This window comes from Scyliorhinus torazame, chromosome 24 (assembly GCF_047496885.1).
Source record: "Scyliorhinus torazame isolate Kashiwa2021f chromosome 24, sScyTor2.1, whole genome shotgun sequence".
Lineage (NCBI taxonomy): Eukaryota > Metazoa > Chordata > Chondrichthyes > Carcharhiniformes > Scyliorhinidae > Scyliorhinus > Scyliorhinus torazame.
In genome coordinates this window covers 6,072,915-6,217,093 of record NC_092730.1, presented here as the reverse complement: position 1 = coordinate 6,217,093, position 144,179 = coordinate 6,072,915, and the positions used below count along the sequence as shown (strand labels likewise).

At 57.1% G+C, this 144,179-nt stretch overlaps 1 protein-coding gene across 1 annotated transcript; it reads right to left on the bottom strand.

Annotated features, from left to right (window-relative positions):
• Positions 1-25,333: 25,333 nt before the first annotated feature.
• LOC140399838 (metastasis-associated protein MTA2-like) lies at positions 25,334-135,305 on the bottom strand. The gene is given in 15 exon segments (XM_072489292.1): positions 25,334-26,126; positions 36,601-36,749; positions 65,580-65,611; positions 66,785-66,913; positions 68,967-69,065; positions 71,439-71,655; positions 72,645-72,787; positions 74,055-74,100; positions 74,103-74,166; positions 106,216-106,274; positions 107,555-107,629; positions 132,054-132,242; positions 132,786-132,885; positions 134,774-134,876; positions 135,192-135,305. Coding segments are annotated over 14 exon segments (1,509 nt in total). The 5' UTR covers positions 134,848-134,876; positions 135,192-135,305; the 3' UTR covers positions 25,334-25,993.
• Between the last annotated feature and the right edge of the window lie 8,874 nt (positions 135,306-144,179).

The following is a 144,179-nucleotide window of genomic DNA, read 5'->3' as shown; positions in this document are numbered from 1 at the left end:
CCCGGTCCCTGGCTCTGTGAGACAGCAGTGTTAACCCGGGTCTCTGGCACTGTGAGACAGCAGTGTTAACCCGGGTCCCTGGCTCTGTGAGACAGCAGTGTGACCCCGGGTCCCTGGCACTGTGAGACAGCAGTGTTAACCCGGGTCCCTGGCACTGTGAGACAGCAGTGCTAACCCGGGTCCCTGGCACGGTGAGACAGCAGTGTTAACCCGGGTCCCTGGCGCTGTGAGACAGCAGTGTTAACCCGGGTCCCTGGCACTGTGAGACAGCAGTGCTAACCCGGGTCCCTAGCACTGTGAGACAGCAGTGTTAACCCAGGTCCCTGGCTCTGTGAGACAGCAGTGTTAACCCGGGTCCCTGGCACTGTGAGACAGCATTGTTAACCCGGGTCCCTGGCACTGTGAGACAGCAGTGTTAACCCGGGTCCCTGACACTGTGAGACAGCAGTGTTAACCCGGGTCCCTGGCACTGTGAGACAGCAGTGTTAACCCGGTCCCTGGCTCTGTGAGACAGCAGTGTTAACCCGGGTCTCTGGCACTGTGAGACAGCAGTGTTAACCCGGGTCCCTGGCTCTGTGAGACAGCAGTGTGAACCCGGGTCCCTGGCACTGTGAGACAGCAGTGTTAACCCGGGTCCCTGGCACTGTGAGACAGCAGTGCTAACCCGGGTCCCTGGCACTGTGAGACAGCAGTGTTAACCCGGGTCCCTGGCGCTGTGAGACAGCAGTGTTAACCCGGGTCCCTGGCACTGTGAGACAGCAGTGCTAACCCGGGTCCCTAGCACTGTGAGACAGCAGTGTTAACCGAGGTCCCTGGCTCTGTGAGACAGCAGTGTTAACCCGGGTCCCTGGCACTGTGAGACAGCATTGTTAACCCGGGTCCCTGGCACTGTGAGACAGCAGTGTTAACCCGGGTCCCTGACACTGTGAGACAGCAGTGTTAACCCGGGTCCCTGGCACTGTGAGACAGCAGTGTTAACCCGGTCCCTGGCTCTGTGAGACAGCAGTGTTAACCCGGGTCCCTGGCACTGTGAGACAGCAGTGTTAACCCGGGTCCCTGGCTCTGTGAGACAGCAGTGTTAACCCGTATCCCTGACACTGTGAGACAGCAGTGTTAACCCGGGTCCCTGGCTCTGTGAGACAGCAGTGTTAACCCGTATCCCTGACACTGTGAGACAGCAGTGTTAACCCGGGTCCCTAGCACTGTGAGACAGCAGTGTTAACCCGGGTCCCTGGCTCTGTGAGACAGCAGTGTTAACCCGGGTCTCTGGCACTGTAAGGCAGCAGTGTTAACCCGGGTCCCTGGCACTGAGACAGCAGTGTTAACCCGGGTCCCTGGCTCTGTGAGGCAGCAGTGTTAACCCGGGTCCCTGGCACTGTGAGACAGCAGTGTTAACCCGGGTCCCTGGCACTGTGAGACAGCAGTGTTAACCCGGGTCCCTGGCACTGTGAGACAGCAGTGTTAACCCGGGTCCCTGGCTCTGTGAGACAGCAGTGTTAACCCGGGTCCCTGGCACTGAGGCGGCAGTGTTAACCCGGGTCCCTGGCACTGTGAGACAGCAGTGTTAACCCGGGTCCCTGGCACTGTGAGACAGCAGTGTTAACCCGGGTACCTGGCGCTGTGAGACAGCAGTGCTAACCCGGGTCCCTGGCACTGTGAGACAGCAGTGTTAACCCGGTCCCTGGCACTGTGAGACAGCAGTGCTAACCCGGGTCCCTGGCACTGTGAGACAGCAGTGTTAACCCGGGTCCCTGGCTCTGTGAGACAGCAGTGTGAACCCGGGTCCCTGGCACTGTGAGACAGCAGTGTTAACCCGGGTCCCTGGCACTGTGAGACAGCAGTGCTAACCCGGGTCCCTGGCACTGTGAGACAGCAGTGTTAACCCGGGTCCCTGGCACTGTGAGACAGCAGTGTTAACCCGGGTCCCTGGCACTGTGAGACAGCAGTGCTAACCCGGGTCCCTAGCACTGTGAGACAGCAGTGTTAACCCAGGTCCCTGGCTCTGTGAGACAGCAGTGTTAACCCGGGTCCCTGGCACTGTGAGACAGCATTGTTAACCCGGGTCCCTGGCACTGTGAGACAGCAGTGTTAACCCGGGTCCCTGGCACTGTGAGACAGCAGTGTTAACCCGGGTCCCTGGCACTGTGAGACAGCAGTGTTAACCCGGGTCCCTGGCACTGTGAGACAGCAGTGTTAACCCGGGTCCCTGGCGCTGTGAGACAGCAGTGTTAACCCGTGTCCCTGGCACTGTGAGACAGCAGTGCTAACCCGGGTCCCTAGCACTGTGAGACAGCAGTGTTAACCCGGGTCCCTGGCTCTGTGAGACAGCAGTGTTAACCCGGCGCCTGGCACTGTGAGACAGCAGTGTTAACCCGTGTCCCTGGCACTGTGAGACAGCAGTGTTAACCCGGGTCCCTGGCACTGTGAGACAGCAGTGTTAACCCGGGTCACTGGCTCTGTGAGGCAGCAGTGTTAACCCGGGTCCCTGGCACTGTGAGACAGCAGTGTTAACCCGGGTCCCTGGCTCTGTGAGACAGCAGTGTTAACCCGTATCCCTGACACTGTGAGACAGCAGTGTTAACCCGTATCCCTGACACTGTGAGACAGCAGTGTTAACCCGGGTCCCTGGCACTGTGAGACAGCAGTGTTAACCCGGGTCCCTGGCACTGAGGCGGCAGTGTTAACCCGGGTCTCTGGCACTGTGAGACAGCAGTGTTAACCTGGGTCCCTCGCACTGTGAGACAGCAGTGTTAACCCGGGTCCCTGGCACTGTGAGACAGCAGTGTTAACCCGGTCCCTGGCTCTGTGAGACAGCAGTGTTAACCCGGGTCTCTGGCACTGTGAGACAGCAGTGTTAACCCGGGTCCCTGGCTCTGTGAGACAGCAGTGTGACCCCGGGTCCCTGGCACTGTGAGACAGCAGTGTTAACCCGGGTCCCTGGCACTGTGAGACAGCAGTGCTAACCCGGGTCCCTGGCACGGTGAGACAGCAGTGTTAACCCGGGTCCCTGGCGCTGTGAGACAGCAGTGTTAACCCGGGTCCCTGGCACTGTGAGACAGCAGTGCTAACCCGGGTCCCTAGCACTGTGAGACAGCAGTGTTAACCCAGGTCCCTGGCTCTGTGAGACAGCAGTGTTAACCCGGGTCCCTGGCACTGTGAGACAGCATTGTTAACCCGGGTCCCTGGCACTGTGAGACAGCAGTGTTAACCCGGGTCCCTGACACTGTGAGACAGCAGTGTTAACCCGGGTCCCTGGCACTGTGAGACAGCAGTGTTAACCCGGTCCCTGGCTCTGTGAGACAGCAGTGTTAACCCGGGTCTCTGGCACTGTGAGACAGCAGTGTTAACCCGGGTCCCTGGCTCTGTGAGACAGCAGTGTGAACCCCGGTCCCTGGCACTGTGAGACAGCAGTGTTAACCCGGGTCCCTGGCACTGTGAGACAGCAGTGCTAACCCGGGTCCCTGGCACTGTGAGACAGCAGTGTTAACCCGGGTCCCTGGCGCTGTGAGACAGCAGTGTTAACCCGGGTCCCTGGCACTGTGAGACAGCAGTGCTAACCCGGGTCCCTAGCACTGTGAGACAGCAGTGTTAACCCAGGTCCCTGGCTCTGTGAGACAGCAGTGTTAACCCGGGTCCCTGGCACTGTGAGACAGCATTGTTAACCCGGGTCCCTGGCACTGTGAGACAGCAGTGTTAACCCGGGTCCCTGGCACTGAGGTAGCAGTGAAAGAATGTAATATATCTATCAGATAAATGCACAGAAAGCAAGGCTGACAATGCGATTCTGATCACTAGCGGAGCTCCAATGTTCGGCATCATTAAAAGCCTGGCCTACCCGGCCGTCTCAAATTCGTAATCCTTTAATGAACTGCTGGACACTTTAGTGAAGCACTGATACCCTCAACCATCTGTGATATTACAACAGTGTAGCTTCCGCGCAGCGGGAGGCATCCCCGGACAATCAGTAATGGAATTCCTGACAAGACTTCGGAAAACAGCCCGAATACTGCGAGTATGGGGCGTCCCTCCCAGAGATGCTGTGGGACCGACTAGTATGCGGGATACAAAATGTCTCAGCCCAGAGGATACTGTGGGCAGAAGCTTCCCTGGACCTCAAAAGAGCCGTGTTTTTGGACTGTCCCGTGAGAACCCTGGGAAAGCGGCCCAGGAACTCCAGGGTTCCCCACGGACAGCCCTCACGTGACCCACTCGTCGCCAAGTGAACAATCAGACAGGGGAGATAAGGAGCGGGGCCGGTTGTCGGGACACACCAGAGGCAGTTGGGAGACTTTCCCAGAGGAGCAGAGAGAGCAGTTGCGAAGTTACTGTACCTGTGGTGGTCCGGCACTCCCTCAGCAATCCTGCCACAATAGGCCGAGCAGGTAACGCTCCGGCTGGAAGAGAAAGCCACCTGAGGCCCGGGCTTTACAATTCAACCCGAACAGGAAGTGTTCATGCAATTAAATTGCCTCTCTACCCCCAAAGTGGCCCCAATCCGGATCAAGGTCCTCAAACCCTGAACCGGACAAGGACACAGGAGCCACCGTCTCTTTCAGGTGAATTCAAGTGGACATTTTGCCCCTCGGCCTGTGGGATGCCAAGGCCAGGTTGACCATGTGCAGAGGGGAAATGGCCATGTGCAGAGGGGAGCCATTAATCATTGGGAACCACAATGATGAACTATTTGGGGGCAAGGGGGGTTGATGAACTATTGGGGGGGAAAAAGGGGGGTTGATGAACTATTAGGGGGCAAGGGGGGTTGATGAACTGTTGGGGGGTGAGAAAGGGGGATTGATGGACTATTGTTGGGGTGTGAAAGGGGAGTTGATGAACTACTGGGGGGTGAGAAAGGGGGTTGATGAACTATTGGGGGGCAAGGGGGGTTGATGAACTATTGGGGGCAAGGGGGGTTGATGAACTATTGGGGGGCGAGAAAGGGGGGTTGATGAACTATTGGGGGGGTGCGAAAGGGGGGGTTGATGAACTATTGGGGGGCAAGAAAGGGGAGTTGATGAACTATTGGGGGGCAAGGGGGGTTGATGAACTATTGGGGGGCGAGAAAGGGGGGTTGATGAACTATTGGGGGGTTGAGAAAGGGGGGTTGATGAATTATTGGGGGGGCGAGAAAGGGGGGTTGATGAACTATTGGGGGGCAAGGGGGGTTGATGAACTATTTGGGGGGCGAGAATGGGGGGTTGATGAACTATTGGGGGGCAAGGGGGGTTGATGAAATATTGGGGGGTGAGAAAGGGGGGTTGATGAACTATTGGGGGGTGAGAAAGGGGGGTTGATGAACTATTGGGGGGTGAGAAAGGGGGGTTGATGAACTATTGGGGGGGCGAGAAAGGGGGGTTGATGAACTATTGGGGGGGTGAGAAAGGGGGGTTGATGAACTATTGGGGAGTGAGAAAGGGTGTTGCTGAACTATTGGGGGGCATGGGGGGTTGATGAACTATTGGGGGGTGAGAAAGGGGGGTTGATGAACTATTGGGGTGTGAGAAGGGGGGTTGATGAACTATTAGGGGGCAAGGGGGGTTGATGAACTATTGGGGGGGGGAAAAAGGGGGGTTGATGAACTATTGGGGGGTGAGAAAGGGGGGTTGATGGACTATTGGGGGGGTGAGAAAGGGGGGTTGATGAACTATTGGGGGGTGAGAAAGGGGGGTTGATGAACTATTGGGGGGCAAGGGGGGTTGATGAACTATTGGGGGGCAAGGGGGGTTGATGAACTATTGGGGGGGCGAGAAAGGGGGTTGATGAACTATTGGTGGAGGCGGGAAAGGGGGGTTGATGAACTATTGGGGGGCAAGGGGGGTTGATGAAATATTGGAGGGGTGAGAAAGGGGGGTTCATGAACAACAAAGAACAAAGAACAAAGAAATGTACAGCACAGGAACAGGCCCTTCGGCCCTCCAAGCCCGCGCCGACCATACTGCCCGACTAAACTACAATCTTCTACACTTCCTGGGTCCGTATCCTTCTATTCCCATCCTATTCATATATTTGTCAAGATGCCCCTTAAATGTCCCTATCGTCCCTGCTTCCACTACCTCCTCCGGTAGCGAGTTCCAGGCACCCACTACCCTCTGCGTAAAAAACTTGCCTCGTACATCTACTCTAAACCTTGCCCCTCTCACCTTAAACCTATGCCCCCTAGTATTTGACCCCTCTACCCTGGGGAAAAGCCTCTGACTATCCACTCTGTCTATGCCCCTCATAATTTTGTAGACCTCTATCAGGTCGCCCCTCAACCTCCTTCGTTCCAGAGAGAACAAACCGAGTTTATTCAACCGCTCCTCACAGCTAATGCCCTCCATACCAGGCAACATTCTGGTAAATCTCTTCTGCACCCTCTCTAAAGCCTCCACATCCTTCTGGTAGTGTGGCGACCAGAATTGAACACTATACTCCAAGTGTGGCCTAACTAAGGTTCTATACAGCTGCAACATGACTTGCCAATTCTTATACTCAATGCCCCGTCCAATGAAGGCAAGCATGCCGTATGCCTTCTTGACTACCTTCTCCACCTGTGTTGCCCCTTTCAATGACCTGTGGACCTGTACTCCTAGATCTCTTTGACTTTCAATACTCTTGAGGGTTCTACCATTCACTGTATCTCACCCAGAGTGAGAAAGGGTGTTGCTGAACTATTGGTGGAGGCGGGAAAGGGGGGTTGATGAACTTTTGGGGGGGTGAGAAAGGGGGATTGATGAACTATTGGTGGAGGCGGGAAAGGGGGGTTGATGAACTATTGGGGGGAAAGGGGGGTTGATGAACTATTGGGAGGCAAGGGGGGTTGATGAACTATTGGGGGGGAGAAAGGGGGGTTGATGAACTATTGGGGTGCAAGGGGGGTTGATGAACTATTGGGGGGGTGAGAAAGGGGAGTTGATGAACTATTGGGGGGCAAGGGGGGTTGATGAACTATTGGGGGACGAGAAACGGGGGTTGATGAACTATTGGGGGTGCGAGAAAGGGGGAGTTGATGAACTATTGGGGGGTGAGAAAGGGGGGTTGGTGAACTATTGGGGGGACGTGAAAGGGGGATTGATGAACTATTGGGGGGGTGAGAAAGGGGGGTTGATGAACTATTGGGGGGTGAGAAAGGGGGGTTGATGAACTATTGGGGGGGTGAGAAAGGGGGGTTGAACTATTGGGGGTGAGAAAGGGGGGTTGATGAACTATTGGGGGGTGAGAAAGGGGGGTTGATGAACTATTGGGGGGTGAGAAAGGGGGGTTGATCAACTATTGGGGGGTGAGAAAGGGGGGTTGATCAACTATTGGGGGGTGAGAAAGGGGGGTTGATGAACTATTGGGGGGCAAGGGGGTTGATGAACTATTGGGGGGGGCGAGAAAGGGGGGTAGATGAACTATTGGGGGGCAAGGGGGGTTGATGAACTATTGGGGGGTGAGAAAGGGGGGTTGATGAACTATTGGGGGGTGAGAAAGGGGGGTTGATGAACTATTGGGGGTGAGAAAGGGGGTTGATGAACAATTGGGGGGATGTGAAAGGCGGATTGATGAACTATTGGGGGGGTGAGAAAGGGGGGTTGATGAACTATTGGGGGGTGAGAAAGGGGGGTTGATGAACTATTGGGGGGGCGAGAAAGGGGGAATTGATGAACTATTGGGGGGTGAGAAAGGGGGATTGATGAACTATTGGGGGGCAAGTGGGGTTGATGAACTATTGGGGGGCGAGAAAGGGGGGTTGATGAACTATCGGGGGGCAAGGGGGGTTGATGAACTATTGGGGGGCGAGAAAGGGGGTTGATGAACTATTGATGGAGGCGGGAAAGGGGGGTTGATGAACTATTGGGGGGCAAGGGGGGTTGATGAACTATTGGGGGGGTGAGAAAGGGGGGTTGATGAACTATTGGTGGAGGCGGGAAAGGGGGGTTGATGAACTATTGGGGGGGTGAGAAAGGGGGGTTGATGAACTATTGGGGGCAAGGGGGGTTGATGAACTATTGGGGGGCAAGAAAGGGCGGTTGATGAACTATTGGTGGAGGCGGGAAAGGGGGGTTGATGAACTATTGGGGGGCAAGGGGGGTTGATGAACTATTGGGGGGAGAAAGGGGGGTTGATGATCTATTGGGGTGCAAGGGGGGTTGATGAACTATTGGGGGACGAGAAACGGGGGTTGATGAACTATTGGGGTGCAAGGGGGTTTGATGAACTATTGGGGGGGCGAGAAAGGGGGATTGATGAACTATTGGGGGGCGAGAAAGGGGAGTTGATGAACTATTGGGGGGTGAGAAAGGGGGGTTGGTGAACTATTGGGGGGACGTGAAAGGGGGATTGATGAACTATTGGGGGGCAAGGGGGGTTGATGAACTATTGGGGGGCAAGGGGGGTTGATGAACTATTGGGGGTGAGAAAGGGGGGTTGATGAACTATTGGGGGGCAAGGGGGGTTGATGAACTATTGGGGGTGAGAAAGGGGGGTTGATGAACTATTGGGGGGCAAGGGGGATTGATGAAATATTGGGGGTGAGAAAGGGGGGTTGATGAACTATTGGGGGGGCGAGAAAGGGGGATTGATGAACTATTGGGGGGGTGAGAAAGGGGGGTTGATGAACTATTGGGGGGCAAGGGGGTTGATGAACTATTGGGGGGGTGAGAAAGGGGGGTTGATGAACTATTGGGGGGATGTGAAAGGAGGATTGATGAACTATTGGGGATTGAGAAAGGGGGGTTGATTAACTATTGGGGGGGCGAGAAAGGGGGATTGATGAACTATTGGTGGGTGAGAAAGGGGGGGTTGATGAACTATTGGGGGGCAAGGGGGGTTGATGAGCTATTGGGGGACGAGAAAGGGGGGTTGATGAACTATTGGGGGGACGTGAAAGGGGGAGTGATGAACTATTGGGGGGTGAGAAAGGGGGGTTGATGAACTATTGGGGGGTGAGAAAGGGGGGTTGATGAACTATTGGGGGGACGTGAAAGGGGGATTGATGAACGATTGGGGGGTGAGAAAGGGGGGTTGATGAACTATTGGGGGGACGTGAAAGGGGGAGTGATGAACTATTGGGGGGTGAGAAAGGGGGGTTGATGAACTATTGGGGGGTGAGAAAAGGGGGGTTGATAAACTATTGGGGGGCAAGGGGGGTTGATGAACTATTGGGGGTGAGAAAGGGGGGTTGATGAACTATTGGGGGGACGTGAAAGGGGGAGTGATGAACTATTGGGGGGTGAGAAAGGGGGGTTGATGAACTTTTGGGGGGTGAGAAAAGGGGGGTTGATGAACTATTGGGGGGCAAGGGGGGTTGATGAACTATTGGGGGGGCAATGGGGGTTGATGAACTATTGGGGGGCGAGAAAAGGGGGATTGATGAACTATTGGGGGGGCGAGAAAGGGGGTTAATGAACTATTGGGGAGCGAGAAAGGGGGTTGATGAACTATTGGGGGGGGTGAGAAAGGGGGGTTGATGAACTATTGGGGGTGAGAAAGGGGGTTTGATGAACTATTGGGGGGCGAGAAAGGGGGTTGATGAACTATTGGGGGGGCGAGAAAGGGGGTTGATGAACTATTGGGGGGGGCGAGAAAGGGGGGTTGATGAACTATTGGGGGGACGTGAAAGGGGGGTTGATGAACTATTGGTGGAGGTGGGAAAGGGGGGTTGATGAACTATTGGGGGGCAAGGGGGGTAGATGAACTATTGGGGGGGCGAGAAAGGGGGGTTGATGAACTATTGGGGGGCAAGGGGGGTTGATGAACTATTGGTGGAAGTGGGAAAGGGGGGTTGATGAACTATTGGGGGGCAAGGGGGGTTGATGAACTATTGGGGGGGAGAAAGGGGGGTTGATGAACTATTGGGGGGCAAGGGGGGTTGATGAACTATTGGGGGCGTGAAAGGGGGGTTGATAAACTATTGGGGGGGCAAGGGGGGTTGATGAACTATTGGGGGCAAGAAAGGGGAGTTGAACTATTGGGGGGTGAGAAAGGGGTGTTGATGAACTATTGGGGGGACGTGAAAGGGGGATTGATGAACTATTGGGGGGTGAGAAAGGGGGGTTGATGAACTATTGGGGGGTGAGAGAGGGGGGTTGGTGAACTATTGGGGGGAAGTGAAAGGGGGATCGATGAACTATTGGGGGGTGAGAAAGGGGGGTTGATGAACTATTGGGGTGCAAGGGGGGTTGATGAACTATTGGGGGGGCGAGAAAGGGGGGTTGATGAATTATTGGGGGGGTGAGAAAGGGGGGTTGATGAACTATTGGGGGGGTGAGAAAGGGGATTGATGAACTATTGGGGGGGGTGAGAAAGGGGGTTTGATGAACTATTGGGGAGTGAGAAGGGGGGTTGATGAAACATTGGGGGGCAAGGGGGTTGATGAAATATTGGGGGCGTGAAAAAGGGGGGTTGATGAACTATTGGGGGGGAGAAAGGGGGTTGATGAACTATTGGGGGGTGAGAGAGGGGAGTTGGTGAACTATTGGGGGGACGTGAAAGGGGGATTGATGAACTATTGGGGGGTGAGAAAGGGGGTTGATGAACTATTGGGGGGGGTGAGAAAGGGGGGCTGATGAACTATTGGGGGGGTGAGAAAGGGGGGTTGACGAATTATTGGGGGGGTGAGAAAGGGGGGTTGATGAACTATTGGGGGGTGAGAAAGGGGGTTGATGAACTATTGGGGGGACGTGAAAGGGGGATTGATGAACTATTGGGGGGGTGAGAAAGGGGGGTTGATGACCTATTGGGGGTGAGAAAGGAGGGTTGATGAACTATTGGGGGGCAAGGGGGGTTGATGAACTATTGGGGGGGTGAGAAAGGGGGGTTGATGAACTATTGGGGAGTGAGAAGGGGGGTTGATGAACCATTGGGGGGGGTGAGAAAGGGGGGTTGATGAATTATTGGGGGGGTGAGAAAGGGGGGTTGATGAACTATTGGGGGGGTGAGAAAGGGGGTTGATGAACTATTGGGGGGACGTGAAAGGGGGATTGATGAACTATTGGGGGGGTGAGAAAGGGGGGTTGATGACCTATTGGCGGGTGAGAAAGGAGGGTTGATGAACTATTGGGGGGCAAGGGGGGTTGATGAACTATTGGGGGGGTGAGAAAGGGGGGTTGATGAACTATTGGGGAGTGAGAAGGGGGGTTGATGAACCATTGGGGGGCAAGGGGGTTGATGAAATATTGGGGGGGGCGAAAAAGGGGGGTTGATGAACTATTGGGGGGGGAGAAAGGGGGGTTGATGAACTATTGGGGGGGTGAGAAAGGGGGTTGATGAACTATTGGGGGGTGAGAAAGGGGGGTTGATGAACTATTGGGGGGGGTGAGAAAGGGGGGTTGATGAACTATTGGGGGGGTGAGAAAGGGGGATTGATGAACTATTGGGGGGTGAGAAAGGGGGATTGATGAACTATTGGGGGGTGAGAAAGGGGGATTGATGAACTATTGGGGGGGCGAGAAAGGGGGTTGATGAACTATTGGGGGGGTGAGAAAGGGGGGTTGATGAACCATTGGGGGGTGTGAGAAAGGGGGGTTGATGAACTATTGGGGGGCGAGAAAGGGGGTTGATGAACTATTGGGGGGGCGAGAAAGGGGGTTGATGAACTATTGGGGGGGTGAGAAAGGGGGGTTGATGAACTATTGGGGGGACGTGAAAGGGGGGTTGATGAACTATTGGGGGGACGTGAAAGGGGGGTTGACGAACTATTGGCGTGGCGAGAAAGGGGGGTTGACGAACTATTGGGGGGGGTGAGAAAGGGGGGTTGATGAACTATTGGGGGGGTGAGAAAGGGGGATTGATGAACTATTGGGGGGACGTGAAAGGGGGGTTGATGAACTATTGGGGGGTGAGAAAGGGGGATTGATGAACTATTGGGGGGGCGAGAAAGGGGGTTGATGAACTATTGGGGGGGTGAGAAAGGGGGATTGATGAACTATTGGGGGGGCGTGAAAGGTGGGTTGAACTATTGGGGGGCTGAGAAAGGGGGTTGATGAACTATTGGGGGGCGAGAAAGGGGGATTGATGAACTATTGGGGGGACGTGAAAGGGGGGTTGATGAACTATTGGGGGGGTGAGAAAGGGGAGTTGAACTATTGGGGGGACGTGAAAGGGGGATTGATGAACTATTGGGGGAACGTGAAAGGGGGGTTGATGAACTATTGGGGAGGTGAGAAAGGGAGGTTGATGAACTATTGGGGGGGTGAGAAAGGGGGGTTGATGAACTATTGGGGGGGTGAGAAAGGGGAGTTGAACTATTGGGGGGACGTGAAAGGGGGATTGATGAACTATTGGGGGAACGTGAAAGGGGGGTTGATGAACTATTGGGGAGGTGAGAAAGGGAGGTTGATGAACTATTGGGGGGCGTGAAAGGGGGGTTGATGAACTATTGGGGGGCGAGAAAGGGGGTTGATGAACTATTGGGGGGGTGAGAAAGGGGGGTTGATGACCTATTGGGGGGCGAGAAAGGGGGTTGATGAACTATTGGGGGGTGAGAAAGGGGGATTGATGAACTATTGGGGGGTCGTGAAAGGGGGGTTGATGAACTATTGGGGGGACGTGAAAGGGGGGTTGACGAACTATTGGGGCGGCGAGAAAGGGGGGTTGACGAACTATTGGGGGGGTGAGAAAGGGGGGTTGATGAACTATTGGGGGGGTGAGAAAGGGGGATTGATGAACTATTGGGGGGTGAGAAAGGGGGGTTGACGAACTATTGGGGGGGTGAGAAAGGGGGGTTGATGAACTATTGGGGGGGTGAGAAAGGGGGATTGATGAACTATTGGGGGGGTGAGAAAGGGGGGTTGATGAACTATTGGGGGGTGAGAAAGGGGGTTGATGAACTATTGGGGGGGCGAGAAAGGGGGGTTGATGAACTATTGGGGGGGTGAGAAAGGGGGGTTGATGAACTATTTGGGGGGTGAGAAAGGGGGTTGATGAACTATTGGGGGGGTGAGAAAGGGGGGTTGATGAACTATTGGGGGGGTGAGAAAGGGGGGTTGATGAACTATTGGGGGGGCGAGAAAGGGGGGTTGATGACCTATTGGGGGGTGAGAAAGGGGGATTGATGAACTATTGGGGGGGTGAGAAAGGGGGTTGATGAACTATTGGGGGGGCGAGAAAGGGGGGTTGATGAACTATTGGGGGGGGTGAGAAAGGGGGGTTGATGACCTATTGGGGGGTGAGAAAGGGGGATTGATGAACTATTGGGGGGGGTGAGAAAGGGGGGTTGATGAACTATTGGGGGGGTGAGAAAGGGGAGTTGAACCAGTGGGCTGACGTGAAAGGGGGATTGATGAACTATTGGGGGAACGTGAAAGGGGGGTTGATGAACTATTGGGGGGGGTGAGAAAGGGGGTTGATGAACTATTGGGGGGACGTGAAAGGGGGGTTGATGAACTATTGGGGGGACGTGAAAGGGGGGTTGATGAACTATTGGGGGGTGAGAAAGGGGGGTTGATTAACTATTGGGGGGCAAGGGGGGTTGATGAACTATTGGGGGGGTGAGAAAGGGGGATTGATGAACTATTGGGGGGGTGAGAAAGGGGGTTGATGAACTATTGGGGGGGCGAGAAAGGGGGGTTGATGAACTATTGGGGGGGGTGAGAAAGGGGGGTTGATGACCTATTGGGGGGTGAGAAAGGGGGATTGATGAACTATTGGGGGGGGTGAGAAAGGGGGGTTGATGAACTATTGGGGGGGTGAGAAAGGGGAGTTGAACCAGTGGGCTGACGTGAAAGGGGGATTGATGAACTATTGGGGGAACGTGAAAGGGGGGTTGATGAACTATTGGGGGGGTGAGAAAGGGGGATTGATGAACTATTGGGGGGACGTGAAAGGGGGGTTGATGAACTATTGGGGGGACGTGAAAGGGGGGTTGATGAACTATTGGGGGGACGTAAAAGGGGGGTTGATGAACTATTGGGGGGTGAGAAAGGGGGGATGATGAACTATTGGGGGGTGAGAAAGGGGGATTGATGAACTATTGGGGAGGCGAGAAAGGCGGGTTGATGAACTATTGGGGGGGCGAGAAAGGGGGGTTGATGGGTAGCTGTGGGCTGAGGGGGGGGGTATTGTATTTTGTTGGGTTTTTTTGCAGGTTGTGGGGGGGGGGGTTTGTATAGGGTTGGTATTTGGAAAGTTTTTTAAATTTTGAATAAAACGTTAAAAGTTTAATAAAAATATGGTTTAAAAAACTGCGCATGCAGTACCGAAGTGTGCCTCTGGAGTGCGTGACGTGTAACCTCTTAGTCTCTTCCAACAGGCCCGAGAGGCTGAATAGTCGCCCCCGGCTCCAGGGTAACAGCACTAGGCGTTCGGCGGCCTCCATTGTCTTTCCCACTGCTCCTGGGATGTGGCGCATCGCTGGCAAGTCGATCGTTTAGCGCCCTTAAATGCTCCTCGAGAAGGTGGTGATGAGCCCCCTCCCTGAAGCAGCTGCAGTCCATGCAGTGTAGGTACACCCACTCGCTGTTAGGGAGGGAGCTCCGGGATTTTGATCCGGTAGTTAATATTTAACCACAGTCGCAAATGACACATTTCATTCGCCGTAAAGCCAACGCATGTAGCGGTGTAACTGCTGCCACGGTGCGTCAGTGGGTGGGGGGGGGGGGGGGGGGGGGTACAAACGGTCAAGGTACTGGAAGCGGTGGCAGTCAAGAGAAGGTTTCAGTAAAAGGCGGCCTGTTTGAAGTGAAACCTGTTTGCTGAGAGTTTGATACACTCTCCGACATCGGGGCAGGGGGCTGCTGCTCGTGGTCAGTCAGACAGCTCGACTGCACCCCTCTCAGCTGCTAACAGTGGGGCATTTTATTCCAGGGTCTATCCCCCAGGATCCGCGTGGCAGGAGTCCAGTTAAATCTGTGCTCCAGGCGAGGCTGGAGGCCACAACCTCGGCCTAGATGGCTGCCTGCACTGCTGTATCAATACTGTCGGATAACGATTGCTACATAGGAGCACGTGGATTTTGTAAGCTGCTTGTTCCTTTTCTAACAGGCAGGGGGAGGATGGCTGGCCTCTTCCAGTTTCGGTATTACAACACAAGAGCCGTCCAGGCCTTTTCCAGTCTAACATTTATATTCATTCAGGAGATGTAGGCAACACCAACAAAGGCCGCGGTTGTTCCCCAATCGCAAATCAGAAGCTGCTGATGAGGAGCTGCCTTTTTCAGCGGCAGTCTGTACGGTGCTGAGGGCGTGCCGCACTGTCACAGGGTCAGTACTGAGGGAGTGCCGCACTGTCACAGGGTCAGTACTGAGGGAGCGCCGCACTGTCAGAGGGTCAGTACTGAGGGAGCGCCGCACTGTCAGAGGCTCAGTACTGAGGGAGTGCCGCACTGTCAGAGAGTCAGTGCTAAGGGAGTGCCGCACTGTCAGAGGGTCAGTACTGAGGGAGTGCCGCACTGTCAGAGGGTCAGTGCTAAGGGAGTGCCGCACTGTCAGAGGGTCAGTACTGAGGGAGTACCGCACTGTCAGAGGGTCAGTACTGAAGGAGTGCCGCACTGTCAGAGGGTCAGTACTGAGGGAGTGCTGCACTGTCAGAGGGTCAGTACTGAGGGAGTGCCGCACTGTCAGAGGGTCAGTACTGAAGGAGTGCCGCACTGTCAGAGTCAGTACTGAGGGAGTGCCGCACTGTCAGAGGGTCAGTACTGAGGGAGTGCTGCACTGTCAGAGGGTCAGTACTGAGGGAGTGCCGCATTGTCAGAGGGTCAGTACTGAGGGAGTGCTGCACTGTCAGAGGGTCCCTGAGGGAGTGCCGCACTGTCAGAGGGTCAGTATTGAGGGAGTGCGGCACTGTCAGAGGGTCAGTACTGAGGGAGTGCTGCACTGTCAGAGGGTCAGTACTGAGGGAGTGCCGCACTGTCAGAGGGTCAGTACTGAGGGAGTGCCGCACTGTCAGAGGGTCAGTACTGAGGGAGTGCTGCACTGTCAGAGGGTCAGGACTGAGGGAGTGCCGCATTGTCAGAGGGTCAGTATTGAGGGAGTGCTGCACTGTCAGAGGGTCAGGACTGAGGGAGTGCTGCACTGTCAGAGGGTCAGTACTGAGGGAGTGCCGCACTGTCAGATGGTCAGTACTGAAGGAGTGCCGCACTGTCAGAGAGTCAGTACTGAGGGAGTGCCGCACTGTCAGAGGGTCAGTACTGAGGGAGTGCTGCACTGTCAGAGGGTCAGTACTGAGGGAGTGCCGCATTGTCAGAGGGTCAGTACTGAGGGAGTGCTGCACTGTCAGAGGGTCAGTGCTGAGGGAGTGCTGCACTGTCAGAGGGTCAGTGCTGAGGGAGCGCCGCACTGTCAGAGGGTCAGTATTGAGGGAGTGCGGCACTGTCAGAGGGTCAGTACTGAGGGAGTGCTGCACTGTCAGAGGGTCAGTACTGAGTGAGTGCCGCACTGTCAGAGGGTCAGTACTGAGGGAGTGCCTCACTGTCAGAGGGTCAGTACTGAGGGAGTGCCGCACTGTCAGAGGGTCAGTACTGAGGGAGTGCTGCACTGTCAGAGGGTCAGTACTGAGTGAGTGCCGCACTGTCAGAGGGTCAGTACTGAGGGAGTGCTGCACTGTCAGAGGGTCAGTACTGAAGGAGTGCCGCACTGTCAGAGGGTCAGTACTGAGGGAGTGCTGCACTGTCAGAGGGTCAGTACTGAGGGAGTGCCGCACTGTCAGAGGGTCAGTACTGAAGGAGTGCCGCACTGTCAGAGAGTCAGTACTGAGCGAGTGCCGCACTGTCAGAGGGTCAGTACTGAGGGAGTGCTGCACTGTCAGAGGGTCAGTACTGAGGGAGTGCCGCATTGTCAGAGGGTCAGTACTGAGGGAGTGCTGCACTGTCAGAGGGTCAGTACTGAGTGAGTGCCGCACTGTCAGAGGGTCAGTACTGAGGGAGTGCTGCACTGTCAGAGGGTCAGTACTGAAGGAGTGCCGCACTGTCAGAGGGTCAGTACTGAGGGAGTGCTGCACTGTCAGAGGGTCAGTACTGAGGGAGTGCCGCACTGTCAGAGGGTCAGTACTGAAGGAGTGCCGCACTGTCAGAGAGTCAGTACTGAGCGAGTGCCGCACTGTCAGAGGGTCAGTACTGAGGGAGTGCTGCACTGTCAGAGGGTCAGTACTGAGGGAGTGCCGCAATGTCAGAGGGTCAGTACTGAGGGAGTGCTGCACTGTCAGAGGGTCAGTACTGAGTGAGTGCCGCACTGTCAGAGGGTCAGTACTGAGGGAGTGCCGCACTGTCAGAGGGTCAGTGCTGAGGGAGTGCTGCACTGTCAGAGGGTCAGTACTGAGGGAGTGCCGCACTGTCAGAGGGTCAGTGCTGAGGGAGCACTGCACTGTTGGAGGGTCAGTACTGAGGGAGTGCCGCACTGTCTGAGGGTCAGTACTGAGGGAGTGCTGCACTGTCAGAGGGTCAGTACTGAGGGAGTGCCGCACTGTCAGAGGGTCAGTACTGAGGGAGCGCCGCACTGTCAGAGGGTCAGTACTGAGGGAGCGCTGCACTGTCAGAGGGTCAGTACTGAGGGAGTGCCGCACTGTCAGAGCTGAGGGAGTGACGCACTGTCAGAGGGTCAGTACTGAGGGAGTGCTGCACTGTCAGAGGGTCAGTACTGAGGGAGTGCCGCACTGTCAGAGGGTCAGTACTGAGGGAGTGCCTCACTGCCAGAGGGTCAGTACTGAGGGAGGGCCGCACTGTCAGAGGGTCAGTACTGAGGGAGTGCCGCACTGTCAGAGGGTCAGTACTGAGGGAGTGCCGCACTGTCAGAGGGTCAGTACTGAGGAAGTGCTTCACTGTCAGAGGGTCAGTACTGAGGGAGTGCCGCACTGTCAGAGGGTCAGTACTGAGGGAGTGCCGCACTGTCAGAGGGTCAGTACTGAGGGAGTGCCGCACTGTCAGAGGGTCAGTACTGAGGGAGCGCCGCACTGTCAGAGGGTCAGTACTGAGAGAGTGCCGCACTGTCAGAGGGTCAGTACTGAGGGAGTGCCGCACTGTCAGAGGGTCAGTACTGAGGGGGTGCCGCACTGTCAGAGAGTCAGTACTGAGGGAGTGCTGCCCTGTCAGAGGGTCAGTACTGAGGGAGTGCCGCACTGTCAGAGGGTCAGTACTGAGGGAGTGCCGCACTGTCGGAGGGTCAGTACTGAGGGAGTGCTGCACTGTCAGAGGGTCAGTACTGAGGGAGTGCCGCACTGTCAGAGGGTCAGTACTGAGGGAGTGCCGCAATGTCAGAGGGTCAGTACTGAGGGAGTGCCGCACTGTCAGAGGGTCAGTACTGAGGGAGTGCCGCACTGTCAGACGGTCAGTACTGAGGGAGCGCCGCACTCTCAGAGGGTCAGTGCTGAGGGAGTGCCGCACTGTCAGAGGGTCAGTGCTGAGGGAGTGCCGCACTGTCAGAGGGTCAGTGCTGAGGGAGTGCCGCACTGTCAGAGCGTCAGTACTGAGGGAGAGCCGCACTGTCAGAGGGTCAGTACTGAGGGAGTGCTTCACTGTCAGAGGGTCAGTACTGAGGGAGTGCCGCACTGTCAGAGGGTCAGTACTGAGGGAGTGCCGCACTGTCAGAGGGTCAGTACTGAGGGAGTGCCGCACTGTCAGAGGGTCAGTACTGAGGGAGCGCCGCACTGTCAGAGGGTCAGTACTGAGAGAGTGCCGCACTGTCAGAGGGTCAGTACTGAGGGAGTGCCGCACTGTCAGAGGGTCAGTACTGAGGGGGTGCCGCACTGTCAGAGAGTCAGTACTGAGGGAGTGCTGCCCTGTCAGAGGGTCAGTACTGAGGGAGTGCCGCACTGTCAGAGGGTCAGTACTGAGGGAGTGCCGCACTGTCAGAGGGTCAGTACTGAGGGAGCGCCGCACTGTCAGAGTGTCAGCACTGAGGGAGTGCCGCACTGTCAGAGGGTCAGTACTGAGGGAGCGCTGCACTGTCAGAGGGTCAGTACTGAGGGAGCGCCGCACTGTCGGAGGGTCAGTACTGAGGGTTTGCCGCACTCAGAGGGTCAGTTCTGAGGGAGTGCCGCACTGTCAGAGGGTCAGTACTGAGGGAGTGCCGCACTGTCAGAGGGTCAGTACTGAGGGAGTGCTGCACTGTCAGAGGGTCAGTACTGAAGGAGTGCCGCACTGTCAGAGGGTCAGTATTGAGGGAGTGCCGCACTGTCAGAGGGTCAGTCCTGAGGGAGTGCTGCACTGTCAGAGGGACAGTACTGAGGGAGCGCCGCACTGTCAGAGGGTCAGTGCTGAGGGAGCGCCGCACTGTCAGAGGGTCAGTACTGAGGGAGCGCCGCACTGTCAGAGGGTCAGTACTGAGGAAGTGCCGCACTGTCAGAGGGTCAGTGCTGAGGGAGTGCCGCACTGTCGGAGGGTCAGTGCTGAGGGAGTGCCGCACTGTCGGAGGGTCAGTACTGAGGGAGTGCTGCACTGTCAGAGGGTCAGTACTGAGGGAGTGCCGCACTGTCAGAGGGTCAGTACTGAGGGAGTACAAAGAACAAAGAACAAAGAAATGTACAGCACAGGAACAGGCCCTTCGGCCCTCCAAGCCCGTGCCGACCATACTGCCCGACTAAACTACAATCTTCTACACTTCCTGGGTCCGTATCCTTCTATTCCCATCCTATTCATATATTTGTCAAGATGCCCCTTAAATGTCCCTATCGTCCCTGCCTCCACTACCTCCTCCGGTAGTGAGTTCCAGGCACCCACTACCCTCTGCGTAAAAAACTTGCCTCGTACATCTACTCTAAACTTTGCCCCTCTCACCTTAAACCTATGCCCCCTAGTAATTGACCCCTCTACCCTGGGGAAAAGCCTCTGACTATCCACTCTGTCTATGCCCCTCATAATTTTGTATACCTCTATCAGGTCGCCCCTCAACCTCCTTCGTTCCAGTGAGAACAAACCGAGTTTATTCAATCGCTCCTCATAGCTTATGCCCTCCATACCAGGCAACATTCTGGTAAATCTCTTCTGCACCCTCTCTAAAGCCTCCACATCCTTCTGGTAGTGTGGCGACCAGAATTGAACACTATACTCCAAGTGTGGCCTAACTAAGGTTCTATACAGCTGCAACATGACTTGCCAATTCTTATACTCAATGCCCCGGCCAATGAAGGCAAGCATGCCGTATGCCTTCTTGACTACCTTCTCCACCTGTGTAGCCCCTTTCAGTGATCTGTGGACCTGTACTCCTAGATCTCTTTGACTTTCAATACTCTTGAGGGTTCTACAGAGTGCCGCACTGTCAGAGAGTCAGTACTGAGGGAGCGCCGCACTGTCAGAGGGTCAGTACTGAGGGAGTGCCGCACTGTCAGAGGGTCAGTACTGAGGGCGTGCCGCACTGTCAGAGGGTCAGTACTGAGGGAGTGCCGCACTGTCAGAGGGTCAGTACTGAGGGAGTGCCGCACTGTCAGAGGGTCAGTACTGAGGGAGTGCCGCACTGTCAGAGGGTCAGTACTGAGGGAGTGCTGCACTGTCAGAGGGTCAGTACTGAGGGAGTGCCGCACTGTCAGAGGGTCAGTACTGAGGGAGTGCCGCACTGTCAGAGGGTCAGTACTGAGGGGGTGCTGCACTGTCAAGAGAGTCAGTACTGAGGGAGTGCTGCCCTGTCAGAGGGTCAGTACTGAGGGAGTGCCGCACTGTCAGAGGGTCAGTACTGAGGGAGTGCTGCACTGTCAGAGGGTCAGTACTGAGGGAGTGCCGCACTGTCAGAGGGTCAGTACTGAGGGAGTGCCACACTGCTGTTGTCTTTCAGCTGTTGCAAGACCCACTCTCCGGGATATGGGTCACCTTCTAAACGAACACTTCAATTTTATCTCAATAGAAATTGGGCACCAACAGGCTTCTGTATCCCATTTACAAAACCAGTGTTCTGCCTGACAATATATTGAAAATCTATCGTTGTGTATTAATGATCAGTGTCTCAGAGCAGTGATTTTGGCTTCAGTGACTCTGGATCAGTCTTGACCTCGAACACTCTTCAACCGCTACGATGACCGTTTTCATCAACGGGGAACCGGAGGCCAGTGAGATTTTTTGATTAACAGGGTGGATGAGGAGGGAACAGCGCCTTACCATGTTGGGGTGTATGAAGCTCTCCGTGCTCCCAGAGTTGATTTGGCAGGACGTCTCGTGCCCGTTGATGAAAACGGTCGTCGTAGCGGTTGAGAGTGTTCGAGGTCGAGACTGATCCAGAGTCACCGAGGCCAATCGCAGAAGTTGGGAATTCTGTTCAGGCAGTGTGTGGTCGGCCGAGCTGGGGTCCTGGGGGTTCATCCAAGATGGCGTCTCCCATAGGTCGCACATGGCTGGGGTGCACAAAATGGCGGCGCCCATCCCTCAAGGATGGTGTTCGTGGAACAAGATGGTGGTGCCCGGGGTCTGCACGTAGCACTGGGATATGGGGGTGGCGGTGACCGCTGGCCGCACGGGGCCCGTGGAGAGGTTTGTGGTGGCGGTCCGTATTCACCGCTGGAGACCGCGGCCACCACTCAGGACTGACATACTCCCACGAAATGGCCCTTTTTGCCGCATCCCTTGCAGGTGGATGCGCGGGCCGGGCAACGCTGGCGGGGGTGCTTGGTCAAAAGTAGCAGCGGGGCCCCTCGGTGTTGCTAGGCCGCCTTGCAGCGCAGGCCTACGGGGGAAGTCTCAGGGTCGGCCGCTATGGGGTTCCACGCTGCCCAGGGGGATGCCTCGCGGTCGGGCACGTAGGCGCGGGCGTTCCTGGAGGCCTCGTCCAGGGAGCCTGCAAGGGTCCGTGCCTCCCTGAGACACAGGGTGTCCTTCTCTAACAGGCGCTGGTGGATTTGTGACGAAGGCATATCTGCCACGTAAGCGTCCCGGACTAAGAGTTCCGTGTGTTCGCTCGCCGAAACTCGCGGGCAGCCGCAGCTTCTTCCCAGCACCAGGTGTGCGCGGTAGAATTCCTCCAACGATTCCCTAGGGGTTTGCCATCTTGTTGCAAGCAGGTGCCAGGCGTAGACCTGGTATACTGGGCGAATATAGTGTCCTTTTAGCAGCTCGATTGCTGCATCGAAGTCTTCCGCTTCCTCGATGAGGGTGTAAATCTCCAGGCTCACCCTTGAGTGCAGGACGTGCAGTTCCTGCTCTCCCGTGTGTGCATTTTCGGCCGTCTCGAGATACCCTTTAAAACACGCCAGCCAGTGCTTAAAGATTGCCGCTGAGTTCGCTGCGTGGGGGCTAAGTTGCAGACACTCCGGCTACTAAAGCGAGGCTGTAGTCCAACTGAAGGCTTTAATAAGCGAGATGTTTCCCACAGCAGCTCAGGTACAGAATGAGGACTGCTGGGGCGGCACAGGTTCTTATACCCCGCCTATCAGGGCGGAGCTATTATTAGCCAATAGCAAGCACACAGGTTCTACCAATGGTACTTTAGCCTCTCAGGTACCGTAATACCTATAATACCACAACCCACTCTCCGGGATATGGGTCACCTTCTAAACGAACACTTCAATTTTATCTCAATAGAAATTGGGCACCAACAGGCTTCTGTAGCCCATTTACAAAACCAATGTTATGCCTGACAATATATTGAAAATCTATCGTTGTGTATTAATGATCAGTGTCTCAGAGCAGTGATGCATTGTCTCTTGGTGTGAAGCTATTTGTTTGGAAAGACTGACCAAATTGCACAAGCTGCAGAGGAACTTTGTTCCAGAGATTTCCCACCTCTGACAGAAAATAAAATAAATACCTTCGACGGCACCTTCCAAACCTGCAACCTCCCAAGGACAAGGGCAGCAGATAGCTTGGAACCCCACCACCTGGAGGTCCCGCCTCCGAGTCACTCACCACCCTGACTTGGAAATAGATCGGCCGTTCTTTCACTGTCCCGACCAGATCGGTGGGTGTACCTGCTCCACAGGGACTGCTGTGGTTCACAGCGCCTCCAGGAGGAAAATTCGGGATGGGCAATTGATGCTGGGATAACCAGTGACGCCCACACTCTGGTAAAGAGCATTCAGAACAAAAGCAAGCACTCTTACCTGAGAGACTGCGTGTAATTTCGTACAGATCAAATGGTTAATCTCCCACCTGGTTCCAGTTCTCCCCAAAACCTTTAATTTCCCACCTATCAGACCCAAAACTCTGCTGCCTCGAACTAACTTGCACCCATTCACCCACCACCCCCATCAACTTACTCTGGCAGCGCATCAATCCTTAAATTCTCGAGCACATGTTCAAATCACTCCGTGGGGTCACCTCTTCCTTCCTCAAGTCCCCTCAGAGATCGCTGCACATCTGTATCTATGGCTCTCTTATACATTTCCTCCCTAACCCCTCCTGTAATAAGATGTGCTTTAAAACCACCTCTCCAACAAAGCTGTCGGTCATCTTTCCGAGTATTTCCTTTTTTGGCTCAGCGTGAATTTAACTGCCACGATGACAATGTCGTGAAGCAGCTTGGGACATTTTTACTCTATCCAAAGCACTGTATAAATGTAAGATGTGATTCAGGGATAAATAAACATTCTCCAGCCTATATTCTCATACAGATACTGGTGGAACTAACTAGGTCCAAGCCAAAGCCAGCAACCCAAGGAAAATAGCGGTAACAAATTATTTTGTTTGGCCGTGGCTCATTTTGGCGATGCAGATGGTCAGATTTGAACCATGGGGCGCAGTGTTCAGTGCTGCTGCCTCACGGCGCCAAGGTCCCAGGTTCGATCCCGGCCCTGGGTCACTGTCCGTGTGGAGTTTGCACAATCTCCCCGTGTTTGCGTGGGTTTCGCCCCCACAACCCCAAGATGTGCAGGGTAGGTGGATTGGCCGCGCTAAAATTCAGGACAGGAGAACAGCGCGCTCTCTCTTGGAATCATGCTCTCCCAGATTGTACAAGTATTGCTGGATTTGGGACAACATGTGACAAACCCACCAGAGTTTCTGCTGAATTGTCACAGGAAACCCCAAAATCGGCTTTTGAAAAAACGGCTTGGGCAATGGGTGTACTTTCCCCGGATTCCACCGCAGCACCCAGGATTTATTTGAAAAGTAGCAATGGCAGAAATGATGGGTTTTAAAATATTAAGCTGCCCTTCCACTGCACAATGGGCAGCTGCAATTGAAGACAGGCCCAGAAACAACTGACTTTTATCCTGGAATTTCCTAGAACAAAAGAGAAATGTTCATTTCACACCGAGCCTGAGATCGGGAGGGAATAAAAATGGCATTAATCCTCTATCTCCACCACACGACACTCTTTCTTCCCCTTCAACCACATCCAAAATCTCAAGCACTGGAATTCTCACCCTAGATCTTTTCTCCAAGGATGCTCCCTAAAACTTACCAATTGGTCACTTGTCCAAATATCTCCTCGTGCCAAATTGGGTTTAATTGAAGCTGCTGTGAGACGCCACGGGAAGTTGCACTCTGTTAAGGATGCAGCATAAACGTTGCTGCTCTCCCCCCATGGCACCACACTCCAGCTTCCACATCAAGCAACAGTCCCCACCACGTGTGTACATGTGTGTGCACGTGAGTGTGCGCGAGCTTGCGTGCAAAGCACATACACCAGGCGGCAGAACCGTTAATGTGCCGTCTTCTTAGCTTCCAGGTGAACATTCAGATCCCAATGAAAGCACATTGAGCAGATGTTTCAATCAAAAACATCTCCTCCGCCTGCTCTCCCCGCTCACGCCAATGCCATGCTGGATCCTGGCCTGCTGCTGAGTAAGAAATCCTGTGCCCCATTTGTTATGAAAATAGAAGAGCACAAAATATTGAGGGGTGATTTAATGGAGGTGTTAAAAATGACTGAAGGAGTTGATCGATTCCAGCCAACTCCTCTGGTAGGGGAGGGGCAGGTAGAATCCTGCACGGGGATCAATCGAAATGCCCAAGCTGAGACTGACAGAATTTTGTTGGGTTAACATACGGGCGGCAGGGCAGCACAGTGGTTAGCACTGTTGCTTCACAGCTCCAGGGACCCTGGTTCGATTCCCGGCTTGGGTCTATGTGGAGTCTGCACGTTCTCCCCGTGTCCGCGTGGGGTTCCTCCGGGCGCTCCGGTTTCCTCCCACAAGTCCCGAGAGACGTGCTTGTTAGGTGAATTGGACATTCTGAATTCTCACTCTGTGTACCCGAACAGGCGCCGGAATGTGGCGACTAGGGGCTTCCCACAGTAACTTTATTGCAGTGTTAATGTAAGCCTGTTTGTGACACTAATAGAAATGATTATTGCTGAGGGTTATGGAACCAAAGCAAGTGACAAGTAAACGGGCTGAAGGCAGATCAGCCCCGACCACGATCTAAACGGATGGAGGAAGAGGCTCACGGGGCTGAATGAATGGTCTCCTCCCATGGAAGGAGTTTAATAGGGATAGGTCGATCGGCCGTCTTCTGTGGCTGCAAGATTCGATGAACCCTTCCCAAATCTCGACAATCAATTCCTCCGTATCACGAGACGACAGGTAGAGTGGAAAAAAAACAACTTTAATTCGTTTTTTTTTTTTACAAAAAAAAATAATAATCTCGCGTCCAGTTTCATCTCAAAACCTCCGGACTGCGCAGCCCGAGAGAGAAAGAAAAACGCCTTGGGAACTTTCCGATGCATAGTAACCAAACTGGAGGAAGGAGAAAGCCCTTCCTCGGGAAGTCCTTGGGCAAAAGCACGAGTTTAAAAAGCAGGAAGAAAATTTAAAAAAAAAAGCACACAAAATGTCATCACCATGTATCAATAATCCTGATATCTAACTGGTCAATTCTCACCGTCAACTCAGTATTCTGTTTTTAAAAAAAATCAATCCAGACGTTCATTATTCAGGGTTTATCATTGGACCCCTACGGGTAAAAAAAAATTGGAAGTGAGGGTGGTGGAGTCAGGGGAAAGGTAATAAAATAAAAGAAAACATCTGGGAATCAGGCAGTATGATTCATATACATTGCTTTACACATTGTGTGTTTATAATGTATTCCCATGGCTGCCACAGCAAGGGGGGGGTAGCCACAGTGAACAGAAAGGGGGCAGGAGGAGGAATATGTGAGAATCTTTTCTGTTTATTTACGAATTCCCTGAAGATTTGAGAAGGGTGTGTGCGTGGGGGTGCACACGCGTGGCGGTAAGGTCGGTAGTCAGTCCGGCAGGACGATGGGCTCCCCTCGGGCGACTGGGCGAGCCGAGCCGGCCAGTTTCACGTCAACTTGCACTGAAGGCCTCCGCGCCGCTCTCCTCATTTCCGATTGGCTCAAAGCTTTCCGAATCATCCTGCAAGCGAGATGGAGAGAAACGGGGGGGGGGTTAGTTCCACATTTTAAACCCCCCCACCCCCCCACCCTAAACCCCGCTTCACCCAAGCTGGGGGGGGGGGGGGGGGGGTGCCGCTGCTATTGCGTGAGGCGGGATTCCTGTAAAATGGCAAGTTTCCTATGTTGAGGGTGGAAAAAGCCAGTGAGGCAGGAAAGGGACACCACTATTTCGGATTAACGGTGACCCTATCACCAGGAGATGGGGAGGCAGAGATTCCCGCTATGGTAGGACTGGACTCCATTCTTTTAATGATTTCCATTCTCCCCACACAGCAGTTCCGCCCATCTATTTCGACAGGTAGAGGTTCTTGTTGGGGAGGTTACGGACTGAAGTCAATATTTTCCCACTTCTGTAGTAGAAAGATTCAACACGCTCGTTCAGACAAAATAACCAGCTTTATTTACAAAGCGACTGCATGCAGTAATGGGTGAAACTTGAAGTCAGACAGCAGTTACTGAAACTTGCTGATTCCTTCTCAAGTTCGCATTTTCACAGAGAATCAGCTCAATATTTATACATTATCATTATCAAGATTGAGTGACAACAGCATAGTCAGGAATTTGATCGGAAATAGAGACGGAAGCAATGTCATAAAACAGACCTTTTATGGTCGCATCACTCATACCATTATCTTGTCCTTGGAGGGAACAGTGAAAGGTTGGAGTAGAATTATTTCTTCCTGAACTTATCTTGTTTTATTCCTCCGGCCCTGGGTTATGCCGAGTTAGTTTTATCGGGAGTTGCCGGGGTCCGGTGCTTTGGAATGGCTCGACCTTCACTGATCTTTTTCAGACTTCAAGTTATGCAGAGTTGGCCTTACCAGTCTTACAGTCTGAAATGGTTAGGTCAGCATTTCTTACAGGGGTCTGGTGAGCTGTGAGCATTCTTTACATGGGCTTGGTGAGCTGGAATGAGTAGTTTCAGTCTATCTGGTATTGTCTCAAACCTTTTGACCAGTCTTCCCATTGACCAGTTTTCCCATCATGCCATTACTTAATTCGCACCATATCACAGGACGTTAGCTGGTCTCTGGTGGAAACCCCAGGGCAGGACGTCCAGGCAACAAGGCAGCCATCAGCAGCACCAGGATATCATCACCTGGACGCTGGGCAACTGGCTTCTCCAGGACTCAATGGGATAGGCAGCTTGGCTACAGAGCACAGAGACCCAAATCAAGCCTGAAAGTACAAACGGAAGCAGGAGGAGGCCATTCGGCCCTTTGAGCCTGCTCCGCCATTCATGCTGACCATGGCTGATCATCGAGTTCAATACCTTGATGATGTGTTCATTCTGAAGGGCGTCTATTGCAGCAATGCCCTGGTGAGCAACGCTCCATTCCCGAAGGGTGTAGGAAAACCCGGGAAGGTCGCCAATCCCGTATCACGGTCAACAAGAACATCACAAATGGGCGAGAGTGTTTTCCAGCCTTGCTGGGAAGGGAGGAGGATGCGGTGCATGCTGGGACAGCAAGTAAATTTAAGGAGGAGTTAGACAGATTTTTAGTCGGTAATGGGTTGAAGGGTTATGGAGAACGGGCAGGACGGTGGAGTTGGGGCCAGTATGGGATCAGCCAGGATCACATTGAGGGTGTTAGCCTCGGGAGGCTAAATTGCCGACTCCCGGTCCTAGGTCGTGTGTTCTAGGGAGGAGACGCTCTGGCTGACTTCGCAATCCAGCTCTTGGCCTGTAGCATTGTGGGTAACAGCTGAGAAACATATTGGCTTTGATAGAATGGCAGAGCAGACTCGATGGGCCGAATGGCCTAAATCTGCTCCTATAGCTTATGAACTTGTGGCTCGTTTTTTGTTTTATAAACACTCCCATATATCCAGAGCATTAATTCTTCAGAAAGGCAGCTATCCACGGCATCCCCAACTCAGAAAGTTGGACTTATTAATGACAGGTGCAATGCCTAAACCAGAAAGTATGGTTATCGCGACATTCAAACGTGGGATGGTGTGAAGGGACTTTGCAGTGTTCCCGTGAGCAGACAGAATATCCTTCATTCGCATGGAGTAGGAGAAGACCATTTAGCCAATCAATATTACCCCCTCCAATCTGGAGTCAGGGCCTTGACAAAACACAATGGGGAGGCAGTGGTGCCGTCGCCAGTAACCGAGAGACCCAGGGTAATGCTCTGGGGGTCTGGGGGAGAATCCCACCACGGCAGACGGAGGTGTGAATTCCATAAAAACCTGGAATCACAGTCCAAACCCACCAGGATCACTCCAATGTCTTCAGGGAAGGAAACCTGCCTCCCTTACCTGGCCTACCTGTGAGCGATCCACAGCAATGTCCTCCGATCGGCAGAGGACGTCGCTCAAATTCAAGGGCAGTTAGGGAGGGGCAACAAATGTTGAACACTGGCACTCAGCAGTTTGGCACAGCAGCGAGCATGTTTTCTTTCAGGGAGAGACAGGTTGGGCAGGATGGGGCGGCAATGGTGATTCAATGTGGACAAGGGGGAGGGAATACACTTTGGGAGGGAAACTGGGAGGTGCGAGTGAACAGAGATCTAGGAATCCAAAATGCATGACTCGCTGAAAGGACATGTGGAGGTGGCCCACACAAGATTGGGTGAAATAACGAGAACTCTGTAACAAGGATAGATTAAGTCTCGGTTAGAGGAGCCTGGACAGTTCTGGACAATGTATTAGAAAGAAACATCCAATTCTGATGCCAGGAATACGCCAGCCAGGGCAAACTACACCAAGGAGGAGAGACTCAACCACCCCGGAGGTAAAGTGCAGGAGAGGTGAATGGGAACAGCAACATACACACACACATGCGCACACACATGTGCACACACATGAGCAAGCACACACGCGCACGCAAGCACACACGCGCACGCAAGCACACACGCGCACGCAAGCACACACGCGCACGCAAGCACACACAGGCAGCTCAGGTAGGAAGCCCACCAACATCTTCTCAAGAACAGTTAGGGATGGGCATTAATTGCTGGCCAGCGATGCCTGCATCCAATAAATGGAGGAAAAGGTCAGAAAGCGATGCAGTGAATATGGAAGTGTTATATTTTCTGTTTGGGTAGCGGTTAGGAGAACGTTCTTCACAATGAGGGCTGTTGTAGCAGGGGTATATCAGTGTCCATTTCAATGCGTTACAGGAAAACTGGATAAAGACACGTCGGGAAGAGTTGGATTGGTTTGTAGTCACTCCGGCAGAGAGCCAGGGGGGATTTGGAACTTCAGCTACAAAGACAGATGGGGAAAGTTGGGACTGTTTTCTCTGGAGACAAGGCAGCTGAGGGGATTTGCTACTTGTACAGAGATATCGTGAGGAGCCTGGTCAGAATAGATCGAGGAAAATTGTTCCTACACCTGAAGCAATACAGAACTGGAGGGCGCAGATTGAAGGTAACTTGTCAAAGAAGAAGTGATAGGAAAAAAGCCCCTTTTGCAGACGGCAAGTGGATAAGGGCTGGATTGCCCTGCCTGACAGTGTGTGCTGGAGGCAGGTTTAATTGAAGCTTTTAAAAGGAAATGAGACTTAATTGAAAAAGCAGAATGCGGAGGGGTGATGAGGAATGGGTGGGACAATGTGGAGGGGTGATGAGGAATGGGTGGGACAATGTGGAGGGGTGATGAGGACAGGGTGGGAGAATGTGGAGGGGTGATGAGGAATGGGTGGGAGATTGTGGAGGGGTGATGAGGAATGGGTGGGACAATGTGGAGGGGTGATGAGGAATGGGTGGGACAATGTGGAGGGGTGATGAGGACTGGGTGGGAGATTGTGGAGGGGTGATGAGGACTGGGTGGGAGAACGTGGAGGGGTGATGAGGAATGGGTGGGACAATGTGGAGGTGTGATGAGGAATGGGTGGGAGATTGTGGAGGGGTGATGAGGAATGGGTGGGAGATTGTGGAGGGGTGATGAGGAATGGGTGGGACAATGTGGAGGGGTGATGAGGAATGGGTGGGACAATGTGGAGGGGTGATGAGGACAGGGTGGGACAATGTGGAGGGGTGATGAGGAATGGGTGGGAGATTGTGGAGGGGTGATGAGGAATGGGTGGGAGAATGTGGAGGGGTGATGAGGAATGGGTGGGACAATGTGGAGGGGTGATGAGGAATGGGTGGGACAATGTGGAGGGGTGATGAGGAATGGGTGGGAGATTGTGGAGGGGTGATCAGGAATGGGTGGGACAATGTGGAGGGGTGATGAGGAATGGGTGGGAGATTGTGGAGGGGTGATGAGGAATGGGTGGGACAATGTGGAGGGGTGATGAGGAATGGGTGGGAGATTGTGGAGGGGTGATGAGGAATGGGTGGGAGATTGTGGAGGGGTGATGAGGAATGGGTGGGACAATGTGGAGGGGTGATGAGGAATGGGTGGGACAATGTGGAGGGGTGATGAGGAATGGGTGGGACAATGTGGAGGGGTGATGAGGAATGGGTGGGAGATTGTGGAGGGGTGATGAGGAATGGGTGGGACAATGTGGAGGGGTGATGAGGAATGGGTGGGACAATGTGGAGGGGTGATGAGGAATGGGTGGGACAATGTGGAGGGGTGATGAGGAATGGGTGGGAGATTGTGGAGGGGTGATGAGGAATGGGTGGGACAATGTGGAGGGGTGATGAGGAATGGGTGGGAGATTGTGGAGGGGTGATGAGGACTGGGTGGGACAATGTGGAGGGGTGATGAGGAATGGGTGGAGAATGTGGAGGGGTGATGAGGAATGGGTGGGAGATTGTGGAGGGGTGATGAGGAATGGGTGGGAGATTGTGGAGGGGTGATGAGGACTGGGTGGAGATTGTGGAGGGGTGATGAGGAATGGGTGGGACAATGTGGAGGGGTGATGAGGACTGGGTGGGAGAATGTGGAGGGGTGATGAGGAATGGGTGGGACAATGTGGAGGGGTGATGAGGAATGGGTGGGAGATTGTGGAGGGGTGATGAGGAATGGGTGGGACAATGTGGAGGGGTGATGAGGACTGGGTGGAGAATGTGGAGGGGTGATGAGGAATGGGTGGGAGAATGTGGAGGGGTGATGAGGACTGGGTGGGACAATGTGGAGGGGTGATGAGGAATGGGTGGGACAATGTGGAGGGGTGATGAGGAATGGGTGGAGAATGTGGAGGGGTGATGAGGAATGGGTGGGACAATGTGGAGGGGTGATGAGGAATGGGTGGAGAATGTGGAGGGGTGATGAGGAATGGGTGGGAGATTGTGGAGGGGTGATGAGGAATGGGTGGGACAATGTGGAGGGGTGATGAGGAATGGGTGGGAGAACGTGGAGGGGTGATGAGGAATGGGTGGGACAATGTGGAGGGGTGATGAGGAATGGGTGGGACAATGTGGAGGGGTGATGAGGAATGGGTGGGACAATGTGGAGGGGTGATGAGGAATGGGTGGGACAATGTGGAGGGGTGATGAGGACTGGGTGGGACAATGTGGAGGGGTGATGAGGAATGGGTGGGACAATGTGGAGGGGTGATGAGGAATGGGTGGGACAATGTGGAGGGGTGATGAGGAATGGGTGGGACAATGTGGAGGGGTGATGAGGAATGGGTGGGAGAATGTGGAGGGGTGATGAGGAATGGGTGGGAGATTGTGGAGGGGTGATGAGGAATGGGTGGGACAATGTGGAGGGGTGATGAGGACAGGGTGGGACAATGTGGAGGTGTGATGAGGAATGGGTGGGAGATTGTGGAGGGGTGATGAGGAATGGGTGGGAGATTGTGGAGGGGTGATGAGGAATGGGTGGGACAATGTGGAGGGGTGATGAGGAGTGGGTGGAGAATGGCACCAAGGTAAACTGCTCATTGGAGAGCTGTCAAAGGCACAATCGGCCAAACAGAACCAGAGAAACCCTGCAGTGCAGAAGGAGGCCACTGACCCTTCACCTAAGCTGCACATCTCTGGACTGTGGGAGGAAACCGGAGCACCCGGAGGAATCCCAGGCACACACGGGGAGAAAGTGCAATCTCTCGAGGCCGGAATTGAACCCAGGTTCCTGGCACAGTGAGACAGCAGAGTTAACCCGGGTCCCTGGCACTGTGAGACAGCAGAGTTAACCCGGATCCCTGGCACTGAGACAGCAGAGTTAACCCGGGTCCCTGGCACTGAGACAGCAGAGTTAACCCGGGTCCCTGGCACTGTGAGACAGCAGTGTTAACCCGGATCCCTGGCACTGAGACAGCAGAGTTAACCCGGGTCCCTGGCACTGAGACAGCAGTGTTAACCCGGATCCCTGGCACTGTGAGACAGCAGTGTTAACCCGGATCCCTGGCACTGAGACAGCAGAGTTAACCCGGGTCCCTGGCACTGTGAGGCAGCAGTGTTAACCCGGGTCCCTGGCACTGTGAGACAGCAGTGTTAACCCGGGTCCCTGGCACTGTGAGGCAGCAGTGTTAACCCGGGTCCCTGGCACTGTGAGACAGCAGTGTTAACCAGGGTCCCTGGCACTGTGAGGCAGCAGTGTTAACCCGGGTCCCTGGCACTGTGAGACAGCAGTGTTAACCCGGGTCCCTGGCACTGTGAGGCAGCAGTGTTATCCCGGGTCCCTGGCACTGTGAGACAGCAGTGTTAACCCGGGTCCCTGGCACTGTGAGGCAGCAGTGTTAACCCGGGTCCCTGGCACTGTGAAACAGCAGTGTTAACCCGGGTCCCTGGCACTGTGAGACAGCAGTGTTAACCCGGGTCCCTGGCTCTGTGAGACAGCAGTGTTAACCCGGGTCCCTGGCTCTGTGAGACAGCAGTGTTAACCCGGGTCCCTGGCACTGTGAGACAGCAGTGTTAACCCGGGTCCCTGGCACTGTGAGACAGCAGCGTTAACCCGGGTCCCTGGCACTGTGAGACAGCAGTGTTAACCCGGGTCCCTGGCACTGTGAGACAGCAGTGTTAACCCGGGTCCCTGGCACTGTGAGACAGCAGTGTTAACCCGGGTCCCTGGCACTGTGAGACAGCAGTGTAAACCCGGGTCCCTGGCTCTGCGGGACAGCAGTGTTAACCCGGGTCCCTGGCACTGTGAGACAGCAGTGTTAACCCGGGTCACTGGCACTGTGAGACAGCAGTGTTAACCCGGGTCCCTGGCACTGTGAGACAGCAGTGTTAACCCGGGTCCCTGGCTCTGTGAGACAGCAGTGTTAACCCGGGTCCCTGGCACTGTGAGACAGCAGTGTTAACCCGGGTCCCTGGCACTGTGAGACAGCAGCGTTAACCCGGGTCCCTGGCACTGTGAGACAGCAGTGCTAACCCGGGTTCCTGCACTGTGAGACAGCAGTGTTAACCCGGGTCCCTGGCACTGTGAGACAGCAGTGTTAACCCGGGTCCCTGGCTCTGTGAGACAGCAGTGTTAACCCGGGTCCCTGGCACTGTGAGACAGCAGTGTTAACCCGGGTCCCTGGCACTGTGAGACAGCAGCGTTAACCCGGGTCCCTGGCACTGTGAGACAGCAGTGTTAACCCGGGTCCCTGGCACTGTGAGACAGCAGTGTTAACCCGGGTCCCTGGCACTGTGAGACAGCAGTGTTAACCCGGGTCCCTGGCACTGTGAGACAGCAGTGTAAACCCGGGTCCCTGGCTCTGCGGGACAGCAGTGTTAACCCGGGTCCCTGGCACTGTGAGACAGCAGTGTTAACCCGGGTCACTGGCACTGTGAGACAGCAGTGTTAACCTGGGTCCCTGGCACTGTGAGACAGCAGTGTTAACCCGGGTCCCTGGCTCTGTGAGACAGCAGTGTTATCCCGGGTCCCTGGCACTGTGAGACAGCAGTGTTAACCCGGGTCACTGGCACTGTGAGACAGCAGTGTTAACCCGGGCCCCTGGCACTGTGAGACAGCAGTGTTAACCCGGGTCCCTGGCACTGTGAGACAGCAGTGTTAACCCGGGTCCCTGGCTCTGTGAGGCAGCAGTGTTAACCCGGGTCCCTGGCACTGTGAGACAGCAGTGTTAACCCGGGTCCCTGGCACTGTGAGACAGCAGTGTTAACCCGGGCCCCTGGCACTGTGAGACAGCAGTGTTAACCCGGGTCCCTGGCACTGTGAGACAGCAGTGTTAACCCGGGTCCCTGACACTGTGAGACTGCAGTGTTATCCCGGGTCCCTGGCTCTGTGAGACAGCAGTGTTAACCCGGGCCCCTGGCACTGTGAGACTGCAGTGTTATCCCGGGTCCCTGGCTCTGTGAGACAGCAGTGTTAACCCGGGCCCCTGGCACTGTGAGACAGCAGTGTTAACCCGGGTCCCTGGCACTGTGAGACTGCAGTGTTATCCCGGGTCCCTGGCTCTGTGAGACAGCAGTGTTAACCCGGGCCCCTGGCACTGTGAGACAGCAGTGTTAACCCGGGTCCCTGGCACTGTGAGACTGCAGTGTTATCCCGGGTCCCTGGCTCTGTGAGACAGCAGTGTTAACCCGGGCCCCTGGCACTGTGAGACAGCAGTGTTAACCCGGGCCCCTGGCACTGTGAGACAGCAGTGTTAACCCGGGTCCCTGGCTCTGTGAGACAGCAGTGTTAACCCGGGTCCCTGGCTCTGTGAGACAGCAGTGTTAACCCGGGCCCCTGGCACTGTGAGACAGCAGTGTTAACCCGGGTCCCTGGCACTGTGAGACTGCAGTGTTATCCCGGGTCCCTGGCTCTGTGAGACAGCAGTGTTAACCCGGGCCCCTGGCACTGTGAGACAGCAGTGTTAACCCGGGTCCCTGGCACTGTGAGACAGCAGTGTTAACCCGGGTCCTAATCTCTTTTGTGACTTTTTAAAAATTGTTTTTATTACACAGGACGCACCCTCCGATATTTTACTGCATTAAAGAAGCTGCATTGACACAAGCTGCTTCTTTCGCTGTTCCCTCTGCAATTGAATTGTTGGTTGCGCTCAGGATTTAGCCTCACGTGGAAGAGTGGGAGACTGATGGTGCAGGGTAGGTGCAAACCTGTTTCAGAACACTGCTGGAGTCATCACAAACCTAGACTGATAGCGTCAGCAACCATCACACTCGCAGCACTGTAACTGGGTTACAACCCGAATCCCTGGGGTCCAGGCTGCTTACGCAATGAGGAGTCACCTGTCCAACACAGAACAACTTGCAAAGAATATCCCCAAATATCTGCACTGCAGGGAGATTGCGCCTTCTAATTTAGAGTACCCAATTTGTGCTTGGTCTACAGGCATGTTACAATGCAGAATAAGGCCATCCAATCCATGATGTATGATCCTGCTCCCGGAAACAGCTACTCAACTATTCCCCCTCCCCCTTTCAAGTATTGATCCAAATCCCTCTGGAACCTGCTTCCACTGCCCAGTGCGGACTGGAACCTGCTTCCACTGCCCAGTGCGGTCTGGAACCTGCTTCCACTGCCCAGTGCGGTCTGGAACCTGCTTCCACTGCCCAGTGCGGTCTGGAACCTGCTTCCACTGCCCAGTGCGGTCTGGAACCTGCTTCCACTGCCCAGTGCGGTCTGGATCACATTCCCCCCTCATCACCTCTCTGTTGTCAACGAACTCAGCTCTGTGTCTTCTCGCCAGCTATCGGACAAAAGTGGGCCAATGACGTGGAGCTCAAGATTAGTTGTGATCTAGCCTAACCTGGACCCCTGGACCAACCGCACTGCAGGCGTTGAGGGGCTGAATGGCCTCCTTTCTGTTCACTGTGGTTGCACAGGGAGTGTTTGCTTTGGCCAAGGATTCTGCTGTTAAAACTGACACTAGTGCACAAACTGCTGCCTACATAACGAAAAGGATGTTAAAACTAGGCTCTAAGGGAGTAACCTTCACAGCGAACGTATCAAGGCAAAACCTACTGGCTGTAAACCTCAGGAACATCTAATAGGTCTGTGTGTGGCTGGGTCAACGAATACTGTTCACCACTGCCCTCCCACCCCTCCCTCGCTCCAATACTGTTCACCACTGCCCTCCCACCCCTCCCTCGCTCCAATACTGTTCACCACTGCCCTCCCACCCCTCCCTCGCTCCAATACTGTTCACCACTGCCCTCCCACCCCTCCCTCGCTCCAATACTGTTCACCACTGCCCTCCCACCCCTCCCTCGCTCCAATACTGTTCACCACTGCCCTCCCACCCCTCCCTCGCTCCAATACTGTTCACCACTGCCCTCCCATCCCTCCCTCGCTCCAATACTGTTCACCACTGCCCTCCCACCCCTCCATCGCTCCAATACTGTTCACCACTGCCCTCCCACCCCTCCCTCGCTCCAATACTGTTCACCACTGCCCTCCCACCCCTCCCTCGCTCCAATACTGTTCACCACTGCCCTGCCACCCCTCCCTCGCTCCAATACTGTTCACCACTGCCCTCCCACCCCTCCCTCGCTCCAATTATTCAATTAACCCATTGTCACGTGCGAGGAAGGAAGCCGAGGATCTTTCCGTTCCATCCGTCTGACTGACTCCCCCGCCCCCTCCCCCCTCTTCTCCTAAGCCCCCTCCCTCCCCCCTCTCCATCTCATGGTACACACCTGGTATGGTCTGTTGCCACGAAGACAATCGGGTCAGGGGCATCTCCGGGGTTCAATTTCTGCCGCTTAAACACTGGCTCAGTGCCACCTCGCTCTGTCTTCGTCCCGGCACAGAAGGGTCTGCCTCTGGCTGAATGGGGGCTAGCCGTCTGCAAGAGTGAGAAGGCATTTCACCAAAATTAAACCTTGCTTTTCTTGCTAATTCTAAAATGGGCAAATTATAAAGACTGTATTAAATAGAGTATTAGCCCAATCAGTACCCACAAACAGAGGCTGCTGTCTGACCAGACACCCGGTGTTACACAGTCTGTGTCTGACCAGACACCCGGTGTTACACAGTCTGTGACTGACCAGACACCCGGTGTTACACAGTCTGCTGTCTGACCAGACACCCGGTGTTACACAGTCTGTGACTGACCAGACACCCGGTGTTACACAGTCTGTGACTGACCAGACACCCGGTGTTACACAGTCTGTGACTGACCAGACACCCGGTGTTACACAGTCTGTGACTGACCAGACACCCGGTGTTACACAGTCTGTGACTGACCAGACACCCGGTGTTACACAGTCTGTGTCTGACCAGACACCCGGTGTTACACAGTCTGTGACTGACCAGACACCCGGTGTTACACAGTCTGCTGTCTGACCAGACACCCGGTGTTACACAGTCTGTGACTGACCAGACACCCGGTGTTACACAGTCTGCTGTCTGACCAGACACCCGGTGTTACACAGTCTGTGACTGACCAGACACCCGGTGTTACACAGTCTGCTGTCTGACCAGACACCCGGTGTTACACAGTCTGTGACTGACCAGACACCCGGTGTTACACAGTCTGCTGTCTGACCAGACACCCGGTGTTACACAGTCTGTGACTGACCAGACACCCGGTGTTACACAGTCTGCTGTCTGACCAGACACCCGGTGTTACACAGTCTGTGACTGACCAGACACCCGGTGTTACACAGTCTGTGACTGACCAGACACCCGGTGTTACACAGTCTGTGACTGACCAGACACCCGGTGTTACACAGTCTGTGACTGACCAGACACCCGGTGTTATACAGTCTGTGTCTGAGCAGACACCCGGTGTTACACAGTCTGCTGTCTGACCAGACACCCGGTGTTACACAGTCTGTGACTGACCAGACACCCGGTGTTACACAGTCTGTGACTGACCAGACACCCGGTGTTACACAGTCTGTGACTGACCAGACACCCGGTGTTACACAGTCTGCTGTCTGACCAGACACCCGGTGTTACACAGTCTGTGACTGACCAGACACCCGGTGTTACACAGTCTGCTGTCTGACCAGACACCCGGTGTTACACAGTCTGTGACTGACCAGACACCCGGTGTTACACAGTCTGTGACTGACCAGACACCCGGTGTTACACAGTCTGTGTCTGACCAGACACCCGGTGTTACACAGTCTGTGACTGACCAGACACCCGGTGTTACACAGTCTGTGTCTGACCAGACACCCGGTGTTACACAGTCTGTGACTGACCAGACACCCGGTGTTACACAGTCTGTGACTGACCAGACACCCGGTGTTACACAGTCTGCTGTCTGACCAGACACCCGGTGTTACACAGTCTGCTGTCTGACCAGACACCCGGTGTTACACAGTCTGTGTCTGACCAGACACCCGGTGTTACACAGTCTGTGACTGACCAGACACCCGGTGTTACACAGTCTGTGTCTGACCAGACACCCGGTGTTACACAGTCTGTGACTGACCAGACACCCGGTGTTACACAGTCTGCTGTCTGACCAGACACCCGGTGTTACACAGTCTGTGTCTGACCAGACACCCGGTGTTACACAGTCTGTGACTGACCAGACACCCGGTGTTACACAGTCTGTGACTGACCAGACACCCGGTGTTACACAGTCTGTGACTGACCAGACACCCGGTGTTACACAGTCTGTGACTGACCAGACACCCGGTGTTACACAGTCTGTGACTGACCAGACACCCGGTGTTACACAGTCTGTGTCTGACCAGACACCCGGTGTTACACAGTCTGTGTCTGACCAGACACCCGGTGTTACACAGTCTGCTGTCTGACCAGACACCCGGTGTTACACAGTCTGCTGTCTGACCAGACACCCGGTGTTACACAGTCTGCTGTCTGACCAGACACCCGGTGTTACACAGTCTGTGTCTGACCAGACACCCGGTGTTACACAGTCTGCTGTCTGACCAGACACCCGGTGTTACACAGTCTGTGACTGACCAGACACCCGGTGTTACACAGTCTGCTGTCTGACCAGACACCCGGTGTTACACAGTCTGTGACTGACCAGACACCCGGTGTTACACAGTCTGTGACTGACCAGACACCCGGTGTTACACAGTCTGTGACTGACCAGACACCCGGTGTTACACAGTCTGTGTCTGACCAGACACCCGGTGTTACACAGTCTGTGTCTGACCAGACACCCGGTGTTACACAGTCTGCTGTCTGACCAGACACCCGGTGTTACACAGTCTGCTGTCTGACCAGACACCCGGTGTTACACAGTCTGTGACTGACCAGACACCCGGTGTTACACAGTCTGTGACTGACCAGACACCCGGTGTTACACAGTCTGTGACTGACCAGACACCCGGTGTTACACAGTCTGTGACTGACCAGACACCCGGTGTTACACAGTCTGCTGTCTGACCAGACACCCGGTGTTACACAGTCTGTGACTGACCAGACACCCGGTGTTACACAGTCTGCTGTCTGACCAGACACCCGGTGTTACACAGTCTGTGTCTGACCAGACACCCGGTGTTACACAGTCTGTGACTGACCAGACACCCGGTGTTACACAGTCTGTGACTGACCAGACACCCGGTGTTACACAGTCTGTGTCTGACCAGACACCCGGTGTTACACAGTCTGCTGTCTGACCAGACACCCGGTGTCACACAGTCTGCTGTCTGACCAGACACCCGGTGTCACACAGTCTGTGACTGACCAGACACCCGGTGTTACACAGTCTGTGACTGACCAGATACCCGGTGTTACACAGTCTGTGTCTGACCAGACACCCGGTGTTACACAGTCTGTGACTGACCAGACACCCGGTGTTACACAATCTGTGACTGACCAGACACCCGGTGTTACACAGTCTGTGACTGACCAGACACCCGGTGTTACACAGTCTGTGACTGACCAGACACCCGGTGTAACACAGTCTGTGACTGACCAGACACCCGGTGTTACACAGTCTGTGTCTGACCAGACACCCGGTGTTACACAGTCTGTGTCTGACCAGACACCCGGTGTTACACAGTCTGTGACTGACCAGACACCCGGTGTTACACAGTCTGTGTCTGACCAGACACCCGGTGTTACACAGTCTGTGTCTGACCAGACACCCGGTGTTACACAGTCTGTGACTGACCAGACACCCGGTGTTACACAGTCTGTGTCTGACCAGACACCCGGTGTTACACAGTCTGCTGTCTGACCAGACACCCAGTGTTACACAGTCTGTGACTGACCAGACACCCGGTGTTACACAGTCTGCTGTCTGACCAGACACCCGGTGTTACACAGTCTGTGACTGACCAGACACCCGGTGTTACACAGTCTGTGTCTGACCAGACACCCGGTGTTACACAGTCTGTGACTGACCAGACACCCGGTGTTACACAGTCTGTGACTGACCAGACACCCGGTGTTACACAGTCTGTGACTGACCAGACACCCGGTGTTACACAGTCTGTGACTGACCAGACACCCGGTGTTACACAGTCTGTGACTGACCAGACACCCGGTGTTACACAGTCTGCTGACTGACCAGACACCCGGTGTTACACAGTCTGCTGTCTGACCAGACACCCGGTGTTACACAGTCTGTGACTCACCAGACACCCGGTGTTACACAGTCTGTGACTGACCAGACACCCGGTGTTACACAGTCTGTGTCTGACCAGACACCCGGTGTTACACAGTCTGTGACTGACCAGACACCCGGTGTTACACAGTCTGTGACTGACCAGACACCCGGTGTTACACAGTCTGTGACTGACCAGACACCCGGTGTTACACAGTCTGTGTCTGACCAGACACCCGGTGTTACACAGTCTGTGACTGACCAGACACCCGGTGTTACACAGTCTGTGACTGACCAGACACCCGGTGTTACACAGTCTGTGTCTGACCAGACACCCGGTGTTACACAGTCTGTGACTGACCAGACACCCGGTGTTACACAGTCTGCTGTCTGACCAGACACCCGGTGTTACACAGTCTGTGACTGACCAGACACCCGGTGTTACACAGTCTGTGACTGACCAGACACCCGGTGTTACACAGTCTGCTGTCTGACCAGACACCCGGTGTTACACAGTCTGTGACTGACCAGACACCCGGTGTTACACAGTCTGTGACTGACCAGACACCCGGTGTTACACAGTCTGCTGTCTGACCAGACACCCGGTGTTACACAGTCTGTGACTGACCAGACACCCGGTGTTACACAGTCTGTGACTGACCAGACACCCGGTGTTACACAGTCTGTGTCTGACCAGACACCCGGTGTTACACAGTCTGTGACTGACCAGACACCCGGTGTTACACAGTCTGCTGTCTGACCAGACACCCGGTGTTACACAGTCTGTGACTGACCAGACACCCGGTGTTACACAGTCTGTGACTGACCAGACACCCGGTGTTACACAGTCTGTGACTGACCAGACACCCGGTGTTACACAGTCTGTGACTGACCAGACACCTGGTGTTACACAGTCTGTGACTGACCAGACACCCGGTGTTACACAGTCTGTGACTGACCAGACACCCGGTGTTACACAGTCTGTGACTGACCAGACACCCGGTGTTACACAGTCTGTGACTGACCAGACACCCGGTGTTACACAGTCTGTGTCTGACCAGACACCCGGTGTTACACAGTCTGTGTCTGACCAGACACCCGGTGTTACACAGTCTGTGTCTGACCAGACACCCGGTGTTACACAGTCTGTGACTGACCAGACACCCGGTGTTACACAGTCTGTGTCTGACCAGACACCCGGTGTTACACAGTCTGTGACTGACCAGACACCCGGTGTTACACAGTCTGTGACTGACCAGACACCCGGTGTTACACAGTCTGTGACTGACCAGACACCCGGTGTTACACAGTCTGCTGTCTGACCAGACACCCGGTGTTACACAGTCTGTGACTGACCAGACACCCGGTGTTACACAGTCTGTGACTGACCAGACACCCGGTGTTACACAGTCTGTGACTGACCAGACACCCGGTGTTACACAGTCTGTGACTGACCAGACACCCGGTGTTACACAGTCTGTGACTGACCAGACACCCGGTGTTACACAGTCTGTGTCTGACCAGACACCCGGTGTTACACAGTCTGCTGTCTGACCAGACACCCGGTGTTACACAGTCTGTGTCTGACCAGACACCCGGTGTTACACAGTCTGTGTCTGACCAGACACCCGGTGTTACACAGTCTGTGACTGACCAGACACCCGGTGTTACACAGTCTGTGACTGACCAGACACCCGGTGTTACACAGTCTGTGTCTGACCAGACACCCGGTGTTACACAGTCTGTGACTGACCAGACACCCGGTGTTACACAGTCTGCTGTCTGACCAGACACCCGGTGTTACACAGTCTGTGACTGACCAGACACCCGGTGTTACACAGTCTGTGACTGACCAGACACCCGGTGTTACACAGTCTGTGACTGACCAGACACCCGGTGTTACACAGTCTGTGACTGACCAGACACCCGGTGTTACACAGTCTGTGTCTGACCAGACACCCGGTGTTACACAGTCTGTGTCTGACCAGACACCCGGTGTTACACAGTCTGCTGTCTGACCAGACACCCAGTGTTACACAGTCTGCTGTCTGACCAGACACCCGGTGTTACACAGTCTGTGACTGACCAGACACCCGGTGTTACAGTCTGCTGTCTGACCAGACACCCGGTGTTACACAGTCTGTGACTGACCAGACACCCGGTGTTACACAGTCTGTGTCTGACCAGACACCCAGTGTTACACAGTCTGCTGTCTGACCAGACACCCAGTGTTACACAGTCTGCTGTCTGACCAGACACCCGGTGTTACACAGTCTGTGACTGACCAGACACCCGGTGTTACACAGTCTGTGACTGACCAGACACCCGGTGTTACACAGTCTGTGACTGACCAGACACCCGGTGTTACACAGTCTGTGACTGACCAGACACCCGGTGTTACACAGTCTGTGACTGACCAGACACCCGGTGTTACACAGTCTGTGACTGACCAGACACCCGGTGTTACACAGTCTGTGACTGACCAGACACCCGGTGTTACACAGTCTGTGTCTGACCAGACACCCGGTGTTACACAGTCTGCTGTCTGACCAGACACCCGGTGTTACACAGTCTGTGTCTGACCAGACACCCGGTGTTACACAGTCTGTGTCTGACCAGACACCCGGTGTTACACAGTCTGTGTCTGACCAGACACCCGGTGTTACACAGTCTGTGACTGACCAGACACCCGGTGTTACACAGTCTGTGACTGACCAGACACCCGGTGTTACACAGTCTGTGACTGACCAGACACCCGGTGTTACACAGTCTGTGACTGACCAGACACCCGGTGTTACACAGTCTGCTGTCTGACCAGACACCCGGTGTTACACAGTCTGCTGTCTGACCAGACACCCAGTGTTACACAGTCTGTGTCTGACCAGACACCCGGTGTTACACAGTCTGTGTCTGACCAGACACCCGGTGTTACACAGTCTGTGACTGACCAGACACCCGGTGTTACACAGTCTGTGACTGACCAGACACCCGGTGTTACACAGTCTGTGACTGACCAGACACCCGGTGTTACACAGTCTGCTGTCTGACCAGACACCCGGTGTTACACAGTCTGTGACTGACCAGACACCCGGTGTTACACAGTCTGTGACTGACCAGACACCCGGTGTTACACAGTCTGTGACTGACCAGACACCCGGTGTTACACAGTCTGTGACTGACCAGACACCCGGTGTTACACAGTCTGTGACTGACCAGACACCCGGTGTTACACAGTCTGCTGTCTGACCAGACACCCGGTGTTACACAGTCTGCTGTCTGACCAGACACCCGGTGTTACACAGTCTGCTGTCTGACCAGACACCCGGTGTTACACAGTCTGTGACTGACCAGACACCCGGTGTTACACAGTCTGTGACTGACCAGACACCCGGTGTTACACAGTCTGTGACTGACCAGACACCCGGTGTTACACTGTCTGTGACTGACCAGACACCCTGTGTTACACAGTCTGTGACTGACCAGACACCCGGTGTTACACAGTCTGTGTCTGACCAGACACCCGGTGTTACACAGTCTGCTGTCTGACCAGACACCCGGTGTTACACAGTCTGCTGTCTGACCAGACACCCGGTGTTACACAGTCTGTGACTGACCAGACACCCGGTGTTACACAGTCTGTGACTGACCAGACACCCGGTGTTACACAGTCTGCTGTCTGACCAGACACCCGGTGTTACACAGTCTGTGACTGACCAGACACCCGGTGTTACACAGTCTGTGACTGACCAGACACCCGGTGTTACACAGTCTGTGACTGACCAGACACCCGGTGTTACACAGTCTGTGACTGACCAGACACCCGGTGTTACACAGTCTGTGTCTGACCAGACACCCGGTGTTACACAGTCTGTGTCTGACCAGACACCCGGTGTTACACAGTCTGTGACTGACCAGACACCCGGTGTTACACAGTCTGTGACTGACCAGACACCCGGTGTTACACAGTCTGTGACTGACCAGACACCCGGTGTTACACAGTCTGTGACTGACCAGACACCCGGTGTTACACAGTCTGTGTCTGAGCAGACACCCGGTGTTACACAGTCTGTGACTGACCAGACACCCGGTGTTACACAGTCTGCTGTCTGACCAGACACCCGGTGTTACACAGTCTGTGACTGACCAGACACCCGGTGTTACACAGTCTGTGACTGACCAGACACCCGGTGTTACACAGTCTGTGACTGACCAGACACCCGGTGTTACACAGTCTGTGTCTGACCAGACACCCGGTGTTACACAGTCTGTGACTGACCAGACACCCGGTGTTACACAGTCTGTGACTGACCAGACACCCGGTGTTACACAGTCTGTGACTGACCAGACACCCGGTGTTACACAGTCTGTGTCTGACCAGACACCCGGTGTTACACAGTCTGTGACTGACCAGACACCCGGTGTTACACAGTCTGTGTCTGACCAGACACCCGGTGTTACACAGTCTGTGACTGACCAGACACCCGGTGTTACACAGTCTGTGACTGACCAGACACCCGGTGTTACACAGTCTGTGACTGACCAGACACCCGGTGTTACACAGTCTGTGACTGACCAGACACCCGGTGTTACACAGTCTGTGACTGACCAGACACCCGGTGTTACACAGTCTGTGACTGACCAGACACCCGGTGTTACACAGTCTGTGACTGACCAGACACCCGGTGTTACACAGTCTGTGACTGACCAGACACCCGGTGTTACACAGTCTGTGACTGACCAGACACCCGGTGTTACACAGTCTGTGACTGACCAGACACCCGGTGTTACACAGTCTGTGACTGACCAGACACCCGGTGTTACACAGTCTGTGACTGACCAGACACCCGGTGTTACACAGTCTGTGACTGACCAGACACCCGGTGTTACACAGTCTGCTGTCTGACCAGACACCCGGTGTTACACAGTCTGTGACTGACCAGACACCCGGTGTTACACAGTCTGCTGTCTGACCAGACACCCGGTGTTACACAGTCTGTGACTGACCAGACACCCGGTGTTACACAGTCTGTGACTGACCAGACACCCGGTGTTACACAGTCTGTGACTGACCAGACACCCGGTGTTACACAGTCTGTGACTGACCAGACACCCGGTGTTACACAGTCTGTGACAGACCAGACACCCGGTGTTACACTGTCTGTGACTGACCAGACACCCTGTGTTACACAGTCTGTGACTGACCAGACACCCGGTGTTACACAGTCTGTGTCTGACCAGACACCCGGTGTTACACAGTCTGCTGTCTGACCAGACACCCGGTGTTACACAGTCTGCTGTCTGACCAGACACCCGGTGTTACACAGTCTGTGACTGACCAGACACCCGGTGTTACACAGTCTGTGACTGACCAGACACCCGGTGTTACACAGTCTGCTGTCTGACCAGACACCCGGTGTTACACAGTCTGTGACTGACCAGACACCCGGTGTTACACAGTCTGTGACTGACCAGACACCCGGTGTTACACAGTCTGTGACTGACCAGACACCCGGTGTTACACAGTCTGTGACTGACCAGACACCCGGTGTTACACAGTCTGTGTCTGACCAGACACCCGGTGTTACACAGTCTGTGTCTGACCAGACACCCGGTGTTACACAGTCTGTGACTGACCAGACACCCGGTGTTACACAGTCTGTGACTGACCAGACACCCGGTGTTACACAGTCTGTGACTGACCAGACACCCGGTGTTACACAGTCTGTGACTGACCAGACACCCGGTGTTACACAGTCTGTGTCTGAGCAGACACCCGGTGTTACACAGTCTGTGACTGACCAGACACCCGGTGTTACACAGTCTGCTGTCTGACCAGACACCCGGTGTTACACAGTCTGTGACTGACCAGACACCCGGTGTTACACAGTCTGTGACTGACCAGACACCCGGTGTTACACAGTCTGTGACTGACCAGACACCCGGTGTTACACAGTCTGTGTCTGACCAGACACCCGGTGTTACACAGTCTGTGACTGACCAGACACCCGGTGTTACACAGTCTGCTGTCTGACCAGACACCCGGTGTTACACAGTCTGTGACTGACCAGACACCCGGTGTTACACAGTCTGTGTCTGACCAGACACCCGGTGTTACACAGTCTGTGACTGACCAGACACCCGGTGTTACACAGTCTGTGTCTGACCAGACACCCGGTGTTACACAGTCTGTGACTGACCAGACACCCGGTGTTACACAGTCTGTGACTGACCAGACACCCGGTGTTACACAGTCTGTGACTGACCAGACACCCGGTGTTACACAGTCTGTGACTGACCAGACACCCGGTGTTACACAGTCTGTGACTGACCAGACACCCGGTGTTACACAGTCTGTGACTGACCAGACACCCGGTGTTACACAGTCTGTGACTGACCAGACACCCGGTGTTACACAGTCTGTGACTGACCAGACACCCGGTGTTACACAGTCTGTGACTGACCAGACACCCGGTGTTACACAGTCTGTGACTGACCAGACACCCGGTGTTACACAGTCTGTGACTGACCAGACACCCGGTGTTACACAGTCTGTGACTGACCAGACACCCGGTGTTACACAGTCTGTGACTGACCAGACACCCGGTGTTACACAGTCTGTGACTGACCAGACACCCGGTGTTACACAGTCTGTGACTGACCAGACACCCGGTGTTACACAGTCTGTGACTGACCAGACACCCGGTGTTACACAGTCTGTGACTGACCAGACACCCGGTGTTACACAGTCTGCTGTCTGACCAGACACCCGGTGTTACACAGTCTGTGTCTGACCAGACACCCGGTGTTACACAGTCTGCTGTCTGACCAGACACCCGGTGTTACACAGTCTGTGTCTGACCAGACACCCGGTGTTACACAGTCTGTGACTGACCAGACACCCGGTGTTACACAGTCTGTGACTGACCAGACACCCGGTGTTACACAGTCTGTGTCTGACCAGACACCCGGTGTTACACAGTCTGTGTCTGACCAGACACCCGGTGTTACACAGTCTGCTGTCTGACCAGACACCCGGTGTTACACAGTCTGCTGTCTGACCAGACACCCGGTGTTACACAGTCTGTGACTGACCAGACACCCGGTGTTACACAGTCTGTGACTGACCAGACACCCGGTGTTACACAGTCTGCTGTCTGACCAGACACCCGGTGTTACACAGTCTGTGTCTGACCAGACACCCGGTGTTACACAGTCTGTGACTGACCAGACACCCGGTGTTACACAGTCTGTGACTGACCAGACACCCGGTGTTACACAGTCTGTGACTGACCAGACACCCGCTGTTACACAGTCTGTGTCTGACCAGACACCCGGTGTTACACAGTCTGTGACTGACCAGACACCCGGTGTTACACAGTCTGCTGTCTGACCAGACACCCGGTGTTACACAGTCTGTGACTGACCAGACACCCGGTGTTACACAGTCTGTGACTGACCAGACACCCGGTGTTACACAGTCTGTGACTGACCAGACACCCGGTGTTACACAGTCTGCTGTCTGACCAGACATCCGGTGTTACACAGTCTGTGTCTGACCAGACACCCGGTGTTACACAGTCTGCTGTCTGACCAGACACCCGGTGTTACACAGCCTGTGTCTGACCAGACACCCGGTGTTACACAGTCTGTGTCTGACCAGACACCCGGTGTTACACAGTCTGTGTCTGACCAGACACCCGGTGTTACACAGTCTGTGTCTGACCAGACACCCGGTGTTACACAGTCTGTGACTGACCAGACACCCGGTGTTACACAGTCTGTGACTGACCAGACACCCGGTGTTACACAGTCTGTGTCTGACCAGACACCCGGTGTTACACAGTCTGCTGTCTGACCAGACACCCGGTGTTACACAGTCTGCTGTCTGACCAGACACCCGGTGTTACACAGTCTGTGACTGACCAGACACCCGGTGTTACACAGTCTGTGTCTGACCAGACACCCGGTGTTACACAGTCTGCTGTCTGACCAGACACCCGGTGTTACACAGTCTGTGTCTGACCAGACACCCGGTGTTACACAGTCTGTGACTGACCAGACACCCGGTGTTACACAGTCTGTGACTGACCAGACACCCGGTGCTACACAGTCTGTGACTGACCAGACACCCGGTGTTACACAGTCTGTGACTGACCAGACACCCGGTGTTACACAGCCTGCTGTCTGACCAGACACCCGGTGTTACACAGTCTGTGACTGACCAGACACCCGGTGTTACACGGTCTGTGTCTGACCAGACACCCGGTGTTACACAGTCTGTGACTGACCAGACACCCGGTGTTACACAGTCTGCTGTGTGACCAGACACCCGGTGTTACACAGCCTGCTGTCTGACCAGACACCCAGTGTTACACAGTCTGTGACTGACCAGACACCCAGTGTTACACAGTCTGTGACTGACCAGACACCCAGTGTTACACAGTCTGCTGTCTGACCAGACACCCGGTGTTACACAGTCTGTGACTGACCAGACACCCGGTGTTACACAGTCTGTGACTGACCAGACACCCGGTGTTACACAGTCTGCTGACTGACCAGACACCCTGTGTTACACAGTCTGTGACTGACCAGACACCCGGTGTTACACAGTCTGTGACTGACCAGACACCCGGTGTTACACAGTCTGTGACTGACCAGACACCCGGTGTTACACTGTCTGTGACTGACCAGACACCCGGTGTTACACAGTCTGTGACTGACCAGACACCCGGTGTTACACAGTCTGTGACTGACCAGACACCCGGTGTTACACAGTCTGTGACTGACCAGACACCCGGTGTTACACAGTCTGTGACTGACCAGACACCCGGTGTTACACAGTCTGTGTCTGACCAGACACCCGGTGTTACACAGTCTGTGACTGACCAGACACCCGGTGTTACACAGTCTGCTGTCTGACCAGACACCCGGTGTTACACAGTCTGTGACTGACCAGACACCCGGTGTTACACAGTCTGTGACTGACCAGACACCCGGTGTTACACAGTCTGTGACTGACCAGACACCCGGTGTTACACAGTCTGTGTCTGACCAGACACCCGGTGTTACACAGTCTGTGTCTGACCAGACACCCGGTGTTACACAGTCTGTGACTGACCAGACACCCGGTGTTACACAGTCTGTGACTGACCAGACACCCGGTGTTACACAGTCTGTGTCTGACCAGACACCCGGTGTTACACAGTCTGTGTCTGACCAGACACCCGGTGTTACACAGTCTGTGTCTGACCAGACACCCGGTGTTACACAGTCTGTGTCTGACCAGACACCCGGTGTTACACAGTCTGTGTCTGACCAGACACCCGGTGTTACACAGTCTGTGTCTGACCAGACACCCGGTGTTACACAGTCTGTGTCTGACCAGACACCCGGTGTTACACAGTCTGTGTCTGACCAGACACCCGGTGTTACACAGTCTGCTGTCTGACCAGACACCCGGTGTTACACAGTCTGTGACTGACCAGACACCCGGTGTTACACAGTCTGTGACTGACCAGACACCCGGTGTTACACAGTCTGCTGTCTGACCAGACACCCGGTGTTACACAGTCTGTGACTGACCAGACACCCGGTGTTACACAGTCTGCTGTCTGACCAGACACCCGGTGTTACACAGTCTGTGACTGACCAGACACCCGGTGTTACACAGTCTGTGACTGACCAGACACCCGGTGTTACACAGTCTGTGACTGACCAGACACCCGGTGTTACACAGTCTGTGACTGACCAGACACCCGGTGTTACACAGTCTGTGACTGACCAGACACCCGGTGTTACACAGTCTGTGTCTGACCAGACACCCGGTGTTACACAGTCTGTGACTGACCAGACACCCGGTGTTACACAGTCTGCTGTCTGACCAGACACCCGGTGTTACACACAGATTGTTTTTAAACATCCCTCCTGGAAATGCAGTGAAAGGTAACCAAAGCTACAACGTCATGGCAGAGCTGAAGAAGAATTCTAGGCCACCTTTGCATTGGTAAAGTGGCTGTTTTGTTGTCAATACTCTTCAGGAAAGAGGAGAACGAGAGTATTCACGAGGAGTCTAGAATCCAAACGATTATTCGCCTTCTAAGCGAAAATTCAGATACAATCCAGATGTGAAATACCAGGGGCGGGATTCTCTGAGCCTCGTAGCCGAAATCGCGATCGGCGCGGGGGTGGAGAATGGGTGTTGACGCTGACATCCGGTGCGATGCCGCTCCCACGATTCCCCCGGAGAATCGCTGCCAATCATGCACGCGGTCTACGTGGCACGGGTAGGGGGCCATTGACAGAGGCCCCTGCGGCAATCTCCACGTGTAACTGGCCGAGTTCCAAACGGTGTGGATCTCTCATGGTCTCACCCGTCGGGAACGCGGTGTGGCGGCTGCGGACTCAGTCTGCAGCCGCCCTGGTGGGGGGCGGGGGGATCCTTCACCGGGGGTATTGTGGGGGGGGGGGGCTCATGGACGGCTGGGCCAGCGATTGGGCGGCACCAATCCGCGGGCGAGCGTGATCTTGGCGGGGCGTACGTTACTGGTGCTGCTCCGCGGTGCGACTCCGCCATGTCCCACTGGGCGGCCGCCGTAGGCCACCGCCGTGCACATGCGCGGACTCCCGACCGAAAGTGCAGGGCCCCGTATCCGCAGCCAGAGCTGCGGGAAGCACTCCGCCCTGCTGGACCCCTGCAAATTTCCTTATGTAAGTCCAGAGTGAGTCGCCCGCGTTTTGACGCTGGCGTGGGGACATAGCTCCATTATTGGAGAATCCAGCTCCATCACTCCAGAGTCCAGGGGAAAGAGGAGGAGGAAGAGATGAAGTGTGCGTGCATATGCAAGAGCGCGAGGACCAGGTAGGGAAACAGGGCAGAGAGCACGATCTGACGGACATTTTACAGTGTCACTCACTGAACAGTGATCAGGAGCTGGCTCGACCCTGGGGCATTTGTAGGCAGTGATTTGTTAGATTAACCTGTCCAGTCCTAACCCCAATGTGACAAAGCTTTGCGACGGGCTGATTCTGGGAGGAGAGATGTGAAATCGACAATGTGCTGTACCTGCATCAATTTCCTGCCAATCGTTTACTTCCAACTTGACCAAGAAAAGTAACTCTTTGCATGTTCAATTTGAAACCTTGGATGCACTGAGACTGCAGGAATTCAAAATGCTGCTATCTGCGCGTACACACGGCACAGATCTGGGCCACTGCCTCTTTGACAGAGATAGCCCAGAGTTCGGGGACAGCAGATGGTGGAGATCATGGCCATAACCCACCTAATCCCATAATCTTCAACATCCTTGGATAACAGAAATGTCTGCAAGCAGAGCTACACTGCAGAGACCCCCGCCAAGCAGCATTAACAGTTTCTATCGTCGCGAGCAGGTCCCATCAATGTCCTGTAACCTTCAATCGAATCACGGCAACCTTCTAAATAGCAGCTCGCAACGCTTGGGAGTCGGTGTCTCAGTTGGGTAAACCTCTGCTGAACTCCCTCATTATCCTTCACAAGGTGGGGAGCCCAGAACTGAACTCAGAACAATTAATCCCACTCCTTGTTCTCTCTAACCAGGCACACTATTTCCCCTGCCCAGTCTTTATCTAATCCGCTTTGGAAAGTTACTACCGAATCAGCTTCACCCTCTCTTACAGGCAACACACTCCGGATCACAGGTCTCTGCATTAAATCATCCCATCTGCTTCTTCTACCAATGATCACAAATCTGTCCCCTCGGATTACTAATCCTCCTCTTACCGGAGACAGTGTCTGCCCCAACAAAACTCGTCAACATTCTGACTGCTCTATCAAATCACCCCTTCACCTCTCGGTTCCATGATGAAAAGAGGGAAAAAAGCTCCCTCTACACTGTCCCCATCAAACACTCCCAGGGCAGGTACAGCACGGGGTTAGATACAGAGTAAAGCTCCCTCTACACTGTCCCATCAAACACTCCCAGGACAGGTACAGCACGGGGTTAGATACAGAGTAAATCTCCCTCTACACTGTCACCATCAAACACTCCCAGGACAGGTACAGCACGGGGTTAGATACAGAGTAAAGCTCCCTCTACACTCCCCATCAAACACTCCCAGGACAGGTACAGCACGGGGTTAGATACAGAGTAAAGCTCCCTCTACACTGTCTCCATCAAACAATCCCAGGACAGGTACAGCACGGGGTTAGATACAGAGTAAAGCTCCCTCGACACTGTCCCCATCAAACACTCCCAGGACAGGTACAGCACGGGGTTAGATACAGAGTAAAGCTCCCTCTACTCTGTCCCCATCAAACACTCCCTGGACAGGTACAGCACGGGGTTAGATACAGAGTAAAGCTCCCTCTACACTGTCCCCATCAAACACTCCCAGGACAGGTACAGCACGGGTTAGATACAGAGTAAAGCTCCCTCTACACTGTCCCCATCAAACACTCCCAGGACAGATACAGCACGGGGTTAGATACAGAGTAAAGCTCCCTCGACACGGTCCCCATCAAACACTCCCAGGACAGGTACAGCTCGGGGGTAGATACAGAGTAAAGCTCCCTCTACACTGTCCCCATCAAACACTCCCAGGACAGGTACAGCACGGGTTAGATACAGAGTAAAGCTCCCTCTACACTGTCCCCATCAAACACTCCCAGGACAGATACAGCACGGGGTTAGATACAGAGTAAAGCTCCCTCTACACTGTCCCCATCAAACACTCCCAGGACAGGCACAGCACGGGGTTAGATACAGAGTAAAGCTCCCTCTACACTGTCCCCATCAAACACTCCCAGGACAGGTACAGCACGGGGTTAGATACAGAGTAAAGCTCCCTCTACACTGTCCCCATCAAACACTCCCAGGACAGATACAGCACGGGGTTAGATACAGAGTAAAGCTCCCTCTACACTGTCCCCATCAAACACTCCCAGGACAGGTACAGCACGGGGTTAGATACAGAGTAAAGCTCCCTCTACACTGTCCCCATCAAACACTCCCAGGACAGGTACAGCACGGGGTTAGATACAGAGTAAAGCTCCCTCTACACTGTCCCCATCAAACACTCCCAGGACAGGTACAGCACAGTTGCGGCAGTGAGAGGAACACCAAACTTTCCTGAAGCACCATGAATGAACGTCATAAAATGATAGAAACCCGACAGTGTAGGGGGTGGCCATTCAGCTCATCGAGGATGCACCGGCCCTTCACTGAGCACTCCACCCCTCCCATCCCGCCCTATCCCTGCAACCCCCAGAACCTAGCCCACCCCTCCCATCCCACCCTATCCCTGCAACCCCCAGAACCTAACCCACCCCTCCCTATCCCTGGAACCCCCAGAACCTAACCCACCCCTCCCACCCCGGCCTATCCCTGCAACCCCCAGAACCTAACCCACCCCTCCCATCCCGCCCTATCCCTGCAACCCCCAGAACCTAGCCCACCCCTCCCACCCCGGCCTATCCCTGCAACCCCCAGAACCTAGCCCACCCCTCCCACAAGGTGGGACCTGTACAAGCAGGACGGGTTGCATCTGAACCAGAGGGGCACCAATATCCTGGGAGGGAGGTTTGCTAGTACTCTTCGGGAGGGTTTAAACTAATTTGGCAGGGGAATGGGAACCGGATTTGTAGTCCAGCAACTAAGGTAGCCGATATTCAGGACGCCAAAGCATGTAATGAGGCAGTCGGGAAGGGAACACTGACAAAGGAGAGTATTTGCAGGCACGGAGATGGGTTGAAGTGTGTATACTTCAACGCAAGCATCAGGAATAAGGTGGGTGAACTTAAGGCATGGATCGGTACTTGGGACTACGATGTGGTGGCCATCACGGAAACTTGGATAGAAGAGGGGCAGAAATGGTTGTTGGAGGTCCCTGGTGATAGATGTTTCAATAAGATTAGGGAGGGTGGTAAAAGAGGTGGGGGGGGGGGGTGGCATTATTAATTAGAGATAGTATAACAGCTGCAGAAAGGCAGTTCGAGGAGTATCACCCTATTGAGGTAGTATGGGTTGAAGTCAGAAATAGGAAAGGAACAGTCACCTTGTTAGGAGTTTTCTATAGGCCCCCCAATAGTAACAGAGATGTGGAGGAACAGATTGGGAAACAGATTTTGGAAAGGTGCAGAAGTCATAGGGTAGTAGTCATGGGTGACTTTAACTTCCCAAATATTGAGTGGAAACTCTTTAGATCAAATAGTTTGGATGGGGTGGTGTTTGTGCAGTGTGTCCAGGAAGCTTTTCTAACACAGTATGTAGATTGTCCGACCAGAGGAGGGGCAATATTGGATTTAGTACTGGGTAATGAACCAGGGCAAGTGATAGATTTGTTAGTGGGGGAGCATTTTGGAGATAGTGACCACAATTCTGTGACTTTCACTTTAGTAATGGAGAGGGATAGGTACGTGCAACAGGGCAAGGTTTACAATTGATGGAAGGGTAAATACGATGTTGTCAGACAAGAATTGAAGTGCATAAGTTGGGAACATAGGCTGGCAGGGAAGGACACAAGTGAAATGTGGAACTTGTTCAAGGAACAGGTGCTACGTGTCCTTGATATGTATGTCCCTGTCAGGCAGGGAAGAGATGGTCGAGTGAGGGAACCATGGTTGACAAGAGAGGTTGAATGTCTTGTTAAGAGGAAAAAGGTGACTTATGTAAGGCTGAGGAAACAAGGTTCAGACAGGGCATTGGAGGGATACAAGATAGCCAGGAGGGAACTGAAGAAAGGGATTAGGAGAGCTAAGAGAGGGCATGAACAATCTTTGGCGGGTAGGATCAAGGAAAACCCCAAGGCCTTTTACACATATGTGAGAAATATGAGAATGACTAGAGTGAGGGTAGGTCCGATCAAGGACAGTAGCGGGAGATTGTGTATTGAGTCTGAAGAGATAGGAGAGGTCTTGAATGAGTATTTTTCTTCTGTATTTACAAATGAGAGGGGCGATATTGTTGGAGAGGACAGTGTGAAACAGATTGGTAAGCTCGAGGAAATACTTGTCAGGAAGGAAGATGTGTTGGGCATTTTGAAAAACTTGAGGATAGACAAGTCCCCCGGGCCTGACGGGATATATCCAAGGATTCTATGGGAAGCAAGAGATGAAATTGCAGAGCCGTTGGCAATGATCTTTTCGTCCTCACTGTCAACAGGGGTGGTACCAGGGGATTGGAGAGTGGCGAATGTCGTGCCCCTGTTCAAAAAAGGAACTAGGGATAACCCTGGGAATTACAGGCCAGTTAGTCTTACTTCGGTGGTAGGCAAAGTAATGGAAAGGGTACTGAAGGATAGGATTTCTGAGCATCTGGAAAGACACTGCTTGATTAGGGATAGTCAGCACGGATTTGTGAGGGGTAGGTCTTGCCTTACAAATCTTATTGAATTCTTTGAGGAGATGACCAAGCATGTGGATGAAGGTAAAGCAGTGGATGTAGTGTACATGGATTTTAGTAAGGCATTTGATAAAGTTCCCCATGGTAGGCTTATGCAGAAAGTAAGGAGGCATGGGATAGTGGGAAATTTGGCCAGTTGGATAACGAATTGGCTAACCGAGAGAAGTCAGAGAGTGGTGGTGGATGGCAAATATTCAGCCTGGATCCCAGTTACCAGTGGCGTACCGCAGGGATCAGTTCTGGGTCCTCTGCTGTTTGTGATTTTCATTAATGACTTGGATGAGGGAGTTGAAGGGTGGGTCAGTAAATTTGCAGACGATACAAAGATTGGTGGAGTTGTGGATAGTAAGGAGGGCTGTTGTCGGCTGCAAAGAGACATAGATAGGATGCAGAGCTGGGCTGAGGAGTGGCAGATGGAGTTTAACCCTGAAAAGTGTGAGGTTGTCCATTTTGGAAGGACAAATATGAATGCGGAATATAGGGTTAACGGTAGAGTTCTTGGCAATGTGGAGGAGCAGAGAGATCTTGGGGTCTATGTTCATACATCTTTGAAAGTTGCCACTCAAGTGGATAGAGCTGTGAAGAAGGCCTATTGTGTGCTCGCGTTCATTAACAGAGGGATTGAATTTAAGAGCCGTGAGGTGATGATGCAGCCGTACAAAACTTTGGTAAGGCCACATTTGGAGTACTGTGTACAGTTCTGGTCGCCTCATTTAAGGAAGGATGTGGAAGCTCTGGAAAAGGTGCAAAGAAGATTTACCAGGATGTTGCCTGGAATGGAGAGTAGGTCTTACGAGGAAAGGTTGAGGGTGCTAGGCCTTTTCTCATTAGAGCGGAGAAGGATGAGGGGCGACTTGATAGAGGTTTATAAGATGATCAGGGGAATAGATAGAGTAGACAGTCAGAGACTTTTTCCCCGGGTGGAACACACCATTACAAGGGGACATAAATTTAAGGTGAAAGGTGGAAGATATAGGAGGGATATCAGAGGTAGATTCTTTACCCAGAGAGTAGTGGGGGCATGGCATGCACTGCCTGTGGAAGTAGTTGAGTCGGAAACATTAGGGACCTTTAAGCAGCTATTGGATAGGTACATGGATGACGGTAAAATGATATAATGTAGATTTATTTGTTCTGAAGGGCAGCACGGTAGCATTGTGGATAACACAATTGCTTCACAGCTCCATGGTCCCAGGTTCGATTCCGGCTTGGGTCATTGTCTGTGCGGAGTCTGCACGTCCTCCCCGTGTCTGCATGGGTTTCCTCCGGGTGCTCCGGTTTCCTCCCACAGTCCAAAGATGTGCGGGTTAGGTGAATTGGCCAATGATAAATTGCCCTTAATGTCCAAATTGCCCTTGGTGTTGGGTGGAGGTGTTGAGTTTGGGTATGGTTCTCTTTTCAAGAGCCGGTGCAGACTCAAAGGGCCGAATGGCCTCCTTCTGCACTGTAAATTCAATGATAATCTATGATTAATCTAGGACAAAGGTTCGGCACAACATCGTGGGCCGAAGGGCCTGTTCTGTGCTGTATTTTCTATGTTCTATGTACCCCGGCCTATCCCTGCCACCCCCAGAACCTATCCCACCCCTCCCATCCCGCCCTATCCCTGCAACCCCCAGAACCTAACCCACCCCTCCCACCCCTCCCTATCCCTGCAACCCCCAGAACCTAACCCACCCCTCCCGATCCCTGCAACCCCCAGAACCTAGCCCACCCCTCCCATCCCGCCCTATCCCAGCAACCCCCAGAACCTAGCCCACCCCTCCCATCCCGCCCTATCCCTGCAACCCCCAGAACCTAGCCCACCCCTCCCATCCCGCCCTATTCCTGCAACCCCCAGAACCTAACCCACCCCTCCCATCCCGCCCTATCCCTGCAACCCCCAGAACCTAACCCACCCCTCCCATCCCGCCCTATCTCTGCAACCCCCAGAACCTAACCCACCCCTCCCATCCCGCCCTATCCCTGGAACCCCCAGAACCTAGCCCACCCCTCCCATCCCGCCCTATCCCTGGAACCCCCAGAACCTAACCCACCCCTCCCATCCCGCCCTATCCCTGCAACCCCCAGAACCTAGCCCACCCCTCCCATCCCGCCCTATCCCTGCAACCCCCAGAACCTAACCCACCCCTCCCATCCCGCCCTATCCCTGCAACCCCCAGAACCTAACCCACCCCTCCCATCCCGCCCTATCTCTGCAACCCCCAGAACCTAACCCACCCCTCCCATCCCGCCCTATCCCTGGAACCCCCAGAACCTAGCCCACCCCTCCCATCCCGCCCTATCCCTGGAACCCCCAGAACCTAACCCACCCCTCCCATCCCGCCCTATCCCTGCAACCCCCAGAACCTAGCCCACCCCTCCCATCCCGCCCTATCCCTGCAACCCCCAGAACCTAACCCACCCCTCCCATCCCGCCCTATCCCTGCAACCCCCAGAACCTAACCCACCCCTCCCATCCCGCCCTATCCCTGCAACCCCCAGAACCTAACCCACCCCTCCCATCCCGCCCTATCCCTGCAACCCCCAGAACCTAACCCACCCCTCCCATCCCGCCCTATCCCTGCAACCCCCAGAACCTAGCCCACCCCTCCCACCCCGCCCTATCCCTGCAACCCCCAGAACCTAGCCCACCCCTCCCTATCCCTGCAACCCCCAGAACCTAACCCACCCCTCCCATCCCGCCCTATCCCTGTAACCCCCAGAACCTAGCCCACCCCTCCCATCCCGCCCTATCCCTGCGACCCCCAGAACCTAACCCACCCCTCCCACCCCGCCCTATCCCTGGAACCCCCAGAACCTAGCCCACACCTCCCACCCCGGCCTATCCCTGCAACCCCCAGAACGTAGCCCACCCCTCCCACCCCGGCCTATCCCTGCAACCCCCAGAACCTAACCCACCCCTCCCATCCCTGCAACCCCCAGAACGTAACCCACCCCTCCCATCCCGCCCTATCCCTGCAACCCTCAGAACCTAACCCACCCCTCCCATCTCGCCCTATCCCTGTAACCCCCAGAACCTAGCCCACCCCTCCCATCCCGCCCTATCCCTGCGACCCCCAGAACCTAACCCACCCCTCCCATCCCGCCCTATCCCTGGAACCCCCAGAACCTAGCCCACCCCTCCCATCCCGCCCTATCCCTGGAACCCCCAGAACCTAACCCACCCCTCCCACCCCGCCCTATCCCTGGAACCCCCAGAACCTAGCCCACCCCTCCCACCCCGGCCTATCCCTGCAACCCCCAGAACCTAGCCCACCCCTCCCATCCCGCCCTATCCCTGCAACCCCCAGAACCTAGCCCACCCCTCCCATCCCGCCCTATCCCTGCAACCCCCAGAACCTATCCCACCCCTCCCATCCCGCCCTATCCCTGTAACCCCCAGAACCTAGCCCACCCCTCCCATCCCGCCCTATCCCTGCAACCCCCAGAACCTAACCCACCCCTCCCATCCCGCCCTATCCCTGCAACCCCCAGAACCTAGCCCACCCCTCCCACCCCGGCCTATCCCTGCAACCCCCAGAACCTAACCCACCCCTCCCATCCCTGCAACCCCCAGAACGTAACCCACCCCTCCCATCCCGCCCTATCCCTGCAACCCCCAGAACGTAACCCACCCCTCCCATCCTGCCCTATCCCTGCAACCCCCAGAACCTAGCCCACCCCTCCCATCCCGCCCTATCCCTGCAACCCCCAGAACCTAACCCACCCCTCCCATCCCGCCCTATCCCTGCAACCCCCAGAACCTAGCCCACCCCTCCCATCCCGCCCTATCCCTGCAACCCCCAGAACCTAGCCCACCCCTCCCACCCCGGCCTATCCCTGCAACCCCCAGAACGTAACCCACCCCTCCCATCCCGCCCTATCCCTGCAACCCCCAGAACGTAACCCACCCCTCCCATCCCGCCCTATCCCTGCAACCCCCAGAACCTAACCCACCCCTCCCATCCCGCCCTATCCCTGCAATCCCCAGATCCTAACCCACCCCTCCCACCCCGGCCTATCCCTGCAACCCCCAGAACCTAGCCCACCCCTCCCACCCCGCCCTATCCCTGCAACCCCCAGAACCTAGCCCACCCCTCCCTATCCCTGCAACCCCCAGAACCTAACCCACCCCTCCCATCCCGCCCTATCCCTGCAACCCCCAGAACCTAACCCACACATCCCTGGACACTAAGGGGCAATTTATCCTGGCCATCCCACCGATCCCGTACATCTCGGAGCATGGGGCGGAGTGCAAACAAAACCGCAACAAACGTTTGTTTAATTAACTGAAAAGGGAATCAATCAAGATCCAATTCACATCAATCCAGGACCAATCCAGATCTAACCCAGATCCCAAGCAGTGTCAGACCTGGAGGGACTCACAGCCGCTCCAGTGGATCCGGGGGTCTCCCTCGAACTGACCTCCCCAGAGACCCCCACCAAACCCCTCCCTCCTCGCGCTCACCCCTCTCCCCTCCTGCCCACACTCACCCCCTCCCCTCCCCATTCCACTCACTTCCCCACATCCCCCCCACTCTCCCCCCATCATTGGGAAAAAGCAGGAATCTTGGCATTCCAAGGAAGGGGCTAAGAAACAAATGTCAGCTTCCTGCATTACTGCCTGTGACCAGGAAGCCAAGTTGGGGACGTCCCCAGCCGGCAGCAATTGGACGTTCAAAGGTGTCTTTGTTATTCCTCTGCAATGTTCAACAGTACCGCAGTGAAATGGTCAGGTGCTCAGTAACGCAGCAACCTGCTCCCGGGGGAGGGGGTCCGTCTGTCTCAGCTCGATTCCCCAGCCCTGCCCCCACCCCCAGCACTGCCCTGCCCCCCGGCCCTGCGCTCCGACCCCCGGCCCTGCCCTCTGACCCCCAGCCCTGCCCCCGGCCCTGCGCCCCGACCCCCGGCCCTGCCCCCACCCCCAGCACTGCCCTGCCCTCTGACCCCCAGCCCTGCCCCCGGCCCTGCGCTCCGACCCCCGGCCCTGCGCTCCGACCCCCGGCCATGCCCTCTGACCCCCGGCCCTGCGCTCCGACCCTGCGCCCCCACCCCCAGCACTGCCCTGCCCCCGGCCCTGCGCCCCGACCCCCGGCCCTGCCCTCCGACCCCCGGCCCTGCCCTCCGACCCCCGGCCCTGCGCTCCGACCCCCGGCCCTGCGCTCCGACCCCCGGCCCTGCGCTCCGACCCCCGGCCCTGCGCTCCGACCCCCGGCCCTGCGCTCCGACCCCCGGCCCTGCGCTCCGACCCCCGGCCCTGCGCTCCGACCCCCGGCCCTGCGCTCCGACCCCCGGCCCTGCGCTCCGACCCCCGGCCCTGCGCTCCGACCCCCGGCCCTGCGCTCCGACCCCCGGCCCTGCGCTCCGACCCCCGGCCCTGCGCTCCGACCCCCGGCCCTGCGCTCCGACCCCCGGCCCTGCGCTCCGACCCCCGGCCCTGCGCTCCGACCCCCGGCCCTGCGCTCCGACCCCCGGCCCTGCGCTCCGACCCCCGGCCCTGCGCTCCGACCCCCGGCCCTGCGCTCCGACCCCCGGCCCTGCGCTCCGACCCCCGGCCCTGCGCTCCGACCCCCGGCCCTGCGCTCCGACCCCCGGCCCTGCGCTCCGACCCCCGGCCCTGCGCTCCGACCCCCGGCCCTGCGCTCCGACCCCCGGCCCTGCGCTCCGACCCCCGGCCCTGCGCTCCGACCCCCGGCCCTGCGCTCCGACCCCCGGCCCTGCGCTCCGACCCCCGGCCCTGCGCTCCGACCCCCGGCCCTGCGCTCCGACCCCCGGCCCTGCGCTCCGACCCCCGGCCCTGCGCTCCGACCCCCGGCCCTGCGCTCCGACCCCCGGCCCTGCGCTCCGACCCCCGGCCCTGCGCTCCGACCCCCGGCCCTGCGCTCCGACCCCCGGCCCTGCGCTCCGACCCCCGGCCCTGCGCTCCGACCCCCGGCCCTGCGCTCCGACCCCCGGCCCTGCGCTCCGACCCCCGGCCCTGCGCTCCGACCCCCGGCCCTGCGCTCCGACCCCCGGCCCTGCGCCCCGACCCCCGGCCCTGCGCCCCGACCCCCGGCCCTGCGCCCCGACCCTGCGCCCCGACCCCCGGCCCTGCGCCCCGACCCCCGGCCCTGCGCTCCGACCCCCGGCCCTGCGCTCCGACCCCCGGCCCTGCGCTCCGACACCACCCATCCGCTCATCAATGCCCCTTCTGGCAGAGGTGAGAACCAGGCTGGTGCTGTGGTTACACCGCCCGTGAAGCTGAATATCCATTTGAGGCGTTTTCCTGCATCAAGCTGTGTGGAAACACCGCCTCACACCGGAAGAACATTTCCCTTGGGGTGTAATGTGTGGTAAACAGTTTGTCCAAAGTCCACCTTTAACCAGCCTAACAAAGTGATTATGACGCATTCTGCCGCCACTGATGTTACTCTAAATGAAAGAAGCTGCTTGGATTCTGCATAGCTGTCTCAATCTGAATTTCACTGTCTGTAGTGTTGAGAGGTGGCTGCCTCTCGTGGGAGAGACGAGGACCGAGGGACATCATCTCAGAGTGAGGGAGGCGCCCATTTAAAACAGAAATCAAGAGGAATTTATTCTCTCAGAGGTAGGGCAGCAGGGTAGCACAGCGGTTAACACAGATACTTCACAGCGCCAGGGTCCCGGGTTCGATTCCCCGCTTGGGTCACTGTCTGTGCGGACTCTGCACGTTCTCCCCGTGTGTGCGTGGGTTTCCTCCGGGTGCTCCGGTTTCCTCCCACAGTCCAAAATGTGCAGGTTAGGTGGATTGGCCGTGATAAATTGCTCTGAGTGACCAAGAAGGTTAGGAGGGGTTATTGGGTTACGGGGATAGGGTGGAAGTGAGGGCTTAAGTGGGTCGGTGCAGACTCGATGGGCCGAATGGCCTCCTTCTGCACTGTATGTTCTAGTGATTCGGTGGAATTCCTGACCGCAGACAGTTGGAGCGCTGGGTTGTTAAGCACGTTCAAGGTTGAGATAGACAGGTTTCTAAACAGCAAAAGAAGCAAGGGTTACGAGGATAAAGTGGTTTGACGATCATCAAATCGATCATGATCTAATTGAATGGCGGAGCAGGACTCGATGGGCCGAATGGTCTGCTTCTGCTCCTATGTTTCATAGTCTTCAAAGAAAATGAGGGAGCTGGATTAACACCGATAGAGATACAGTCAGTAACACAGGGCGCTGGGGGAGAGGGGTTACTGAGTGACAGTGTGAGGGAGCTGGATTAACACCGATAGAGATACAGTCAGTAACACAGGGTGCTGGGGGAGAGGGGTTACTGAGTGACAGTGTGAGGGAGCTGGATTAACATCAGTACAGATACAGTCAGTAACACAGGGTGCTGGGGGAGAGGGGTTACTGAGTGACAGTGTGAGGGAGCTGGATTAACATCAGTACAGATACAGTCAGTAACACAGGGTGCTGGAGAGGGGTTACTGAGTGACAGTGTGAGGGAGCTGGATTAACATCAGTAGAGATACAGTCAGTAACACAGGGTGCTGGGGGAGAGGGGTTACTGAGTGACAGTGTGAGGGAGCTGGATTAACATCAGTACAGATACAGTCAGTAACACAGGGTGCTGGAGGAGAGGGGTTACTGAGTGACAGCGTGAGAGAGCTGGATTAACATCAGTAGAGATACAGTCAGTAACACAGGGTGCTGGGGGAGAGGGATTACTGAGTGACAGTGTGAGGGAGCTGGATTGACATCAGTAGAGATACAGTCAGTAACACAGGGTGCTGGGGGAGAGGGGTTACTGAGTGACAGTGTGAGGGAGCTGGATTAACATCAGTACAGATACAGTCAGTAACACAGGGTGCTGGAGGAGAGGGGTTACTGAGTGACAGTGTGAGGGAGCTGGATTAACACCGATAGAGATACAGTCAGTAACACAGGGTGCTGGAGGAGAGGGGTTACTGAGTGACAGTGTGAGGGAGCTGGATTAACATCAGTAGAGATACAGTCAGTAACACAGGGTGCTGGGGGAGAGGGGTTACTGAGTGACAGTGTGAGGGAGCTGGATTAACACCGATAGAGATACAGTCAGTAACACAGGGTGCTGGAGGAGAGGGGTTACTGAGTGACAGTGTGAGGGAGCTGGATTAACATCAGTAGAGATACAGTCAGTAACACAGGGTGCTGGGGGGAGAGAGGTTACTGAGTGACAGTGTGAGGGAGCTGGATTAACACCGATAGAGATACAGTCAGTAACACAGGGTGCTGGGGGAGAGGGGTTACTGAGTGACAGTGTGAGGGATCTGGATTAACATCAGTAGAGATACAGTCAGTAACACGAGGGGGGGGGGGGGTTACTGAGTGACAGTGTGAGGGATCTGGATTAACATCAGTAGAGATACAGTCAGTAACACAGGGTGCTGGGGGAGAGGGGTGACTGAGTGACAGTGTGAGGGAGCTGGATTGACATCAGTAGAGATACAGTCAGTAACACAGGGTGCTGGGGGAGAGGGGTTGCTGAGTGACAGTGTGAGGGAGCTGGATTAACATCAGTAGAGATACAGTCAGTAACACAGGGTGCTGGGGGAGAGGGGTGACTGAGTGACAGTGTGAGGGAGCTGGATTGACATCAGTAGAGATACAGTCAGCAACACAGGGTGCTGGGGGAGAGGGGTTACTGAGTGACAGTGTGAGGGAGCTGGATTAACATCAGTAGAGATACAGTCAGCAACACAGGGTGCTGGGGGGAGAGGGGTTACTGAGTGACAGTGTGAGGGAGCTGGATTAACATCAGTAGAGATACAGTCAGTAACACAGGGTGCTGGGGGAGTGGGGTTACTGAGTGACAGTGTGAGGGAGCTGGATTAACATCAGTACAGATAGTCAGTAACACAGGGTGCTGGGGGAGAGGGGTTACTGAGTGACAGTGTGAAGTAGCTGGATTAACATCAGTAGAGATACAGTCAGTAACACAGGGTGCTGGGGGAGAGGGGTTACTGAGTGACAGTGTGAAGTAGCTGGATTAACATCAGTAGAGATACAGTCAGTAACACAGGGTGCTGTGGGGAGAAGGGTTACTGAGTGACAGTGTGAGGGAGCGGGATTAACATCAGTCGAGATACAGTCAGTAACAGAGGGTGCTGGGGGAGAGGGGTTACCGAGTGACAGTGTGAGGGAGCTGGATTAACATCAGTACAGATACAGTCAGTAACACAGGGTGCTGGAGGAGAGGGGTTACTGAGTGACAGTGTGAGGGAGCTGGATTAACATCAGTAGAGACACAGTCAGTAACACAGGGTGCTGGGGGAGAGGGGTTACTGAGTGACAGTGTGAGGGAGCTGGATTAACACCGATAGAGATACAGTCAGCGACACAGGGTACTGGGGGCAGAGCAACTCATTTGTGATGGAGCTGTGTTGGTTATATGTATCGTACAAGATGATTGAGTGATAAGATTGGATAATTCGTATCAACTGCAGTCTATATCCCATAGAATCCCTATCGTGCAGAAGGAGGCCATTCGGCCCATCGAGTCTGCACTGACCCTTCGAAAGAACACCCAACACGGACCCCCCTCCACCGCCGTCCTATCCCCGTATCCCCATGCATTGATCACGGCCACTCCACCTAACCTGCACATCTTTAGACTGTGGGGGGAAACCGGAGGCCCCGGAGGAAACCCACGCAGACACGGGGAGAACGTGCAGACTCCGCAGTCTCTCCACCCGATATTGAGCACTATAATGCTGGCATTTGAGCTCAGTGCACTCAGACGTCACAACACACTGCACAGTCATGTTAACAGTTGCCCAACACTTACCATCTGCCTTATATGAATGGGACTTGGGGATCCTGTAAAGCAGGGAGAATGGGAAAAGAAACATCAGTACAAATGCAGACCAGATAAGCAAATAGCATGCAAAGGCAGCCAGGTTAAAAGACCTTCTGAGCATTCTCTCCAACACACCTGCTAAATGACTATTTGAAACGTATGCAAGAGGAGAGATAAGATCTCGCCTATCAAGTTTACTTACATTCCTTTTCTTTCAAATTTAGAGCGCCCAATTCTATCTTTCCCTCCAATTAAGGGGCAATTTAGCGCGGCCAATCCACCCACCCTGCACATCTTTGGGTTGTGGGGGTGAGGCCCACGCAGACACAGGAAGAATGTGCAAACTCCACATGGACAGTGACCCGGATCCTCGGCGCCGTGAGGCAGCAGTGCTAACCACTGCATCACCATGCCGCCCCCAGGATGCACCAGTGCTAACCGCTGCGCCACTGTGCCACCCGATTACCCACATTCCCACCAGACAGTAGCGAGCCCCAAGGCCCCAGGTTAGCGGAATTATGAGTGTGTTGCTTCTTCCAAGTGCCCAATTTAAACAGAGGATAAATAAATCATCCGTTCCAATCCCGGCAATTATGGCTCCGATCAGGCCCCAAAGTCCGTCGAATCAACTGGGTGGCATGGTGGCTCAGTGGTTAGCACTGTTGCCTAACAGCACCAGGGACCCGGCCAGGGGCGGTGCCAGGCCCGGGGCGGTGCCAGGCCCGGGGCGATGCCAGGCCCGGGGCGATGCCAGGCCCGGGGCGATGCCAGGCCCGGGGCGATGCCAGGCCCGGGGCGATGCCAGGCCCGGGGCAGTAGAACCCCAATTGAAAGGGTGAGATAAGAGGTGAATGTTGCAATAGATTAATTGGACTGCTTAAACCCCAAAATACCCAGGTTCAGAACTGTAACTTTTACAAACACGCAAGCATTGACTGGGCGGCATGGACTGGTTGGGCCGAAGGGCCTGTTTCCATGCTGTAAACTTCTATGATTCTATGATTCTAGGTACTGCTTCAAGAATTTCAAACACTAGTAAATCTATGGCACCTGGCGTTCAATATTTATAAACCTTTTCCGACTTGAGGGGTTAATACACCCATTGCTCTCCAATGATATCACGGACAGGTGCGTCTGACGCGGACCCTGACCTGTAAATGTGTTGCAAACAGTGGGCACAATCTGTAACTCACCCTCAAGCCCGTTTTGTTTGTTGAATGTGCGCTTCCCCAGGAGGGACAACACTCCCCGGTTGATGTTGAGTATGGTTCGGTTTGTTTCAGTCCCTTTCACGATCCGCGGCTTCGCTGGACTGCGTGCCGCTGCAAATTAAACATTCTCAGCGTGAGTTCGAGCAAAGGAAGGGAGGCACTGCGTTTAAACATGTACCCGATTCATCACGGAGGCTTCTGCGCACAAATTAGTGGTCACTTGTGAACTGTTGGCTCAGGAAGGGTGTTGGGACAGGACACAGAGGACACCTGGAGGACAGTACCATGTGGATCTGTGACATTCACCGTCACAGGGGGCAGCTCGGTTAGCCGGTGAACGACACAGCATTTAGTCCGTCATAAGTATTTTCCCTTCAAGTATTCATGCAATATGTCATTTTAAAGTTGGTGAATCTGCTTTCGCTGTCCTTTCAGCCAGCGTATCCTGAGCAGAGAAGTTTGAAAAGTATGAAATTGCAGTCTTTACTGTTCTGTGGAATTGTTTACTTTGAAGAATAGGTCAACAAGTCGCTGCAAAATGTTGATACAACTTTACTGAAAGCTGCACGATAGTTCGACTCAGTTCGGCGTTTTGTCATGGAAGTTCAAAATGGCTGTAACTCAGTGGAAGCAGAGGCACTAACATTAACAAAGAATACAGGTCCCACTGATGAAGATAAGTGTACAAGACAGTGTTATTTTTTGAGAAAACTAGAGACAATGAAGTCACTTTGAAATGGAAAAAGATCATCATTGGGACTGTCGTGTTATTTGCGCCACAATAATGGTGCAATTGCAGAGTAGAAGTGAATCTCTGAAGAAGACTGTTGAATTATTTTGAGTGCTTTTTAACAGGGTAGGTGGATTGGCCACGCTAAATTGCCCCTGAATTGGAAAACAATAATTGGGTACTCTAAATTTAATTTAAAAAAAGATAATGATGGGCTCTGTGCTTCGAAATCACCAGCTGGTTTGTACAGACGTGCATGTGATGGTTTGCAGGCAATCTTTCCAAATGTGGAAACCTAATTTAGGTGCATTGGCCGTGCTAAATTGCTCTTAAGTGTTCAAAAAGGTTCGGTTGGGTGGTGTTACGGGGAGGGGGGAGGTGTGGGCTTGTGTAGGGTGCCCTTTCCAAGGGCTGGTGCAGACTTGATGGGCCGAATGGCCTCCCTTCTGCACTGTAAATTCTATGATTCTAAAGATCTTTTTAACAAAACCTGCCACGAATGCTTCAGATGAATGTTTTTCCCTCTGCAGTGAAGGGCAAACGATTATCTGTGAAGTAAGATGAGTCAGTGACATCTGGCAAGTTCTGCAGTACTGACAATTGATCCGTACGTTTTACCCACGATGATGTGGTTGGTGATGCTGTGAAGATAAAGTTCAGAAGAATAGCTACCTAAATTGCCATGGATGGTAAACAACTGACGAAGCAAGAAAATCCTAAAAGAAAAATCTGTCCCTCTCCCACGTTCTCCAGCCTAAGTTCTGTTCTTCAAGAGAGGCCATTTGCTGGTTTGACATAATGGCTGGTGCTCACGTGCAGACGGTTCTGACAAGACTTGGACTGGACACTCCACTGCATCGGAGTATCTGCTCCTGCACCGGACTGGCTCGTGCTGTCCTGCACCGGACTGGCTCGTGCTGTCCTGCACCGGACTGGCTCGTGCCGTCCTGCACCGGACTGGCTCGTGCCGTCCTGCACCGGACTGGCTCGTGCCGTCCTGCACCGGACTGGCTCGTGCTGTCCTGCACAGGCCTGTGCTGTGCTGCAGCCATATCACCGGCTGATATCTCCAGCCCGTTACTCATCAGCCAGTTCACGTTTCCCCGCCTCAGGACACAGATGGCGATATCGACCACCTCGTCCACCACACTTGACAACCGGCCGGCTTGGTGTTCAGTTTATCAATTAGCACGGGCTAAGTTAAAGAGCACTCCGGCAGTCGGTCAAGCAGTGATTTGGGGGTTTCTGTGCCTTGCGAGAGTGGAGTGTGGGCGGGGTCAGGTGGGCATTGACATCATTCGGGGCAGGTGGGGGGGGGGGGGGGGGGGCAACGTGGGCCCCCCCGCAAAGAGGGTGAGCGCGAGGCGCCCTCCAAAGATGTTGTGAAAACGGAATTCCTAAATCTCACACCTCTAAATGTTCCTTGTGACTTACCCACTTCCCCCAACTCCTTCATGATCTGAGCTAACGTCGGCCGGGCCACCAGCTGAACCCGGAGTGGCTTTGTTGCTGCTTTTGGAAGTCTGACCGCACCTGAGGGGAAAACAGAATGGGGTCAAATCTCAGCAATGGCAATGGTTAGAGAGAATGGCGCCCGGAGCCAATAGATATTTCGGTCGGTATCGAGAGGACACGTAACAAAAGCGGTTAAAGGGAGTTGAGCGACAGATCGACGGAACAGGCTGAGGGATTGATTGGCCATCTCCTGTTTCTAATCCTCCAGCACCCCAACTCTCCAGCCAAAGCCCCTCCAATATCCTCATTCTCACATAAAACCTCGTTAGTACAGTGGGCTGATGTCCCTGCCTGTCACGCGGGAATCCTGGGTTCATTCCCCGACGGGGAGGATATTGAGGAGGCGGCACGGTGGCCCATTGGTTAGCACTGCTGCTTCATGGTGGCACAGTGGCTAGCACTGCTGCTTCATGGTGGCCCATTGGTTAGCACTGCTGCTTCATGGCAGCACGGTGGCCCATTGGTTAGCACTGCTGCTTCATGGTGGCACAGTGGCTAGCACTGCTGCTTCATGGCGGCACAGTGTTTAGCACTGCTGCTTCATGGTGGCCCATTGGTTAGCACTGCTGCTTCATGGTGGCACGGTGACACAGTGGTTAGCACTGCTGCTTCATTGGGGCACGGTGGCGCAGTGTTTAGCACTGCTGCTTCACTGGAGCGGCACAGTGGTTAGCACTGCTGCTTCATGGCGACACAGTGGCCCATTGGTTAGCACTGCTGCCTCACTGAAGCGGCACGTGGCACAGTGGTTAGCACTGCTGCCTCACTGAAGCGGCACGTGGCACAGTGGTTAGCACTGCTGCTTAATTGGGGCAAGGCGGCACAGTGGTTAGCACTGCTGCTTCATGGCGGCACGGTGGCACAGTGGTTAGCACTGCTGCTTCATAGGGGCACGGTGGCACAGTGTTTAGCACTGCTGCTTCATAGGGGCATGGTGGCACAGTGGTTAGCACTGCTGCTTCATAGGGGCACGGTGGCACAGTGTTTAGCACTGCTGCTTCATAGGGGCACGGTGGCACAGTGGTTAGCACTGCTGCTTCATAGGGGCATGGCGGCGCAGTGGTTAGCACTGCTGCCTCACTGCACCAAGTACCCAGATTTGATCCCGGCTCTGGGTCACTGTCTGTGTGGAGTTTGCACATTCTCCCCGTGTCTGCGTGGGTTTCGCCCCCACAACCCAAAGATGTGCAGGGGAGGTGGATTGGCCGCGCTAAATTGCCCCTTAATTGGGAAAAAAATGAATTGTATTTTTGGATTTACTCAGAAGTGGAAACACTGCCCTATTTCTACCCAAAATCTCTTAGAGACCACAATCAATTCCCCTTCATACGTGATCAGTACAGGCTTGGAGGGCCTGTTCCTGTGCTGTACTGTTCTTTGTTCTTGTTCATACATCTCTTTTACACAGAACACGGCCCGGCCCGCTCAGCCCCGGCCCGCTCAGCCCCGGCCCGCTCAGCCCCGGCCCGCTCAGCCCCGGCCCGCTCAGCCCCGGCCCGCTCAGCCCCGGCCCGCTCAGCCCCGGCCCGGCCCGCCCAGCCCCGGCCCGTTCCCCTCAGCCCCGGCCCGGCCCGTTCCCCTCAGCCCCGACCTGGCCCGCTCAGCCCCGGCCCGGCCCGCCCAGCCCCGGCCCGCCCAGCCTCGGCCCGTTCCCCTCAGCCCCGGCCCGGCCCGTTCCCCTCAGCCCCGACCTGGCCCGCTCAGCCCCGGCCCGGCCCGCCCAGCCCCGGCCCGCCCAGCCCCGGCCCGTTCCCCTCAGCCCCGGCCCGGCCCGTTCCCCTCAGCCCCGACCTGGCCCGCTCAGCCCCGGCCTGGCCCGCCCAGCCCCGGCCCGTTCCCCTCAGCCCCGGCCCGTTCCCCTCAGCCCCGGCCCGTTCCCCTCAGCCCCGGCCCGTTCCCCTCAGCCCCGGCCCGGCCCGCCCAGCCCCGGCCCGGCCCGTTCCCCTCAGCCCCGGCCCGGCCCGCCCAGCACCGGCCCGGCCCGTTCCCCTCAGCCCCGGCCCGTTCCCCTCAGCCCCGGCCTGGCCCGCTCAGCCCAGCCCAGCCCCGGCCCGTTCCCCTCAGCCCCGGCCCGTTCCCCTCAGCCCCGGCCTGGCCCGCTCAGCCCAGCCCCGGCCCGTTCCCCTCAGCCCCGGCCCGTTCCCCTCAGCCCCGGCCCGGCCCGTTCCCCTCAGCCCCGGCCCGGCCCGCCCAGCCCCGGCCCGTTCCCCTCAGCCCCGGCCTGGCCCGCTCAGCCCAGCCCCGGCCCGCCCAGCCCCGGCCCGTTCCCCTCAGCCCCGGCCTGGCCCGCTCAGCCTCAGCACCAGGTTTTGCCAATGGAAGATGCGCCCTTGGGTTTAGAGTGGGCGAAGTCTGCTCGCCCCCCCCCCTCGGGCAGTGGGACCTACTTACACTCGGTCTTGATGGCGCCAATGTTGACGGGAATGTAAGGGCGCCTGGCCGCCCTCCTCGGACGCAGGATGTCGTCGCAGAGCCGCCGAGCAATGCGGGTGAGCTTGGTCGTCTGGAGGAGGAACGTCTGCCGGTTTTTGGCCAGGAGTTTGGAGCTGTTATAGGACAGCAAACCCTGAGGATCCTGACGACCACATGGCCCTTTCGGTTTGGGCTCCTAGGAAGCAAAACAGAAAGTGGCAAGAAGCTGAAAGGCTGCGATTGGGGTTGGGACAGGAAGCTTCAAGACGATGATTAAAAAAAACACAGAAGGAAGGTCCAGAGAGAAAGAAATTGTAAAGATTTCTCCTGAAATGCCAGAATGTGGAGTGCGGAGTGTGGGTGAGTATGGGTGTGATGCTGGAAGAGCTCCACAGTTCACAGAAGAAACTTCTTTCTTAGATGCGAACTGATCTGCATTTCCAGCTTTTCTTTTATCGTTCTTCCTAGCTACCCGGCAAGGGAGGGAATGCATTAGAGAGAGAGAGAGAGACAGAGAGAGCGACAGAGAGGGCGACAGAGAGGGCGACAGAGAGGGCGACAGAGAGGGGGACAGAGAGGGGGACAGAGAGGGGGACAGAGAGGGGGACAGAGAGGGGGACAGAGAGGGGGACAGAGAGGGGGACAGAGAGGGGGACAGAGAGGGGGACAGAGAGGGGGACAGAGAGGGGGACAGAGAGGGGGACAGAGAGGGGGACAGAGAGGGGGACAGAGAGAGGGACAGAGAGAGGGACAGAGAGAGGGACAGAGAGAGGGACAGAGAGAGGGACAGAGAGAGGGACAGAGAGAGGGACAGAGAGAGGGACAGAGAGAGAGAGGCAGACAGAGAGAGAGAGAGAGAGAGAGGGACAGAGAGAGAGAGAGAGAGGCAGACAGAGAGAGAGGCAGGCAGAGAGAGAGAGAGAGCGAGAGAGGCAGACAGAGCGAGAGAGAGAGAGAGAGAGAGGCAGACAGAGAGAGAGAGAGAGAGAGAGGCAGACAGACAGACAGACCGAGAGAGAGAGAGAGAGAGAGAGAGAGAGAGAGTGTTTTACTGACAAACAATGCCACGGAAGATCGGCTGACAGTTGAAGTATTGTTCAGCCGCATGACCACTGACTTGGTACAATGCAAAAGGGCTGAATTTTATTCTGAACAAAGTGAATAGTAGTTTAGTTGCAATCTTACTGGAGGAGGCTGTGCCTTTTCCCCGTCAAGTGCAGTTGGTGTCTTTAGGCCACCGTATTTCTTCCAGTAAATCCAGCAGGACGCACAAAGACGACACTGCATGTTGGGAGGTCCCCAGGCATACCACTGTGGAGACTGTGTGGCTGGAGGAACAGGGCAATTCAACAGAGGTCAGTACCTTGGCATCAAGAAACAAATAGCTTTGTCCGTTCATCAAACACATTTCCCCCCCCCCCCCCCACCCCACCTTCCCTGAAGGTACCCAACTCACCAGGGACCAGTTCTCCGCCATCATCCGAGGGGGGATTCTCACCAGTTAAGCGCCTGAAAGCTATTTAACCGCAGGGAGCATCGCTGAATCCTCCTCCCAGACACTCCACATTCACCCAACGTTCATTCACATCAGGAGTGGAGACGCCTGGCTCGTCCCCTGCCCTCCCACCCAATCCAGGGAAACGGAGGCTGGGATGGGGACAAGGCGAGGACCCAGCATCCCTCAGCTGTCGCACTCAACCAGCAACACCCGATACCTAGTAAAATTATCCGGCACAGTCCCAGACATTCCTCACTGCCCTGCTGGAACATGCTGCTTGTAGCCCAATCAAAACACATGGCTGCTCAGGAAAGCCGGAATAGGGTTCACTATATTTACGTGAATACAGCTGCGTTACATGGTGATAATGGCCGTGAGCACCTTGCGTAGGTTGTGGTCTATAGACAGGCAAAATGCAGGGCTGGCCTATATGTGGTAAATACAGTAAATTCAATTGAGTGAGGAAGCCAGGCACACAGATCAGATTAATCATGTTAAGCCTGGGTTGTGTCTGTGGAAATCTATCCAATTAGTCCCACATCTCTCTGCATTCCCCCCCCCCATAGTTCCACAAATTTGTCCCCATTAAGTATTTCTTCAATTCCCTCTTTTGAAAGCTGCTATTGAATCAGCTTCCTCTGCCTTTTCCAAGCTGAGCCTTCAGAGGATAACAACTCGCCGTGTAAAAATATCATCTTCCTCTGGTTCCTTGCCCAATTATCCTTCTTAACTTTCTCTGTTGCAAGGAGAATAATCCCAGCTCCAACAATCTCTCCGCACCAAATGAAACTCCTCATCCCATCCCCCTTGGTACCATTCGAGTAAATCTCCAACGCGTCCCTTTCAAAGCCTCAACACATCCTTCCTCTTCTGGGGGACTGGGGTCAACAGAACAGCTCCTCTGACCCATCCCGCTACCGTCGGAGATTCGTGGGCGCGAATGCCAACCGACAGGTTGCCGCCTCCGCCCCCCCAAAAGTGAACGAAGGAGGCCGAGATTGCGGCCTGGAAAGGTGACCTTGTTGATGCTGTCTAACGCCGGATTACATGTAGAGTACAGCCAGGCTGGGAGGGACAAAGGGCTTGTCTCCACTTACTGTGACAGCTCTCGCAGGTTAAGCCGGCTGCAGATTTCTGGAACCCGCCGCTCCGTTCATCAGCCCCCCCTTTGACCCAACGCACACAATCTGATTCGGGTTGGGTTTGGTGCTGCAGGACAAGAAATAAACAGATTAGGGAAAGAAAGCCAGCGTTCACGAGGGGAAGAAAGGAGGGTCAGAAATAAAATTGATGTCCACTTGGAAAGACATGGTAAGTCAAAGACAGATAGGGCAACAATTTGCTTTTATGTAGCTTGTATCCAAAATAGTTATTTCATAGAATTTACAGTGCAGAAGGAGGCCATTTGGCCCATCGAGTCTGCACCGGCTCTTGGAAAGAGCACCCTACTTAAGCCCACCCTATCCCCAATCCACCTAAACCTGCACATCTTTGGACTGTGGGAGGAAACCGGAGCACCCGGAGGAAACCCACGCAGACACGGGGAGAACGTGCAGACTCCACACAGACAGTGACCCAAGCCGGAATCGAACCTGGGGCCCTGGAGCTGTGAAGCAACTGTGCTAACCACCGTGCCGCCCCATCGCAAGGAGCTTCACGGCTGGGTAATCAGACAAAATTAACACATTGGAGCACATGAGAAACTAGGGCAAGCAACCAAAAGCTTCGTCCAAAGAGGTAGGTTACAAGGAGTGCCTTGAAGGAGAAGAGGGAGATGGAGAGGTTTTGCGAGGAAATTGAAGAGCTTCGGGCCCAGGCAGCTGGAGGCACAAATGCCAGCGGTGGAGTGTTGAAAGGCCAGAGCTTGAGGGATGTAGCGATCTCAGAGTTGTAGGGCTGGCGGAGGTTACCGAGATCAGGAAAAGTGAGGGCCATGGACACAGGAAGGCACCAAAGCAGGCCGGGAGCACAGGGACGGTGGGCGAATGGGATAGATCATAGAATTTACAGTGCAGAAGGAGGCCATTCGGCCCATCGAGTCTGCACCGGCTCTTGGATAGAGCACCCTACCCAAGGTCCACACCTCCACCCTATCCCCCATAACCCAACCCAACACTAAGGGCAATTTTGGACACTAAGGGCAATTTATCATGGCCAATCCACCTAACCTGCACATCTTTGGACTGTGGGAGGAAACCGGAGCACCCAGAGGACACCCACGCACACACGGGGAGGGCATGCAGACTCCGCACAGACAGCGACCCAGCGGGGAATCGAACCTGGGACCCTGGAGCTGTGAAGCAATTGTGCTATCCACAATGCTACCGTGCTGCCCCAAATTGCTGAGAGTTCGGGTGCCAAGCTGAAATTTACACAGGAGAGGAGGAGGAGGAGGAGGAGGAGGAGGAAGGGGGTGGGGGCAGTGCAGCAAGTTGACTAAATGGTTGTCACTCAAGACTGGAGAAACAAACATAACAGTGGGGAATCACTGCCCTCCTTGATCGTTAGAGAAATGTCAAATCTGCAGGCGACACAAAAATAGGAAAATGGTTCGCTGAGAGGACTTTACGAGGACAGGCACAGATAGGCAGTTATCTGGGCAAATGTAATACAGGATAAACTGAGGTGACACATTTTGGGAGTGGGAATAGGAACATGCAGAAATCGGTAGGAGAAGGCCAATTTGGGAGAGGGATAAAGTGGACAAACCTTTACAGTGGCAGGACAAGATGTTAAGGGCGATCTGTGCAAGCCCTTTGTTAAGAAGCAGTCAGAACATCATGTCCAGGCTGTGCATTCGACATTTGAGGGGGCCTTGAGGTCGGTGAGGAAGGAATAGAATATGCTGATAGGGAGGGAGGACAAACAGCAGTGTAAAGACCAGCTGAGTAAATCTGTGTTGTCGAATGGATATTGTTGGGATAAAGAACAACTGGGCAGAAACAACAAGGGCTGATGAAAGAACAGGGGGTGGGGATGGGGAGAGAAGAGGAGGGGGGGGGGGGGGCGCGGGCGGAGGTTGCTTTGTGGATGGTCCAATGGGCTCCTATTCTGCTTGTATCAACTTGGATTCTGGATCCCAGGAACGATTCATCCATTTTGGAAGAACTGGATCAGAACTTTTGCAACTGGACATCCCGGCCCGGTAATCCATAATTTCATCGATTTTCTTGAAAGCACCAACTGTTGCTGGACCAGGTGGCAGCACTGAGGGCACGCCGCACTGCCAGGTGGGAAGCAATGAGGGGGCATCGCGCTGCCAGGTGGCAGCACTGAGGGGGCATCGTGCTGCCAGTTGGCAGTATGGAGGGGGCATCGCGCTGCCAGGTGGCAGCATGGAGGGGGCATCGCGCTGCCAGGTGGCAGTATGGAGGGGACGCTGTGCTGCCAGGTGGCAGTATGGAGGGGGCATCGAGTGCCAGGTGGCAGCACTGACGGGGCATCGCGCTGCCAGGTGGCAGTATGGAGGGGGCATCGCGCTGCCAGGTGGCAGTATGGAGGGGACGCTGTGCTGCCAGGTGGCAGTATGGAGGGGGCATCGCGCTGCCAGGTGGCAGCACTGAGGGAGCATCGCGCTGCCAGGTGGCAGTATGGAGGGGGCATCGCGCTGCCAGGTGGCAGCACTGAGGGGGCATCGCGCTGCCAGGTGGCAGTATGGAGGGGGCATCGCGCTGCCAGGTGGCAGTATGGAGGGGGCATCGCGCTGCCAGGTGGCAGTATGGAGGGGGCGCTGTGCTGCCAGGTGGGAGTATGGAGGGGGCATCGCGCTGCCAGGTGGCAGTATGGAGGGGGCATCGCGCTGCCAGGTGGCAGTATGGAGGGGGCATCGCGCTGCCAGGTGGCAGTATGAAGGGGGCGCTGTGCTGCCAGGAGGCAGTATGGAGGGGACGCTGTGCTGCCAGGTGGCAGTATGGAGGGGACGCTGTGCTGCCAGGTGGCAGTATGGAGGGGGCATCGTGCTGCCAGGTGGCAGTATGGAGGGGGCATCGCGCTGCCAGGTGGCAGTATGGAGGGGGCATCGCGCTGCCAGGTGGCAGTATGAAGGGGGCGCTGTGCTGCCAGGAGGCAGTATGGAGGGGGCATCGCGCTGCCAGGTGGCAGTATGGAGGGGGCATCGCGCTGCCAGGTGGCAGTATGAAGGGGGCGCTGTGCTGCCAGGAGGCAGTATGGAGGGGGCATCGCGCTGCCAGGTGGCAGTATGGAGGGGACGCTGTGCTGCCAGGTGGCAGTATGGAGGGGGCATCGTGCTGCCAGGTGGCAGTATGGAGGGGGCATCGCGCTGCCAGGTGGCAGTATGGAGGGGACGCTGTGCTGCCAGGTGGCAGTATGGAGGGGGCATCGTGCTGCCAGGTGGCAGTATGGAGGGGGCATCGCGCTGCCAGGTGGCAGTATGGAGGGGGCGCTGTGCTGCCAGGTGGCAGTATGGAGGGGGCATCGTGCTGCCAGGTGGCAGTATGGAGGGGGCATCAAGCTGCCAGGTGGCAGTATGGAGGGGGCGATGTGCTGCCAGGTGGCAGTATGGAGGGGGCATCGTGCTGCCAGGTGGCAGTATGGAGGGGGCATCGTGCTGCCAGGTGGCAGTATGGAGGGGGCATCGTGCTGCCAGGTGGCAGTATGGAGGGGGCATCGCGCTGCCAGGTGGCAGTATGGAGGGGGCATCGTGCTGCCAGGTGGCAGTATGGAGGGGGCATCGCGCTGCCAGGTGGCAGTATGGAGGGTGCGCTGTGCTGCCAGGTGGCAGTATGGAGGGGGCATCACGCTGCCAGGTGGCAGTATGGAGGGGGCATCGCGCTGCCAGGTGGCAGTGTGGAGGGGGCATCGTGCTGCCAGGTGGCAGTATGGAGGGGACGCTGTGCTGCCAGGTGGCAGTATGGAGGGGGCATCGTGCTGCCAGGTGGCAGTATGGAGGGGACGCTGTGCTGCCAGGTGGCAGTATGGAGGGGGCATCGTGCTGCCAGGTGGCAGTATGGAGGGGACGCTGTGCTGCCAGGAGGCAGTATGGAGGGGGCATCGTGCTGCCAGGTGGCAGTATGGAGGGGGCGCTGTGCTGCCAGGTGGCAGTATGGAGGGGGCGCTGTGCTGCCAGGTGGCAGTATGGAGGGGGCATCGTGCTGCCAGGTGGCAGTATGGAGGGGGCGCTGTGCTGCCAGGTGGCAGTATGGAGGGGGCATCGTGCTGCGAGGGTGGCAGTATGGAGGGGGCATCGTGCTGCCAGGTGGCAGTATGGAGGGGACGCTGTGCTGCCAGGTGGCAGTATGGAGGGGGCATCGTGCTGCCAGGTGGCAGTATGGAGGGGGCATCGCGCTGCCAGGTGGCAGTATTGAGGGGGCATCGCGCTGCCAGGTGGCAGTATGGAGGAGATACCACGCTGCCAGGTGGCAGTATGGAGGGGGCATCGTGCTGCCAGGTGGCAGTATGGAGGGGGCATCGCGCTGCCAGGTGGCAGTATGGAGGAGATACCACGCTGCCAGGTGGCAGTATGGAGGGGACGCTGTGCTGCCAGGTGGCAGTATGGAGGGGGCATCGTGCTGCCAGGTGGCAGTATGGAGGGGGCATCGCGCTGCCAGGTGGCAGTATGGAGGGGGCATCGTGCTGCCAGGTGGCAGTATGGAGGGGGCATCGTGCTGCCAGGTGGCAGTATGGAGGGGGCATCGTGCTGCCAGGTGGCAGTATGGAGGGGGCATCGTGCTGCCAGGTGGCAGTATGGAGGGGGCATCGTGCTGCCAGGTGGCAGTATGGAGGGGGCATCGTGCTGCCAGGTGGCAGTATGGAGGGGGCATCGCGCTGCCAGGTGGCAGTATGGAGGGGGCATCGTGCTGCCAGGTGGCAGTATGGAGGGGGCATCGCGCTGCCAGGTGGCAGTATGGAGGGGGCATCGCGCTGCCAGGTGGCAGTATGGAGGGGGCATCGTGCTGCCAGGTGGCAGTATGGAGGGGGCATCGTGCTGCCAGGTGGCAGTATGGAGGGGGCATCGTGCTGCCAGGTGGCAGTATGGAGGTGGTGCTGTGCTGCCAGGTGGCAGTATGGAGGGGGCGCTGTGCTGCCAGGTGGCAGTATGGAGGGGGCATCGTGCTGCCAGGTGGCAGTATGGAGGGGGCATCGTGCTGCCAGGTGGCAGTATGGAGGGGGCGCTGTGCTGCCAGGTGGCAGTATGGAGGGGGCATCGTGCTGCCAGGTGGCAGTATGGAGGGGGCGCTGTGCTGCCAGGTGGCAGTATGGAGGGGGCGCTGTGCTGCCAGGTGGCAGTATGGAGGGGGCATCGCGCTGCCAGGTGGCAGTATGGAGGGGGCGCTGTGCTGCCAGGTGGCAGTATGGAGGGGACGCTGTGCTGCCAGGTGGCAGTATGGAGGGGCATCGTGCTGCCAGGTGGCAGTATGGAGAGGGCATCGCGCTGCCAGGTGGCAGTATGGAGGGGGCATCGCGCTGCCAGGTGGCAGTAGGGAGGGGGCATCGCGCTGCCAGGTGGCAGTATGGAGGGGGCATCGCGCTGCCAGGTGGCAGTATGGAGGGGGCATCGCGCTGCCAGGTGGCAGTACGGAGGGGGCATCGTGCTGCCAGGTGGCAGTACGGAGGGGACGCTGTGCTGCGAGGTGGCAGTATGGAGGGGGCATCGCGCTGCCAGGTGGCAGTATGGAGGGGGCATCGCGCTGCCAGGTGGCAGTATGGAGGGGGCATCGCGCTGCCAGGTGGCAGTATGGAGGGGGCATCATGCTGCCAGGTGGCAGTATGGAGGAGGCATCGTGCTGCCAGGTGGCAGTCTGGAGGGGGCATTGCGCTGCCAGGTGGCAGTATGGAGGGGGCATCGTGCTGCCAGGTGGCAGTTTGGAGGGGGCATTGCGTTGCCAGGTGGCAGTATGGAGGGGGCGCTGTGCTGCCAGGTGGCAGTATGGAGGGGACGCTGTGCTGCGAGGTGGCAGTATGGAGGGGGCATCGCGCTGCCAGGTGGCAGTAGGGAGGGGGCATCGCGCTGCCAGGTGGCAGTATGGACGGGGCATCGCGCTGCCAGGTGGCAGTATGGAGGGGGCATCATGCTGCCAGGTGGCAGTATGGAGGGGGCATCGCGCTGCCAGGTGGCAGTATGGAGGGGCATCGAACTGCCAGGTGGCAGTATGGAGGGGGCGCTGTGCTGCCAGGTGGCAGTATGGAGGGGCATCGAACTGCCAGATGGCAGTATGGAGGGGGCGCTGTGCTGCCAGGTGGCAGTATGGAGGGGGCATCGTGCTGCGAGGTGGCAGTATGGAGGGGGCGGTGTGCTGCGAGGTGGCAGTATGGAGGGGGCATCATGCTGCCAGGTGGCAGTATGGAGGGGGCATCGCGCTGCCAGGTGGCAGTATGGAGGGGACGCTGTGCTGCCAGGTGGCAGTATGGAGGGGGCATCGCGCTGCCAGGTGGCAGTATGGACGGGGCATCGTGCTGCCAGGTGGCAGTATGGAGGGGGCATCATGCTGCCAGGTGGCAGCATGGAGGGGGCATCGCGCTGCCAGGTGGCAGTATGGAGGGGCATCGAACTGCCAGGTGGCAGTATGGAGGGGGCATCGCGCTGCCAGGTGGCAGTATGGAGGGGGCGGTGTGCTGCGAGGTGGCAGTATGGAGGGGACGCTGTGCTGCGAGGTAGCAGTATGGAGGGGGCATCATGCTGCCAGGTGGCAGTATGGAGGGGGCATCGCGCTGCCAGGTGGCAGTATGGAGGGGCATCGAACTGCCAGGTGGCAGTATGGAGGGGGCGCTGTGCTGCCAGGTGGCAGTATGGAGGGGGCATCGCGCTGCCAGGTGGCAGTATGGAGGGGCATCGAACTGCCAGGTGGCAGTATGGAGGGGACGCTGTGCTGCCAGGTGGCAGTATGGAGGGGGCATCGCGCTGCCAGGTGGCAGTATGGAGGGGGCATCGCGCTGCCAGGTGGCAGTATGGACGGGGCATCGCGCTGCCAGGTGGCAGTATGGAGGGGGCATCATGCTGCCAGGTGGCAGTATGGACGGGGCATCGCGCTGCCAGGTGGCAGTATGGAGGGGGCATCATGCTGCCAGGTGGCAGTATGGAGGGGGCATCGCGCTGCCAGGTGGCAGTATGGAGGGGGCAGCGCGCTGCCAGGTGGCAGTATGGAGGGGGCATCGCGCTGCCAGGTGGCAGTATGGAGGGGACGCTGTGCTGCCAGGAGGCAGTATGGAGGGGGCATCGCGCTGCCAGGTGGCAGTATGGAGGGGGCGGTGTGCTGCCAGGTGGCAGTATGGAGGGGACGCTGTGCTGCGAGGTGGCAGTATGGAGGGGGCATCGCGCTGCCAGGTGGCAGTATGGAGGGGGCATCGCGCTGCCAGGTGGCAGTACGGAGGGGGCGGTGTGCTGCCAGGTGGCAGTATGGAGGGGGCATCGCGCTGCCAGGTGGCAGTATGGAGGGGGCATCGCGCTGCCAGGTGGCAGTATGGAGGGGGCATCACGCTGCCAGGTGGCAGTATGGAGGGGGCATCGCGCTGCCAGGTGGCAGTATGAAGGGGGCGCTGTGCTGCCAGGAGGCAGTATGGAGGGGGCATCGCGCTGCCAGGTGGCAGTATGGAGGGGACGCTGTGCTGCCAGGTGGCAGTATGGAGGGGGCATCGTGCTGCCAGGTGGCAGTATGGAGGGGGCATCGCGCTGCCAGGTGGCAGTATGGAGGGGACGCTGTGCTGCCAGGTGGCAGTATGGAGGGGGCATCGTGCTGCCAGGTGGCAGTATGGAGGGGGCATCGCGCTGCCAGGTGGCAGTATGGAGGGGGCGCTGTGCTGCCAGGTGGCAGTATGGAGGGGGCATCGTGCTGCCAGGTGGCAGTATGGAGGGGGCATCAAGCTGCCAGGTGGCAGTATGGAGGGGGCGCTGTGCTGCCAGGTGGCAGTATGGAGGGGGCATCGTGCTGCCAGGTGGCAGTATGGAGGGGGCATCGTGCTGCCAGGTGGCAGTATGGAGGGGGCATCGTGCTGCCAGGTGGCAGTATGGAGGGGGCATCGCGCTGCCAGGTGGCAGTATGGAGGGGGCATCGTGCTGCCAGGTGGCAGTATGGAGGGGGCATCGCGCTGCCAGGTGGCAGTATGGAGGGTGCGCTGTGCTGCCAGGTGGCAGTATGGAGGGGGCATCACGCTGCCAGGTGGCAGTATGGAGGGGGCATCGCGCTGCCAGGTGGCAGTGTGGAGGGGGCATCGTGCTGCCAGGTGGCAGTATGGAGGGGACGCTGTGCTGCCAGGTGGCAGTATGGAGGGGGCATCGTGCTGCCAGGTGGCAGTATGGAGGGGACGCTGTGCTGCCAGGTGGCAGTATGGAGGGGGCATCGTGCTGCCAGGTGGCAGTATGGAGGGGACGCTGTGCTGCCAGGAGGCAGTATGGAGGGGGCATCGTGCTGCCAGGTGGCAGTATGGAGGGGGCGCTGTGCTGCCAGGTGGCAGTATGGAGGGGGCGCTGTGCTGCCAGGTGGCAGTATGGAGGGGTCATCGTGCTGCCAGGTGGCAGTATGGAGGGGGCGCTGTGCTGCCAGGTGGCAGTATGGAGGGGGCATCGTGCTGCGAGGTGGCAGTATGGAGGGGGCATCGTGCTGCCAGGTGGCAGTATGGAGGGGACGCTGTGCTGCCAGGTGGCAGTATGGAGGGGGCATCGTGCTGCCAGGTGGCAGTATGGAGGGGGCATCGCGCTGCCAGGTGGCAGTATTGAGGGGGCATCGCGCTGCCAGGTGGCAGTATGGAGGAGATACCACGCTGCCAGGTGGCAGTATGGAGGGGGCATCGTGCTGCCAGGTGGCAGTATGGAGGGGGCATCGCGCTGCCAGGTGGCAGTATGGAGGAGATACCACGCTGCCAGGTGGCAGTATGGAGGGGACGCTGTGCTGCCAGGTGGCAGTATGGAGGGGGCATCGTGCTGCCAGGTGGCAGTATGGAGGGGGCATCGCGCTGCCAGGTGGCAGTATGGAGGGGGCATCGTGCTGCCAGGTGGCAGTATGGAGGGGGCATCGTGCTGCCAGGTGGCAGTATGGAGGGGGCATCGTGCTGCCAGGTGGTAGTATGGAGGGGGCATCGTGCTGCCAGGTGGCAGTATGGAGGGGGCATCGTGCTGCCAGGTGGCAGTATGGAGGGGGCATCGTGCTGCCAGGTGGCAGTATGGAGGGGGCATCGTGCTGCCAGGTGGCAGTATGGAGGGGGCATCGCGCTGCCAGGTGGCAGTATGGAGGGGGCATCGTGCTGCCAGGTGGCAGTATGGAGGGGGCATCGCGCTGCCAGGTGGCAGTATGGAGGGGGCATCGCGCTGCCAGGTGGCAGTATGGAGGGGGCATCGTGCTGCCAGGTGGCAGTATGGAGGGGGCATCGTGCTGCCAGGTGGCAGTATGGAGGGGGCATCGTGCTGCCAGGTGGCAGTATGGAGGTGGTGCTGTGCTGCCAGGTGGCAGTATGGAGGGGGCGCTGTGCTGCCAGGTGGCAGTATGGAGGGGGCATCGTGCTGCCAGGTGGCAGTATGGAGGGGGCATCGTGCTGCCAGGTGGCAGTATGGAGGGGGCGCTGTGCTGCCAGGTGGCAGTATGGAGGGGGCATCGTGCTGCCAGGTGGCAGTATGGAGGGGGCGCTGTGCTGCCAGGTGGCAGTATGGAGGGGGCGCTGTGCTGCCAGGTGGCAGTATGGAGGGGGCATCGCGCTGCCAGGTGGCAGTATGGAGGGGGCGCTGTGCTGCCAGGTGGCAGTATGGAGGGGACGCTGTGCTGCCAGGTGGCAGTATGGAGGGGCATCGTGCTGCCAGGTGGCAGTATGGAGAGGGCATCGCGCTGCCAGGTGGCAGTATGGAGGGGGCATCGCGCTGCCAGGTGGCAGTAGGGAGGGGGCATCGCGCTGCCAGGTGGCAGTATGGAGGGGGCATCGCGCTGCCAGGTGGCAGTATGGAGGGGGCATCGCGCTGCCAGGTGGCAGTACGGAGGGGGCATCGTGCTGCCAGGTGGCAGTACGGAGGGGACGCTGTGCTGCGAGGTGGCAGTATGGAGGGGGCATCGCGCTGCCAGGTGGCAGTATGGAGGGGGCATCGCGCTGCCAGGTGGCAGTATGGAGGGGGCATCGCGCTGCCAGGTGGCAGTATGGAGGGGGCATCATGCTGCCAGGTGGCAGTATGGAGGAGGCATCGTGCTGCCAGGTGGCAGTCTGGAGGGGGCATTGCGCTGCCAGGTGGCAGTATGGAGGGGGCATCGTGCTGCCAGGTGGCAGTTTGGAGGGGGCATTGCGTTGCCAGGTGGCAGTATGGAGGGGGCGCTGTGCTGCCAGGTGGCAGTATGGAGGGGACGCTGTGCTGCGAGGTGGCAGTATGGAGGGGGCATCGCGCTGCCAGGTGGCAGTAGGGAGGGGGCATCGCGCTGCCAGGTGGCAGTATGGACGGGGCATCGCGCTGCCAGGTGGCAGTATGGAGGGGGCATCATGCTGCCAGGTGGCAGTATGGAGGGGGCATCGCGCTGCCAGGTGGCAGTATGGAGGGGCATCGAACTGCCAGGTGGCAGTATGGAGGGGGCGCTGTGCTGCCAGGTGGCAGTATGGAGGGGCATCGAACTGCCAGGTGGCAGTATGGAGGGGGCGCTGTGCTGCCAGGTGGCAGTATGGAGGGGGCATCGTGCTGCGAGGTGGCAGTATGGAGGGGGCGGTGTGCTGCGAGGTGGCAGTATGGAGGGGGCATCATGCTGCCAGGTGGCAGTATGGAGGGGGCATCGCGCTGCCAGGTGGCAGTATGGAGGGGACGCTGTGCTGCCAGGTGGCAGTATGGAGGGGGCATCGCGCTGCCAGGTGGCAGTATGGACGGGGCATCGTGCTGCCAGGTGGCAGTATGGAGGGGGCATCATGCTGCCAGGTGGCAGCATGGAGGGGGCATCGCGCTGCCAGGTGGCAGTATGGAGGGGCATCGAACTGCCAGGTGGCAGTATGGAGGGGGCATCGCGCTGCCAGGTGGCAGTATGGAGGGGGCGGTGTGCTGCGAGGTGGCAGTATGGAGGGGACGCTGTGCTGCGAGGTAGCAGTATGGAGGGGGCATCATGCTGCCAGGTGGCAGTATGGAGGGGGCATCGCGCTGCCAGGTGGCAGTATGGAGGGGCATCGAACTGCCAGGTGGCAGTATGGAGGGGGCGCTGTGCTGCCAGGTGGCAGTATGGAGGGGGCATCGCGCTGCCAGGTGGCAGTATGGAGGGGCATCGAACTGCCAGGTGGCAGTATGGAGGGGACGCTGTGCTGCCAGGTGGCAGTATGGAGGGGGCATCGCGCTGCCAGGTGGCAGTATGGAGGGGGCATCGCGCTGCCAGGTGGCAGTATGGACGGGGCATCGCGCTGCCAGGTGGCAGTATGGAGGGGGCATCATGCTGCCAGGTGGCAGTATGGACGGGGCATCGCGCTGCCAGGTGGCAGTATGGAGGGGGCATCATGCTGCCAGGTGGCAGTATGGAGGGGGCATCGCGCTGCCAGGTGGCAGTATGGAGGGGGCAGCGCGCTGCCAGGTGGCAGTATGGAGGGGGCATCGCGCTGCCAGGTGGCAGTATGGAGGGGACGCTGTGCTGCCAGGAGGCAGTATGGAGGGGGCATCGCGCTGCCAGGTGGCAGTATGGAGGGGGCGGTGTGCTGCCAGGTGGCAGTATGGAGGGGACGCTGTGCTGCGAGGTGGCAGTATGGAGGGGGCATCGCGCTGCCAGGTGGCAGTATGGAGGGGGCATCGCGCTGCCAGGTGGCAGTACGGAGGGGGCGGTGTGCTGCCAGGTGGCAGTATGGAGGGAGCATCGCGCTGCCAGGTGGCAGTATGGAGGGGGCATCGCGCTGCCAGGTGGCAGTATGGAGGGGGCATCACGCTGCCAGGTGGCAGTATGGAGGGGGCGCTGTGCTGCCAGGTGGCAGTATGGAGGGGACGCTGTGCTGCCAGGTGGCAGTATGGAGGGGGCATCGCGCTGCCAGGTGGCAGTACGGAGGGGGCATCACGCTGCCAGGTGGCAGTATGGAGGGGGCATCGTGCTGCCAGGTGGCAGTATGGAGGGGATGCTGTGCTGACAGGTGGCAGTATGGAGGGGGCATCATGCTGCCAGGTGGCAGTACAGAGGGGGCGGTGTGCTGCCAGGTGGCAGTATGGAGGGGGCATCGCGCTGCCAGGTGGCAGTATGGAGGGGGCATCGCGCTGCCAGGTGGCAGTACGGAGGGGGCGGTGTGCTGCCAGGTGGCAGTATGGAGGGGGCATCGCGCTGCCAGGTGGCAGTATGGAGGGGGCATCGTGCTGCCAGGTGGCAGTATGGAGGGGACGCTGTGCTGCCAGGTGGCAGTATGGAGGGGACGCTGTGCTGCCAGGTGGCAGTATGGAGGGGGCATCGTGCTGCCAGGTGGCAGTATGGAGGGGGCATCGCGCTGCCAGGTGGCAGTATGGAGGGGGCATCGCGCTGCCAGGTGGCAGTATGGAGGGGGCGGTGTGCTGCCAGGTGGCAGTATGGAGGGGACGCTGTGCTGCCAGGTGGCAGTATGGAGGGGGCGCTGTGCTGCCAGTTGGCAGTATGGAGGGGGCATCGTGCTGCCAGGTGGCAGTATGGAGGGGGCATCGTGCTGCCAGGTGGCAGTATGGAGGGGGCATCGTGCTGCCAGGTGGCAGTATGGAGGGGGCATCGTGCTGCCAGGTGGCAGTATGGAGGGGGCATCGTGCTGCCAGGTGGCAGTATGGAGGGGGCGCTGTGCTGCCAGGTGCCAGTATGGAGGGGACGCTGTGCTGTCAGGTGGCAGTATGGAGGGGGCATCGCGCTGCCAGGTGGCAGTATGGAGGGGGCATCGCGCTGCCAGGTGGCAGTATGGAGGGGGCATCGCGCTGCCAGGTGGCAGTATGGAGGGGGCATCGTGCTGCCAGGTGGCAGTATGGAGGGGGCATCGTGCTGCCAGGTGGCAGTATGGAGGGGGCATCGTGCTGCCAGGTGGCAGTATGGAGGGGGCGCTGTGCTGCCAGGTGGCAGTATGGAGGGGGCGCTGTGCTGCCAGGTGGCAGTATGGAGGGGCATCGTGCTGCGAGGTGGCAGTATGGAGGGGGCATTGCGCTGCCAGGTGGCAGTATGGAGGGGGCATCGCGCTGCCAGGTGGCAGTATGGAGGGGGCATCGCGCTGCCAGGTGGCAGTATGGAGGGGGCATCGTGCTGCCAGGTGGCAGTATGGAGGGGGCATCGCGCTGCCAGGTGGCAGTATGGAGGGGGCATCGTGCTGCCAGGTGGCAGTTTGGAGGGGGCATTGTGTTGCCAGGTGGCAGTATGGAGGGGGCATCGCGCTGCCAGGTGGCAGTATGGAGGGGGCATCGTGCTGCCAGGTGGCAGTTTGGAGGGGGCATTGTGTTGCCAGGTGGCAGTATGGAGGGGGCGCTGTGCTGCCAGGTGCCAGTATGGAGGGGGCATCGCGCTGCCAGGTGGCAGTATGGAGGGGGCGCTGTGCTGCCAGGTGGCAGTATGGAGGGGGCGCTGTGCTGCCAGGTGGCAGTATGGAGGGGGCATCGCGCTGCCAGGTGGCAGTACGGAGGGGGCGGTGTGCTGCCAGGTGGCAGTATGGAGGGGACGCTGTGCTGCGAGGTGGCAGTATGGAGGGGGCATCGCGCTGCCAGGTCGCAGTATGGACGGGGCATCGCGCTGCCAGGTGGCAGTATGGAGGGGGCATCGCGCTGCCAGGTGGCAGTATGGAGGAGGCATCGCGCTGCCAGGTGGCAGTATGGAGGGGGCATCGTGCTGCCAGGTGGCAGTATGGAGGGGGCATCGCGCTGCCAGGTGGCAGTATGGAGGGGGCATCGCGCTGCCAGGTGGCAGTATGGAGGGGACGCTGTGCTGCCAGGTGGCAGTATGGAGGGGGCATCGTGCTGCCAGGTGGCAGTATGGAGGGGACGCTGTGCTGCCAGGTGGCAGTATGGAGGGGGCATCGTGCTGCCAGGTGGCAGTATGGAGGGGGCATTGCGCTGCCAGGTGGCAGTATGGAGGGGGCATCGTGCTGCCAGGTGGCAGTATGGAGGGGGCATCGTGCTGCCAGGTGGCAGTATGGAGGGGGCATCGTGCTGCCAGGTGGCAGTATGGAGGGGGCGCTGTGCTGCCAGGTGGCAGTATGGAGGGGGCATCGCGCTGCGAGGTGGCAGTATGGAGGGGGCGCTGTGCTGCCAGGTAGCAGTATGGAGGGGGCGCTGTGCTGCCAGGTGGCAGTATGGAGGGGCATCGCGCTGCCAGGTGGCAGTATGGAGGGGGCATTGCGCTGCCAGGTGGCAGTATGGAGGGGGCGCTGTGCTGCCAGGTAGCAGTATGGAGGGGCATCGTGCTGCGAGGTGGCAGTATGGAGGGGGCATCGCGCTGCCAGGTGGCAGTTTGGAGGGGGCATCGCGCTGCCAGGTGGCAGTATGGAGGGGGCATCGCGCTGCCAGGTGGCAGTATGGAGGGGGCATCGCGCTGCCAGGTGGCAGTATGGAGGGGGCATCGTGCTGCCAGGTGGCAGTATGGAGGGGGTGCTGTGCTGCCAGGTGGCAGTATGGAGGAGGCATCGTGCTGCCAGGTGGCAGTGTGGAGGGGGCATCGTGCTGCCAGGTGGCAGTATGGGGGGGCATTGCGCTGCCAGGTGGCAGTCTGGAGGGGGCATCGCGCTGCCAGGTGGCAGTATGGAGGGGGCATCGTGCTGCCAGGTGGCAGTCTGGAGGGGGCATTGCGCTGCCAGGTGGCAGTCTGGAGGGGGCGCTGTGCTGCCAGGTGGCAGTATGGAGGGGGCATCGTGCTGCCAGGTGGCAGTTTGGAGGGGGCATTGTGTTGCCAGGTGGCAGTATGGAGGGGGCGCTGTGCTGCCAGGTGGCAGTATGGAGGGGGCATCGCGCTGCCAGGTGGCAGTACGGAGGGGGCGGTGTGCTGCCAGGTGGCAGTATGGAGGGGGCATCGCGCTGCCAGGTCGCAGTATGGAGGGGGCATCGTGCTGCCAGGTGGCAGTATGGAGGGTGCGCTGTGCTGCCAGGTGGCAGTATGGAGGGGACGCTGTGCTGCCAGGTGGCAGTATGGAGGGGGCGCTGTGCTGCCAGGTGGCAGTATGGAGGGGGCATCGCGCTGCCAGGTGGCAGTTTGGAGGGGGCATCGCGCTGCCAGGTGGCAGTATGGAGGGGGCATCATGCTGCCAGGTGGCAGTATGGAGGGGGCGCTGTGCTGCCAGGTGGCAGTATGGAGGGGGCATCGCGCTGCCAGGTGGCAGTATGGAGGGGGCATCGAACTGCCAGGTGGCAGTATGGAGGGGGCATCGTGCTGCCAGGTGGCAGTATGGAGGGGGCATCGTGCTGCCAGGTGGCAGTATGGAGGGGGCATCGTGCTGCCAGGTGGCAGTATGGAGGGGGCGCTGTGCTGCCAGGTGGCAGTATGGAGGGGGCATCGCGCTGCCAGGTGGCAGTATGGAGGGGGCATCGTGCTGCCAGGTAGCAGTATGGAGGGGGCATCGTGCTGCCAGGTGGCAGTATGGAGGGGGCATCGTGCTGCCAGGTGGCAGTATGGAGGGGGCATCGTGCTGCCAGGTGGCAGTATGGAGGGGGCATCGCACTGCCAGGTGGCAGTATGGAGGGGCATCGTGCTGCCAGGTGGCAGTATGGAGGGGACGCTGTGCTGCCAGGTGGCAGTATGGAGGGGGCATCGTGCTGCCAGGTGGCAGTATGGAGGGGGCATCGCGCTGCTAGGTGGCAGTATGGAGGGGCATCGTGCTGCCAGGTGGCAGTATGGAGGGGGCATCGTGCTGCCAGGTGGCAGTATGGAGGGGACGCTGTGCTGCGAGGTGGCAGTATGGAGGGGGCATCGCGCTGCCAGGTGGCAGTATGGAGGGGGCATCGCGCTGCCAGGTGGCAGTATGGAGGGGTCATCGCGCTGCCAGGTGGCAGTATGGAGGGGACGCTGTGCTGCCAGGTGGCAGTATGGAGGGGGCGCTGTGCTGCGAGGTGGCAGTATGGAGGGGGCATCGCGCTGCCAGGTGGCAGTATGGAGGGGACGCTGTGCTGCCAGGTGGCAGTATGGAGGGGGCATCGCGCTGCCAGGTGGCAGTATGGAGGGTGCGCTGTGCTGCCAGGTGGCAGTATGGAGGGGCATCGAGCTGCCAGGTGGCAGTATGGAGGGGGCGCTGTGCTGCCAGGTGGCAGTATGGAGGGGCATCGAGCTGCCAGGTGGCAGTATGGAGGGGGCATCGTGCTGCCAGGTGGCAGTTTGGAGGGGGCATCGCGCTGCCAGGTGGCAGTATGGAGGGGGCATCATGCTGCCAGGTGGCAGTATGGAGGGGGCATCATGCTGCGAGGTGGCAGTATGGAGGGGGCGCTGTGCTGCCAGGTGGCAGTATGGAGGGGGCATCGTGCTGCCAGGTGGCAGTATGGAGGGGGCGCTGTGCTGCCAGGTGGCAGTATGGAGGGGGCATCGTGCTGCCAGGTGGCAGTATGGAGGGGGCATCGTGCTGCCAGGTGGCAGTATAGAGGGGGCGCTGTGCTGCCAGGTAGCAGTATGGAGGGGGCATCGCGCTGCCAGGTGGCAGTATGGAGGGGGCATCGCGCTGCCAGGTGGCAGTATGGAGGGGGCATCGTGCTGCCAGGTGGCAGTATGGAGGGGGCATCGCGCTGCCAGGTGGCAGTATGGAGGGGGCATCGTGCTGCCAGGTGGCAGTATGGAGGGGGCATCGCGCTGCCAGGTGGCAGTATGGAGGGGGCATCGTGCTGCCAGGTGGCAGTATGGAGGGGGCATCGCGCTGCCAGGTGGCAGTGTGGAGGGGGCATCGTGCTGCCAGGTGGCAGTATGGAGGGGGCATCGCGCTGCCAGGTGGCAGTATGGAGGGGGCATCGCGCTGCCAGGTGGCAGTATGGAGGGGGCGCTGTGCTGCCAGGTGGCAGTATGGAGGGGGCATCGCGCTGCCAGGTGGCAGTATGGAGGGGGCATCGTGCTGCCAGGTGGCAGTATGGAGGGGGCGCTGTGCTGCCAGGTGGCAGTATGGAGGGGGCATCGTGCTGCCAGGTGGCAGTATGGAGGGGGCATCGCGCTGCCAGGTGGCAGTGTGGAGGGGGCATCGTGCTGTCAGGTGGCAGTATGGAGGGGGCATCGTGCTGCCAGGTGGCAGTATGGAGGGGGCATCGCGCTGCCAGGTGGCAGTATGGAGGTGGTGCTGTGCTGCCAGGTGGCAGTATGGAGGGGGCATCGTGCTGCCAGGTGGCAGTATGGAGGGGGCATCGCGCTGCCAGGTGGCAGTATGGAGGGGGCATCGTGCTGCCAGGTAGCAGTATGGAGGGGGCATCGTGCTGCCAGGTGGCAGTATGGAGGTGGTGCTGTGCTGCCAGGTGGCAGTATGGAGGGGGCATCGTGCTGCCAGGTGGCAGTATGGAGGGGGCATCGCGCTGCCAGGTAGCAGTATGGAGGGGGCATCGTGCTGCCAGGTAGCAGTATGGAGGGGGCATCGTGCTGCCAGGTGGCAGTATGGAGGGGCATCGCACTGCCAGGTGGCAGTATGGAGGGGGCATCGCGCTGCGAGGTGGCAGTATGGAGGGGGCATCGTGCTGCCAGGTGGCAGTATGGAGGGGACGCTGTGCTGCCAGGTGGCAGTATGGAGGGGGCATCGCGCTGCCAGGTGGCAGTATGGAGGGGGCATCGTGCTGCCAGGTGGCAGTATGGAGGGGACGCTGTGCTGCCAGGTGGCAGTATGGAGGGGGCATCGTGCTGCCAGGTGGCAGTATGGAGGGGACGCTGTGCTGCCAGGTGGCAGTATGGAGGGGGCATCGTGCTGCCAGGTGGCAGTATGGGGGGGGACGCTGTGCTGCCAGGTGGCAGTATGGGGGGGCATCGCGCTGCCAGGTGACAATATGGAGGGGGCATCGTGCTGCCAGGTGGCAGTATGGAGGGGACGCTGTGCTGCCAGTTGGCAGTATGGAGGGGGCATCGCGCTGCCACGTGGCAGTATGGAGGGGGCATCGCGCTGCCGGGTGGCAGTATGGAGGGGGCATCGTGCTGCCAGGTGGCAGTATGGAGGGGGCATCGCGCTGCCAGGTGGCAGTATGGAGGGGGCATCGCGCTGCCAGGTGGCAGTATGGAGGGGGCGCTGTGCTGCGAGGTAGCAGTATGGAGGGGGCATCGCGCTGCCAGGTAGCAGTATTGAGGGGGCATCGCGCTGCCAGGTGGCAGTATGGAGGGGGCATCGCGCTGCCAGGTAGCAGTATGGAGGGGGCGCTGTGCTGCCAGGTAGCAGTATGGAGGGGGCATCGTGCTGCCAGGTAGCAGTATGGAGGGGGCATCGCGCTGCCAGGTGGCAGTATGGAGGGGGCATCGCGCTGCCAGGTGGCAGTATGGAGGGGGCAACGCACTGCCAGGTGGCAGTATGGAGGGGGCGCTGTGCTGCCAGGTAGCAGTATGGAGGGGGCATCGCGCTGCTAGGTGGCAGTATGGAGGGGGCGCTGTGCTGTCAGGTGGCAGTATGGAGGGGGCATCGCACTGCCAGGTAGCAGTATGGAGGGGGCGCTGTGCTGCCAGGTAGCAGTATGGAGGGGGCATCGTGCTGCCAGGTAGCAGTATGGAGGGGGCATCGTGCTGCCAGGTGGCAGTATGGAGGGGGCATCGCGCTGCCAGGTGGCAGTATGGAGGGGGCATCGCACTGCCAGGTGGCAGTATGGAGGGGGCATCGTGCTGCCAGGTGGCAGTATGGAGGGGGCATCGCGCTGCCAGGTGGCAGTATGGAGGGGGCATCGCGCTGCCAGGTGGCAGTATGGAGGGGGCATCGCGCTGCCAGGTGGCAGTATGGAGGGGGCGCGTGCTGCCAGGTAGCAGTATGGAGGGGGCATCGCGCTGCCAGGTGGCAGTATGGAGGGGGCATCGTGCTGCCAGGTGGCAGTGTGGAGGGGGCATCGTGCTGCCAGGTGGCAGTGTGGAGGGGGCATCGTGCTGCCAGGTGGCAGTATGGAGGGGGCATCGTGCTGCCAGGTGGCAGTATGGAGGGGGCATCGCGCTGCCAGGTGGCAGTATGGAGGGGACGCTGTGCTGCCAGGTGGCAGTATGGAGGGGGCATCGTGCTGCCAGGTGGCAGTATGGAGGGGGCATCGCGCTGCCAGGTGGCAGTATGGAGGGGGCGCTGTGCTGCCAGGTGGCAGTATGGAGGGGGCATCGTGCTGCCAGGTGGCAGTATGGAGGGGGCATCGTGCTGCCAGGTGGCAGTATGGAGGGGGCATCAAGCTGCCAGGTGGCAGTATGGAGGGGGCGCTGTGCTGCCAGGTGGCAGTATGGAGGGGGCATCGTGCTGCCAGGTGGCAGTATGGAGGGGGCATCGTGCTGCCAGGTGGCAGTATGGAGGGGGCATCGTGCTGCCAGGTGGCAGTATGGAGGGGGCATCGCGCTGCCAGGTGGCAGTATGGAGGGGGCATCGTGCTGCCAGGTGGCAGTATGGAGGGGGCATCGCGCTGCCAGGTGGCAGTATGGAGGGTGCGCTGTGCTGCCAGGTGGCAGTATGGAGGGGGCATCACGCTGCCAGGTGGCAGTATGGAGGGGGCATCGCGCTGCCAGGTGGCAGTGTGGAGGGGGCATCGTGCTGCCAGGTGGCAGTATGGAGGGGACGCTGTGCTGCCAGGTGGCAGTATGGAGGGGGCATCGTGCTGCCAGGTGGCAGTATGGAGGGGACGCTGTGCTGCCAGGTGGCAGTATGGAGGGGGCATCGTGATGCCAGGTGGCAGTATGGAGGGGACGCTGTGCTGCCAGGTGGCAGTATGGAGGGGGCATCGTGCTGCCAGGTGGCAGTATGGAGGGGGCGCTGTGCTGCCAGGTGGCAGTATGGAGGGGGCGCTGTGCTGCCAGGTGGCAGTATGGAGGGGGCGCTGTGCTGCCAGGTGGCAGTATGGAGGGGGCATCGTGCTGCGAGGTGGCAGTATGGAGGGGGCATCGTGCTGCCAGGTGGCAGTATGGAGGGGACGCTGTGCTGCCAGGTGGCAGTATGGAGGGGGCATCGTGCTGCCAGGTGGCAGTATGGAGGGGGCATCGCGCTGCCAGGTGGCAGTATTGAGGGGGCATCGCGCTGCCAGGTGGCAGTATGGAGGAGATACCACGCTGCCAGGTGGCAGTATGGAGGGGGCATCGTGCTGCCAGGTGGCAGTATGGAGGGGGCATCGCGCTGCCAGGTGGCAGTATGGAGGAGATACCACGCTGCCAGGTGGCAGTATGGAGGGGACGCTGTGCTGCCAGGTGGCAGTATGGAGGGGGCATCGTGCTGCCAGGTGGCAGTATGGAGGGGGCATCGCGCTGCCAGGTGGCAGTATGGAGGGGGCATCGTGCTGCCAGGTGGCAGTATGGAGGGGGCATCGTGCTGCCAGGTGGCAGTATGGAGGGGGCATCGTGCTGCCAGGTGGCAGTATGGAGAGGGCATCGTGCTGCCAGGTGGCAGTATGGAGGGGGCATCGTGCTGCCAGGTGGCAGTATGGAGGGGGCATCGTGCTGCCAGGTGGCAGTATGGAGGGGGCATCGCGCTGCCAGGTGGCAGTATGGAGGGGGCATCGTGCTGCCAGGTGGCAGTATGGAGGGGGCATCGCGCTGCCAGGTGGCAGTATGGAGGGGGCATCGCGCTGCCAGGTGGCAGTATGGAGGGGGCATCGTGCTGCCAGGTGGCAGTATGGAGGGGGCATCGTGCTGCCAGGTGGCAGTATGGAGGGGGCATCGTGCTGCCAGGTGGCAGTATGGAGGTGGTGCTGTGCTGCCAGGTGGCAGTATGGAGGGGGCGCTGTGCTGCCAGGTGGCAGTATGGAGGGGGCATCGTGCTGCCAGGTGGCAGTATGGAGGGGGCATCGTGCTGCCAGGTGGCAGTATGGAGGGGGCGCTGTGCTGCCAGGTGGCAGTATGGAGGGGGCATCGTGCTGCCAGGTGGCAGTATGGAGGGGGCGCTGTGCTGCCAGGTGGCAGTATGGAGGGGGCGCTGTGCTGCCAGGTGGCAGTATGGAGGGGGCATCGCGCTGCCAGGTGGCAGTATGGAGGGGGCGCTGTGCTGCCAGGTGGCAGTATGGAGGGGACGCTGTGCTGCCAGGTGGCAGTATGGAGGGGCATCGTGCTGCCAGGTGGCAGTATGGAGGGGGCATCGCGCTGCCAGGTGGCAGTATGGAGGGGGCATCGCGCTGCCAGGTGGCAGTAGGGAGGGGGCATCGCGCTGCCAGGTGGCAGTATGGAGGGGGCATCGCGCTGCCAGGTGGCAGTATGGAGGGGGCATCGTGCTGCCAGGTGGCAGTACGGAGGGGGCATCGTGCTGCCAGGTGGCAGTACGGAGGGGACGCTGTGCTGCGAGGTGGCAGTATGGAGGGGGCATCGCGCTGCCAGGTGGCAGTATGGAGGGGGCATCGCGCTGCCAGGTGGCAGTATGGAGGGGGCATCGCGCTGCCAGGTGGCAGTATGGAGGGGGCATCATGCTGCCAGGTGGCAGTATGGAGGAGGCATCGTGCTGCCAGGTGGCAGTCTGGAGGGGGCATTGCGCTGCCAGGTGGCAGTATGGAGGGGGCATCGTGCTGCCAGGTGGCAGTTTGGAGGGGGCATTGCGTTGCCAGGTGGCAGTATGGAGGGGGCGCTGTGCTGCCAGGTGGCAGTATGGAGGGGACGCTGTGCTGCGAGGTGGCAGTATGGAGGGGGCATCGCGCTGCCAGGTGGCAGTAGGGAGGGGGCATCGCGCTGCCAGGTGGCAGTATGGACGGGGCATCGCGCTGCCAGGTGGCAGTATGGAGGGGGCATCATGCTGCCAGGTGGCAGTATGGAGGGGGCATCGCGCTGCCAGGTGGCAGTATGGAGGGGCATCGAACTGCCAGGTGGCAGTATGGAGGGGGCGCTGTGCTGCCAGGTGGCAGTATGGAGGGGCATCGAACTGCCAGGTGGCAGTATGGAGGGGGCGCTGTGCTGCCAGGTGGCAGTATGGAGGGGGCATCGTGCTGCGAGGTGGCAGTATGGAGGGGGCGGTGTGCTGCGAGGTGGCAGTATGGAGGGCGCATCATGCTGCCAGGTGGCAGTATGGAGGGGGCATCGCGCTGCCAGGTGGCAGTATGGAGGGCACGCTGTGCTGCCAGGTGGCAGTATGGAGGGGGCATCGCGCTGCCAGGTGGCAGTATGGACGGGGCATCGTGCTGCCAGGTGGCAGTATGGAGGGGGCATCATGCTGCCAGGTGGCAGTATGGAGGGGGCATCGCGCTGCCAGGTGGCAGTATGGAGGGGCATCGAACTGCCAGGTGGCAGTATGGAGGGGGCATCGCGCTGCCAGGTGGCAGTATGGAGGGGGCGGTGTGCTGCGAGGTGGCAGTATGGAGGGGACGCTGTGCTGCGAGGTAGCAGTATGGAGGGGGCATCATGCTGCCAGGTGGCAGTATGGAGGGGGCATCGCGCTGCCAGGTGGCAGTATGGAGGGGCATCGAACTGCCAGGTGGCAGTATGGAGGGGGCGCTGTGCTGCCAGGTGGCAGTATGGAGGGGGCATCGCGCTGCCAGGTGGCAGTATGGAGGGGCATCGAACTGCCAGGTGGCAGTATGGAGGGGACGCTGTGCTGCCAGGTGGCAGTATGGAGGGGGCATCGCGCTGCCAGGTGGCAGTATGGAGGGGGCATCGCGCTGCCAGGTGGCAGTATGGACGGGGCATCGCGCTGCCAGGTGGCAGTATGGAGGGGGCGCTGTGCTGCCAGGTGGCAGCATGGAGGGGGCATCATGCTGCCAGGTGGCAGTATGGACGGGGCATCGCGCTGCCAGGTGGCAGTATGGACGGGGCATCGCGCTGCCAGGTGGCAGTATGGAGGGGGCATCATGCTGCCAGGTGGCAGTATGGAGGGGGCATCGCGCTGCCAGGTGGCAGTATGGAGGGGGCATCGCGCTGCCAGGTGGCAGTATGGAGGGGGCATCGCGCTGCCAGGTGGCAGTATGGAGGGGACGCTGTGCTGCCAGGTGGCAGTATGGAGGGGGCATCGCGCTGCCAGGTGGCAGTATGGAGGGGGCGGTGTGCTGCCAGGTGGCAGTATGGAGGGGACGCTGTGCTGCGAGGTGGCAGTATGGAGGGGGCATCGCGCTGCCAGGTGGCAGTATGGAGGGGGCATCGCGCTGCCAGGTGGCAGTACGGAGGGGGCGGTGTGCTGCCAGGTGGCAGTATGGAGGGGGCATCGCGCTGCCAGGTGGCAGTATGGAGGGGGCATCGCGCTGCCAGGTGGCAGTATGGAGGGGGCATCACGCTGCCAGGTGGCAGTATGGAGGGGGCGCTGTGCTGCCAGGTGGCAGTATGGAGGGGACGCTGTGCTGCCAGGTGGCAGTATGGAGGGGGCATCGCGCTGCCAGGTGGCAGTACGGAGGGGGCATCACGCTGCCAGGTGGCAGTATGGAGGGGGCATCGTGCTGCCAGGTGGCAGTATGGAGGGGATGCTGTGCTGCCAGGTGGCAGTATGGAGGGGGCATCATGCTGCCAGGTGGCAGTACGGAGGGGGCGGTGTGCTGCCAGGTGGCAGTATGGAGGGGGCATCGCGCTGCCAGGTGGCAGTATGGAGGGGGCATCGCGCTGCCAGGTGGCAGTATGGAGGGGGCATCGCGCTGCCAGGTGGCAGTATGGAGGGGGCATCGCGCTGCCAGGTGGCAGTACGGAGGGGGGCGGTGTGCTGCCAGGTGGCAGTATGGAGGGGGCATCGCGCTGCCAGGTGGCAGTATGGAGGGGGCATCGTGCTGCCAGGTGGCAGTATGGAGGGGACGCTGTGCTGCCAGGTGGCAGTATGGAGGGGACGCTGTGCTGCCAGGTGGCAGTATGGAGGGGGCATCGTGCTGCCAGGTGGCAGTATGGAGGGGGCATCGCGCTGCCAGGTGGCAGTATGGAGGGGGCATCGCGCTGCCAGGTGGCAGTATGGAGGGGGCGGTGTGCTGCCAGGTGGCAGTATGGAGGGGACGCTGTGCTGCCAGGTGGCAGTATGGAGGGGGCGCTGTGCTGCCAGTTGGCAGTATGGAGGGGGCATCGTGCTGCCAGGTGGCAGTATGGAGGGGGCATCGTGCTGCCAGGTGGCAGTATGGAGGGGGCATCGTGCTGCCAGGTGGCAGTATGGAGGGGGCATCGTGCTGCCAGGTGGCAGTATGGAGGGGGCATCGTGCTGCCAGGTGGCAGTATGGAGGGGGCGCTGTGCTGCCAGGTGCCAGTATGGAGGGGACGCTGTGCTGCGAGGTGGCAGTATGGAGGGGGCATCGCGCTGCCAGGTGGCAGTATGGAGGGGGCATCGCGCTGCCAGGTGGCAGTATGGAGGGGGCATCGCGCTGCCAGGTGGCAGTATGGAGGGGGCATCGTGCTGCCAGGTGGCAGTATGGAGGGGGCATCGTGCTGCCAGGTGGCAGTATGGAGGGGGCATCGTGCTGCCAGGTGGCAGTATGGAGGGGGCGCTGTGCTGCCAGGTGGCAGTATGGAGGGGGCGCTGTGCTGCCAGGTGGCAGTATGGAGGGGCATCGTGCTGCGAGGTGGCAGTATGGAGGGGGCATCGCGCTGCCAGGTGGCAGTATGGAGGGGGCATCGCGCTGCCAGGTGGCAGTATGGAGGGGGCATCGCGCTGCCAGGTGGCAGTATGGAGGGGGCATCGTGCTGCCAGGTGGCAGTATGGAGGGGGCATCGCGCTGCCAGGTGGCAGTATGGAGGGGGCATCGTGCTGCCAGGTGGCAGTTTGGAGGGGGCATTGTGTTGCCAGGTGGCAGCATGGAGGGGGCATCGCGCTGCCAGGTGGCAGTATGGAGGGGGCATCGTGCTGCCAGGTGGCAGTTTGGAGGGGGCATTGTGTTGCCAGGTGGCAGTATGGAGGGGGCGCTGTGCTGCCAGGTGCCAGTATGGAGGGGGCATCGCGCTGCCAGGTGGCAGTATGGAGGGGGCGCTGTGCTGCCAGGTGGCAGTATGGAGGGGGCGCTGTGCTGCCAGGTGGCAGTATGGAGGGGGCATCGCGCTGCCAGGTGGCAGTACGGAGGGGGCGGTGTGCTGCCAGGTGGCAGTATGGAGGGGACGCTGTGCTGCGAGGGTGGCAGTATGGAGGGGGCATCGCGCTGCCAGGTCGCAGTATGGACGGGGCATCGCGCTGCCAGGTGGCAGTATGGAGGGGGCATCGCGCTGCCAGGTGGCAGTATGGAGGAGGCATCGCGCTGCCAGGTGGCAGTATGGAGGGGGCATCGTGCTGCCAGGTGGCAGTATGGAGGGGGCATCGCGCTGCCAGGTGGCAGTATGGAGGGGGCATCGCGCTGCCAGGTGGCAGTATGGAGGGGACGCTGTGCTGCCAGGTGGCAGTATGGAGGGGGCATCGTGCTGCCAGGTGGCAGTATGGAGGGGACGCTGTGCTGCCAGGTGGCAGTATGGAGGGGGCATCGTGCTGCCAGGTGGCAGTATGGAGGGGGCATTGCGCTGCCAGGTGGCAGTATGGAGGGGGCATCGTGCTGCCAGGTGGCAGTATGGAGGGGGCATCGTGCTGCCAGGTGGCAGTATGGAGGGGGCGCTGTGCTGCCAGGTGGCAGTATGGAGGGGGCATCGCGCTGCGAGGTGGCAGTATGGAGGGGGCGCTGTGCTGCCAGGTAGCAGTATGGAGGGGGCGCTGTGCTGCCAGGTGGCAGTATGGAGGGGCATCGCGCTGCCAGGTGGCAGTATGGAGGGGGCATTGCGCTGCCAGGTGGCAGTATGGAGGGGGCGCTGTGCTGCCAGGTAGCAGTATGGAGGGGCATCGTGCTGCGAGGTGGCAGTATGGAGGGGGCATCGCGCTGCCAGGTGGCAGTTTGGAGGGGGCATCGCGCTGCCAGGTGGCAGTATGGAGGGGGCATCGCGCTGCCAGGTGGCAGTATGGAGGGGGCATCGCGCTGCCAGGTGGCAGTATGGAGGGGGCATCGTGCTGCCAGGTGGCAGTATGGAGGGGGCGCTGTGCTGCCAGGTGGCAGTATGGAGGAGGCATCGTGCTGCCAGGTGGCAGTGTGGAGGGGGCATCGTGCTGCCAGGTGGCAGTATGGGGGGGCATTGCGCTGCCAGGTGGCAGTCTGGAGGGGGCATCGCGCTGCCAGGTGGCAGTATGGAGGGGGCATCGTGCTGCCAGGTGGCAGTCTGGAGGGGGCATTGCGCTGCCAGGTGGCAGTCTGGAGGGGGCGCTGTGCTGCCAGGTGGCAGTATGGAGGGGGCATCGTGCTGCCAGGTGGCAGTTTGGAGGGGGCATTGTGTTGCCAGGTGGCAGTATGGAGGGGGCGCTGTGCTGCCAGGTGGCAGTATGGAGGGGGCATCGCGCTGCCAGGTGGCAGTACGGAGGGGGCGGTGTGCTGCCAGGTGGCAGTATGGAGGGGGCATCGCGCTGCCAGGTCGCAGTATGGAGGGGGCATCGTGCTGCCAGGTGGCAGTATGGAGGGTGCGCTGTGCTGCCAGGTGGCAGTATGGAGGGGACGCTGTGCTGCCAGGTGGCAGTATGGAGGGGGCGCTGTGCTGCCAGGTGGCAGTATGGAGGGGGCATCGTGCTGCCAGGTGGCAGTTTGGAGGGGGCATCGCGCTGCCAGGTGGCAGTATGGAGGGGGCATCATGCTGCCAGGTGGCAGTATGGAGGGGGCGCTGTGCTGCCAGGTGGCAGTATGGAGGGGGCATCGCGCTGCCAGGTGGCAGTATGGAGGGGCATCGAACTGCCAGGTGGCAGTATGGAGGGGGCATCGTGCTGCCAGGTGGCAGTATGGAGGGGGCATCGTGCTGCCAGGTGGCAGTATGGAGGGGGCATCGTGCTGCCAGGTGGCAGTATGGAGGGGGCGCTGTGCTGCCAGGTGGCAGTATGGAGGGGGCGCTGTGCTGCCAGGTGGCAGTATGGAGGGGGCATCGCGTTGCCAGGTGGCAGTATGGAGGGGGCATCGTGCTGCCAGGTAGCAGTATGGAGGGGGCATCGTGCTGCCAGGTGGCAGTATGGAGGGGGCATCGTGCTGCCAGGTGGCAGTATGGAGGGGGCATCGTGCTGCCAGGTGGCAGTATGGAGGGGGCATCGCACTGCCAGGTGGCAGTATGGAGGGGCATCGTGCTGCCAGGTGGCAGTATGGAGGGGACGCTGTGCTGCCAGGTGGCAGTATGGAGGGGGCATCGTGCTGCCAGGTGGCAGTATGGAGGGGGCATCGCGCTGCTAGGTGGCAGTATGGAGGGGGCATCGTGCTGCCAGGTGGCAGTATGGAGGGGGCATCGTGCTGCCAGGTGGCAGTATGGAGGGGACGCTGTGCTGCGAGGTGGCAGTATGGAGGGGGCATCGCGCTGCCAGGTGGCAGTATGGAGGGGGCATCGCGCTGCCAGGTGGCAGTATGGAGGGGTCATCGCGCTGCCAGGTGGCAGTATGGAGGGGACGCTGTGCTGCCAGGTGGCAGTATGGAGGGGGCGCTGTGCTGCCAGGTGGCAGTATGGAGGGGGCATCGCGCTGCCAGGTGGCAGTATGGAGGGGACGCTGTGCTGCCAGGTGGCAGTATGGAGGGGGCATCGCGCTGCCAGGTGGCAGTATGGAGGGTGCGCTGTGCTGCCAGGTGGCAGTATGGAGGGGCATCGAGCTGCCAGGTGGCAGTATGGAGGGGGCGCTGTGCTGCCAGGTGGCAGTATGGAGGGGCATCGAGCTGCCAGGTGGCAGTATGGAGGGGGCATCGTGCTGCCAGGTGGCAGTTTGGAGGGGGCATCGCGCTGCCAGGTGGCAGTATGGAGGGGGCATCGTGCTGCCAGGTGGCAGTATGGAGGGGACGCTGTGCTGCGAGGTGGCAGTATGGAGGGGGCATCGCGCTGCCAGGTGGCAGTATGGAGGGGGCATCGCGCTGCCAGGTGGCAGTATGGAGGGGTCATCGCGCTGCCAGGTGGCAGTATGGAGGGGACGCTGTGCTGCCAGGTGGCAGTATGGAGGGGGCGCTGTGCTGCCAGGTGGCAGTATGGAGGGGGCATCGCGCTGCCAGGTGGCAGTATGGAGGGGACGCTGTGCTGCCAGGTGGCAGTATGGAGGGGGCATCGCGCTGCCAGGTGGCAGTATGGAGGGTGCGCTGTGCTGCCAGGTGGCAGTATGGAGGGGCATCGAGCTGCCAGGTGGCAGTATGGAGGGGGCGCTGTGCTGCCAGGTGGCAGTATGGAGGGGCATCGAGCTGCCAGGTGGCAGTATGGAGGGGGCATCGTGCTGCCAGGTGGCAGTTTGGAGGGGGCATCGCGCTGCCAGGTGGCAGTATGGAGGGGGCATCATGCTGCCAGGTGGCAGTATGGAGGGGGCATCATGCTGCGAGGTGGCAGTATGGAGGGGGCGCTGTGCTGCCAGGTGGCAGTATGGAGGGGGCATCGTGCTGCCAGGTGGCAGTATGGAGGGGGCGCTGTGCTGCCAGGTGGCAGTATGGAGGGGGCATCGTGCTGCCAGGTGGCAGTATGGAGGGGGCGCTGTGCTGCCAGGTAGCAGTATGGAGGGGGCATCGCGCTGCCAGGTGGCAGTATGGAGGGGGCATCGCGCTGCCAGGTGGCAGTATGGAGGGGGCATCGTGCTGCCAGGTGGCAGTATGGAGGGGGCATCGCGCTGCCAGGTGGCAGGATGGAGGGGGCATCGTGCTGCCAGGTGGCAGTATGGAGGGGGCATCGCGCTGCCAGGTGGCAGTATGGAGGGGGCATCGTGCTGCCAGGTGGCAGTATGGAGGGGGCATCGCGCTGCCAGGTGGCAGTGTGGAGGGGGCATCGTGCTGCCAGGTGGCAGTATGGAGGGGGCATCGCGCTGCCAGGTGGCAGTATGGAGGGGGCATCGCGCTGCCAGGTGGCAGTATGGAGGGGGCGCTGTGCTGCCAGGTGGCAGTATGGAGGGGGCATCGCGCTGCCAGGTGGCAGTATGGAGGGGGCATCGTGCTGCCAGGTGGCAGTATGGAGGGGGCGCTGTGCTGCCAGGTGGCAGTATGGAGGGGGCATCGTGCTGCCAGGTGGCAGTATGGAGGGGGCATCGCGCTGCCAGGTGGCAGTGTGGAGGGGGCATCGTGCTGTCAGGTGGCAGTATGGAGGGGGCATCGTGCTGCCAGGTGGCAGTATGGAGGGGGCATCGCGCTGCCAGGTGGCAGTATGGAGGTGGTGCTGTGCTGCCAGGTGGCAGTATGGAGGGGGCATCGTGCTGCCAGGTGGCAGTATGGAGGGGGCATCGCGCTGCCAGGTGGCAGTATGGAGGGGGCATCGCGCTGCCAGGTAGCAGTATGGAGGGGGCATCGTGCTGCCAGGTGGCAGTATGGAGGTGGTGCTGTGCTGCCAGGTGGCAGTATGGAGGGGGGCATCGTGCTGCCAGGTGGCAGTATGGAGGGGGCATCGCGCTGCCAGGTAGCAGTATGGAGGGGGCATCGTGCTGCCAGGTAGCAGTATGGAGGGGGCATCGTGCTGCCAGGTGGCAGTATGGAGGGGCATCGCACTGCCAGGTGGCAGTATGGAGGGGGCATCGCGCTGCGAGGTGGCAGTATGGAGGGGGCATCGTGCTGCCAGGTGGCAGTATGGAGGGGACGCTGTGCTGCCAGGTGGCAGTATGGAGGGGGCATCGCGCTGCCAGGTGGCAGTATGGAGGGGGCATCGTGCTGCCAGGTGGCAGTATGGAGGGGACGCTGTGCTGCCAGGTGGCAGTATGGAGGGGGCATCGTGCTGCCAGGTGGCAGTATGGAGGGGACGCTGTGCTGCCAGGTGGCAGTATGGAGGGGGCATCGTGCTGCCAGGTGGCAGTATGGGGGGGGACGCTGTGCTGCCAGGTGGCAGTATGGGGGGGCATCGCGCTGCCAGGTGACAATATGGAGGGGGCATCGTGCTGCCAGGTGGCAGTATGGAGGGGACGCTGTGCTGCCAGTTGGCAGTATGGAGGGGGCATCGCGCTGCCACGTGGCAGTATGGAGGGGGCATCGCGCTGCCGGGTGGCAGTATGGAGGGGGCATCGTGCTGCCAGGTGGCAGTATGGAGGGGGCATCGCGCTGCCAGGTAGCAGTATGGAGGGGGCATCGCGCTGCCAGGTGGCAGTATGGAGGGGGCGCTGTGCTGCGAGGTAGCAGTATGGAGGGGGCATCGCGCTGCCAGGTAGCAGTATTGAGGGGGCATCGCGCTGCCAGGTGGCAGTATGGAGGGGGCATCGCGCTGCCAGGTAGCAGTATGGAGGGGGCGCTGTGCTGCCAGGTAGCAGTATGGAGGGGGCATCGTGCTGCCAGGTAGCAGTATGGAGGGGGCATCGCGCTGCCAGGTGGCAGTATGGAGGGGGCATCGCGCTGCCAGGTGGCAGTATGGAGGGGGCATCGCACTGCCAGGTGGCAGTATGGAGGGGGCGCTGTGCTGCCAGGTAGCAGTATGGAGGGGGCATCGCGCTGCTAGGTGGCAGTATGGAGGGGGCGCTGTGCTGTCAGGTGGCAGTATGGAGGGGGCATCGCACTGCCAGGTAGCAGTATGGAGGGGGCATCGTGCTGCCAGGTGGCAGTATGGAGGGGGCATCGCGCTGCCAGGTGGCAGTATGGAGGGGGCATCGCGCTGCCAGGTGGCAGTACAGAGGGGACGCTGTGCTGCCAGGTCGCAGTATGGAGGGGGCATCGCGCTGCCAGGTAGCAGTATGGAGGGGGCATCGCGCTGCCAGGTGGCAGTATGGAGGGGGCATCGCGCTGCCAGGTGGCAGTATGGAGGGGGCATCGCGCTGCCAGGTAGCAGTATGGAGGGGGCATCGTGCTGCCAGGTGGCAGTATGGAGGGGGCATCGCGCTGCCAGGTGGCAGTATGGAGGGGGAATCGCGCTGCCAGGTGGCAGTACAGAGGGGACGCTGTGCTGCCAGGTCGCAGTATGGAGGGGGCATCGCGCTGCCAGGTAGCAGTATGGAGGGGGCATCGCGCTGCCAGGTGGCAGTATGGAGGGGGCATCGCGCTGCCAGGTAGCAGTATGGAGGGGGCATCGCGCTGCCAGGTGGCAGTATGGAGGGGGCATCGCGCTGCCAGGTGGCAGTATGGAGGGGGCATCGCGCTGCCAGGTAGCAGTATGGAGGGGGCGCTGTGCTGCCAGGTAGCAGTATGGAGGGGGCATCGTGCTGCCAGGTAGCAGTATGGAGGGGGCATCGTGCTGCCAGGTGGCAGTATGGAGGGGGCATCGCGCTGCCAGGTGGCAGTATGGAGGGGGCATCGCACTGCCAGGTGGCAGTATGGAGGGGGCATCGTGCTGCCAGGTGGCAGTATGGAGGGGGCATCGCGCTGCCAGGTGGCAGTATGGAGGGGGCGCGTGCTGCCAGGTAGCAGTATGGAGGGGGCATCGCGCTGCCAGGTGGCAGTATGGAGGGGGCATCGTGCTGCCAGGTGGCAGTGTGGAGGGGGCATCGTGCTGCCAGGTGGCAGTGTGGAGGGGGCATCGTGCTGCCAGGTGGCAGTATGGAGGGGGCATCGCGCTGCCAGGTGGCAGTGTGGAGGGGGCATCGTGCTGCCAGGTGGCAGTATGGAGGGGGCATTGCGCTGCCAGGTGGCAGTATGGAGGGGGCGCTGTGCTGCCAGGTGGCAGTATGGAGGGGGCATCGCGCTGCCAGGTGGCAGTATGGAGGGGGCATCGTGCTGCCAGGTGGCAGTATGGAGGGGGCATCGCGCTGCCAGGTGGCAGTATGGAGGGGGCATCGTGCTGCCAGGTGGCAGTATGGAGGGGGCATCGCGCTGCCAGGTGGCAGTATGGAGGGGGCATCGTGCTGCCAGGTGGCAGTATGGAGGGGGCATTGCGCTGCCAGGTGGCAGTATGGAGGGGGCGCTGTGCTGCCAGGTGGCAGTATGGAGGGGGTGCTGTGCCACCGGACAGTCTTTCTAGCAGATCAATGTTTTGGAAAAAATTTTAATTACCCAATTCTTTTTTCCAATTAAGGGGCAATTTATCGTGGCCAATCCTCCTACCCGGCACATCTTTGGGTTGTGGGGGCGAACCCCACGCAGACACGGGGAGAATGTGCAAACTCCCCACGGACAGTGACACCGCAGCCGGGTTTCGGACCTGGGGCCTCGTCGCCGTGAGGCAGCAGTGCTAACCACTGTGCCATCGTACCACCCGACTTTTAAATCTATGTTAAACCAAGACCTATGGTCGGTCCTCAGGTAAAAGATGCTGAATGACTATTTCCATAAAGAGGTGGTTTACTCGGAGGTGGGGCGTGGCTCACTTCCATCCCTCAACCAGCACTATGAACACTGATCTGATTGCAGTGTGTGGGAGCTTGCTGTGCACCAATTGGCTGCTGCGTCTCTTGCATTACAACAGTGACCCTACTTCTGAGGCAGTAAGGGATGCCCCGGGGAGGTGCCCGTTCTTCTTTATTCAGCAGCAGTCCCACTCGAGACTAACACAGCAGAATGCCACTTACTAGGTCGGAATGTACACCTGCTTCAATTTGCTGTCGGCTTCAGCCACTTTCAGCCTTTTCTGAAACAAAAAAAAAGGAGAGTGTATGAAAGGCACCCGACACTCACAACCGTGGTCAGGTCACGGCACAGCAGCTCACGGCAACGGGACACATCCTGCGCGGGGGTCAGCTCTGGGACACCCTGGGCATCGGCCGTGGGGACGGCCCTGTCAGCACGAATTCAGGAGGGCGCAGCACCTGCATCTGCGGGGAAGTGGATTCGGAGTGGGGAAAGTGCTGAATACGTTACTGGCCCCTCTCACACACAGTAGGTCTGCTCAAGGAGACATTCAGCAGAACCAGGTACAGCGAAAGGTGGTACAGATTGATAGCTGAGCACCTGCACTCTCAGTAGAGGATACATAACTGACTCAACTGTGCTGTAATGTTCTAAAGCTCACCCAACAGAAAGGTTAACATCTTTTTTTTTTCTTTTTTAAAATTTAGAGTACCCAATTCATTTTTTTCCCAATTCAGGGGCAATTTAGCGTGGCCAATCCACCTGCCCTGCACATCTTTGGGTCGTGGGGGCGAGGCCCACGCAGACACGGGGAGAATGTGCAAACTCCACACGGACGGTGACTCAGAGCCGGGATCGAACGCGAGTTCTCGGCGCCATGAGACAGCAGTGCTAACCACTGCGCCGTCGTGCTGGAAGGCATTACCGAAATAAATCTAGTAACCACTGCTAAAAGAACTAATCTTTGTCATTAAGCCTGGGAGGAAGGGCTTGCTGCACGAGGAGAGATCGAATAGATCAGGCTGCGGTTTCCTGAGTTTAGAAGAATGCGGGGTAATTGATGGGAAATATAATATTCTTCAGGGCCTTGGCAGGGTAGATGCTGAAAAGAAATGTTTCCCCCCCAGCCGGATCGAAGCCCCAGAATAAGCGGTCAGTGGTTCAGGGGCGAGATGGGAAGAATTGTCTTTGCTCAAACGTTTGTGAAACTTTGGGAATTCTAGAATCCAGGGAACTGTACATTCAAGGGAAAGGACGGGAGTCTTTTGGGGAATTAAGGTTTCTGGGGATAGTGCGAGAGGTTGGAATTGATCAGCCATATTCTTGTTGGAAAGCGGAGTGGATTCCAGCTCCGTTTTTGTTGTGTTCAAAACAGTGACACAATCACACCTGTCCTTTCTTAATAGATGAGGCAGAATCTGACGAGAGTGGTTTGTCACATTCAGTGAAAACATGGTGACATGCCCCATTAACTAAGAACAGTCACTAAAAATCAATCAGTTTCCAGACTGCGCAGGCTTTAGCTGTTCACTGTTAACGAAGTAGAAATCTCCATCTCACCTGCTGGATGTATCGGTCTGTAGTCTTCCACATGTAATAAAACTGGACTATACTGGCCAGTGACTTCCAGGGAAGCTGCAATAAGGAGAGAAGCAATGAGAGTGAGACAGAAGATGATTAGGATGGTGTGGGGTGGTGTACGGAGGAGACACAGACAGAGCGCAAGAGAGAGGGATAGAATGCGTGAGAGCACTTGTGAGATAGAAAGAATATAAGTGAGACAGAGAAAGGGCAGAGAGAGAGGGTGAGGGCAGAGAGAGAGAGAGAGAGAGAGAGAGAGGGTGAGGGCAGAGAGAGAGAGAGAGAGAGAGAGGGCAGAGAAAGAGGGGGTGAGGGCAGAGAGAGAGAGAGGGTGAGGGCAGAGAGAGAGAGAGAGAGAGGGCAGAGAAAGAGGGGGTGAGGGCAGAGAGAGAGAGAGGGTGAGGGCAGAGAGAGAGAGGGCAGAGAAAGAGGGGGTGAGGGCAGAGAGAGAGAGAGGGTGAGGGCAGAGAGAGAGGGTGAGGGCAGAGAAAGAGGGGGTGAGGGCAGAGAGAGAGGGGGGAGGGCAGAGAGAGAGAGAGAGGGGGGGAGGGCAGAGAGAGAGAGAGAGGGGGGGCAGAGAAAGAGGGGGTGAGGGCAGAGAGAGGGGGTGAGGGCAGAGAGAGGGGGTGAGGGCAGAGAGAGGGGGTGAGGGCAGAGAGAGGGGGTGAGGGCAGAGAGAGGGGGTGAGGGCAGAGAGAGGGGGTGAGGGCAGAGAGAGGGGGTGAGGGCAGAGAGAGGGGGTGAGGGCAGAGAGAGGGGGTGAGGGCAGAGAGAGGGGGTGAGGGCAGAGAGAGGGGGTGAGGGCAGAGAGAGGGGGTGAGGGCAGAGAGAGGGGGTGAGGGCAGAGAGAGGGGGTGAGGGCAGAGAGAGGGGGTGAGGGCAGAGAGAGGGGGGAGGGCAGAGAAAGAGGGTGAGGGCAGAGAAAGAGGGGGTGAGGGCAGAGAGAGAGAGGGTGAGGGCAGAGAGACAGGGTGAGGGCAGAGAAAGAGGGGGTGAGTGCAGAGAGAGAGAGAGAGAGAGAGAGAGAGAGGGTGAGGGCAGAGAGAGAGAGAGAGAGAGGGTGAGGGCAGAGTGAGAGAGAGAGAGACAGAGAGAGAAACAGAGAGAGAGAGAAACAGAGAGAGAGAGAGACAGAGAGGGAGACAGAGAGGGAGACAGAGAGGGAGACAGAGAGGGAGACAGAGAGGGAGACAGAGAGGGAGACAGAGAGGGAGACAGAGAGGGAGACAGAGAGGGAGGGAGAGACAGAGAGGGAGATTTTATTTCAACTCTCAGAACAGATATGATGGACGCTAAAGGTGACTGAATTAGTGGCAGACAAGGTAATCATTTTGATAGAGATGCTGATGAAGAGTGGGTGCTCTCCACTCGCCCACTCAGCTAACCCGGCAGGAGGTCCCAACATTCAGCTGACTTACTCAGTTTATGGAGCACGCCGTTTCACTGAAACCAGGATTTTACACCGTCCCCTTGGACAAACCAGAGCTTTTCCAAACTTTACTGCTTGTATCCTTCACCCAGTACCCGTATATCCACTGACCAATATCCCACACTCAGTACCCGTGTATCCACTGACCAGTATCCTTCACCCAGTACCCGTGTATCCACTGACCAGTATCTATCACCCAGTACCCATGTATCCACTGACCAGTATCCCACACTCAGTACCCGTGTATCCACTGACCAGTATCCTTCACCCAGTACCCGTGTATCCACTGACCAGTATCCTTCACCCAGTACCCGTGTATCCACTGACCAGTATCCCACACTCAGTACCCGTGTATCCACTGACCAGTATCCTTCACCCAGTACCCGTGTACCCACTGACCAGTATCCTTCACCCAGTACCCGTGTACCCACTGACCAGTATCTATCACCCAGTACCCGTGTATCCACTGACCAGTATCCTTCACCCAGTACCCGTGTACCCACTGACCAGTATCTATCACCCAGTACCCGTGTATCCACTGACCAGTATCCCTCACCCAGTATCCGTGTATCCACTGACCAGTATCCCACACCCAGTACCCGTGTATCCACTGACCAGTATCCCTGACCAAGTACCCATGTATCCACTGACCAGTATCCTTCACCCAGTACCCGTGTATCCACTGACCAGTATCCCTCACCCAGTGCCCGTGTATCCACTGACCAGTATCCCTCACCCAGTACCCGTGTATCCACTGACCAGTATCCCTCACCCAGTACCCGTGTATCCACTGACCAGTATCCTTCACCCAGTACCCGTGTATCCACTGACCAGTGTCCCTCACCCAGTACCCGTGTATCCACTGACCAGTATCCCTCACCCAGTACCCGTCTATCCACTGACCAGTATCCCTCACCCAGTACCCGTGTATCCACTGACCAGTATCCCACACCCAGTACCCGTATATCCACTGACCAGTATCACGCACCCAGTACCCGTGTATCCACTGACCAGTGTCCCTCACCCAGTACCCATGTATCCACTGACCAGTATCCCTCACCCAGTACCCGTGTATCCACTGACCAGTATCCCTCACCCAGTACCCGTGTATCCACTGACGAGTATCTATCACCCAGTACCCGTGTATCCACTGACCAGTATCCTTCACCCAGTACCCGTATATCCACTGACCAGTATCCCTCACCAAGTACCCGTGTATCCACTGACCAGTATCCCTCACCCAGTACACGTGTATCCACTGACCAGTATCCCTCACCCAGTACCCGTGTATCCACTGACCAGTATCTATCACCCAGTACTCGTGTATCCACTGACCAGTATCTATCACCCAGTACCCGTGTGTCCACTGACCAGTATCCCTCACCCAGTACCCGTGTATCCACTGACCAGTATCTATCACCCAGTACCCGTGTATCCACTGACCAGTATCCTTCACCCAGTACCCGTATATCCACTGACCAGAATCCCTCACCAAGTACCCGTGTATCCACTGACCAGTATCCCTCACCCAGTACACGTGTATCCACTGACCAGTATCCCTCACCCAGTACCCGTGTATCCACTGACCAGTATCTATCACCCAGTACTCGTGTATCCACTGACCAGTATCCTTCACCCAGCACCCGTGTATCCACTGACCAGTATCTATCACCCAGTGCCCATGTATCCACTGACCAGTATCCCTCACCCAGTACCCGTGTATCCACTGACCAGTATCCCTCACCCAGTACCCGTGTATCCACTGACCAGTATCCCTCACCCAGTACCCGTGTATCCACTGACTAGTATACCGCACCCAGAACCCGTGTATCCACTGACCAGTATCTATCACCCAGTACCCGTGTATCCACTGACCAGTATCCCGCACCCAGTACCCGTGTATCCACTGACCAGGATCTATTACCTAGTACCCGTGTATCCACTGACCAGTATCCCTCACCCAGTACCCGTGTATCCACTGACCAGTATCCATCACCCAGTAACCGTGTATCCACTGACCAGTAACCCTCACCCAGTACCCGTGTATCCACTGACCAGAATCCTTCATCCAGTACCCGTGTATCCACTGACCAGTATCCCTCACCCAGTACCCGTGTATCCACTGACCAGTATCTATCACCTAGTACCCATGTATCCACTGACCAGTATCCCTCACCCAGTACCCGTGTATACACTGACCAATACCTATCACCCAGTACCCGTGTATCCACTGACCAGTATCTATCACCCAGTGCCCGTGTATCCACTGACCAGTACCTATCACCCAGTACCCGTGTATCCACTGACCAGTATCTATCACCCAGTACCCGTGTATCCACTGACCAGTATCCCTCACCCAGTACCCGTGTATACACTGACCAGTATCCCACACCCAGTACCCGTGTATCCACTGACCAGTATATATCTCTCAGTACACGTGTATCCACTGACCAGTATCCCTCACCCAGTACCCGTATATCCACTGACCAGTATCCCGCACCCAGTACCCGTGTATCCACTGACCAGTATCCCTCACCCAGTACACGTGTATCCACTGACCAGTATCCCTCACCCAGTACCCGTGTATCCAGTGACCAGTATCCCTCACCCAGTACCCATGTATCCACTGACCAGTATCTATCTCCCAGTACCCATGTATCCACTGACCAATATCCCACACTCAGTACCAGTGTATCCACTGACCAGTATCCCACACCCACTACCCGTAAATCCACTGACCAGTATCTATCACCCAGTACCCGTGTATCCACTGACCAGTATCTATCACCCAGTACCCGTGTATCCACTGACCAGTATCTATCACCCAGTACCCGTGTATCCACTGACCAGTATCTATCACTCAGTACCCGTGTATCCACTGACCAGTATCCGACACTCAGTACCCGTGTATCCACTGACCAGTATCCCGCACCCAGTACCCGTGTATCCACTGACCAGTATCCCACACCCACTACCCGTAAATCCACTGACCAGTATCTATCACCCAGTGCCCGTGTATCCACTGACCAGTATCTATCACCCAGTACCCGTGTATCCACTGACCAGTATCTATCACCCAGTACCCGTGTATCCACTGACCAATATCCCTCACCCAGCACCCGTGTATCCACTGACCGGTATCCCTCACCCAGTACCCGTGTATCCACTGACCAATATCCCTCACCCAGTACCCGTGTATCCACTGACCAGTATCCCACACCCAGTACCCGTGTATCCACTGACCAGCATCCCTCACTCAGTACCCGTGTATCCACTGACCAGTATCTATCAGCCAGTATCCGTGTATCCACTGACCAGTATCCCATACTCAGTACCCATGTATCATAGAACATAGAACAATACAGCGCAGTACAGGCCCTTCGGCCCACGATGTTGCACCGAAACAAAAGCCATCTAACCTACACTATGCCATTATCATCCATATGTTTATCCAATAAACTTTTAAATGCCCTCAATGTTGGCGAGTTCACGACTGTAGCAGGTAGGGCATTCCATGGCCTCACTACTCTTTGCGTAAAGAACCTACCTCTGACCCCTGTCCTATATCTATTACCCATCAGTTTAAAGTTGTGTCCCCTCCTGCCAGCCATTTCCATCCGCGGGAGAAGGCTCTCACTGTCCACCCTATCCAACCCCCTGATCATTTTGTATGCCTCTATTAAGTCTCCTCTTAACCTTCTTCTCTCCAACGAAAACAACCTCAAGTCCATAAGCCTTTCCTCATAAGATTTTCCCTCCATACCAGGCAACATCCTGGTAAATCTCCTCTGCACCCGCTCCAAAGCCTCCACCTCCTTCCTATAATGCGGTGACCAGAACTGTACGCAATACTCCAAATGCGGCCGTACCAGAGTTCTGTACAGCTGCAACATGACCTCCCGACTCCGGAACTCAATCCCTCTACCAATAAAGGCCAACACTCCATAGGCCTTCTTCACAACCCTATCAACCTGGGTGGCAACTTTCAGGGATCTATGTACATGGACACCTAGATCCCTCTGCTCATCCACTTTCAAGAACTTTACCATTAGCCAAATATTCCGCATTCCTGTTATTCCTTCCAAAGTGAATCACCTCACACTTCTCTACATTAAACTCCATTTGCCACCTCTCAGCCCAGCTCTGCAGCTTATCTATATCCCTCTGTAACCTGCTACATCCTTCCACACTATCGACAACACCACCGACTTTAGTATCGTCTGCAAATTTACTCACCCACCCTTCTGCGCCTTCCTCTAGGTCATTGATAAAAATGACAAACAGCAACGGCCCCAGAACAGATCCTTGTGGTACTCCACTTGTGACTGTACTCCATTCTGAACATTTCCCATCAACCACCACCCTCTGTCTTCTTTCAGCTAGCCAACGTCTGATCCACATCTCTAAATCACCCTCAATCCCCAGCCTCCGTATTTTCTGCAATAGCCTACCGTGGGGAACCTTATCAAACGCTTTGCTGAAATCCATATACACCACATCAACTGGTCTACCCTCATCTACCTGTTCAGTCACCTTCGCAAAGAACTCAATAAGGTTTGTGAGGCATGACCTACCCTTCACAAAGCCATGCTGACTATCCCTGATCATATTATTCCTATCTAGATGATTATAAATCTTGTCTCTTATAATCCCCTCCAAGACTTTACCCACTACAGACGTGAGGCTCACCGGTCTATAGTATCCACTGACCAGTATCCCTCACCCAGTACCCGTGTATCCACTGACCAGTATCTATCACCCAGTACCGGTGTATCCACTGACCAATATCCCTCACCCAGTACCCGTGTATCCACTGACCAGTATCCCTCACCCAGTATCCGTGTATCCACTGACCAGTATCCCTCACCCAGTACCCGTGTATCCACTGACCAGTATCCCTCAGCCAGTACCCGTGTATCCACTGACCAGTATCCTTCACCCAGTACCCGTGTATCCACTGACCAGTAACCTTCACCCAGTACCCGTGTATCCACTGACCAGTATCCCTCACTCAGTACCCGTGTGTCCACTGACCAGTATCTATCACCCAGTGCCCGTGTATCCACTGACCAGTACCTATCACCCAGTACCCGTGTATCCACTGACTAGTATCTATCACCCAGTACCCGTGTATCCACTGACCAGTATCCCTCACCCAGTACCCGTATATCCACTGACCAGTATCCCTCACACAGTACCCGTATATCCACTGACCAGTATCCCTCACCCAGTACCCGTGTATCCACTGACCAGTATCCCTCACCCAGTACCCGTATATCCACTGACCAGTATCCCACACCCAGAACCCGTGTATCCACTGACCAGTATCCCTCACCCAGTACACGTGTATCCACTGACCAGTATATATCTCTCAGTACACGTGTATCCACTGACCAGTATCCCTCACCCAGTACCCGTATATCCACTGACCAGTATCCCGCACCCAGTACCCGTGTATCCACTGACCAGTATCCCACACCCAGAACCCGTGTATCTAGTGACCAGTATCCCTCACCCAGTACCAGTGTATCCACTGACCAGTATCTATCACCCAGTACCCGTGTATCCACTGACCAGTATCCCACACCCAGTACCCGTAAATCCACTGACCAGTATCCCTCACCCAGTACCCGTGTATCCACTGACCAGTATCCCGCACCCAGTACCAGTGTATCCACTGACCAGTATCCCACGCCCAGTACCCGTAAATCCACTGACCAGTATCCCTCACCCAGCACACGTGTATCCATTGACCAGTATCCCTCACCCAGTACCCGTGTATCCACTGACCAGTATCCCTCACCCAGTACCCTTGTATCCACTGACCAGTATCCCTCACCCAGTACCCGTGTATCCACTGACCAGTATCCCTCACCCAGTACCCGTGTATCCACTGACCAGTATCCCTCACCCAGTACCTTACTGACCAGTATCCCTCACCCAGTACCCATGTATCCACTGACCATTATACCTCGCCCAGCACCCGTGTATCCACTGACCAGTATCTATCACCCAGTGCCCATGTATCCACTGACCAGTATCCCTCACCCAGTACCTGTGTATCCACTGACCAGTATCCCTCACCCAGTACCCGTGTATCCACTGACCAGTATCCCTCACCCAGTACCCGTGTATCCACTGACCAGTATCTATCACCCAGTGCCCATGTATCCACTGACCAGTATCTATCACCCAGTATCCGTGTATCCACTGACCAGTATCCCTCACCCAGTACCAGTGTATCTAGTGACCAGTATCCCTCACCCAGTACCCGTGTATCCACTGACCAGTATCTATCACCCAGAACCCATGTATCCACTGACCAGTATCCCACACCCAGTACCCGTATATCCACTGACCAGTATCACGCACCCAGTACCCGTGTATCCACTGACCAGTGTCCCTCACCCAGTACCCATGTATCCACTGACCAGTATCCCTCACCCAGTACCCGTGTATCCACTGACCAGTATCCCTCACCCAGTACCCGTGTATCCACTGACGAGTATCTATCACCCAGTACCCGTGTATCCACTGACCAGTATCCTTCACCCAGTACCCGTATATCCACTGACCAGTATCCCTCACCAAGTACCCGTGTATCCACTGACCAGTATCCCTCACCCAGTACACGTGTATCCACTGACCAGTATCCCTCACCCAGTACCCGTGTATCCACTGACCAGTATCTATCACCCAGTACTCGTGTATCCACTGACCAGTATCTATCACCCAGTACGCCCGTGTGTCCACTGACCAGTATCCCTCACCCAGTACCCGTGTATCCACTGACCAGTATCTATCACCCAGTACCCGTGTATCCACTGACCAGTATCCTTCACCCAGTACCCGTATATCCACTGACCAGAATCCCTCACCAAGTACCCGTGTATCCACTGACCAGTATCCCTCACCCAGTACACGTGTATCCACTGACCAGTATCCCTCACCCAGTACCCGTGTATCCACTGACCAGTATCTATCACCCAGTACTCGTGTATCCACTGACCAGTATCCTTCACCCAGCACCCGTGTATCCACTGACCAGTATCTATCACCCAGTGCCCATGTATCCACTGACCAGTATCCCTCACCCAGTACCCGTGTATCCACTGACCAGTATCCCTCACCCAGTACCCGTGTATCCACTGACCAGTATCCCTCACCCAGTACCCGTGTATCCACTGACTAGTATACCGCACCCAGAACCCGTGTATCCACTGACCAGTATCTATCACCCAGTACCCGTGTATCCACTGACCAGTATCCCGCACCCAGTACCCGTGTATCCACTGACCAGGATCTATTACCTAGTACCCGTGTATCCACTGACCAGTATCCCTCACCCAGTACCCGTGTATCCACTGACCAGTATCCATCACCCAGTAACCGTGTATCCACTGACCAGTAACCCTCACCCAGTACCCGTGTATCCACTGACCAGAATCCTTCATCCAGTACCCGTGTATCCACTGACCAGTATCCCTCACCCAGTACCCGTGTATCCACTGACCAGTATCTATCACCTAGTACCCATGTATCCACTGACCAGTATCCCTCACCCAGTACCCGTGTATACACTGACCAATACCTATCACCCAGTACCCGTGTATCCACTGACCAGTATCTATCACCCAGTGCCCGTGTATCCACTGACCAGTACCTATCACCCAGTACCCGTGTATCCACTGACCAGTATCTATCACCCAGTACCCGTGTATCCACTGACCAGTATCCCTCACCCAGTACCCGTGTATACACTGACCAGTATCCCACACCCAGTACCCGTGTATCCACTGACCAGTATATATCTCTCAGTACACGTGTATCCACTGACCAGTATCCCTCACCCAGTACCCGTATATCCACTGACCAGTATCCCGCACCCAGTACCCGTGTATCCACTGACCAGTATCCCTCACCCAGTACACGTGTATCCACTGACCAGTATCCCTCACCCAGTACCCGTGTATCCAGTGACCAGTATCCCTCACCCAGTACCCATGTATCCACTGACCAGTATCTATCTCCCAGTACCCATGTATCCACTGACCAATATCCCACACTCAGTACCAGTGTATCCACTGACCAGTATCCCACACCCACTACCCGTAAATCCACTGACCAGTATCTATCACCCAGTACCCGTGTATCCACTGACCAGTATCTATCACCCAGTACCCGTGTATCCACTGACCAGTATCTATCACCCAGTACCCGTGTATCCACTGACCAGTATCTATCACTCAGTACCCGTGTATCCACTGACCAGTATCCGACACTCAGTACCCGTGTATCCACTGACCAGTATCCCGCACCCAGTACCCGTGTATCCACTGACCAGTATCCCACACCCACTACCCGTAAATCCACTGACCAGTATCTATCACCCAGTGCCCGTGTATCCACTGACCAGTATCTATCACCCAGTACCCGTGTATCCACTGACCAGTATCTATCACCCAGTACCCGTGTATCCACTGACCAATATCCCTCACCCAGCACCCGTGTATCCACTGACCGGTATCCCTCACCCAGTACCCGTGTATCCACTGACCAATATCCCTCACCCAGTACCCGTGTATCCACTGACCAGTATCCCACACCCAGTACCCGTGTATCCACTGACCAGCATCCCTCACTCAGTACCCGTGTATCCACTGACCAGTATCTATCAGCCAGTATCCGTGTATCCACTGACCAGTATCCCATACTCAGTACCCATGTATCATAGAACATAGAACAATACAGCGCAGTACAGGCCCTTCGGCCCACGATGTTGCACCGAAACAAAAGCCATCTAACCTACACTATGCCATTATCATCCATATGTTTATCCAATAAACTTTTAAATGCCCTCAATGTTGGCGAGTTCACGACTGTAGCAGGTAGGGCATTCCATGGCCTCACTACTCTTTGCGTAAAGAACCTACCTCTGACCCCTGTCCTATATCTATTACCCATCAGTTTAAAGTTGTGTCCCCTCCTGCCAGCCATTTCCATCCGCGGGAGAAGGCTCTCACTGTCCACCCTATCCAACCCCCTGATCATTTTGTATGCCTCTATTAAGTCTCCTCTTAACCTTCTTCTCTCCAACGAAAACAACCTCAAGTCCATAAGCCTTTCCTCATAAGATTTTCCCTCCATACCAGGCAACATCCTGGTAAATCTCCTCTGCACCCGCTCCAAAGCCTCCACCTCCTTCCTATAATGCGGTGACCAGAACTGTACGCAATACTCCAAATGCGGCCGTACCAGAGTTCTGTACAGCTGCAACATGACCTCCCGACTCCGGAACTCAATCCCTCTACCAATAAAGGCCAACACTCCATAGGCCTTCTTCACAACCCTATCAACCTGGGTGGCAACTTTCAGGGATCTATGTACATGGACACCTAGATCCCTCTGCTCATCCACTTTCAAGAACTTTACCATTAGCCAAATATTCCGCATTCCTGTTATTCCTTCCAAAGTGAATCACCTCACACTTCTCTACATTAAACTCCATTTGCCACCTCTCAGCCCAGCTCTGCAGCTTATCTATATCCCTCTGTAACCTGCTACATCCTTCCACACTATCGACAACACCACCGACTTTAGTATCGTCTGCAAATTTACTCACCCACCCTTCTGCGCCTTCCTCTAGGTCATTGATAAAAATGACAAACAGCAACGGCCCCAGAACAGATCCTTGTGGTACTCCACTTGTGACTGTACTCCATTCTGAACATTTCCCATCAACCACCACCCTCTGTCTTCTTTCAGCTAGCCAACGTCTGATCCACATCTCTAAATCACCCTCAATCCCCAGCCTCCGTATTTTCTGCAATAGCCTACCGTGGGGAACCTTATCAAACGCTTTGCTGAAATCCATATACACCACATCAACTGCTCTACCCTCATCTACCTGTTCAGTCACCTTCGCAAAGAACTCAATAAGGTTTGTGAGGCATGACCTACCCTTCACAAAGCCATGCTGACTATCCCTGATCATATTATTCCTATCTAGATGATTATAAATCTTGTCTCTTATAATCCCCTCCAAGACTTTACCCACTACAGACGTGAGGCTCACCGGTCTATAGTATCCACTGACCAGTATCCCTCACCCAGTACCCGTGTATCCACTGACCAGTATCTATCACCCAGTACCGGTGTATCCACTGACCAATATCCCTCACCCAGTACCCGTGTATCCACTGACCAGTATCCCTCACCCAGTATCCGTGTATCCACTGACCAGTATCCCTCACCCAGTACCCGTGTATCCACTGACCAGTATCCCTCAGCCAGTACCCGTGTATCCACTGACCAGTATCCTTCACCCAGTACCCGTGTATCCACTGACCAGTAACCTTCACCCAGTACCCGTGTATCCACTGACCAGTATCCCTCACTCAGTACCCGTGTGTCCACTGACCAGTATCTATCACCCAGTGCCCGTGTATCCACTGACCAGTACCTATCACCCAGTACCCGTGTATCCACTGACTAGTATCTATCACCCAGTACCCGTGTATCCACTGACCAGTATCCCTCACCCAGTACCCGTATATCCACTGACCAGTATCCCTCACACAGTACCCGTATATCCACTGACCAGTATCCCTCACCCAGTACCCGTGTATCCACTGACCAGTATCCCTCACCCAGTACCCGTATATCCACTGACCAGTATCCCACACCCAGAACCCGTGTATCCACTGACCAGTATCCCTCACCCAGTACACGTGTATCCACTGACCAGTATATATCTCTCAGTACACGTGTATCCACTGACCAGTATCCCTCACCCAGTACCCGTATATCCACTGACCAGTATCCCGCACCCAGTACCCGTGTATCCACTGACCAGTATCCCACACCCAGAACCCGTGTATCTAGTGACCAGTATCCCTCACCCAGTACCAGTGTATCCACTGACCAGTATCTATCACCCAGTACCCGTGTATCCACTGACCAGTATCCCACACCCAGTACCCGTAAATCCACTGACCAGTATCCCTCACCCAGTACCCGTGTATCCACTGACCAGTATCCCGCACCCAGTACCAGTGTATCCACTGACCAGTATCCCACGCCCAGTACCCGTAAATCCACTGACCAGTATCCCTCACCCAGCACACGTGTATCCATTGACCAGAATCCCTCACCCAGTACCCGTGTATCCACTGACCAGTATCCCTCACCCAGTACCCTTGTATCCACTGACCAGTATCCCTCACCCAGTACCCGTGTATCCACTGACCAGTATCCCTCACCCAGTACCCGTGTATCCACTGACCAGTATCCCTCACCCAGTACCTTACTGACCAGTATCCCTCACCCAGTACCCATGTATCCACTGACCATTATACCTCGCCCAGCACCCGTGTATCCACTGACCAGTATCTATCACCCAGTGCCCATGTATCCACTGACCAGTATCCCTCACCCAGTACCTGTGTATCCACTGACCAGTATCCCTCACCCAGTACCCGTGTATCCACTGACCAGTATCCCTCACCCAGTACCCGTGTATCCACTGACCAGTATCTATCACCCAGTGCCCATGTATCCACTGACCAGTATCTATCACCCAGTATCCGTGTATCCACTGACCAGTATCCCTCACCCAGTACCAGTGTATCTAGTGACCAGTATCCCTCACCCAGTACCCGTGTATCCACTGACCAGTATCTATCACCCAGAACCCATGTATCCACTGACCAGTATCCCACACCCAGTGCCCGTGTATCCACTGACCAGTATCTATCACCCAGAACCCATGTATCCACTGACCAGTAACCCTCACCCAGTACCCGTGTATCCACTGACCAGTATTTATCACCCAGAACCCATGTATCCACTGACCAGTATCCCTCACCCAGTACCCATGTATCCACTGACCAGTATCTATCACCCAGTACCCATGTATCCACTGACCAGTATCCCACACCCAGTACCCGTGTATCTAGTGACTAGTATCCCTCACCCAGTACCCGTGTATCCACTGACCAGTATCTATCACCCAGTACCCGTGTATCCACTGACCAGTATCCCTCACCCAGTACCCATGTATCCACTGACCAGTATCCTTCACCCAGTACCCGTGTATCCACTGACCAGTATCCCACACTCAGTACCCGTGTATCCACTGACCAGTATCCTTCACCCAGTACCCGTGTATCCACTGACCAATATCCCACACTCAGTACCCGTGTATCCACTGACCAGTATCCTTCACCCAGTACCCGTGTATCCACTGACCAGTATCCTTCACCCAGTACCCGTGTACCCACTGACCAGTATCTATCACCCAGTACCCGTGTATCCACTGACCAGTATCCTTCACCCAGTACCCGTGTACCCACTGACCAGTATCTATCACCCAGTACCCGTGTATCCACTGACCAGTATCCCTCACCCAGTATCCGTGTATCCACTGACCAGTATCCCACACCCAGTACCCGTGTATCCACTGACCAGTATCCCTGACCAAGTACCCATGTATCCACTGATCAGTATCCTTCACCCAGTACCCGTGTATCCACTGACCAGTATCCCTCACCCAGTGCCCGTGTATCCACTGACCAGTATCCCTCACCAAGTACCCATGTATCCACTGACCAGTATCCCTCACCCAGTACCCGTGTATCCACTGACCAGTATCCCTCACCCAGTACCCGTGTATCCACTGACCAGTATCCTTCACCCAGTACCCATGTATCCACTGACCAGTGTCCCTCACCCAGTACCCGTGTATCCACTGACCAGTATCCCTCACCCAGTACCCGTCTATCCACTGACCAGTATCCCTCACCCAGTACCCGTGTATCCACTGACCAGTATCCCACACCCAGTACCCGTATATCCACTGACCAGTATCACGCACCCAGTACCCGTGTATCCACTGACCAGTGTCCCTCACCCAGTACCCATGTATCCACTGACCAGTATCCCTCACCCAGTACCCGTGTATCCACTGACCAGTATCCCTCACCCAGTACCCGTGTATCCACTGACGAGTATCTATCACCCAGTACCCGTGTATCCACTGACCAGTATCCTTCACCCAGTACCCGTATATCCACTGACCAGTATCCCTCACCAAGTACCCGTGTATCCACTGACCAGTATCCCTCACCCAGTACACGTGTATCCACTGACCAGTATCCCTCACCCAGTACCCGTGTATCCACTGACCAGTATCTATCACCCAGTACTCGTGTATCCACTGACCAGTATCTATCACCCAGTACCCGTGTATCCACTGACCAGTATCCCTCACCCAGTACCCGTGTATCCACTGACCAGTATCTATCACCCAGTACCCGTGTATCCACTGACCAGTATCCTTCACCCAGTACCCGTATATCCACTGACCAGAATCCCTCACCAAGTACCCGTGTATCCACTGACCAGTATCCCTCACCCAGTACACGTGTATCCACTGACCAGTATCCCTCACCCAGTACCCGTGTATCCACTGACCAGTATCTATCACCCAGTACTCGTGTATCCACTGACCAGTATCCTTCACCCAGTACTCGTGTATCCACTGACCAGTATCCTTCACCCAGCACCCGTGTATCCACTGACCAGTATCTATCACCCAGTGCCCATGTATCCACTGACCAGTATCCCTCACCCAGTACCCGTGTATCCACTGACCAGTATCCCTCACCCAGTACCCGTGTATCCACTGACCAGTATCCCTCACCCAGTACCCGTGTATCCACTGACTAGTATACCGCACCCAGAACCCGTGTATCCACTGACCAGTATCTATCACCCAGTACCCGTGTATCCACTGACCAGTATCCCGCACCCAGTACCCGTGTATCCACTGACCAGGATCTATTACCTAGTACCCGTGTATCCACTGACCAGTATCCCTCACCCAGTACCCGTGTATCCACTGACCAGTATCCATCACCCAGTAACCGTGTATCCACTGTCCAGTAACCCTCACCCAGTACCCGTGTATCCACTGACCAGAATCCTTCATCCAGTACCCGTGTATCCACTGACCAGTATCCCTCACCCAGTACCCGTGTATCCACTGACCAGTATCTATCACCTAGTACCCATGTATCCACTGACCAGTATCCCTCACCCAGTACCCGTGTATACACTGACCAATACCTATCACCCAGTACCCGTGTATCCACTGACCAGTATCTATCACCCAGTGCCCGTGTATCCACTGACCAGTACCTATCACCCAGTACCCGTGTATCCACTGACCAGTATCTATCACCCAGTACCCGTGTATCCACTGACCAGTATCCCTCACCCAGTACCCGTGTATACACTGACCAGTATCCCACACCCAGTACCCGTGTATCCACTGACCAGTATATATCTCTCAGTACACGTGTATCCACTGACCAGTATCCCTCACCCAGTACCCGTATATCCACTGACCAGTATCCCGCACCCAGTACCCGTGTATCCACTGACCAGTATCCCTCACCCAGTACACGTGTATCCACTGACCAGTATCCCTCACCCAGTACCCGTGTATCCAGTGACCAGTATCCCTCACCCAGTACCCATGTATCCACTGACCAGTATCTATCTCCCAGTACCCATGTATCCACTGACCAATATCCCACACTCAGTACCAGTGTATCCACTGACCAGTATCCCACACCCACTACCCGTAAATCCACTGACCAGTATCTATCACCCAGTACCCGTGTATCCACTGACCAGTATCTATCACCCAGTACCCGTGTATCCACTGACCAGTATCTATCACCCAGTACCCGTGTATCCACTGACCAGTATCTATCACTCAGTACCCGTGTATCCACTGACCAGTATCCGACACTCAGTACCCGTGTATCCACTGACCAGTATCCCGCACCCAGTACCCGTGTATCCACTGACCAGTATCCCACACCCACTAACCGTAAATCCACTGACCAGTATCTATCACCCAGTACCCGTGTATCCACTGACCAGTATCTATCACCCAGTACCCGTGTATCCACTGACCAGTATCTATCACCCAGTACCCGTGTATCCACTGACCAATATCCCTCACCCAGCACCCGTGTATCCACTGACCGGTATCCCTCACCCAGTACCCGTGTATCCACTGACCAGTATCCCACACCCAGTACCCGTGTATCCACTGACCAGCATCCCTCACTCAGTACCCGTGTATCCACTGACCAGTATCTATCAGCCAGTATCCGTGTATCCACTGACCAGTATCCCATACTCAGTACCCATGTATCATAGAACATAGAACAATACAGCGCAGTACAGGCCCTTCGGCCCACGATGTTGCACCGAAACAAAAGCCATCTAACCTACACTATGCCATTATCATCCATATGTTTATCCAATAAACTTTTAAATGCCCTCAATGTTGGCGAGTTCACGACTGTAGCAGGTAGGGCATTCCATGGCCTCACTACTCTTTGCGTAAAGAACCTACCTCTGACCCCTGTCCTATATCTATTACCCATCAGTTTAAAGTTGTGTCCCCTCCTGCCAGCCATTTCCATCCGCGGGAGAAGGCTCTCACTGTCCACCCTATCCAACCCCCTGATCATTTTGTATGCCTCTATTAAGTCTCCTCTTAACCTTCTTCTCTCCAACGAAAACAACCTCAAGTCCATAAGCCTTTCCTCATAAGATTTTCCCTCCATACCAGGCAACATCCTGGTAAATCTCCTCTGCACCCGCTCCAAAGCCTCCACCTCCTTCCTATAATGCGGTGACCAGAACTGTACGCAATACTCCAAATGCGGCCGTACCAGAGTTCTGTACAGCTGCAACATGACCTCCCGACTCCGGAACTCAATCCCTCTACCAATAAAGGCCAACACTCCATAGGCCTTCTTCACAACCCTATCAACCTGGGTGGCAACTTTCAGGGATCTATGTACATGGACACCTAGATCCCTCTGCTCATCCACTTTCAAGAACTTTACCATTAGCCAAATATTCCGCATTCCTGTTATTCCTTCCAAAGTGAATCACCTCACACTTCTCTACATTAAACTCCATTTGCCACCTCTCAGCCCAGCTCTGCAGCTTATCTATATCCCTCTGTAACCTGCTACATCCTTCCACACTATCGACAACACCACCGACTTTAGTATCGTCTGCAAATTTACTCACCCACCCTTCTGCGCCTTCCTCTAGGTCATTGATAAAAATGACAAACAGCAACGGCCCCAGAACAGATCCTTGTGGTACTCCACTTGTGACTGTACTCCATTCTGAACATTTCCCATCAACCACCACCCTCTGTCTTCTTTCAGCTAGCCAACGTCTGATCCACATCTCTAAATCACCCTCAATCCCCAGCCTCCGTATTTTCTGCAATAGCCTACCGTGGGGAACCTTATCAAACGCTTTGCTGAAATCCATATACACCACATCAACTGCTCTACCCTCATCTACCTGTTCAGTCACCTTCGCAAAGAACTCAATAAGGTTTGTGAGGCATGACCTACCCTTCACAAAGCCATGCTGACTATCCCTGATCATATTATTCCTATCTAGATGATTATAAATCTTGTCTCTTATAATCCCCTCCAAGACTTTACCCACTACAGACGTGAGGCTCACCGGTCTATAGTATCCACTGACCAGTATCCCTCACCCAGTACCCGTGTATCCACTGACCAGTATCTATCACCCAGTACCGGTGTATCCACTGACCAATATCCCTCACCCAGTACCCGTGTATCCACTGACCAGTATCCCTCACCCAGTATCCGTGTATCCACTGACCAGTATCCCTCACCCAGTACCCGTGTATCCACTGACCAGTATCCCTCAGCCAGTACCCGTGTATCCACTGACCAGTATCCTTCACCCAGTACCCGTGCATCCACTGACCAGTATCCTTCACCCAGTACCCGTGTATCCACTGACCAGTATCCCTCACTCAGTACCCGTGTGTCCACTGACCAGTATCTATCACCCAGTGCCCGTGTATCCACTGACCAGTACCTATCACCCAGTACCCGTGTATCCACTGACTAGTATCTATCACCCAGTACCCGTGTATCCACTGACCAGTATCCCTCACCCAGTACCCGTATATCCACTGACCAGTATCCCTCACACAGTACCCGTATATCCACTGACCAGTATCCCTCACCCAGTACCCGTGTATCCACTGACCAGTATCCCTCACCCAGTACCCGTATATCCACTGACCAGTATCCCACACCCAGAACCCGTGTATCCACTGACCAGTATCCCTCACCCAGTACACGTGTATCCACTGACCAGTATATATCTCTCAGTACACGTGTATCCACTGACCAGTATCCCTCACCCAGTACCCGTATATCCACTGACCAGTATCCCGCACCCAGTACCCGTGTATCCACTGACCAGTATCCCACACCCAGAACCCGTGTATCTAGTGACCAGTATCCCTCACCCAGTACCAGTGTATCCACTGACCAGTATCCCTCACCCAGTACCCGTGTATCCACTGACCAGTATCCCGCACCCAGTACCCGTGTATCCACTGACCAGTATCCCACGCCCAGTACCCGTAAATCCACTGACCAGTATCCCTCACCCAGCACACGTGTATCCACTGACCAGTATCCCTCACCCAGTACCCGTGTATCCACTGACCAGTATCCCTCACCCAGTACCCTTGTATCCACTGACCAGTATCCCTCACCCAGTACCCGTGTATCCACTGACCAGTATCCCTCACCCAGTACCCGTGTATCCACTGACCAGTATCCCTCACCCAGTACCCGTGTATCCACTGACCAGTATCCCTCACCCAGTACCCATGTATCCACTGACCATTATACCTCGCCCAGCACCCGTGTATCCACTGACCAGTATCTATCACCCAGTGCCCATGTATCCACTGACCAGTATCCCTCACCCAGTACCTGTGTATCCACTGACCAGTATCCCTCACCCAGTACCTGTGTATCCACTGACCAGTATCCCTCACCCAGTACCCGTGTATCCACTGACCAGTATCTATCACCCAGTGCCCATGTATCCACTGACCAGTATCTATCACCCAGTATCCGTGTATCCACTGACCAGTATCCTTCACCCAGTACCAGTGTATCTAGTGACCAGTATCCCTCACCCAGTACCCGTGTATCCACTGACCAGTATCTATCACCCAGAACCCATGTATCCACTGACCAGTATCCCACACCCAGTACCCGTGTATCCACTGACCAGTATCTATCACCCAGAACCCATGTGTCCACTGACCAGTAACCCTCACCCAGTACCCGTGTATCCACTGACCAGTATTTATCACCCAGAACCCATGTATCCACTGACCAGTATCCCTCGCCCAGTACCCATGTATCCACTGACCAGTATCTATCACCCAGTACCCATGTATCCACTGACCAGTATCCCACACCCAGTACCCGTGTATCTAGTGACTAGTATCCCTCACCCAGTACCCGTGTATCCACTGACCAGTATCTATCACCCAGTACCCGTGTATCCACTGACCAGTATCTATCACCCAGTACCCGTGTATCCACTGACCAGTATTTATCACCCAGAACCCATGTATCCACTGACCAGTATCCCACACCCAGTACCCGTGTATCCACTGACCAGTATTTATCACCCAGAACCCATGTATCCACTGACCAGTATCCCACACCCAGTACCCGTGTATACACTGACCAGTACCTATCACCCAGTACCCGTGTATCCACTGACCAGTATCCCACACCCAGTACCCGTGTATCCACTGACCAGTATTTATCACCCAGAACCCATGTATCCACTGACCAGTATCCCACACCCAGTACCCGTGTATCCACTGACCAGTATCCCACACCCAGTACCCGTGTATCCACTGACCAGTATTTATCACCCAGAACCCATGTATCCACTGACCAGTATTTATCACCCAGAACCCATGTATCCACTGACCAGTATCCCACACCCAGTACCCGTGTATCCACTGACCAGTATCCCACACCCAGTACCCATGTATCCACTGACCAGTATCCCACACCCAGTACCCGTGTATCCACTGACCAGTATCCCACACCCAGTACCCGTGTATCCACTGACCAGTATCTATCACCCAGTGCCCATGAATCCACTGACCAGTATCCCACACCCAGTACCCGTGTATCCACTGACCAGTATCCCTCACCCAGTACCCGTGTATCCACTGACCAGTATCTATCACCCAGTGCCCGTGTATCCACTGACCAGTATTTATCACCCAGTACCCGTGTATACACTGACCAGTATCTATCACCCAGTACCCGTGTATCCACTGACCAGTATCCCTCACCCAGTACCCGTGTATCCACTGACCAGTATCCCACACCCAGTACCCGTGTATCTAGTGACTAGTATCCCTCACCCAGTACCCGTGTATCCACTGACCAGTATCCCACACCCAGTACCAGTGTATCTAGTGACTAGTATCCCTCACCCAGTACCCGTGTATCCACTGACCAGTATTTATCACCCAGAACCCATGTATCCACTGACCAGTATCCCACACCCAGTACCCGTGTATCCACTGACCAGTATCCCGCACCCAGTACCCGTGTATCCACTGACCAGTATCCCACACCCAGTACCCGTAAATCCACTGACCAGTATCCCTCACCCAGTACCCGTGTATTCACTGACCAGTATCTATCACCCAGTCCCCGTATATCCACTGACCAGTATCCCTCACCCAGTACCTATGTATCCACTGACCAGTATACCTCACCCAGCACCCGTGTATCCACTGACCAGTATCTATCACCCAGTACCTGTGTATCCACTGACCAGTATCCCTCACCCAGTACCTGTGTATCCACTGACCAGTATCCCTCACCCAGTACCCGTGTATCCACTGACCAGTATCTATCACCCAGTACCTGTGTATCCACTGACCAGTATCCATCACCCAGTACCCGTGTATCCACTGACCAGTATCCCTCACCCAGCACCCGTGTATCCACTGACCAGTATCCCTCACCCAGTACCCGTATATCCACTGACCAATATCCCTCACTCAGTACCCGTGTATCCACTGACCAGTATCTATCACCCAGTATCCGTGTATCCACTGACCAGTCTCCCTCATCCAGTACCCATGTATCCACTGACCAGTATCCCTCACCCAGTACCCGTGTATCCACTGACCAGCATCCCTCACTCAGTACCCGTGTATCCACTGACCAGTATCTATCACCCAGTATCCGTGTATCCACTGACCAGTATCCCTCATCCAGTACCCGTGTATCCACTGACCAGCATCCCTCACTCAGTACCCGTGTATCCACTGACCAGTATCCATCACCCAGTACCCATGTATCCACTGATTAGTATCCCTCACCCAGCACACGTGTATCCACTGACCAGTATCCCTCACCCAGTGCCCGTATATCCACTGACCAGTATCCTTCACCCAGTACCCGTGTATCCACTGACCAGTATCCCTCACCCAGTACCCGTGTATCCACTGACCAGTATCTATCACCCAGTACCTGTGTATCCACTGACCAGTATCCATCACCCAGTACCCGTGTATCCACTGACCAGTATCCCTCACCCAGCACCCGTGTATCCACTGACCAGTATCCCTCACCCAGTACCCGTATATCCACTGACCAATATCCCTCACTCAGTACCCGTGTATCCACTGACCAGTATCTATCACCCAGTATCCGTGTATCCACTGACCAGTATCCCTCATCCAGTACCCATGTATCCACTGACCAGTATCCCTCACCCAGTACCCGTGTATCCACTGACCAGCATCCCTCACTCAGTACCCGTGTATCCACTGACCAGTATCTATCACCCAGTATCCGTGTATCCACTGACCAGTATCCCTCACCCAGTACCCGTGTATCCACTGACCAGCATCCCTCACTCAGTACCCGTGTATCCACTGACCAGTATCCATCACCCAGTACCCATGTATCCACTGATTAGTATCCCTCACCCAGCACACGTGTATCCACTGACCAGTATCCCTCACCCAGTGCCCGTATATCCACTGACCAGTATCCTTCACCCAGTACCCGTGTATCCACTGACCAGTATGCCTCACCCAGTACCCGTGTATCCACTGACCAGTATCCCTCACCCAGTGCCCGTGTATCCACTGATCAGTATCCCACACCCAGTACCCATGTATCCACTGATTAGTATCCCTCACCCAGCACACGTGTATCCACTGACCAGTATCCCTCACCCAGTGCCCGTGTATCCACTGACCAGTATCCCTCACCCAGTACCCGTGTATCCACTGACCAGTATCTATCACCCAGTACCCGTGTATCCACTGACCAGTATCCATCACCCAGTACCCGTGTATCCACTGACCAATATCTATCACCCAGTACCCGTGTATCCACTGACCAGTATCTATCACCCAGCACCCGTGTATCCACTGACCAGTATCCATCACCCAGTACCCGTGTATCCACTGACCAATATCTATCACCCAGTACCCGTGTATCCACTGACCAATATCTATCACCCAGTACCCGTGTATCCACTGACCAATATCTATCACCCAGTACCCGTGTATCCACTAAGCAGCATTGGCTCGATGTTCAAGTCCTTTCTCTCAAATCTGTTCTTATCTCTGAAAACTTCCCCAACTCTGAAACGCTTGGATCTCTGCGCTCTGGATTTCACTGCCGTGTCTCCACAGTGCAAAAGCAGGCCACATGGCCCATCGAAGTTCCACAGACTCGGCCAAACTCCCGCCCTATCCTGCAACCCCATCTAATCTGCACAACCGTGGATACCAAGGGATCATTTTATCATGGCCAATCTACCTAACCTGCACATCTTTCGACTGTGGGAGGAAACCGGAGCACCCGGAGGAAACCCACGCAGACACGGGGAGAACGTGCAGACTCCGCACAGACAGTGACCCGAGGTCGGAATTGAACACGGGTCCCTGGCTCTGTGAGACAGCAGTGTTAACCCGGGTCCCTGGCACTGTGAGACAGCAGTGTTAACCCGGGTCCCTGGCACTGTGAGACTGCAGTGTTAACCCGGGACCCTGGCACTGTGATGCAGCAGTGTTAACCCGGGTCCCTGAGTCTGTGAGACAGCAGTGTTAACCCGGGTCCCTGGCTCTGTGAGACAGCTGTGTTAACCCGGGTCCCTGGCTCTGTGAGACAGCAGCGTTAACCCGGGACCCTGGCACTGTGAGACAGCAGTGTTATCCCGGGTCCCTGGCACTGTGAGGCAGCTGTGTTAACCCGGGTCCCTGGCACTGTGAGACAGCAGTGTTAACCCGGGTCCCTGGCACTGTGAGACAGCAGTGTTAACCCGGGTCCCTGGCACTGTGAGACAGCAGTGTTAACCCGGGTCCCTGGCACTGTGAGACAGCAGCGTTAACCCGGGTCCCTGGCACTGTGAGACAGCAGTGTTAACCTGGGTCCCTGGCACTGTGAGACAGCAGTGTTAACCCGGGTCCCTGGCACTGTGAGACAGCAGTGTTAACCCGGATCCCTGGCACTGTGAGACAGCAGTGTTAACCCCGGGACCCTGGCACTGTGAGACAGCAGTGTTAACCCGGGACCCTGGCACTGTGAGGCAGCAGTGTTAACCCGGGTCCCTGGCACTGTGAGACAGCAGTGCTAACCCGGGTCCCTGGCACTGTGAGACAGCAGTGTTAACCCGGGTCCCTGGCACTGTGAGGCAGCAGTGTTACCCCGGGTCCCTGGCTCTGTGAGGCAACAGTGTTAACTGGGGACCCTGGGGGGTGGGTGGACGGAGGGAAAGGGGTTGTTGACGGAAGGTTTCCCCTCCCATTCCCTGATGTTGGCTTCAAAGCTTCCAGGGGCTTATCAGGGGCTGGTTTAGCACAGGGCTAAATCGCTGGCTTTTAAAGCAGCCCAAGGCAGGCCAGCTGCACAGTTCAATTCCCGTACCAGCCTCCCCGAACAGGCGCCGGAATGTGGCGACTAGGGGCTTTTCACAGTAACTTCATTGAAGCCTACTTGTGACAATAAGCGATTTTCATTTTCATTTAATTTTTCATACGCGAGACTCCCCATTCCACACTGTGCACATTCCCAAGAGGTCAGCGAGGGGACTCACAAAGTCTTGTCGGATGTCTGTGAAATCCTTGCCGTATTTTTCCAACGCCTCTTCAAAAAGGATGGCCTCTGACGACGACCACTCCTCCATCTCGTCCCGACACAGGACAGGGCCCCCCTGCGGAACCAGAGTCGACATCGCCTTGGCCAGGTCGTAGCAGTTACGCTGCAGCGTATCCATGGCGTGGAACTGCAACACAAACCGGGTGGAAAGGTTACGTGGGAGGAGGAGTGGAACACACAAGACAACAGCAGGTTGCTACAATAAAACCAGACAAAGCACCAATTGGACATTGGGGGGAGGGGGGGGCAGCAGGTTTTTCATTTTATCTGATTTACTGGTTAGTGGTCTACGGACAGTTTCATCGGGTTCATGTACAAACAAGTGACCCAAGGACTGGGGAGAATGAGGTACTGCTGTCTAATTACTGCACTGCAGTTTGTAGTGATCACACACTGGAGCAGGGTGGGAATGGGCTGAATAATTGGCAATAAAGCAAACGCCTGCAGCATCCCCCCCCCCCCTCAGACCGCCAGCCATTTGATGCTGCAAAGCCATTTACAGAGTCCGGGTTGCCTGAGATTTCGCAGCCAGCCAGAGGGTGTTGATGGTGGTCCAATGCAGAGCTCGAGGTGACACCCCAAACCCACAGCCACCGTGCCAAAACTGCACGTCAGGCATCCCGATGACCATTGTCCAGAGATTTCCCCTGGGCAGTGCTAAGGTTATTACCAGCGTGATGTCCCTGCTTGCTGCTGCCGCGCTCATGTGTAAACTGGGCTGCCTGATCGAGCTGCTACAGTCCAAGGCACGGGCAAAGGTCCCCACCGCCCTGTCAGAAAATAACAAGAGAGTTAATTAAACACACGGGACTAGTCAAACACAGCCACCAGCAAGATCTTCCCCTGCATCAGTGTCCCAGTGGGTAGTGCTTCTGCTCAACTCCAGAGACTTTAGACACACAATCAAAATACTGTACACACCCCTGTCAGCATCAACGGTGCCGAGGTGGAGATGGTTAGCAGTTTCAAATTCCTAGGGGTGCACATCTCCAAAAATCTGTCCTGATTCACCCACGTCGACGCTATCACCATGGGCAGTATGGTAGCACAGTGGTTAGCACTGTGGCTTCATGGTGCCAACGTCCCAGGTTCAATTCCCCGCTGGGTCACTGTCTGTGCAGAGTCTGCACGTTCTCCCCGTGTCTGCGTGGGTTTCCTCCGGGTGCTCCGGTTTCCTCCCACTGTCCAAAGACGTGCAGGTTTAGTGGATTGGCCGTGATAAATTGCCCTTAGTGTCCAAAATTGCCCTTAGTGTTGGGTGGGGTTACTGGGTTATGGGGATAGGGTGGAAGTGAGGGCTTAAGTGGGTCGGTGCAGACTCGATGGGCTGAATGGCCTCCTTCTGCACTGTGTGTTCTATGTTCTAAAGCACAACAGCGCCTATACTTCCTCAGGAAACTAAGGAAATTCGGCACGTCCACATTAACGCTTGCCAACTTTTACAGATGCACCATAGAAAGCATCCTATCTGGACAGCACGGTGGCGCAGTGGGTTAGCACAGCGGCCTCACGGCACCGAACTTCCAGGTTCAATCCCGGCTCTGGGTCACTGTCCGTGTGGAGTTTGCACGTTCTCCTCGTGTCTGCGTGGGTTTCGCCCCCACAACCCAAAAATGTGCAGGGTAGGTGGATTGGCCGCGCTAAATTGCCCCTTAATTGGAAAAAATGAATTGGGTACTCTAAATTAAAAAAAAAAAGCATCCTATCTGGCTGCATCACAGCCTGGTATGGCAACTGCTCGGCCCAGGACCGCAAGAAACTTCAGAGAGTCGTGAACACCGCCCAGTCCCTCACACGAACCTGCCTCCCATCCATTGACTCCATCTACACCTCCCGCTGCCTGGGGAAAGCGGACAGCATAATCAAAGACCCTCCCACCCGGCTTACTCACTCTTCCAACTTCTTCCATCGGGCAGGAGATACAGAAGTCTGGGAACACGCACGAACAGACTCAAAAACAGCTTCTTCCCCACTGTCACCAGACTCCTAAACGACCCTCTTATGGACTGACCTCATTAACACTACACCCTCTATGCTTCATCCGATGCCGGTGTTTATGTAGTTACATTGGATGTGTTGTGTTGCCCTATTATGTATTTTCTTTTATTCCCTTTTCTTCTCATGTACTTAATGATCTGCTGAGCTGCTCGCAGAAAAATACTTTTCACTGTACCTCGGTACACGTGACAATAAACAAAAAATCCCAAACCCAAATCGAATCCAGGTTGACCTTCCCAGTGTAATACTGATGGGAGTGCTGCACTGTCACCCATAAAGCACTTTGGGTAGCGAGGTTGTGAAAGACACAATATAAATGCACGTCCTGTTCTTTTTTTGGGGCAGCACGGTAGCACAGCACGGTTACTTCACAGCGCCAGGGTTCCAGGTTCGATTCCCGGCTCGGGTCACTGTCTGTCTGCACGTTCTCCCCCGTGTGTGCGTGGGTTTCCTCCGGGTGCTCCGGTTTCCTCCCACAAGTCCCGAAAGACGTGCTGTTAGGTGAATTGGACATTCTGAATTCTCCCTCTGTGTACCCGAACAGGCGCCGGAATGTGGCGACTAGGGGATTTTCACAGTAACTTCATCGCAGTGTTAATGTCAGCCTACCTGTGACAATAAAGATTCTTCTTCTTTACTATTTAGGATTTGAGGACTTACCGAGCGACGACGAGAAACTGGTCGATTTGCCGATCGGTCAGCGGATTGTCAGGGTCCCAGACCTTTGTTTCCATTTTCAGCTGGTTCCTGTTATCGGACTCGCCTGCAAGGGCAAGGGAATGGCGTAGTGAGGCAGATTCTCAGGGGGGCTCTATCCTCCGTTATATTCTCGCGCTCTACTCCCCCCCCCCCCCCTCACCCGGTTCACATGCACAACCAGGAAGGGACCCCCGTCCTCTCGCTCACACAAACACACCGCAACCCCACCCCCCCGCCACAATCGCACACACAATGTGAACTTGCAATACAAAGCACTCCCGATACCCGAGAGACCATGGGATGGCTATTTCAACGAGGGCAACGTAGAGAGGGCTGCAAACAGCTGCCCCCGCCCACACACTACCCTCTGCAACCTTACCTTCTGCCAGTCTGTCCGGGATGTCAGCCTGGTACTTGGGCCCGACTCGTATCTCCCCCTGGTCGGCGATCAGCGTCTTTTGCAAAGGGTCGAATACCAACGAGTAGTAGAAGCAGTCCTGCGGAAGCACAGAAAGGATTGATGGCTAAACAAGCGCTTCAGAAGGCAGCCAGAGAATGGCAGATCCACAGGTACACACTGCAGCGTCATGTCACTATAAGTGTGAATAGTGGGCGAGTGTCATTTTGGAACAATTGGCACTAACTGTGAAAGTTACACTCGCCACGATAAAGAACGTTGACTGATATAAAAACAAACAAACCAGGGTCATGTGTGGCGAGCTTTTCCAGCTGATTAATGTGAAGGTGAAGCTCTGAGCTTTCACAGCTGATTAATATAAAGGCAAAGACCTGGTGGACCTTCTTTTGAAGCGATGAATTAAGAGGGTCATGAAAGAAACACTCTTCCCTTCCGCCGCGACAGAAGTGGCTTCCAGTATCTGGGTATCCAAGTAGCACAAGACTGGCATAGGCTTAAGTTAAATGTTACCAGTTTGTTGGCTAGGGTGTGATAGGGTGGGGTAGGCTCACATTATCTCTGGAGGGCAGAGTTTAAACAATCGAGATGAATATTCTGCCAAGGTTCCTAGTCTTGTTTCAATGCCGTCCTATTTTTTCTCGCTACGCCATTCTTTGCTGGGGTGAACAAGTTAGTGAAGTCCTTGATACGGGCGGGTAGGGCGCCAAGAAAACCCAGGGTGTACCTCCAGAGGGGCCGGCACTTGGCGGGTCTAGCACTACCCAATTTCCTCATGTATGACTGGCCAATGTGAAGGTGTTGAGGTGGTGCAGGGAATCGGACACCATGTGGGGGAGGATGGAGGCAAGCTTGTGTAAAGGGTCGAGCCCCCGGGCCCAAGTAACGGTACCACTCCCACACTCTCCAGCGGGATATACCTCAAACCCAGTGCCCATCGCCACTTTGAAGATATGGAGGCGGCTCGGACATTACAAGCTGAGGGCCAAGTCATTACTGCTTCCTATAAGTGGGAAACATTACTTTGCGGCATCAGTCTTGGATTCAAATTTTAAGGCGTGGGATGGGAAGGGGCGGGACTGCTTCAGAGACCGCTCTATAGATGGATGGTTCGCCAGTCTATGAGCGGATTCGAATCTCTGCCGTTTGATCAGGTGAAGGTGAAATGGGAGGAGGAGTTGGGACCCACCCTGGATAAGGACGTGTGGAATGAGGCCCTCTGTCGGGTACATTCCACCTCCTCTTGCCCACGGCTCAGCCCTGATCCAACTCCAGGGGGTTCACAGAGCTCAGCTCACCAAAACTAGGATGAGCGGGTTCTTTGACGGAGTGGGGGACGGGTATGAGCGGTGTTCACGTGGGCCCGCTAACCATACCCACATGTCCTGGTCGTGTCCAAAGATGGTGAACTTTTGGACCTCCTTCTTTCGCACCATGTCGGGGTTCTTAACATTATCCGTTACCCCGAAAATAGCCACCAACGGACTTGCCGGGGGTAAAGGCGGATGCGCTCGCCTTTTCCCCACTGATTCTCCGAGCGCGAGTTCTGCTGGGATGGAGAGCGTCCGCTCCGCCTAGTGCCTCGGCCTGGTTGGGTGACCTTATGGACTTATTATACCTGGAAACGGTCAAGTACATCACTGGGGGAAAATCGGTGGAGGGATTCTACCCGAGGTGGCAGGCCATTAATCGCATACTTCAAAGAGTTAATTACAAAGAGTTAAGGGGGGAGGTGGTGTGGATGTAGCCCGTGTGTGTTTTTCTATTTTTCTATATTATTATATCTCGCATTCCTGGTGTTGTTAGCACGACAATTGTACCAAGTTTGAACAACGTTCAGAGTTGGGTTGTTACGGTCGTGTTTGTTAATAATTAAATGTTTAATATATTGTTTTTCAATGAAGAAACACGGCGATACCATGAAACACAGCATGATGATATCTCAGGTAATGTATCACGCTGGTGTGTGCATTGGCAATAATGATCATTCTGATTTGGAGAAGGATGGAAACACAGGGGTGTTCACAATACTGCTCAAAGGGAGAGGGAGGGCATGGTCAGACCAGACCCAGTTACATCTCCCTGCATTTTATACAGTGACATTAACAGAGCAAAACATCCCACCGAGTGTAGACGACAAAAATTTGACATTGATAAGATATTAGGAAATGCGTGCCAAAGCTTGACAAATGGGTGGGTTTGCAGGAGCCTGAAAAAGGAGAGAGAGGCGGAGAACTCCATAACCCAGGCAACTAAAGACCCATGGGTGTGTGTATGGAGAAAATGAGGAATGTACAGGTGACCAGAATTAGGAGAACACGGAGATCTTGGGAAGGCTGCAGGGGGTGGGTGATTGAGGGGCTATTTAAGACTGTAACACAGAATGACTGTTACCGCCCCCAAGGGCTGGTACTACAACACGTGTCAGTGTGACCCAAAAGGGGAGACTCACCTCTCTATCCAGGTACTCGCTGAGCTTCTCTGTCTCATTCAGCAACGCCACGTTGCACTTCCCCCTGAAAAACAAACGACAGCACAGTTAGCCACTCGGCCACATATATCTCCATCTCCTCCTCTTGACTCTGGAGGGTGCTGCCTCTTCCTGATTCTGCTGCCATGCTTCATATGCGAAACGTCGACAGTCAGCACTGCAGGCTATTTAACCAAATTCGGTATCACAGTCGTGTCCAATAGTGTCTTGCACCTCAGAAATACTATTAATCCATTGAAAGGTGAGAGAAAGAATGGTCAGAGGGGTGGCATGGGGACGCCGCGGTTAGCACTGCGGCCTCACGGCGGGGGGGGGGGGCAGCACGGTGATGCAGCGGTTAGCACTGCGGCCTCACGACGGGGGGGGGGGTGATGCAGCGGTTAGCACTGCGGCCTCACGGCGGGGGGGGGGGGTGATGCAGCGGTTAGCACTGCGGCCTCACGGCGGGGGGGGGCGATGCAGCGGTTAGCACTGCGGCCTCACGACGGGGGGGGGGGTGATGCAGCGGTTAGCACTGCGGCCTCACGGCGGGGGGGGGGGGGTGATGCAGCGGTTAGCACTGCGGCCTCACGGCGGGGGGGGTGATGCAGCGGTTAGCACTGCGGCCTCACGGCGGGGGGGGGGGGTGATGCAGCGGTTAGCACTGCGGCCTCACGGCGGGGGGGGGGGCAGCACGGTGATGCAGCGGTTAGCACTGCGGCCTCACGGCGGGGGGGGGGGCAGCACGGTGATGCAGCGGTTAGCACTGCGGCCTCACGGCGGGGGGGGGGTGATGCAGCGGTTAGCACTGCGGCCTCACGGCGGGGGGGAGGGCAGCACGGTGATGCAGCGGTTAGCACTGCGGCCTCACGGCGGGGGGGGGGGTGATGCAGCGGTTAGCACTGCGGCCTCACGGCGGGGGGGGGGCGATGCAGCGGTTAGCACTGCGGCCTCACGGCGGGGGGGAGGGCAGCACGGTGATGCAGCGGTTAGCACTGCGGCCTCACGGCGGGGGGGGGCAGCACGGTGATGCAGCGGTTAGCACTGCGGCCTCACGGCGGGGGGGGGGGGCAGCACGGTGATGCAGCGGTTAGCACTGCGGCCTCACGGCGGGGGGGGGGCAGCACGGTGATGCAGCGGTTAGCACTGCGGCCTCACGGCGGGGGGGGGGGGGCAGCACGGTGATGCAGCGGTTAGCACTGCGGCCTCACGGCGGGGGGGGGGCAGCATGGTGATGCAGCGGTTAGCACTGCGGCCTCACGGCGGGGGGGGGGCAGCACGGTGATGCAGCGGTTAGCACTGCGGCCTCACGGCGGGGGGGGGCAGCACGGTGATGCAGCGGTTAGCACTGCGGCCTCACGGCGGGGGGGGGGCAGCACGGTGATGCAGCGGTTAGCACTGCGGCCTCACGGCGGGGGGGGGGGGCAGCACGGTGATGCAGCGGTTAGCACTGCGGCCTCACGGCGGGGGGGGGGCAGCACGGTGATGCAGCGGTTAGCACTGCGGCCTCACGGCGGGGGGGGGGGCAGCACGGTGATGCAGCGGTTAGCACTGCGGCCTCACGGCGGGGGGGGGGGGGGCAGCACGGTGATGCAGCGGTTAGCACTGCGGCCTCACGGCGGGGGGGGGGGGCAGCACGGTGATGCAGCGGTTAGCACTGCGGCCTCACGGCGGGGGGGGGGGCAGCATGGTGATGCAGCGGTTAGCACTGCGGCCTCACGGCGGGGGGGGGGGCAGCACGGTGATGCAGCGGTTAGCACTGCGGCCTCACGGCGGGGGGGGGGCAGCACGGTGATGCAGCGGTTAGCACTGCGGCCTCACGGCGGGGGGGGGGGGCAGCACGGTGATGCAGCGGTTAGCACTGCGGCCTCACGGCGGGGGGGGGGGGCAGCACGGTGATGCAGCGGTTAGCACTGCGGCCTCACGGCGGGGGGGGGGGGGCAGCACGGTGATGCAGCGGTTAGCACTGCGGCCTCACGGCGGGGGGGGAGGGCAGCACGGTGATGCAGCGGTTAGCACTGCGGCCTCACGGCGGGGGGGGGCAGCACGGTGATGCAGCGGTTAGCACTGCGGCCTCACGGCGGGGGGGGGTGATGCAGCGGTTAGCACTGCGGCCTCACGGCGGGGGGGAGGGCAGCACGGTGATGCAGCGGTTAGCACTGCGGCCTCACGGCGGGGGGGGGTGATGCAGCGGTTAGCACTGCGGCCTCACGGCGGGGGGGGGGGCGATGCAGCGGTTAGCACTGCGGCCTCACGGCGGGGGGGAGGGCAGCACGGTGATGCAGCGGTTAGCACTGCGGCCTCACGGCGGGGGGGGGCAGCACGGTGATGCAGCGGTTAGCACTGCGGCCTCACGGCGGGGGGGGGGGCAGCACGGTGATGCAGCGGTTAGCACTGCGGCCTCACGGCGGGGGGGGGCAGCACGGTGATGCAGCGGTTAGCACTGCGGCCTCACGGCGGGGGGGGGGGCAGCACGGTGATGCAGCGGTTAGCACTGCGGCCTCACGGCGGGGGGGGGGGCAGCATGGTGATGCAGCGGTTAGCACTGCGGCCTCACGGCGGGGGGGGGGCAGCACGGTGATGCAGCGGTTAGCACTGCGGCCTCACGGCGGGGGGGGGGCAGCACGGTGATGCAGCGGTTAGCACTGCGGCCTCACGGCGGGGGGGGGGGGGCAGCACGGTGATGCAGCGGTTAGCACTGCGGCCTCACGGCGGGGGGGGGGGGCAGCACGGTGATGCAGCGGTTAGCACTGCGGCCTCACGGCGGGGGGGGGCAGCACGGTGATGCAGCGGTTAGCACTGCGGCCTCACGGCGGGGGGGGGGGCAGCACGGTGATGCAGCGGTTAGCACTGCGGCCTCACGGCGGGGGGGGGGGGGGCAGCACGGTGATGCAGCGGTTAGCACTGCGGCCTCACGGCGGGGGGGGGGCAGCACGGTGATGCAGCGGTTAGCACTGCGGCCTCACGGCGGGGGGGGGGGGCAGCATGGTGATGCAGCGGTTAGCACTGCGGCCTCACGGCGGGGGGGGGGGCAGCACGGTGATGCAGCGGTTAGCACTGCGGCCTCACGGCGGGGGGGGGGCAGCACGGTGATGCAGCGGTTAGCACTGCGGCCTCACGGCGGGGGGGGGGGGCAGCACGGTGATGCAGCGGTTAGCACTGCGGCCTCACGGCGGGGGGGGGGGCAGCACGGTGATGCAGCGGTTAGCACTGCGGCCTCACGGCGGGGGGGGGGGGGGGCAGCACGGTGATGCAGCGGTTAGCACTGCGGCCTCACGGCGGGGGGGGGGGGCAGCACGGTGATGCAGCGGTTAGCACTGCGGCCTCACGGCGGGGGGGGGCAGCACGGTGATGCAGCGGTTAGCACTGCGGCCTCACGGCGGGGGGGGGGCAGCACGGTGATGCAGCGGTTAGCACTGCGGCCACACGGCGGGGGGGGGGCAGCACGGTGATGCAGCGGTTAGCACTGCGGCCTCACGGCGGGGGGGGGGGGGGCAGCACGGTGATGCAGCGGTTAGCACTGCGGCCTCACGGCGGGGGGGGGGGGGCAGCACGGTGATGCAGCGGTTAGCACTGCGGCCTCACGGTGGGGGGGGGGGGCAGCACGGTGATGCAGCGGTTAGCACTGCGGCCTCACGGGGGGGGGGGGCAGCACGGTGATGCAGCGGTTAGCACTGCGGCCTCACGGCGGGGGGGGGGGGGCAGCACGGTGATGCAGCGGTTAGCACTGCGGCCTCACGGCGGGGGGGGGGGGGCAGCACGGTGATGCAGCGGTTAGCACTGCGGCCTCACGGCGGGGGGGGGGCAGCACGGTGATGCTGCGGTTAGCACTGCGGCCTCACGGCGGGGGGGGGGGGGGCAGCACGGTGATGCAGCGGTTAGCACTGCGGCCTCACGGCGGGGGGGGGCAGCACGGTGATGCAGCGGTTAGCACTGCGGCCTCACGGCGGGGGGGGGGGGCAGCACGGTGATGCAGCGGTTAGCACTGCGGCCTCACGGCGGGGGGGGCAGCACGGTGATGCAGCGGTTAGCACTGCGGCCTCACGGCGGGGGGGGGGGGGCAGCACGGTGATGCAGCGGTCAGCACTGCGGCCTCACGGCGGGGGGGGGGCAGCACGGTGATGCAGCGGTTAGCACTGCGGCCTCACGGCGGGGGGGGGGCAGCTCGGTGATGCAGCGGTTAGCACTGCGGCCTCACGGTGCCGAGGACCCGGGCTCGATCCCGGCCCTGGGTCACTGTCCGTGTGGAGTTTCCACATTCTCCCCGTGTCTGCGTGGGCCTCACCCCCACAACCCAAAGATGTGCAGGGGAGGTGGATTGGCCGCGCTAAATTGCCCCTTAATTGGAAAAGAAAATTGGGTGCTCTAAATTTATTTTAAAGAAGAAAGGAAAGAGCGGTCAGGATAGACGGAGGTACGAAATTAGTAATTTGCATTGGCCATTCGCACAGAGGTCAATAACCAGGGGGACACTGGTTGGGAGTAATTGGTAGAAGGATGAAGGGGAGTTGGGAGCTTTTCATTCAGAATTTGTGGGTGCCAAGAACTCTCTGTCTGAAAGGAAGTCACATTTAAAATATATTGAGCGTGCAATTGAAGTTCCGTAACCTACAGGGTTACAGACGAAAACCGGAATGAGGCCAGATTGCTCCTTCTCGACCGGCAGGCACAGATAGGATAGGCCCCAATGGTCACTTTCTGCACCATGAATCTTTCCACGTTTCAATCTTTACTCCTTGAAGATGATACTTAACTGACAGCAGCGAGCAGCGCTGCGAATGGCACAAGTGTCATTGGAATGGACGAGGTTATCATCTTAGAAAGTGTGTGGGGAACTGTGAACTAGATCAAGCTACCAGCCCGGTGGACACCCAGCCGAGGGAACACGGAGATCCGACAGGTGATGTACAAACCTCTTGCTCATTTCTTTAAGAACCTGGAGTCAGGAGCTGCTCCCTTCGAGTGTGAGGAGGCAAACATAATTCCAATCTTTAAAAACAGGGGGTTCAAGGAGCGGCTGGTAAGCACAGACCCATTAGCTTAGCAGTAGGGTGCATGGGGGACTGATGAAGGATACACTGTATAATCATTGAGACACAGGAGAACATATCCGATGCATCTGGTAAAGTGGTCAAGTCTCACGAGGCTGATTTGAAGATGTCACCAGCGGATTAGTGCACGAGGGTCATCTGGTTGCCCACCTGGGCGCTCAAGAATTTGGATAAGGTTAGAATGATCTTGCGAGGCGGACGGAGAATTGGCCGAATGGTCAAAAGCAGCAACTGGTCATCGGCAGAATTGGAGACCGGATTTGGTTTTAGGACCTGCTATTTATTATTTCATTCATGATCCAAGTGCAAGCTTTGGGGGCATGACCTGCATTTTTGCAGGTAACAGCAAGACACGTGCAAGAGTTAGGACTGCAGAGGATGCTCGACTACTACAGGGGGATGGAGACGCGTTGGGGGACGAGGCCCATGTTTGACCAGCGGGAGCATGTCGCATGTGGCCCTCGCACACCCTGCAAGAATTAATCCCAGAAAGAAAGAAAAATATCTGGGGCTTTTAAATGTTTCACTCTCTAAAAGTCTAGGATAAATGCTACGCAACGAAAATAAACTGGGTTTGAATTGCATGCACAGAACAAATCATGCACAAAGACCTAGATTGGGCCTCAGTTCGAATCTGGTGTCCCGTTTGGGTCTCCCTACATGCCTCAAGATTTGATCAAGGTTTATAAAATTATGAAGGGTTCAGACAGTGATTATATATACACCAAATGAGGACATTAGGCAAGCGCAGAGCGAAATGAAATGAAAATCGCTTATTGTCACGAGTAGGCTTCAAATGAAGTTACTGTGAAAAGCCCCTAGTCGCCACATTCCAGCGCCTGTTTGGGGAGGCTGGTCGGAGGAATAGTGGATTCCCAGAGTGCTGGACACAGGCTCACTGAGTTTCTTCCGAGTGAGAATCGAGCCTGTTTCTGGCAGCTGTGAAGGTCATGTCGTACAAGAAGCAGGCATCTTGGGAATGTAAATCAGGGAAAGTTTCATTGCCTAAGGAGGGCAGAGATGCATCATCTGCCCTCGATTGGACTGGGTTTTGATCTGCTTATTTTTGTCCCTTGCAGAGGCTCGGAGTAAGATGGGAAGTGTCGATATAGTGGTGTCCCCCATTTGGTCCTTTTCGTACCCTCTCCAAAAGCAAACAGTGATGAGGAGCAGGGATCCTGCTCCAGCGCCACAATTCAATGGATCAAAACCGCGCCGTGTGGAATGACACTCAGGAAATTATTCATCTCTGCTGCCAGCCATGTAAAACAAACTACTTTGAATAACCGACCAGGAACCCCACAAAAACACGCTCGTTATTAGGCAGAGAGTGAGATCCCTGCCCAACTGTCAGACTTAATCCTGTTTGGTGCAATCAGTGACCATCTCCTGAAGTTGCTCGATTACCTGATGTGTGTGGCAGGGAGCGAC